Genomic DNA, 144,179 nt, shown 5'->3' on the forward strand with positions numbered 1-144,179 from the left:
ACGCTAGAGATGAGATGTATTTAATAAAAGTTTGTATTGTGTTTGCAGTTTAATCTAAATATTAAGTAATCGTATAAAAATATCAAATTTTAGCCAACATCGTTTCGTGTCATATAAAGCGTATCTAATACGACACGATGGATTTTTCTCAACCGTATTTGCACGAGGAATTTGAATTGGAAAAACGTATTTTATTCTTCTATTCAGTTAATTTAATACATTGATTACCTTTAAGATAATCTTCTTATTGTGAATAGGGTGTAAATAATAGTTAAATATTCAAGTAGATCGCGATACTTTATCAGATGTAATTATATGTTTACTAGTATAGTTAATATGAAAATGTACATGCCTTAATGACATTTAACCATTATTGTAGCGACAGCTAAAATATGTGGCTAATAGTGCAATGACGTGATTTATGTACAGCATGTTAGGTACGTTTTAACTAAATTTATTTCATTATAAGTTGCAATTTTAGATAAAGGGTTTTTATACAATTACCAAAAAACCTTTTGGTATACAATTAATCTTCTTTACGTACGTTTTTGAATCACATTATATTACCCCATATTCTTCACATGTAGTCGAGAAAACTATTAGGCTAAGCAAGCGGGGAATGGGAGCTCCCAGAATCGCGAGTCATGTCTGGAATCGGATTAACAATGTGTTACAGTATCTCGACATGGGCTACTGAAGCCGGTGAGCTGACGAGTCAGAATTTAGACTGGTCATATCAAATCATCCTTGGTCCACAACATTTATCGCCACCACTCGCCGAGAATGACAAGTGTGAAACAGATACGTAAACATGGGGAGAAATTGGCTGTGCCAAAGATCAATCTGGAACTGTTTCGCAAAACACCTTTTGTATGGCAATTAAAATTTACAATACCAAAAGAATTAATAGATCTTCCGAGTAGAGTCTTTAAAAAGCGACTTAGTGTATTACTTTTGGAAAAAAAATACTTTTCAATAAATGATTATTTGCGTGAGACACTGTAATTGATATAAATTTAATAAAGTATCATATGTACGATACAGATAATATAAGAATTGACTTTGACTTATAATGTAAAATGTAAAATTCCTTAAGACAAATTTGCGCGCCATTGTGTGTGGCAGAATATGCGAATGATTTACGATTGTACCACCTTAACATTCTTGTACCATATTCTTGCAATAAATAAATTATTATTATTATAAAACTAGAATATAGGTATAGAGTAATATATGTACTACAAAGAAATTCACAACACCTGAATATTAAGTACATCGTTAAAAGAAAATTGTTTTATAGAAACCAGATTCAAGTCAAGCTAGTTTAAAATCCAAATTCTTTATTAAGGTATTAAAGAAAACAAAAAAAAATAACAAAACCAATTTAATATGTACACTTAAAAACTAAATAACAATATAAAATAGTCAACAATTAAAATCAACGAATCTTGTGGGAGCCCTTTTTAGTATGAATAATAGTTTCATACACTGGTACCTTAAATGGTATTGGTTTTTCAACAGGTACAATAATGTGTTTGATAACTTCAAAGGGTACTTTCTTAATCTTGGGCACGTGCACTGTCCTTTCCACGGGATACGGTACGGATTTTTCCACCGGAATCGAAACTTCCTTAATAATTGGTATCACAACCGCTTTTGGTACCGGCACCTGGATTGGAATCGGATGTGGCACCGGTATAAGTATTGGTTGGTTGATTTTGAACTCAACGTTCTTTGGTATGGGGACAATAACTTCTTTGTAATGCTTAATTGGTTCTGGATTCTCCTCCTCGACGTGTTGGTGGACTGGATAGGATTGTGGCTCGAAATTGTGACCACCGAAATGAGAATAGTCTGATGCATCACTGCTGAAATCGTGTCCCGGGTACTCGCTGGGTTGCAACTGTAATTTAAGATACATATATAGTTATAAAGTCTTAACTGACGGAATTCAAAAACTAAATTTTTTATCTGCTTCCAGATTCCTAGCGATTTTTAGTTTCATATATCTTATTATATGAGTATACAATACATCCCTAACATCATTTAAAACTCTTCTACATAAAAATTTCTTAACCATATCCTGCTTAATCGTGACTTTTGTAATTCTTGTATTTCTTAATTTTGACTATTTAATTAATTTTTTTTTTATTATTTTAGATTAAGGTTCTATAATTTTTTTTATAAAATTTGATTATGCACTTCCTGCACTTTACCCATCATATTTCTTTTTTTGTTTTTTCCTTACTATGCTTGCCTGGAAAAGATCGCTTGTTAGCGATAAGACCGCCCGTTGCATCCCAATGTACTAGATGGGTACCTAATAGTCCTATCATATTCTTATAATAAGTTTAATTTAAATCGACCTGCGATCTCACAAATTTTTAAATTAAAAACCTTCAAGTTCCATATTGTGTAAAGTTCGAAAAAAATTATAAAATTAATTCATTCTCACGAAACCTTTCGCGCCTTTATACCGATTAAATAAATGTCCACCGCCACAGACAAAATATTTTTTCTTTTTCGCATTCGATAACCATTGTCCGATTACACAAGCGTTATGAAAAGAATTGTGTAATAAAACTGAATAAAACACGGCGGTGGAAGTAATTTTATATCGTTTAAAATCGAGGTTGAATCGTTTTAGTTCTTTTGTATTTTACGTACGTCTATTGTAATGTTATTTGATATTATTAAAAGTGTTAGTTCATTTCCTAGCTTAAGAAACCGTGACGAGCATGAATTCGAACTGAAATAAAGATCGCCGTTGTTAAAGCTGTATTGAAGATTCGATTGATAAAAATTTATCTGGTATAAAATAATAATCTGGTTTAGTCAATGGAAGATTACTTTTTTTAATATTTAACTATCATGACGTTAGAAAACTGAACAGAGTTTTATAAACCTCTTGAATATCGTAAGTATCACAACGAAACACTGATTATAAATTGAATTATTTTTAAATATAATGTAGATATTTGAATTAGTAATAAACATACATAGCTCAATGTTTATTTTGTCACACTTTCCCTGGCTCTATATGCGAAGAACGAATAGTATTTGCTCCGTACGTTTCTAGCCTCAGAGTCATAGACTCTATGTCTTGTGAATATTATTTCTTAAATTCTTGTGGGAAATAAATATTCAACGAAGTTACCTGCTGGTCCTGTTGCTGTTTCAAAAACGTCTCCAAGTTGTTGTAAGGCACCCATTGCTGTGACGCTGCGAAGCAAAGTGACAAACCGCCACACAATATCTGCAACACATGTGTTATGTTGAAACTTTAATCATGAAGAATAATATTTTACTTGTCATTTAATCATCCCAAAATATATCGCGTATAATAAGTCTCTATCTAACCAAGTCCAGGCCAACCAGTATATCGCTTATTTCTTTAAAAGCATTCCTTTACATTGTGGTACGAATAAAATAGTTTCATACAGTCGTATTTCACAAAACGGGTAAATATTACCGTAATACATACACTTCAAGCGCTTTGTATCTCTTTTATCATGTCATATACTTTGTAAAACAATATTTAAATTAATTCTTTGTGCCTCTTTATAAACACCATCAGTGATAATTCGTGATTTTCAAATCAAATTTTCATAAGTACTATATACTGTCATTTATCTATAGAATATTCCTACGAGATGTTAGGTAATTATTAGATAAATTATCTACGACTTACACTCGTACGATCTACGATTTTGATTATGCAATTAAGGTGCTCAGCGGTTATGCGATGACCAAAACCGAACATTTGTGAATTATCTATATATATGTATATCTAAATATCTCCATAAAATAGTTATTCCAAAATCGGTATTACTGAGTCATAATAATTCAGGACGACAAAGTTATCGTTGAGAAAATGGCTGTAAGTGGGAATCACTTCGTATTTTATATATTTTACGAAAAACCAAGTTTAGTTTAGCCTAGTTGGCATCTCATAGATGACTATAAAACATTCACTATGAGTCCGAAAACTATTAATCTCTCTCGTTTACGTTAAATCTTAATATATATAAATTACGTGTCACGTTGTTTGTCCGCTATGGACGCCTAAACTACTGAACCGATTTCAATCAAATTTGCACACCGTGTGCGGTTTGATCTAACTTAAAAGAAAGGATAGCTTACATCTCAATATATACCCGCAATATTATTTTATTGCAAATTATTTGTTAATTATTTGATAGTCACAATTCTAACAGATTGCGCTGTGTTGAAAGTACTTGGTACTTGGTTTCACATAAGCTACAATTTAATGGCATAACCATTAACCACCAATAAAGCATGGTGGTCACCATGACTGGTGTTCTCCTACCGTTTCCCTTAAATAGTTTACTACTATGTAATATGTATAACAAAAACCTTAGCCACAGCAACGCTTGGCCGAGTCTGCTAGTAAATGTATAAAGATTATGGCATTATAGTTTAGGCACAAAACTGAAAATTTCATACAAATATTTTTCGCATTATCTTTTTCTTATTCCCATAAATTAAGGAAAGGATCACAGCATTAGACACTATAATCGTTAAGTAACAGCAATGTAAGCATAAAACCTACACCCTATTTTTACGTTAGAAAATAAAATGTTTAAACTTTATCTTGAAGTCAATTCAGTACAAGCTAATATTCTCCTTGAGGATTTATTTTGCCGCAAATGGTGTTCAAGAGTCAGCCACCACATTGCCAATAAATCATGTTGTGTAGTTCGATATACTGTGCGATTGGAACGCTGCGTCTATTTCAACTTTTTATTTAGTGTTTCGGATAAATGTAGAATATTCTTTTCTCTTAGAGGTTTCTAAATTCTAACCACCAAGGAAAAACATTTTGGTCAAAAATTACGCGGACCGTAAAGCACTCGAAAGTAATACTGTATATTTTAGGTTTGATCTCCATCCATTAAGGTCCTTTAGACGTGAATCGAAATTTTTCTATTAAAATAAAACGTTAACATTTTTAAAATTTGGTTTTGTTACAAAGATTGTTATGAACCAAAAATAAGTTTATAATAAACGCGATGTAAAGTAGAAGGCGCACAACTGTTGTTTAGTCATGTTCTTATTTCATTTAGCAACAGTTTTACACCCTAGCACAATTAAACAACTTTTAGTGCTTCTACAACAATGCTGTCATTCTACAGCTCAGCGCAATAAATCGCCACAAATCTAGTCGAAAACCACAAAAATCCGCCTCTCCGTTCGTGATATCGGTCCGTATGTTTACAGTTTACACGCTAAGCTTTTTACAGTTGGGCACGAGTGTCGGATGTTGTTGATGCATTGTCTGCTATAAAACGTGCCCGTTAAACGTATGGCTAAAGCCTCCATCAAACATGAGAAGGCTGCACTTTGCAAATCGAATACGTCATTTTATATGACGTGTTATGAATTTCTATGATACATAAGAAATGTTATTACTGATACTAGATTTAGGTTTTAGTTACCGCATGAAAGATATTTAAAAATGTTTGAATTCAACATTGTAAAAAATATCAGATATATTAAAAATCTAAAATTATTTTTAACAGTTTGAACCTTTTTATAGTACCTCAGAACAAACATTCAGTCAAAAATCCAGTAAACGGTGTGATGAATAGTCAAAGTTAAGTAGTTAACTAAAAATTGCGCTCTGTTTGAAGAAGGCTTATTGCAGTCTTTTTGTGCGGTTCACTCGAAAGTGTAAACAGTCTTTTATTTGGCGCTGGAGAGTAATTTGTTGCTTTAAGTATCTTTTATTGTTACAGTTATAAATAAGTTACGTCAGGAAATGCGCTTGGCTAGTAAAATGCAAACTGAATGAAAATCCTTGAAATGTTCTATCAAGTAGCGTGGAAGTTTTTAGGATAAATCAACCCCTTTTGTGTTAAACTTATTCAACAAAGAATACGCACGGTCTAAGTATTGTATTGTTAAATGCTTGGTGTAAAGGCAAAAATATTATCCTTCTAATAAAAATGACTAAATCGAACTCTACAAAAATGTGCTATATTTTTAGATGCAAATTGTCTTACTTCATTTAAATAAGAAAGAATAGGTCAATTGATTAACATCGGTTAGAAATAATCTCGTTAAGTGATGATGATGTAAATGATTATTTTAATATTGGAATAGAAAGCTGTTATAATAAATATTTAAATTTATATGTGTAATGTTTTCATGTTAAAAGTAATATATTTTAACTTACATATGCCTTCAACACGTACATTTTCGATGAATTCTGTAGAAACTGGAGTAGCTCAGTGATGTCATAATATTTTCGCGCGCCATTTTATACTAAAGTGACAGGCGCTTTTTAATTTCTCTTTTTATAAAATTATCTATGTCCGATGTAACTAGAACCAAACTTACCTTCACTTGATTTTATAGTACTGTGACATTCTAAGTTGTTCTTAGTAGTTATTAGATAATATATGAACCAATTAATAAAAACTATAAACATTTGAATGTTTAAATAGGAACAGCCAAATATTTAGTTTGTTTTGGCGTTGAAAAATATCCGTATAAGTGCGAAAATAATAATTAAATAAAAATATATGTAGACAATGGAAAGGACACATGAATCACGCAAATTATGTTAGGGATACGATGTGGACAGGTAATGCTTGTAGGTACAGTAGAAAATTAAAGGAAGATAGAGAAGAGGGAGCTAAGTGGATAGGATTTTTCAAGAGGGAAAGAGTAGCTATTAGCTCCCATGAATTTATAATTGTTCTTGAGATAAGGAGTTTTAGAATTGAAGAGGATTGAATATAAGAGATGAAGAACATGAGCATCACGCCGCCGATTAATGGGTCCTGCCTAGCCGCTTACGTAACGCAGAGATGTGGTCGTTCTTTCTTACACATTAACCTACATATATATACCTATACTCTTTAGATACCTACAGTATTTACCAAATTAAGCTAAGTACTACTGTCTTTGGTTTTATATTAAGTAAATTATATTATTTAGTACATACATAACTTGTACTGGAAACCTACTGTTACTACTAGTACTGGATTATATAAATAAAATAAATTGTTGCTTATACCTGTTAGAGCACAAAAATCTTAGGAATTATTATATGTTACAGGAGTTTTAGACTTATTCCCGTAATTCCATGACAACAAGAAGTCGCAGGTGTGTTACAGTATGATGTATGATGTTACGACAATCCTCAATCAATATCGGAGGTAACAATAACTTAGCGCTAACAAAACACACAGCTTTTAGTATTATATATTACTAAAATCTAGAATTAAAATGTCGTAATGCATTGGGCACTTTAATGTCCAATTAATACAGTATGTGTAATCTGTTATTTCTGATTACTTTTTCCCAAGGAAAGAGCAGTGTTGGCCTAGTGGCATAAGCGTGCGATTCTCATCCTTGAGGTCGTACATTCGAAGCCTGGCTGTGATCCAATGGCCTTTCTGTATATGTGCGAATAGCTTTCTAACACTTACTCATACGATGAAGGAAAAAATCATTTGTAAAACAATAAAAATTCTACGGCGTGTGTAATGTACCTACTCTGGTATATAAGAAAAACAAATTATCACAAAACAGATTCCGATATCTGAGGCCACTGGTTTTTACATCATCGATATGTATGAATATTTTCTACACAAAAATTATAAAAAAAGTGTTTATGTATGTTCCTTTGTATTATATAATATTCATATAAAAGGAGTTTACGACACGATAAGATATAAAAAAAAGATTACATAGTAATACAATGTGTGCATTGTTCAGTCGGATCTAGGAAGTAGGAGTTCCGGACAGATATGATCTTAGATCACGATATTGAACACCTTTCTGACCTATTGTAGAGACATTATGTAATGTTACTATGTGGAGTATTGGACTAGTTGTTCAACGTGCTTTGAAGCCATCACCAATGGTTTCTTTTAATGTTTCCCTCTAGGATCAACTTCAAATAAATATCAATTAAGAACTCTTAAGGAGTTTTTGTTGTAATTAAAATTCATTCAAGTACTATAAAGTATAATTATATTATTTCTATCCTAGAGTTATAGCTTTTTGATATTTCAGTTTTGTTTAAGTTTATTGTTTGGGTTCGAGGCTTATACTCCAGTCAAATTACGAAATAAATAAACATGAGCGAACACAGTTTGGAGATTTTGAGGATCGATAGGGGGGTGTATTCTGAGCATAAATTCCAATTTGAGGGGTTGTACTGAGGTCAGCTCAAGGTCATTTCGATGGAAACGCGTTTAATTCGATATCTCGAGAATGGTTAGTGTTAGGCGAAAAATTGTAGAGATCTTTTCTTTCCCAAACAAAATTTACTAACTTTTTTATTTGAAACTTTTTTTTATAACATTAATATTTTTCAACTTATTACTCCCGCAAGGCAAAAATTTTACTTTTCTTTCCATTTTTCGTCGTTTTCTCCCCAACAATTCAATTTTATTAAATTTTACCGATCATCAAAGTGTAGATCTTTTAATTATGAACAATTTTGTGCTGAAAAATTTTTCCGTAATGCCAATACCTTCGGAGTTATAGATTACTTTACCGAGCGAAATCCGCGCCACTGTCGCAATATAAAAAGGTCAATCTATTAAACTATTTAAAAATTAGCTATTTAATTTGGGTAAATTTTTGGGTTAATTTGGATAAGAAGTAAATTAACAATTAAAACTGTTTCACACATTTATTGATAGAAAAATAGTTTTTTTTTCACCGTAATCACTTCTCCTTCACTTAACGTTTTGCTGCATATAAAACAATCGTCGTCCATTTTTACTTCAGGCAGCTGTAAAACATTTAAAAACAAACAATATACGATTTTTGATCCTCACTGCGTAGAAGCCAAGAGTACACTGATCGACTGAACGGTTATGCTCACTTTCACTTCCCTTTACCCCCTTAGGCTAAAAATAGATTCCATAGGACGAGGGTTACCCCAGATATAAAAGTCGAGGACAGATGTTTCTTACTCGCAAAACCAACGATCAAGACATCAGGGCCAAGTTGAGATTACTCCTTGGCCCCAAACCACCGGATTTGACACCCCGGACAAGACTCCATCGGCTGCGCGCAGCGAGTTGAGGTCACGTCTCCTCGCGCGCTGCAGCCCCTACCAAGAACAATGAGGTCCGACCCCGTACCGCCCTGTATTAGCAGGGCGCGAACCACCACACCACAACGGCCAAAACACACCCCTCTAGAGGGAGTGTGTAACAAAAACCACGACGAGTTCCTTACTCGCACTAATACACGCAACAGTGTGTCTGTGGATACACGTTGCGACAATGGCGCGGATTTCGCTCGGTAAAGTAATATATAACTACGAAGGTATTGGCATTACAGAAAAAAGTTTGAGAACAAAATTGTTCATAATTAAAAGATCTACACTTCGATGATCGGTAAAATTTAATAAAATTGAATGGTTGGGGAGAAAACGACGAAAATTAGAAAAAAAAGTAAAATTTTTGCCTTGCAGGAGTAATAACTTGAAAAATATTAATGTTATAAAAAAAAGTTTTAAATAAAAAAGTTAGTAAATTTTGTTTGGAAAAGAAAAGGTCTCTACAATTTTTCGCCTAACACTAACCATTCTCGAGATATCAAATTAAACGCGTTTCCATCGAAATGACCTTGAGCTGACCTCAGTACAACCCCTCAAATTGGAATTTATGCTCAGAATACACCCCCCTATCGATCCTCAAAATCCCCAAACTGTGTTCGCTCATGTTTATTTAACCCGTTTTTAGCCATAATTTGACTGGACTATTAATATAAATTGCATAGAGCCGTTCGTTTTTTTAAGAAAACGAATATTCTTGAACCAAATTCTGCCTAAAAACTCACTCCACATATTAATCCTTCTAAATTTGCGAGGGAAACGCCCAAGTTGGCATCATTGGTGTAACTTGCTTGCAAGTTACGATATCTGTAATTAGCATCCGGAATCGAAACATTTCTTAAGTAGGTTTATGAAATCTATTACATATTTCTTCAAATACATAACAACCACATACAATGACACAAATGTAAAGTTTCATGCCTTATTATATAATATATATAAAAAATACTTTAAAAAGAGATTTAGATTCTTATCTCTGTAGAAATTGAGTCAGTGGTAACTACAAAATTGGTGATTCTAAAGTATATATAGAATAAAAGTATTTCGGTTATGCAATCATAATTTTTAACGATATGCGTAAATAATTGTTAGAGGTAGGAAAATAATTTATTGAAAAGCAACAAAATATGGTTGGTTTAATGCAAACCAATTGTTAACTTAAAAAGGGTTCATCGGATCGTTACAAATTACTGATTTGTAACGATATTTTTTTTTTGTATTTTCTAAATCAAATTTTATTTATATTGGTAGCTACTTATGAACGTCAAAATGAAAGAAAATTTACTTTTATTACCCAAATGAAGGGAATCTTTGGTAAGTATTCAAAACAATACATTATAAAAATACATATATTATAGAGAGCAAATGCCAAAAGATGTGTCATTTTTAATTAATACTAAAGATAATGATGATGAGGATTTAGGAAGTAAATGTAAAATATATATGTATTTATTGGTTTGAGTATAAATAAAACTTCACTCAGCGAGCCTTAACATTGTATTTACAAATAACATAATACTAAAAGTGCGCAGTCAGTCTGTCTATTTCATACAGATCTCCGAATATTTCTTCAACTTTAGTACCAATCTTTTTTGCAATCTGAAACAAACAAAATGCTCAAAACCATTTATTTATGAAATTGTTTGAAGAAACTCTTTAAATATACTAATAGTACGTACATCCTGTTGTTCTACGACGGGCATCGAAGTGTATAACGTGACCAAATCACCGTCCAACATTCCACGAGCCGCGCCACCCGACACTGGACGGCGGGAGAATTTGTATGTCCTACAAATAGTATATACTTTTTTAATGTCACAGTAATTAAATACAATATATTATCAATTCAAAAAATAATCAAAGAAGCGCAACGTCAGGACAATTTCTTTTATGAAGTGAAACTTCTTTAGGCGCATGAGGGTAAAATTTTAAAAAACGTCACAAAGACGTACAGCGTTTTTGTCGAAGAAAAAGGAGAGAGAGCGATCGAGAGAGAGTAAGAATATTATTCTATTTTTAAAATTAAAATTTCGTAAAGAGAATTTATGAAATATTAGTATTTTATATTTTATGCAAAATAATTTATTGAAATCTCAAATGACGTTTTGTAAATTAAAATGCCACGTGTTTTTACTATTGTAGAAAAAAAAGTATTAATTTTCGACACTTTTAATATTTTAATGACAATTCAATTAATCAAATTCCTAATATATCTTCCTTTTTCTCTCCCTCAATAGTATCCAATATGAACCAGAGTGAAAAATTAGTTTGCCAAAGAACTTCTTAAACTACTGAATCGATTTTACTTTCTTTTATCAATATATGATGGCTGGAGAATGGAAAATGTTTCGAAAAACATAAAAATTATTTCCTTTTGAGAGCTACCCTCAGTTTGTTTGGTTGAAGGCGTCATCGAGATTGATCTCGGGAATTACGAGTTAAAAATATTAATTGAATACCTAAAAGCCCTCGGATTGAGTCCAGCAATATGACAGCAATAGTTGTTCATGACGTTCTGCAGCATCAGCAACCTTCGGTAGACCTTCTCCGACACTGGCACCACGTAGCCCACGCCGCCGTCGAGGGTCGCTTTAAGCACATTTGTTTTCATTATAAGCATGTATTTTTTTTATTTTAATTCTTTAATTTGTAATGAATTTAAAAGAATTTGTGGTGCAGGCCCTTCAGTCACCAAGAATAATGGTTTTGTACTCTTAGTTCATTAATTGTAATGTTTAAGCAATAATAAAACATTATAATAATCAATCTTTCAAAACATTAACCCCCTTAATAGGGCTGCAGTTAAAGTACTCATCTGTTCCTTTTCATCACAGCATAAACACAATTCGACAGAAAGAGACAAAACGTCACATTAGTTTAAAGAGTAAATAGATTAATTATTTATTATAAGAATTTTTAGTTAAAAAGCTAAGTGTTAATTGAACGGCTTATTGAGCTTATCCAGGGCTGGATATATTTGGTAGTGGGCTTTAGCAAAAGCATTGTTAGGTGCCTATCTCGAACCAAATTCGCTATTTTGCTGATGATGTTTTTTTCTGCTTTACCAAAAATTTCTGGTAACTTTATTGTGTGCTTATTTTGTCTTGTATATATTTTAATTGTATTTTGTAATATTTTTTTTTGTAACACTTATGTTTACTTAAATTGTCATACATTTTAGATTTTGATGTGGTAAACTTTAATAAATAATTAAATAAAACCCACTAAACATGGTGACGTGTCGCTTCTGCGGGACGTTGGGCACGGGCCGAGCCGCGATCCGGAACATGGCGTGCACTTGCTGGCCCAAGTGGTAGTCGCCTTTGCGGATCAGACGTTGGCCTGGAAAGTATAACAAAAAACATTTAGAGATCTTGTGTGATAAAAAATTAAGTTTTTAGCCAGTTTTTCCTCATTTTTTATGTACAAAACAGGATATACCATAAGGAAGGCGTCATGTGAATAAATAAAACTATTTATTTTTCGGAAATAAATATTTTCAACGATACATTGTCTCTTTATTTCAAATTGTGTTTTCTGTTTAGAGACTATATAGATATTAAAAACTGGGCAGTTAACTGATTATTTTTTTAAAAACAAACTTTATTATCTAAATTAAAGATAAATATAACTTTCCACGTAAAAAAGAAATATTTAAACTTAAAAGTAATTGTTATTACATTGTGAAGGTACTACGATGTTAAACAAGTTAGGCCTGCTACTCTTATCGCAACTGATTTGTCATCAAGAATAATGTATGTCTTTCTAAATATAATGAAATGACCTCCGTAGCTCTCCCTGGCATGCGGCTGGTACATGAACAGCGCCAGATTCCCCTCCACCTCACTCACGAGGAATCCCAGATTCGTGTTGTCCACCACGAACTCCATGTCGTATATCTGAATACATTATAATTTCAATATACATTATAGTCGTATTTTTAATAAGACGAAGCCAACTGACAGTAGCTAATGTCACTTTGTAAAATAATGTTGCCATATTTAAAGTAATAGTGATGCGTTCAGTTCTTGTTCAATCAGATGAATGAACAATGAGTGTGAATAGTCAATCATTTCAAACAATAAAAGAATATTATTTCTATTTCAAAATTGTATAAAAGTGCTCTGGTATAATTTAGGTACTAGTACTATGTTTTGACGTCTTATTACAAAGCGCGGCGCGGCGACTAGTGCCATCACCGATCATTAATTCAGGGGCTTTTACTTTGTCACAACACTATTTTTATTTCATTAAAAACTGACAACACCGTAAACGTCAGTTGACTTCGTTTAATTAAAAATTCGACTATAGAACTTAGTTCTTATGTCACCACAGACTATAGTCGTATTTTTAATTAGACGAAGCCAACTGACAGTAGCTAATGTCACTTTGTAAAAATATGTTGCCACATTTAAAGTAATAGTGATGCATTCAGTTCTTGTTCAATCAGATGAACGAACAATGAGTGTGAATAGTCAATCATTTCAAACAATAAAAGAATATTATTTCTATTTCAAAATTGTATAAAAGTGCTCTGATATAAGTTAGGTACTAGTACTATGTAACTACAATCAGTTTTTTGACGTCTTATTGCAAAGCGCGGCGCGGCGACTAGTGCCATCACCGATCATTAATTCAGGGGTTTTTACTTTGTCACAACACTATTTTTATTTCATTAAAAACTGACAACACCGTAAACGTCAGTTGACATCGTCTAATTAAAAATTCTACTATTATCAATAATGTTCCCAAGTTTTGAATTGAATAGCTACTGCAAAATGGTTTCATTACTTCAAATCTCAAATTTAAAATGGATTTTAAATATAGCGGATAGCTGAATAGGGTCCATAGATTACCTGTGCACTCCTGAAATCCCTGGAAACGAGCGACAACGTCCTGTGCTGCTCTTGGTACCTCAAGAGAGAGATGGACTTGTAGACGTCGGCCACCAAGATGAGGTTCTTCACGGCCAGCATCCTGTGCACGTAGATCTGCGTGTCTATGAAGGCCACGCCCACTAAGTCGTTATCTTTCAATTGCCAGATGTAGATCTGAAAATATTCATTCAATCGTTTCAAGCTACAGAAGAGAATACTGGTTTTATCTATTTAATCCTCTTCCCAGAATGTATAGATCACTGCCGTATAATATTAGCAAGGGGAAGGTGATTACATTTTGAAAGCAAGGTGCCTTTATAGCATTTAGACCAGATTTTTTTGACAAAAATTATAAGTTTTTTATGACATCATAATAATTAATAAGACATTTGAATGCCCTGCTTGCCTTTCTTTGCAAATACATAATTTATTATTATTGTGTATTTAATTTAGTATTAGTAGAAACTTCTTTTTCGTAACACTTAGCAACAATTTATATGAATAATATCTTCTGTTTCAAATAGCTAGTAAATTTAAAAAATAACTTTATAATAACCCAATCAAATTTTTAAATCGACAAGAACCTCTTTCCTTACAATAATTGCGCCTTTTTATTATATTTATTAAAATATAAAATACCTTTTGCCCGACGGCTGAAATGAGGAATCCGAGGACTTGCGTGAGAGCAGTGACGGGTCCCTTCTGCTCTTTGGCGTAGATCTCCTTGAAGCGGTTCTTCGTCAAGGGCTGACCGGGCTCCGGCACCACGTCGATGATGTCGTATATTATTATCTGAAATTATGACCATATTAGGCTAAAATGGGTGTTTTAAGTAAGTAATTTGGGTGTGGTTTTTGACAATCATTTTGGAAAACCCTAATAGCTTAGTACTTTAGTATTTAGACATACAAAGACAAATTCTAAATAGTGTCCATTTATTTACCTTATTAAAGCCTATTTTGCCATCCCTGGAGTTAAACATATATATATTATATGAACGATTTTAAAACAAATGGTGACTTTCACCAGAATAATACGCAAAATAGAACTAACTTGAGTACACGACCAACCAGGCTACGGAAGATAAACCACTCCTTATATGGAAATTGTATTCGTTTTCAAAACAAACTTCCAAGCGAAATTTGAGAATTATCACTAAATAAATTCATAACTCTCGTTAAACGCAAATTAATAAATAAAGCATTTAATAAATTTTACGAATATTTAAATGATCCTAATCCTTGGGAGTGATTTGCTCCAGTTCAAACAATTTGTGTGACTCAAAACTTGGCGATTAAAAAGAGTGGCGGAGAGTTTCTTGCCAGGTCTTCTTGCCCGTTCTACACCCTTGACTTGTACTTACTCTCCCTCGTGATGTGATATCTTCACTGTAGTTATAATTAGTCCCAATCGCGATGTAACCACGAAGACCTGACCTGAAAGTTCGTATTAAATGATGAGAAAATGTTAAAAAAAAATTATACTACAAGTTCGTTTTCAAAAACATATTAAAAATTAACCAAGAAATTGAAACGATCAAAAAGACAAAACTACTTGACTTACGTGGTTCCCTCATAGGACAGCGACACATTCTTGAGGCACGTCACATGTTCCCATTCCTCCAACTCCACCCTCGTGTTGGGTATCACTTCCCAAGATACAGGGGAAAAGAGCATCACTGAAAACCTTTCTTGCATCGGGTAGGGAAACCTGAATAAGAATATTTATTATTTCATTTCAAATAAATATAAAATCACTCTCTCGGGTATAGGTATAATGCATATATTCTACTTTAAAACATTATTTGACAGACTACATATAGTTACAATAATAATAATAAGCCTTTTTATTTCCTGTTTTACAATAGTTGGTAGTTTCTATATTATAGTAGCCAAAAATATTGATTTATGACATATAGTTATAATCGGATCTAAATCACACGTTAGAGTAGTCACAAAATATAAAAGAAAAAGATAAATGACTCGCCTATCTCCCTTATTTTCCGTACTCTTCTCTTTATCTTCTCCGTTAAACTTGTAATAGGAGGTCGTGGCCTGGGCCACGGACGAGACCAGGCAGTAGGTCTTCGACTCCAAGTGGAAGGTCACCGCGTGTGGGGTCTCTCGTAATGGGACTTTCCGAACAGCCCAAGAAGCGTCGTACGACAGATGGGTTGGAAGAACACTGATTCGGAGAGATCCCTGGAAAGGGAATTTATAGATATAATATACCAGGTGAAAATATCAAATTTTATCATTTTGACGTGACAACGTCTTATAATTCGATGGAGCCGGCACGAAAAAACATGACGCATGCGGCGTTACCTCGCTCTGAGGCGTTCCATTTAAGGCTTGAAGTGCAAGCGAGAGCGCGGAACGAACGACAAAGAGGCACAATCGGCATAATTTTATTTATGCATACAAATAAATGTAACTTGATCAATTCCATTGTGATTTCCATTTACCTCCTTCTCTATATCCATACAAAAAACTTATGTATAAATTTAAGGTTCTTCTGAAAAATTAAACCATTCCATCAGTATTTTCTTATGACGTCACGTTCAACTATCGTCAGTAAACCGACTTTACAGACAACCGATTTTTTTATTCTAATTTTAACAAAATGTTTGTCAATTAAGATTTAATGTTCGGATATTAAGATTTGGGTAGGGTTTTTTAAATTTCACAGATTTCTTAGGTTAATAGGTCTAGGATTCTTAAGAAATAACTAATAAACTTTAACAACATCATGTTGTATAAAATAAATTAATTAAAATCCTTTTTTTTATCCTACTCTTACTTACACACATTGACAAAATTTATGAACATTAACATACAACATGCATTATTTTATTATATGTATACATTTAATAATACCTTGGCATTGAAATAAAGGAACCCTTGCGGACAATTGGTGTTGTTAAAGGAGGCGAAGGAGGCGACGGGCGCTTCCTCGGAGCTGATGGGGTGGAGGCGGAGTTCCCCTCGTGACGTCAGCAGGAGGAAATATGGCGTCTCCCCGCAGAGGAACACGCCGTTGTAACCACCCACGTTGCCTGATCATTCGAAAAGTACATTTTACATTCAAAATAGTTTACTATATCTAGATGAAACATCGCAAATGGAATACAAGGTATATGATATAGGGTTGATTAGCCGACGTCAGACGAAATACAAAAGTATAGTTTAATAGTAAGTTTGTTCCTCGCACCACCACTATGTGGAACCAGCTGCCAACCGATGCATTGTCGAACGAATTCGACTTAGGGTCCTTCAGGAAAAAGCGTACCAATTCTTAAAAGGCCGGCAACGCACTTGCGAACCCTCTAGCAATGTGACTGTATATCGGTGGCGGTATTACTTAACATCTGGTGGTCCTCCTGCCCGTTTGCCCACTGGTACATAAAATAATTTAAAATATAAAAATAATTCTTTCACTAATTTGTTTATGAAATTTTTTTATTTAATTACCCAGACATGACACTGAAATTAAAATAAAAATCAACATGTCTACCCCTAATATTAGATGACAGACTTGAGGAAGTAATTTAACTTAAAAAATATAAAAAGATATGACCACGAATAAATGTATAGAATCTCACCAAAGTATCTCATATATCGCACGTTCTCCCTCAAGGCGGCCGCCTCGTACCCATCTTCGGGGCATCCGATGTACCCGCCCTTGTACCCGAATGGAAATGTGGTCTGCATCCGGGAGAAACGCAGCTTCAGATTACCACGAGGGTATTTGTAGGCCTGGAATGGAGCGATATTATTCAAATTGCAGTACATATAACTAATATAATAAAAAGCACAAACGAAATATTATCATCTTACACTTTTAGTCAAAAAACATTTATTTTGGTGTAATTAATAAGCCCTTGAGTTGTTCATACATTCGTAATTTGTATTTTTATTATTGTGCTCATAATTTTAACAATTAAAGCCAATTGACACAGCTTCAAACAAAGAGCCACACCCTCCTCCTACAACCGCCACCAAACATAACTCAAGTTTAAATGTTTTTATAATACTGGCCTAATCATTCAGCTAAAGTAAGATGTACACGAATGGGTATCTGTACCTGAATCGAAAATAATAAATATAACGTTTTTTTTTTAATTTACTGTCGCCTATGATAATCTTGCTTAACTACTTACTTGATATATCATGAGCTGGTCGTCCATCCTTAAGAGTAGCAGCACCCTGGATCCCTTATTCCCGAGCCCCACCACCAACATCTCCTGCAGTTTATCCACGCTGGAACTGTGACCCGAAGTTAGTTCCTCTTCTTCGAGTGGGTTTAGAGGTATAGCCACGGATTCTAAGCTGTCGGCTAGGATCTGAAATTATTCAATATATTTGGATCAATTTTGGATTCCAATTATTAAATTTAAAATTTCGAGACACTTATATATTTGATGCAATATATATGAAGTTTTATAAATTTAACAATTGTAATTTTTTATAAGAAAATCGACATTCTTTTGAACACTTGTCAAGTGAGATGCTTATCAGAGGGCACAAGTGCCCAGGATATGCCTGTTAATCCGCCGTTTAAATGAATCCTTTTTAGGAAATAAAGATGGGGCAAGTTAAAGTTCGTGTAGTGTGGCACTTGGAGGTGTAAACAACAAAGAAGTGGCACTGCCTAATTGCCAATATTTTAAAATGTTATTTGAACAAATATGAAATTGTGATATTTAAACACGTAATTAAAACAAAGCATGATTTCTTTTAAAAATATACCTAAGACTTTACAACAATCTAAATATATGAAACAAAAATATCGAATAACAATAAATAAGTAAATTAATTTTACGAATGCAAACAGTGTGGTCATCTGTTGACAAAACTACGCATCAGTTTACGACGAATTCGTGTCAGTTCAAGAAATTCCGATCTTGAGGTGAATGAGGAGATGCATAACCAGGATTCGATCTTAATCAAATACATGTGTTACCTCACCAAAAAATGTTTTATATCAGAAAGTGCTTTAACATGCAATATCGCTTCTTTCGCAATGGCAAGCAATAAAACATTTCTGTATTTGCAGAAAAAGTTGTTTTAATGTAAACCTTAATGAAATAAGTTTAACTAAAGTCAACACGATATTATTAGACTGTTAGGCGAAACGAAGTCAGCCGGATCAGCTAATAGTATATCAAATATATCCAGATGATTTATAATTGATAATATTATAGTTAATTTTCGTGGTCCTTCGAGCCGAAATATCATGTTAATGATATTTGGAGCAAAACCCCAAGTAATTTTAACTTCTCGATGGTAATACCATTGAACGATGTAAATCCCAATCTTCATATAGATCCTATATGAAAATAATAGATTTAATAGTTCCAATAACTCACCCTGTGTCCTGCACAAACATCCCTGACCAAGAAACTCAGCTTCATCTCGGGCAGTGAATATATTTCAAGATTTCCATTGTCTCTGACGACGTAGAGCCAATACGTCGGTTTGACTTCCACGAGCTGCTTCTTCCACCAGCGCGACACTCTTCGAGGGACGTCGGGGTTTTTCGATTGTTCGGCTAACATTATCTGTGGAAAACAAGATATTTCAAAAAATACCAAGATTCATATCTTTTGAATTGTGGATGAGATATTTTTAAACACTACCGACATCTTTATATATTCGTAGAGACAGTTCACAGCATGTAGCGATGTATCTAATATGTTTTATTATCTTTTTTTTCAACATTATCGTATTAGTTTAGTACTGTAAGGATAGTGTAAGTATTTTTGTGAATAAATAATATAAATGTAAAGAAACTTGTATGTTTCTTTATTATATACTAGATGACGCTATCAGCCATCGCGGTTGGAAAAAGCAGTTGGTTTGAAGTTTGACAGAAGTACAAGTCATCGGCATTGAATTCAATATTGTTTATTATAATAATAATAATCTTTATTTCTTCTCTCACATATATATACAAGATTATTATGATTAAACTAAGATGATAACATTAGGAAGTGTATGTGAGAGACTGGTCTCTGGAACAGGAGACCTGTTCCACAGATAGCCAGCCTCTCCACCACCGGTCCGGTGGTAGAGAGGCAGGAAAATAAATTTGGTGTGTGTTTGTGTGTGTTTGTGTGTGTGTGTGTGTGCGTGCGTGGGTGTGTGTATATGTGAGGGGAGTGGGTGTGTTACAGAATAACAGTTATTAAATCTTCTGTTTCATCATAACTCAACATCTTCAGTTTAATTGTGAGGTTATTGTAAAAAGCTTAAAAAGGGATTGATAATTTTAATAATACACTTTTAATGTAGTTTCTTTATTTTTATAGCAAAACAATTGTTTATTTGAATTTCATCAATTCCAAATAAAATAAGATATATAATCTTATATAAATAAAGTTATTTTTCAATAGCGTATCCAGCCGAGTATTTTAATCGAAACGAATATTGTTTTTCTGAATCCTAAGTCGAATTTCATTTAAGCGAGCAGTTTTTTTAACTTTTGAAATGAAACCTAACGCAGAAATAAAAGCTATTTGTAACTTGGCTAATTCACTGATAAGAAAAATAATTAACTGAAATATCTAAAATCCACTCACGCTGGCCATAGAAGCTGGTGTCTGATCCCCTCCGTAGAGTAATTCATCATCATTCAATTCGTAGACCACGCCCGGCTTTAGCCCTTCTGCTTTTACGTTCTTCGTTGCTTTGCCTGTGAACTCGCCTTTTACCTGTTCGTAATACGCATGAATAACTAAGTGGTAGATGTCGAAACTATTACCGGTCTAATATATAAAATTATAATTTTTAAATAAGCAAGCTTTATGAAACATTCTAAATATATATAAATTATTCTAATTTTAATTGCATAAGAATGAAATCGTAATAAATAATGGATTTTGAATTATATTTTACAATCATTTTATGAATTAGGAAAGTTTTAAATAGGTTTCGTGACACATTCAAAGCAAAATCAATTATTGAAATATGTTCGTCAAATTTGTCTCCCAAAGTAATCAAGACGGTAATGTACAAAGGGGGGAAAACTTTTATTTGTATTTGTCTGAGATTACGTAGAAGATATTACCTGTACATTAGCGATATTCTGGGCAAACAAACCGCTGAGATCCCGATAAGGAGCCGCCCTCACGACAGCTGGTTTGTGAGGCACCGCTTGACGAGTGGGGGCTAAACGTCCGGACTGCAAACATTCATTTTTCCTAGACTTAATTTCGGTAAACAATTTCCAAGTTCAAGTATTACGTAAAACGTTTTAAAACGTTACGATGCGGGGCGGGGATTGAATTACGCATTATTGTTAATATTATTTTCGACTTTCCAGTACTTACCACCACATAATGGTAATTTTTAAGTATAAAGAGTCCCTGGGTAGTCACGTTTTACTATTGGGTACAGAAAAACGTTACGGCGCGTTACATGGGGGGGGGTCAATAATCTCCAAAGATTGCGTGACGTAATACTTGAACACTCCCTTATCTTAATAGAAGTTCCTTAAAATATCCTTGCAAACCATAAAACTTCTTGCCATTTGCCTTGCCTTCCATATTTTTAATATTCACGTTCAAACTCAAAATACTTTATTCATATAGGTAAACAAGTACACTTATGAATGTTAAAGAAAGAAGTTAAATTAATTGTAAATTTACATTTACTACCAGCTCGCAAGTCATATGTGTACAATCTCAAAAGGAATAAATGTAATTCGATTTGACAACCTCATCTTAAACAGTGTCAAACGTCCATCCAAGTTTGAGTGTCGTTCGAGATAAGCATAGAAATTCTGATTCTGTAAACAATTTTGAAAATTCTTTAGCGAAAACGGCAATCATCTGGCTTTATAGTTGATATTTTAGTGTCTTGAAATCAACAAGTAAACAAAAATGTGATAAGTTGAAACACAGTAAACTCACCACATTGTCCTTTCCTCTCAGTTCTCTTAGAGCCAAAACAAGAGCTCTTCCGCAAGTTGACATTACGCAAAGGTAGGGATCGGCAGTGATGGCCGCACGCGCAGTCCAATCCAGTGATATCGATTGTATCAGCACGCCATCTATTGATCCAAAGCATATACATTAAATTACTCGATCTATTATGTGGGGTGAAAAGTTCGTAGGATTTTTAGTTAGCCCTAAGGTTTGAGAGAAAGAACTTTTGTTTATTTAAAAAAAATGATTAAAAGAATTACGTGTGTTAGTAAAGCATGACATTTTGGAGAAAATAAAATACTATAGAAGCCAAAGCTCCAAAGAAAGCCAAAGTTGAAGATGGCGAAATGACGATACACGCAGTCAAACCCCCCACCAAACTTTTCAGCCCACTGTTTATCAGTTATTACATCCTGTAGTTGATAAATTTATCACATCATCAGCATAGCATCGATTTATTCGACTATTTAATAAAGAAAGTTTTCAATAAATTCGTCTTCTTCTACATCTTATTTCTGGCAATATTATACAATTAATATGTATTAACCACTCACTTTTAATAAGCCGTATAGCGACCGTAGTAACTTGAACCATGAATTTATTATTTCCTAAATTTCCAGCGAAGATCGTCGGTGCACTCGTCATGAAACCGGAGCTGTCCACTTCGTTGATCTCTTGTCCCGTTTGGAGGATCTGTGTAATATTTCATTAGAGGCTTTTAAACTGATGTAGATGATCAACTATTTATGACGTTAAGGTCTAATAAGACTCAGAGTCGAGACTTAAAACCTGGTAATGTAGCACCCATACTAGCTGTGACCTACGGTTTCCTTGTGATATATAAACTAACGAAAAAGCTGTTTACAAATCCAAATTAATATAATGGTTAATTCCTTTTAAAATACAAATTGTATCACTATGAGAATAAATATCAAAAGCAGTGTTAGCCTAGTGGCCTCTTCACCCTGAATACTCGCTCGCTCGTATATGTTAACTGCACTTAGAAAACACAGAAAAAAGTCGTGATATAGGACCACTAATTTATTTTGTATCAAACATGCATATGTGTCCAACTAGCTTAATAAGCCGTTCAATTAACTGCCTAGCCTTTTAACAAAACAGCGCCGTTTAACTAGCGGCCTGATATTCAGCCAGTTTTGATCAAACAGCTAGGCAGATGACTTGGATCGATGACTTTTCATTACTTGCCTAACCTGTTGACTGTTAATTTAAATTTAGTTCTACTTTCTGTCACTCTCAAACTCGAAACGAAACTCTTCAAACTTTCAATATGGCGTCGGCAAACCATATCTTTGACGGTGTTTTCTAAATTTTCATGAAACACGACAAGTACAATGGAAGAGTGTAGTGACAATAATAATGTGAATTTAGTTGTGACTGACTCAAGCAATTTAATTTTTAAACAAATATTTTTTATGTCAGATGGTCACTTTATTCCTAAGTATTAGCAGCCAGTTTATTGAATATTGTAACAAACGCTACGGCTGAACATATTTCAGGCCGCTAGTTAAACGGCGATATTTTTGAGGCCAAGATGTTAATTGAACGGCTTATTAATCAAGTTGGCTGAGACAGATACACTGAATAAGTATTATTTAAAGTCATTATTAAATATCGTAAATAAGCTCACCATACTGGAGTCCTCCTGGGCGAGTATCATGTAGGCGTGCGTCCCCTCCATGTCTCTGTGCGCGTCTCGGAGCACTTCTGTCTGTTCCCCGATCACGGTCCACATATCAATACAACCTAAAATCACAACACATTTGAAGTCCCAAATCTATTATAGACACATTTTTGTGTCTGTTTCGTTGGAACTGCTTATTAAAACAATATCACGGGCCAACACAAAATTTAAATTTGACTTTAAAACATAAAATTTAAATTTAAATGTAATAACATAGATATAAAAAATATATGAATAAGTTTGCTTTTCTATTTAGAAGAATAATTTAAAGATATTTTTCATAATCTGCGGTTTTAATTTTTAATTCAAAAATGAAACTATTCAAATTATTATACTTATTTATACGTTATTATTTTTCATTACTCGTTAGCTATCTAGCAGCACAATGTGGACATAAAAACAAACCAAACGCTAAAATCGCAGATCGATAAATAATTAAAGGTCAAAAGATTCGATTAATATTAATACCAAAAAATCATATTATTCATTTTATTTTACTAGTTAACGTATTTTCAAACATCCTCAATCTTGTTTCATTTAAAATCAAGTTTCCATTGAGAAAAGTTTAGGGTAACCTTTTGAATATTCAGGGTGAGTTTCAGAGTCGAAACTTAACCATAAGTTTGACAAATCCATTAAGTTTTTGACATACAGAAGTCATACTTTCCGCCAAGGCTCGATTCTGAATCTAAAATTAATATCCAAAAGCAAAAATTGAACAAAATACAAAGCAACTCACCCGGTAACTCAAAAGCGGTGACCAGTTGAGGTCTAACGGACCGTTGGAGGACGGCTAACGCCCCGTTTTTCCCTCTTCCACAACAGGCCACCAGTTCTATAGTGTTATGTTCATTTCTCCTTTCCTCGCTCACCAATTGCACTTCGCCCATCGAAATATCTCCGATCGGACAGATGTTCAGGAGAGAGTCACATACCTGAATCATTTTTATCCTTAGTATTTTAACCGACATAAAAAGGTAATTATTATATCTATTTATATATATTTTAAATTTTGCAACTCAGAGAACAGTCTCAGTTTCATAAAAATCGGTTCAGTAGTATTTCAGGGTGAAATATATATATACATTGACAGGTTGTTGGCAAGCCCAACACAAGATAACATCTCTCTATCTCTTCTTTTTTGCGTTCTAGCCGCTGCTTTAGATGAATTTATTGTAAAAGTTGCAATCCACCACAGTTCACTCGTTTTCGCACATGGTCCGGCTCGAAGGACCATTATATAAAAATAAAACAAATTATGTTAGTGTTGCCCTAGTGTTGGACTAGTGGCTTCAGCGTGCGACTCTCATACCTGAGGTCGTAGCTTCGATCCCCGGCTGTGCACCAATGGACTTTCTATGTGCGCATTTAACATTTGCTCATCGTGAAGAAACCGACATGACTTAGACCCGAAAAGTTGACGGCGTGTGTCAGGCACTGAAGGCGGATCACCTACTTGCCTATTAGATTTAAAAATGATCATGAAATAGATTCAGAAATCTGAGGCTAAGACCTAGAGAGGTTGTAGCGCCGCTGATTTATGTTAGTGTTGCCAACGCACGAGTTACCTAATATACCTACATACCTCAAACACATAACTCGTAAGTTGAGTGGACGTCCGTATATCGGAGCCGTACACTTCCAATTCGTCTTTATCACTAATTTCAATAACATTGGAAGCCACGCAATCGCTGATCGTGTCCATCCGACGTCGTTTTGAGACCGGATCGGCTGCGTCTTTATTTTGGATTTCTCTAACTGTATCTGAAAGATAAAAAGTATTTTACACATGAATATTGTACCTATGTTTATAAGAGTTATGTAAATAAAGTAATCATTTATTTAAATATACATACATAATAGCTGACCCGGCAAACATTGTTTTGCCATGTATATTATTTCTAGGAAACATTTTTTTAGTTCAATAAAAATAACTATCAATAATAAAAAATAGGGGTTAATCGTAGAGGGGTGTAAATTAAGGGTTGTATGTATTTTTTTATGATGTATTGTATCATAAAAAAATAAATCAAAAAAATTTGTCGAAAAAAATTAAAATTAAAAATTTTGGGTGGATACCCTTTATCACATAGGGGTTTGAAAGATTCTCAGACTTACTGAATATGAATAAAAATGTCAAAGGAATCGGTCGAGCCGTTTCAGAGGAGTATGGGAACGAACATTTTGACACGTGAATTTTATATATTAGATTATAAACCGTATAGCTTTTTTGACGTGACAACGACTTATAATTCGATGGAGCCGGCTGCACGCACGAAAAAACATGACTCATGCGGCGTGACCTCGCTCTGAGCCGTTCCATTTAAGGCTTGAAGTGCAAGCGAGAGCGCGAAGCGACAGAGAGACAAAATCGGACTCCACGCTCTTCAGCGTTCGACATCTGTCTCTCTCCTACTCGAGTGAGCGATTCGTGACGTTGTCACGTTCAACTATCGTCAGTAAACCGACTTTACAGACAACCGATTTTTTAGTGCTGTCAAGTACAGTACAATAATCAAACCATTAAGCTCCTATAATGTCAAACATAGTGAAAAACCATGACAGTTCTTTAAAATAAGATTTAAAGAACACACCGATACAGAACTGGACTGACGTTTGGCTACAACCCCACGTGTTAAGTGAGATATGGCCTGCCCAGAAGATGTCTGTTTAACCGCCGCTTCAGTGAACTGTCATAGCTATATAACTGTCTAGGGAAGATGAAAGGGGGCAAGGAGATGTTTAATTTACGTTAAAAGTGTCATAATTACCTTCTGTAAGATCGACAGTAGCCGCCAACGGTCGATCTATGGAGAAAATCATTCTATTCTCCCTCTCTGTCACTCGCAGTAGAAGAGAGTTACCCAAACGGGACCCCAAGAAGAGAAAGTCCTCTTCGATGACACACATCTAAAATCATTGTATTAAAAATCACAAGATTGTAATATTGGCATTAATTACTTAGACTGGGAATATTGTTTATTTTTGGAAATGTCTGAAATCAGAGAAATAGTCTCAAAGAAATAGATACAGAAATGTGCCTACGATGACAAAACAAAACTTGTTCATCGATTGGCAACGCACTGTGCGTAATTTCACAATTCATTTCGAGCTACTTTTGGTTCCTTCAGAAGTTGTAAATTATTACATCCATGAAATTTGGCACATTTATCAAAGCCTGTAAAGAACTTGAAACCTTATGTTTTACATGTAAACCGTAAATGTAAAAAAACCGATGTAAAACCGTATGTTTTACATCTCAAGTGAACACAGAACTTAGTTAAGTCGAGAAGGCATCATTCAATAATAAACCGCTTTCTGGAATTATCCTTTACATACTGAATACGAAAAAATCACTTGAAGACCTAGTAACACTGTCATCAGTGCTACTATAAAGTTCCTGTTATATCCTTTTATGTTCTTTGTATTCAACTGCTGATTTTTTATAACTGTATTTTAAAAATGAAATTATATCTTATATTAAAACATAAATATATTGAAATCCAACTCACACAGCTCGTCAATACAGAAGCTGCAGCTCTATCCAAATGGAAACTGTTGACACTTCGAACAGAGTCGGACAACATCGTCAACACGTAGAGTTGGCCTCCGCGAAGTGCCAAGGCTACTCTACTCTCGCCCAACGTGGCCACTTTGGCACCATCTAGGGTTATACACACTCCTTCTTGGATACCTAGAATATTATTTCATGTAAATAACACATATTAAATCGATTAATACATTTATTACAAAAAAAAACGACGGGTTGCACTCCGGGAGTGCCGGCAGAAGTGAAAACTTGAATATAAACGTTGTGCATTTTTGATATTTTGGAATGGTTAGGGAATAATTTTTCACGAATTGCTTTAATTATCAGTATAAAAGTCTAAGGATCCATTTATGTGGTAGAATACAATATTTATTTATTGCGCTATCGTACACAAACATGACAATTTATATTACACTAGCAAACTCCGCGAACTCCGTTTCGCCACCAGATGGCTTCGTTTTATGTAACGTTTCGTTTGGTGATCCCGCTTTTCTGTTGAAATTTTTCCTGAATTTTCTTTGCTATAAACCTCACGGAGCCCGAGACCTTTCCAACGAATGCAAAACCGTGGAAATCGGTTCGTGCGTCCTGGAGTTATACGCTTAATCCTGACGCTATACGTCAGGAAGGAAAACCCGACTTATTTTTATATAGTAGATTAAATACGCCGCGCCAGCTGTCTACTCTCCATCCGTCTTACGAATTTTCGATCAGGTCACGTGTCCTGACGCGAGTTTAATTTTTTTACCCATTCCAAAAAAGTGTACAACGCCGCTAAAGAAGTTTTCACTTCAAAAATCATATGATCATACTATTAATGAGGAAAAAAATGGCATAGAAAGGATATCTGATGTGACGTAAATAATTAAATAATACTCACGTAGTGGGAAGTTAGTAGTATGTGTGGCTATACTATTTAATGATACTCCATAGGGTGGAACTGACTGGTTTAGGTAGATGAGGGAGTTTGCTGCTAATATCAGGCAACCACCTGTAAAGTTATCATTTGCTAAAACCATTTCTATAACCACTTCAAAACTAAGAAAAATAAAATATTATGTAAATGAATCTTAAAACTACTAATATACTACTATATATCTTCACATGGGGATTCGCTCACAATCCAATGTGTCCTTATTGAACACTTTCCCTCTATAACATTCAAGGACATTAAAGAAATTCTATTGATTGATAGATCAGATAAAATACAAATTTGTATCAAAAGATTTTTTTTTCCAAACTTCTGTATTCAGTCTTAATCTTTTTTATTTTGACTCTATGACATTCAGCTCTTAAATTTGGAGGCTTTAAATCTTACCAAGTGGTTTCTGAACAGGCACAGCTTGCAAGCAGTCAAAAGGAAGGCCACCCGTTGACCAAATAACAGGATGGACCCGTGCGCTCATGTTTAAAGAAACACCTGCCATTGAACAGGTATCACTTCGTACTGCTACACGACTAAGAAATAAATAATTTATATAATTATCTTGTTACTCATTCACGTGCGGACACATTTATCTTAACTAATATTATAAACAGATTTGTTTTTGTATATTGCATAATATACAAAAACAAATCAACATGTATTTTTATTGTAATGCCCATTGGCCAACTTTTTAAGATAAATTAATAATATTAGTATGGATTCTTATTTCTTACCCTGGGAATGTTCTTACAGGTTCATACAGAAGTAACAATGTAGGCTCATAGTATCCATATAAGAACTGCAAGTCTAGTATATTGTCTATCTTCTCGTCTAAGTCTTTTAATACTATTACATAAGAGGCTAGAGTTGGAGCTCGCATCATTGGCTGAGTTTGCTGTAATAAGGGTATATCTTTATTATTATAATAAGTTTGGTGTTATGGTTTCCATGTAAAAAATTAATTATTATATGTACATTGTACACTAATAAAAAAATAAGCTTTCTGTATAAAAACACATACATTTTTCTTGTCATCCTCTAGAGGTTTGGCCTCTAATGGATCTCCTTCTTCAGATGTAAGATCTTTTCTAAATGGCAACACAGCCAACTTTTTTCCATATAATAACATGACTGCACATCGAAATTCTGGATCCACTCTTATCCAAGGAATATGAGGGTGTGTAGTCCAGCCATTCTATAAGTGAATAATAAGGCATTACATTTGTAATTTTATTAAAAAATTGGAACATTGTTTTATCATCTTAATAAATTGTTTGATAAAAAAGAAGCATAGCTAATGTGTGGATCTTAATAAATCATGTTTAATTACATTGTAAATCCTCTAATATTTACCTTCATATCATCCTCTTCAAAGTAATGCATACTCAAAGTTACTAGATTGTTTGTCTGTGGGTCATACTGTAGGACAGAAAGCTTTGCTTCTCTGAATGACACAAGTAATAGATCACGGCCTGCACTAGGGCATTTTACAGATGAAATAGACATAACATTTCCCCATAATGTGTATGAAGCTAAGCACTCCAACTTCATTTTGGGTGGTATTGGTTGACCAGCTAGAAGTATCAATTAAGATTACTATGTATTTAAGCATACTAAGACAAAAACAACTTTTTAGACAGTTGCTATGAAATCAAACACTTTTTTAACCCTTACATATTGTACTTGTAGCAAGAAAATCATATAATTACATTTAAATAATGCAACATTCCGTATATTTATTATAGCTATGGAAAGTATTAAATGAGTAAGATGCTTAGGATTTGATGTGGAGGTGTACAAAAGTACCTAGGCTTAGAGATTGTTTAGAAAGGACAAAGAGAATTTATGTTACAATGCAGTGATTACCATTACATTTAACTAAAATCAGAGTTATAAAACGGTAAGTTTCAGTCCTAACCTACTAACCTGCATTGACTTCTTTCGTGGTCCCTTCAGGCACAAGTCTGAACACTTTTAAAATATTGGCACCAGCAGTCACCAAGCACATCTCATCATTCTCAAAAAAACAACAGCTTACAGCATATTCCACCCCTGTAGCCGGGTGTGTTTGCCGGCAAATCGAATACATATTTTACAAGACAGTTATTAAAATAGGTTAGATCAAAAGTATCAAATTAAGGGAACACTTTTTATCTTATTATTCACCTTTGATTACCACTTATGTCTACGCATTGTATTAGTTTTTATTTCAATTAAAATTTGTTTGATAAATAATCAACAAACAGAAACTTCTCTCAATGTTTTGAGCTGTTTGTTTTTGACATTTAACCAGTCTTACTACCCGTAGAGTGTAGACGGACTATGGTATCGGTATGGTGGTTCTATATCTATACTTTATATGCCCTTTTATACATTTATATTTTGGCTTAAAGGTCTCGTTACCAGGCCAGGCCATAAAATTATTATTAAAAAAAAATACATTTATATTTTAATCTTTAGATCCTAAAACCATTTTTTTTATTTCCTCCATTGTGACGATAAATAAACTAACAAAATGGGATCTTAATAGGGCAAATTGCTTGTCTAATAAAAAAAAAACCATTACTAGTAATCATATAAAGGGTATTTCAACAAGAAGTTTGTTTTTCAATTGTGGCAACACCGAGAACGTGATAGTTTTGACATTTAGTTTTTGGCGGTATTCGTAGCAGGTGCTTTGGAAATTATTACAATGAATTCAATTTCGCTCGAAAATCGCATTAAAATAATTCAAATCCACTATAAAAATGGTGGTTCTGTTAAAGTTACATTTCGTAAAATTCGTGATATTTTCGGCCAGCATAATCGTCCTTCTGAGACCGCTGTTAAGAATTTGGTTGCGAAATTTGAGTCGACAGGCTCGGTACAAAATGTGCCAACACCAACACGTGTTCGACCGGGTCGTTCAACAGAAAACATCGCCGCCGTGAGCCACAGTGTTGAAGAAGATCAAAATTTGTCAATTTCACGACGTTCTCAACAATTGGGGTTATCCAAAAGCACAACATGGCGAATTTTGCGAAAGGATTTGGCTTTGAAGCCTTACAAGATTTAACTGGTGCAGGAATTAAAGCTGATCGACCATTCAAATCGCCGCAGATTCGCTCAGTTCATTCAGGAACAACCTGCTGGTTTTTCTGAAAAAATCATTTTTTCAGACGAAGCCCATTTTCATTTGTCAGGGTACGTCAACAAGCAAAATTGTCGCATTTGGGCTTCTGAAAATCCTAAAGCAATTATTGAGAAGGCTTTGCATACTCAACGTGTTACTGTGTGGTGCACTATGTGGTCTGGAGGCGTGATTGGGCCGTTTTTTTTCGAAGATGAGGCTGGAAATGCGGTAACAGTCAATGGATCACGGTATCGCGAGATGTTAACCACTAAATTTTGGCCTATTATTGATGACATGGATATCACTGAAATGTGGTTTCAACAGGACGGTGCCACATGTCACACAGCCAATGAAACGATCAATTTATTGCCAACCAAATTTCCCGAGCGCATAATTTCGCGAAATTCAGCTGTTAAGTGGCCAGCCAGATCGTGTGATTTAACACCACTGGATTATTTTTTGTGGGGCTATGTTAAAGACACAACAGAATTAAAAAGTACAAGCTACCAACGACTAAGTTCCGATTCGTGATCGTAAAGAATGGATCATAATCTTATAGCACTTTTTGATGACATGAAGAGAGAAATGCAAAAATAATCGAATTTAATTATGCAAAAAATGGACGAGAAACTAAACCCTTTAGTAAAAGCAATAACAGACTTGAAATCCGAAAACAAGAACCTACGCGAGAAAATTGATAATTTAGAGCGCGAAAACCGTAAAAATAATATTATAGCCTTTGGATTTAAAGAGGAAGAGATTTCAAAACAAAATCTAATAGAAATAGTCACTGAAATGATTCGATCAAAAATAAATATAGATATCGGCCATAACGACATCAATAATATATACCGCCTAGGAAAAAAGGGGGTAGATAACGAAAAACCAAGACCTGTTATCATCTCTCTTTTACATGCTTGGAAAAAAGAACAAATCATGAGAAATAGGAAAAAGCTGCCCGGAATCTATTTAAATGAAGACTATCCTAAAAATGTACTAACTAAAAGAAGGGAACTCCAACAACAGTTGATAGAAGAAAGACAGAAGGGAAAGTATGCAGTATTGAAATATGACAAACTCATCATACGGGATAGCATACAAACAAAAGAGAAACGCAAACGCGAGCGTTCTATGTCAATTTCACCACCAAAATACGCCCAAAAGAGCAATTTGCAACCCACAGCAACAACAAAAGCAAGCAGGTCAAACGCCTTTGACATGATGCGAGGAAGAAGTAACTCTCTCACCACCCCTACCCTCACATCAAAACAAACATAGGAACTCGACAGCCGGATAAACAAAGAACATAAAAATATAAGTAAAACATTTAGAAAAACATTCCCCAATCCGGCTGGTCCCCGTGGGGAATCAGACCAAAACCCTCTAGCAACAAACAAAAAACATACAAGAGTGTTGAAAATTGGAACTTACAACGTGAGAACTTTAGCATCAACAGAAAAATTGATAGAACTTGTGCACTCATTGAAAAGTATTCAAATAGATGTATTAGGATTAGCAGAAGTCAGAAAAATGGGATCTAATATAGAAGAACATCATGAACACATCCTCTGTTACATGGGAAACACACCTGGATTATATGGAGTTGGGTTTCTTATCAGTCGAAAACACAAAGCCAATATTATCGAGTTCACTGGTATATCTGAACGGGTAGCCCTGTTGCGCATGAAATTTGGAGAACACTGCATATCACTCATCCAAGTCTACGCACCAACCGAAGAAGCAGATGAAATTGAAATCAATAAATTCTATGAAGAACTTGAAAAAGCCCATGAAACACCTGACAAAAATGTATTGATTTTAGGAGATTTCAATGCTAAGATTGGTCAACCCAAACATAAAGAAAAACTTATACTAGGCAATTATGGTTATGGCAAGCGTAACCAGAGAGGTGACAGACTAATCCAATATGCCTTTGAACACAAGCTCTGTATAATGAACACTTACTTTAAGAAAAAACTTAGTCGTAGATGGACCTGGATTTCGCCTAATGGACAAACAAAAAATGAAATAGATTTTATAATGAGTAATCACCCCAAGTGCATAATAAACATGGAAATTATAAATAAAATAGATTTTCCATCTGACCATCGATTAGTCAGAGCCTCTGTAATAGTGACAACACCAACTTTATCAAGAAAGAAATTTGTAATGTTACCAAAATCTCCTGAAACCGACAATGAAAAATCAGAGTATTTGAAGAACCTAAGTGATAATATTAATTCCCGCCTTAAAGAGATATATAATAATAATGATGTTCAAACTTACTATGACACCCTAGAATTAATAATTAAACAAAGCCTAAAAATAGATAAAGACCACAAAACAAATAAAATAATTAGCAAATCTACTCAAAAACTAATAAATGAACGCTCAATTTTAATCAAACAAAAAATTAAAAACAAGGAAGATAAGATCAAACTTAAGAATTTATTCAAAGCAACAAATAAAGCCATAAGAAAAGATTATAAAAACCACAGAAAACATATTTTGGAAAAAAACCTAAAGCAATATCGAAGTACGAAGAGGGGGCTTAAGGAGCTAAACACACACAAAAATTGGATAACAAAACTAGAAAATGGACACAGAGAAATGAAAACTAGAAAAGGAATCATGGAGTGTGCTACTGAATTCTATAGAAACCTCTACGAACATCAGGATGACAGAGCAGTTGGCCCAACCACCAAGAATTCGGAGGAAATACTACAAGCCATTGATGAACAAGACGTACATAAATATATTTGCAAACTAAAACCTGACAAAAGTCCAGGACCTGACTATATAACTAATGAGGCCATAAAAATCGGAGCACCAATACTAACTAGTATCATAACAAAATTATTTAACATAGTGCTGGAACAAGGCTATGTCCCTACACAGTGGTGCCACTCAGACATTGTGTTACTATACAAAAAAGGAAACCCGTTGGATATTGCTAACTATAGACCAATTAGTTTGATACCCACCATCTATAAGCTATTCTCATCAGTCCTACTTAGTCGAATAACAACAACAATTGATAACAACCAACCAATGGAGCAGGCAGGATTTCGTTCAGGTTTCTCAACTGTGGACCACATCCATGCTTTAGAACAACTTATAGAGAAATATAAGGAATTCAATAGACCACTCTATATAGCTTTTGTGGACTATTCCAAAGCGTTCGACAGCATAACACACACATCTATATGGCAGACATTGGAAAAAAATAAAGTGGAAGATAGATATATACAAATCATTAAAGACCTATATTCTAAAAGCACAAGTAGAATAAAACTAGAAACGAAAGGTGCAGAGTTTCCCATTAGACGGGGCGTAAGACAGGGTGATCCTCTGTCCCCAAAACTATTTATAGCAGTCCTAGAAAGTGTCTTTCAAAATATTGATTGGGGAAGCAGGGGCATACCGTTAATAAATCAGCACCTAACACATCTCAGATTCGCAGATGACATAGCTGTTTTTAGTGACACTGCATCAGCGCTGGAAAAAATGCTGCAAATCCTGGATGTGGAAAGTAAAAAAGTAGGTCTGAATATGAACCCCAACAAAACTAAAATCATGTCAAATAGCCTGCACAAACCTATAAAAGTAAATGACAAAATAATAGAGTATGTAGAGTCATATATCTATCTAGGGAAGCAGGTATCGTTTGACACCACCAACAATGACAAGGAAATTTGCAGGAGAATAAACATTACCTGGAACAGGTACTGGTCACATAAGGAGATTCTGAAAGGAAATTACAGTTCAGAATACAAAAAGATTGTAATGGACACTTGCCTACTACCATGCCTAACATATGCATGCCAAACATGGGTATTTGATAATAAAACCAAAAGTAAAGTAAGGACATGTCAGAGAGCAATGGAGCGCAGTATGCTAAAATTAAAAAGGATACACAAAACCAGACACGAAACAATAAGAGAAAGAACTAGAGTTACAGATGCCTTAAAGCATGCACTGAAGCTAAAATGGAAATGGGCAGGACATATATCTCGCTTGAAAGATGATAGATGGACACTTACAGCTACTAAATGGCTAGGTCCAAGGGGAAAAAGGAGAGTTGGCAGACCTCAGAAACGCTGGGTCGATGACATTGTCCATGTTGCCGGAAAAGAATGGATGATCAGAGGTCAGGACAGAGAGGACTGGAAGCGGCTAGAGGAGGCCTATACCCAAGATAGGGATCCATACCTAGGAAAATAAAATATGGTACTAATAATACTAACATTTATTTCAATATTAAATTACTAAATAATATTACATATACTGTATTACTAACCACATTAACACAAAATTTTTAGTTTTTTTTTTTAGTTTAGTTGTATTAGCATGTAATGTAAATGGTATGGAACGAAATAAAGGCTTTATTATTATTATGTTAAAGACAGAGTCTATACGGAGCCAATCGAATCGATTGCAGCCTTAAAACTCAAAATCCGTGATGTCATTAACGAAATAGACCCTCCATTTTGCCAAAAAGTGATTAAAAATTTTGATGAAAGAATCAACATCTGTCAGTGTGGTCGTGGTGGACGTTTGCCAGATATCATTTTTCATTCATAATTGCCAAACTTTTCTCTTTGTAATACAATAAAAATTTTATTCATTTTCCTCTAAATTCTTTGTTTTATTTTGTTTTAGAAAACAAAGTTCTTGTTGAAAAACCCTTTATATGAAGAGAAGTTTCATTTATATTTAAACGAATCCTTAACTTACCTTCGCGCCATAGAGCATACATACTACATAGTACATACAAATTGACTTTTCGACTTTCTACATATAGTCCTTTTCATGAAAGAAGTCCCCTAGACGCGGCGCTGCAATCGCATGACGTAATGTTGCCATTTATGAGTAAAAAATTTACCTATTTTATTTACATTTAGCAGATGTAATTTATCAAATAATATTATTTTCTGCATACTTCGATGAAACAATATTTCTGTTATGTAAAAAGTATATTTTTATTTACTTATATTAGCGGTGTTCTACCTACATACAGGGAAAAGATGAGAAAATAGGGTAAAGAAAAGCAATACAATTTTTTATTTAGAGTTTTATTGCATAATTGTTGGGTTACAATTTTTTTCGAAGTACACGCCGCTGTTATACCTTCGTTTGTAATTCTTGTTACAGTTTTCTCTGTCACACCTGCAATTAAATTATGAACAATTTAAAATAATAATAACTTTAAGATGCTTATGTAATATGTAATATATGTTTTGATTTCAGTTACCTAGTACCATCACGTTATGTATTTGTTCAATTTTGTCGCAAAAACGAATTTATATCATAAAAGTCCCATCAATACAGCAAAAAATTATTAAATGGCAACGCTAAAAAGTACCTGTTATGGCGGCAACTCTCTTCCGAACATTGTTTAGTTGTATTAAAACACCTTGGTTCTAATGTTTCGCTTCACAGAACTCTTTCACCTTTAACATCATTTCTCGAGCCGAACTTTTTACAACTTTTGGCATTGTAATCAATCTTTAAAATGCACTAAGCTAGTTAAAAATTCTCAAAAATCTACCACAACAAACGAACTTGATAACATCGACGAATGACAACATTGCCGACCTGTCAAATTTAGTTCCAAAAATATCCGCGGGACTTCTTTCATGAAAAGCACTATACACTACTTTTATTTATTTGAGAACCTATTATTCTTCCTTATAATACATGATGATTATTCAATAAAATATTGGCTAGTGAATATTGTTCTTTATTATTAAAAACATTTTTTGAAAATTAAATGAATTGATACTTAACTTAAAACATGCTATAATATGTTACCTTTATTTGAATTCTTAACATAGGTATTAGGTAGGTATATTTTAACTAATATCTAAAAGTCCATAAATCACTGATACAAAATAATTATCGTAGAAAAATGTTGAATTAGGTAGTTTTAGGTTGGTTACGTAGTGGCTATTCTTCATAGTGCATTGGTAATATATACTAACATACATACAAAGATTTCATGTATTTGGATATTCTAGTATGTATGGAGATAAAATTCACCAAGTGTATGATTATTTACTATAGACAATTACAAACCAGAATAATAAAAAAGTTTCTACTTCATTGTATAAATAATAAGAGCAAAACTTTACACTTTCCAACGATTTGGCATTGAAGGAACCAAAATAATTTTGCTACAACCACATACTAAAATTGTCCAACATTAAAATATTAGATAATATTTTTCATACTATATTCTTACACAACTGCATATACATCAAACATTCTATAACACATATATGTATATAAAGTTAACTTCAATTCTTAAAACATCTAACATACATATTATGTAACTGTTAAAAAGTAAGGAATAATTATAACTACATATTAATAATCTTTATTGTGTTACAGTAAACTCAAGATGTATGTTACTATAAAAATGGGCAAGAGATCTTGTTTATCAATATTTAAGACCAGTCTTAATATAAAGTTTCATTCAGTCTCAAAACATTTGTTTATACACACACAATCATATTTTAATCTTTATAATGTTTGAGCTATTATATTATTAACAATAAGAAAAATGTTTTATACATCATATTAAATATTGGAATAAGCAGGTATAAATATTTTTATTAAATAGAATCAGGTTAAATCAGACAACATAGAGAACATTTCAAATAAACAATAAAACTTTATTTAAAATCCCACAATAATTCAGTCTTTCACCATTAATTCCCGCTCCACTCTGCCGACCGGCACATATCATCTACCAATTGATCAAATTCTATTAATGAACTCTCATGTTTTAGTAGATCTTCAGAAAAATCTTCTGTTGTCATTTCAAGCTTTTTTTCTTTGAATGCTGTATCATAATTGGATAACTTTAAATGTGGCGCATTAAAAAAATCTTTGTAAAATTCAGCCAACTCACGTATTGGATGGTTGTCTGCAAAGGGAAAGCATAACAATTTCAATGGCGGTTCATTTTCACTTCTAAATCCTGGAAACTTTTTAGGTGGCATTTCAAGCGACGTCGGGCTTTTTGAGATGACACTCATATCCAACTCCTGGGTGCTTTTACAAATTGTTGTTTCATCCTCTATTATTTCAAATTTCGGTGTCCGGCATTTCGGTACAGGAAACTTTTTGAAAAACTCCTTTATTACTTCTTCCACGAGATATTCATCAACGAATGCCGCTAGACGAAGAGGTTTGTTCAGGTCAATTGGTTGTGGAGATGAAGGTTCCTTTTTTTTCTTTGTTTCAAATATAACATGCTTTGGACTCAATTCAAAATGGTCACTCTTGAGTAAAAGTGTTTTGTTCTTTTCAGACCTATTAGGTGATATAGAGAAATTTGTTCTATATGAAACACTGAAACCTAATCCTCCTAGAGGTGTTTTTAGCATTCCAGCTTGAACTTTTTTAACTGACTCACCTAATGTCTTTACCTTGGGCTCACCGCTATAAACTCTGTAGAAAATTGTAAATGACTCTGTTCGCTGCTTCCGTGATAAGTGATATGCTGGAGTGATTCTAGTAATTGTGATAAGTGATTTCAATAGGATTCCCATTCTGAAGTAAACTGTGTTCATTGCTTTTAAAGATGAATCAAATTGTGTTTCGTCTAGTCCCAAGGTCCATAATTCAAGCACCATTTCATCTCCATCCTCAGTTTGTACTGATATTTCTACATTTAAGTGAGATCTAATAGTTTCTAGTATTCTATCTGATGGTAAAGCATTTTTAGTAGCTTGATTAACTTCGGGTGAGTCTGGTATATGTAGATTGAACCAGTCTGTGTCAGCTGACTGTTGTTTTGTATTTGCATCAATTTTAACCCCTTTCCTTGATTCAACAATGACCTGCACGCCTTTGTAGGCAAGAAATTTAGTAAACTTAGTAAATTCATTCTTATCTCCTATATTTGAAAATGCCGCGTCGGGTGCCATATTGTTAAATTGAACTATGCTAATGAATAACTATTCTTCATCGGCAATGCAACTCTCTACAAGGTTCCGCAGATTAGGATTCTCCATTGCAGCAGCAATTCTCTCCTTGTCATTGATCTGCTTGTTGACTGTAAAAAGTAAGTTTTATCTTAGATAAGCAATATTATATTTGATAAGATTATTAGTGTATAAGTAGAATCTTTGAAGAGTATTTTTATCATTATTAAGGTATAAAAAATATGTATGCAGCATTTTTCGAAAGAATACATGAGTAAATTTTTTAAATATCAAGACATATCAGAAGACAGATAAAAAAGCTAATTTACCTATAAGATGTAATTTAAGAAAAACTAATACATATGATACTTGCAAGTAAACATACAGTTTATTCATTCAGGCCTGACACCTAAATGGTGTAGACAAGTGTCTTACATTACATACCCTACTAGCCTACATACATCATAGACATTATGCTTAAGTGTGTTTTCTACAGTTTTTTTATCTGTCCTTTCGTCATATACATAAATAACAAACTGTCATATAAAGGTGATATATGTGACTAATGAGTCCCAGGAAATGTTAAGGTCTAGTATAAAAATTGTGTAACTATCAAAGATTTTGTAAATCTCTTAATTATTAACAATGTAATAAAGCAGGAAATACTGTTATGACCATAATAAACCTATTAAAATTGTAATATAGCATTAATGTGAACTTACAACTCAACCTTTTAATAACTATTATTTATATATATACCTTACATAAGTACTTAGAGATAGATAATGAATATAATGATTATCATTTTATTATTACTAAGCATACAGTATATCACATTGAACCTCAAGTTGATTAGTTGGACTTACACTAATATTATAATGAAGAAATAGTTTATTTTTTGTTTGTAATGGATTAACTGTAAAACTGCTAAACTCATTTTAAAATTCCGTCACCAATATATAGATAGCTATATTACTGTAGTAGTAGTAGTTGGATGGTCCATTAAGCTATATAACATCATGCTATGGCCAAAATGAAACTAAGAAAACCATATAGGATAGCTAGTACTTGAGTAGTTGTTTACAAACATAAGTATAGTTGTTCTTTGCCTGGTAAAGCCAAAAGGGTTTACAATCCGATCTTCATATACTTTAGATATAGGTAATAAGTAATTCAGGTCTAATATAGTTAATAGCAGTGGAAATTGATATAGCAGTTTAGCTAAAAGATAGACTTGTAAACGAATATAATAAATAAAAAATAGTTTCTAGAATACTGATCAAGAAGTATATGCTATCTAAGGCTTTATATAGTATTGATTGATAAACACTAAATATTATCAGCTGATAACCTTTAATGATGATCATAATGTACCATATTGTGACTGAAGGTCACATAGTTATCTATACATCAGTGAGCAGCTTATTAAAAATATGACTACATATAAATTTGCAGTTAATATCCATTTAGGTAGATAAAAAAAAATCTATACATATATATTTATATAGGTTTTTTTTAACATATAATTGATTTACATTTATATTCCCTAGGTATATATATATACCAAGACAATATAAATCAATTATATTTTTATAAAGTATGAGTATTATATACTGTATGGATCCAACACTATATAATACTCATACTTTATAAAAATACTTGATTATTACAACAAATAATTGATTATTGTCAGCTCCATATTCCTAATGATTTATAAAAACCAACTTACTTTCATCTTCTGTAGTATGTGCACCTTTTTTAATATAAATGTCTAGCTTTACAGGATGATGAACAGATCTCTGTATCTTTATTCTAATGCACAGTCCAATTAAGGTCGCTAGAGAACAATGAGGCACAGTAGGATTGAACTCAACCCTTAAAACGGGAACATTGTCTTCCGTAGGTTCCTTAATAAATATCCCTTCCTCATAGACAACTTTAAGGTCCTCCAAAGTACTGGGCTTTTCGGGATCCCGGATCGTCCGCAAAAAGTCTAAAACACCACAACACTTATTAAAAATCACAGAAAACTACACAAAAACAGTTAAGGGCGAAAAAACAAACCATAAATAGTTTCTCTCAAATCATTATTGTCCTTGTAGCCAAGTTCTTGCAACGATGCACTTTTGTCCATATAAGCGGGTTTAGCGACTTCCACGGGCAGCTTCTGCGAGTTCTTTAATGAAAGCTTAGAGAAAAACGATAACATTATCGTTAATCGTCATTAATTAGACTTTGATACTCTTACGTAGTTAAGAGTTAAGAGTTAAGACTTAGGAGTAAGCGATTAGCGACGACATCACGACAATAACGACATGTTTGACAGCTGACACACAGTGACAGTGTTGCCAAATAGTCTCGACTCTCGGCGACGTATCTCTAGACTAATTTGATTTCCCCCAGAAATCCCTTCAAAAAAACAAGGCTGTATAAAACGAATAATTATTTCCAAGGGAATTGTATACGTTTATTCAAAAAATCCCTAGTGAGATACAAGCCGTGTTGTCAATAAATAAATTAAAGTTGTACATTAAAGTAAAACTGCTTTCTAAGGCCTATTATAATATAAATGAATATTTAAATTTTAAACGATCCTAGTGCTGGAATTGCTCCAGTATAAAGAGGTAATGCTACTGAATCTCTCGGCTGCATTTCCAGACTCTGGGGCGATCGTCAACATCCACGACTGTTTTAATATTATTTTTTTCAGTATAATTAGTATTATTATTATTTTCTTATGGGGCATCCACACGCTGGCTGTTTGTCACAAACACCGCAAACAGCAAACGAAGTCCCAAACACCAACCACAATCACCCAACACAAACAGCCATCCACATGCTTGGCGAACGTTCATAACATTCCGAATCGGCAAACATGGCGGACGACGAGCTTGTAGCAGCTATTACTTTCGGGTTGACATATTTTTATTATAAATTAAAGCAAGAAAAAGAAAAAAGGAAAAAAAGAAGAAAGCAAAGACGATGGTGGATGATTAAAATACATTGAAAGCGTACAAGGCTTTAGACCTATTATTTGGGCTTTAATTTGCCGTGTTTTTTTAATTTTACTTAAAAGTTACTTAAAAATGTCAGAATCGTAGGTGCTCCAATCAGACATTTTTTACGCTTTGCGCGCCAACGAAAAAGTGTAGCAAGTAAATACGTCCGCCTCCCGCAAGCTCGCGCGCATACTGATCGCTGCCAAACGTGTGGATACGTAGCAAACTGTTTGCCAAACATCCTTTGATCTGGCAAGATAAACCGACACCGATGCCGAACACTGCCCAACACAAACTCAAACAGGCAAACAACGACAAACACCCATCCACACGTCCGTGTTTGCTGTTTGCTGTTGGCTGTTTGCCATTGTTTGTCAAGCGTGTGGATGGGGCTTTATGTCCAAGTTCACATTTCAAGGATCGTTATGCTCGCTGAAATGTAATTGCTTATGGCGGCGTTCATGCGTCGGGTGGTCGCTCTCCCTAAAATATGGCGCTGTTAGTTATTTCGAATACGTATTTGCGTGTTGTCCCCACGGAAATGTAAGTGCGTGCTCCTATTGCACCATGCCTCTTGCTGATAGAGGACAAATCTTTGTTTTTAATTTATTTTATTATTATTTATTACTTAAGATGTCATGTGGAACACGGTGTAGCTCCTTACAAACGTGAACCAAAAAACTTGGCGATTAAAAAGAGTGGCGGAGAGTTTATTGCCAGTTCTTCTCTTCCGATCTACACCCTTGATTTGAGAACTGGCAGTAAATGTAAAATTAGAAGCATTTAATGTACATATTTCGTTCATAAGTGTCCATTGATATGAATAAATGGTTTTTGATTTATATTACAACTGTTCCTATTATTCAAAGAATAGAAACAGTCTTAATGTTTTACTATATATATTTTTCTTTACAATAATGTCTGTTCTTAATTAACGTCATAAACACAATATCTTAGCAGTTTTCATAATTCATCGTGTTTTCGTAGACACAGGATCTCGAAAATATCGAGATCGTATTTCTTTATTGTTAGGCAGTTTGTGATTCAAATTCAAATTCAAAAATCATTTATTCACGTAGGTAACACAATGTACACTTGTGATTCGTCATTAAAGAAATAAATATTAATGCTTCTAATTTTACATTTACTGCCAGTTCTCAAATCAAGGGCGTAGAACGGAAGAGAAGAACTGGCAATAAACTCTCCGCCACTCTTTTTAATCGCCATGTTTTTTTTTTTTACACAACGTTTGTAAGGAGCTGCAACCATTACACCATGTTCCACATGACATTTTAAGTAATTAATAATAATAACATAAATAAAAACAAAGACTTGTCCCCTATCAGCAGGAGGCATGGTGAAATAGGAGCACGCACTTACATTCTCGTGGGAACAACACGCAAACACATAGTCGAAATAATTAACATCACCGCATACACGAATTCAAGTACGACCAGTCACCACAAGTAGCACCCGTTCACGAGTATGACGCATGGCCAGCCATCGGCCCCCTCGCCATATTTTAGGGAGAGAGACAACCCGACGCATGGACGCCGCCACAAGCAATGACATTTAAGCGAGCATGACGATCCTTGAAATGTGGACTTGGCTACATAAGAAAATAATAATAATACTGAAATAATTGGATACCACATGGATCACGGTTTGTTCCCACTTTACATTAAAACAGTCGTGGATGTTGACGATCGCCCCGGAGTCTGGAAATACAGCCGAGAGATTCAGTCGGGTTACCTATAATACATACTGGAGCAACTCATATCCAAGCACTAGGATCGTTTAAATATTCATTTATATTATAATAAGCCTTAGCAAGCAGTTTTACTTTAATGTACGATTTAAATTTATTTATTGACAACGCTTGTATCTCACTAGGGATTTTGTTGAAAAAACGTATACAATTGCCTTGGAAAGAATTACTCGTTTTATGCAGCCTTCTGGTTGGTGCGCTAATTTTGTCTTTATTACGAGTACTATAATTATGGAAGCTACTATTCTTTTTAAAGATATCTATATTTTTCCGCACATACAAAATATTCTCATAAATGTATTGCCCAGAGTTAAAATATGTAATTCCTTAAATTTGCTTCGGACCGACTCCCGTGAGGACAACCCACAGATCGCTCTTATAGCCCGCTTTTGCACCACAAATATCGATTTAATGTCAGCTGCATTACCCCACAAAATAACACCATATGACATAATACTATGAAAATAGCTGAAATAAACAAGCTTTGCTGTGTTCTCATCTGTAAGATCGCGTATCTTTTTTACTGCGAACGCTGCGGAACTTAGCCTATTCGAAAGACCTTCTATGTGTCGGCCCCACTGGAGTTTACTATCTAAAGTAATTCCCAAGAACACCGCATTATCAACAAAGTCTATTTCCTCGTCTTTAATTATTATTTGAGAATGACTACTTTTTACATTTGTAGTTTAAATTTAACACATTTTGTCTTCTTTTCGTTTAACTTAAGATTATTTGTATTAAATCAGTGAACTACACTGGAGATGGCACTATTTACGTTATCAAGTGATGGATTTTGTCGTTTCACTTTAAATAAAAGCGAAGTGTCATCAGCAAACAGTACTATCTCGTGAAGCTCCTTTACAAGAAATGGCAGGTCATTTATATAGACAAGGAATAAGAAGGGACCAAGTATGGAGCCTTGCGGTACTCCCATAGTGACAGAGGATCCCTGTGATATAGCTCCATTTACATTTACCTTTTGAATTCTATCGCTCAGGTATGATTCCACAAGATTTAGCGCTTTTTCGCCAATGCCATAGTGTTGAAGTTTCTTGATTAGGATTTCGTGATGGACACAGTCAAAAGCCTTTGATAAGTCGCAAAAAACTCCAATGGCATCATGAGAATTTTCCCAAGCATTTAAAATCTCGGAAATTAATTGAATGCCAGCATCTGCTGTGGAGCGACCTCTTGTAAAACCATACTACTGGCTATGCATAATTTTATTATTATTAAAATGTATCAATAATTGTTCAAGAATGATTTTTTCAAAGATTTTACTCAAAGCCGGCAGCACAGATATGGGTCTAAAATTTGTGGGGTCCGAAGTGCTGCCCGTTTTGAATAACGGTGTGATTTTACTTATCTTCATCTGGTCTGGAAAGACTCCACAATCTATACATTCATTAAATATTATAGCCAACTCTGAACTGATAGTATTGATTACTGATTGTAAAATGAAAACAGATACACCCCAAAGATCTTTAGTTTACGCTTGTCAACCCTGGGAGACAAGTGTACGCGTAGGCTGCTGGCTGATTATTTATTTATTTCATTTTTATTTGTTGATGTTGGTATTAAAATTAGTCTAAGTTGTAATTACCTACTAACTAAAATAGATCTATGTCATCTAATTGGAATGGTACATTTTTATTATTAATCCCACGAGATCTCGGTTACATTCCCTACTTACAATAGAACTCATTTAAGTACCCACTAAAATTAATCTGCTGATAGATTAACGTAACAATGCGTCTTTCCTGCGTTACATAGTTTACAATCAAACCACAACTGGCAACTAGTTTGATTCGAATTTTTAGTTTTTTATAGCATATAATAATATAAGCATATCTCGCATTTCTGAACTTTTATAAATTATTCACATCCACGCAAAAAAAATATTTTACCTAGTATTGTCTTTGATTTACATAACCTTAACACATTTTACCTACTAATCTCCAAAAACTCTTATTACAGGATACAGTAATAATTCCAGAGTTTCAATTTTCATTTAAGCAATGGCATATCACTTGATTGCCTGTTTTATTATTCCTATCTATAACATCATGAATACAATGAAGCAGCTGCATAGAAATTAGCAAGGTTATAATTACAAATGAAAAGTAGTTGTACTTATATAGTAATTTTATTTAGAACTTTCTGAATGACTTCTTGGATCCCTTTCCTTTGGAAACCTTCAATACATTGAATCGCACCGTCTTGGAGAGTGGCCGGCATTCGCCGATAGTGACGATATCCCCTAGTTCAACGTCTCTGAAAATATAAAATAAATTATTTATTATTGATGTTACATAAAATGATATCTTTGCTTAGTTACAGCTAAATTCAGATGTTGGGTTAAAACACGTTTATCGTCATATAGTCTTCAGAAGACCGTCGTGTGAGTATCATCATTATTCCTTGGCGCGTTTTGAATTCACTAACACAATACTAATAATGTATAAAAAGATGATGTTTTTCTGACTCTTATTTGAACTAGAAAAATGTGTTTAAAAAGCAATTTTTAAATAATTCATATTTTTTATAAATAACTGTAAAAATTGCATATAGACAGACAAAAAGAACATACCTGAAGCAAGGTGACAAATGTACAGACATATTTCTGTGTCTCTTCTCAAATCTGTTATATTTAGGCAGGTAGTGTAGGTAGTCACGTCTGATGACAATAGTGCGTTGCATCTTCATTTTTTGGACTACTCCAGTCAGGATACGACCACGGATTGAGACATTGCCAGTGAAGGGGCACTTCTTGTCAATGTAGGTACCTTCAATTGCCTGAAGAATTAATGAAAATTAAATATTTAAATAAATTTTTAGTTTGCCATTGTGATAACATAACAGCACAATCTTTATAATACCATTAACTTTAAAAAAAATTAAATAAAAATGTGTATTATTTTATTAACTTAGTCCTGAGGCTAATGGCATTATAAAAAAAAAGAAAAGTCCAATCAGAGTTTGGGTTAAAACACGTTCATCTTCATTTTGTAATCAGAAGACCGTCGTGTGAATATCATCATCTTGGTTTATAACATAATTTAATTTAGAATTATCAAAACTTTTAGGTATATCAAATATTATGATATTAATATCATAAAAATATTTTGATTATAATAGAATATATTATACAGCATTACTTTGTATTTACATTTAAAGCATGATATTTTCAAATTGTCTTCACTTATAATTATATTTTTTTATAAAGACATTTAATGATATTAAAAAAATCAGGCTTTATATGATACCTTATTAGCACAATAAGCCTAAATAGAGTTAGTCACCTGTGTAATTATGATAAAATATTTTTAGCAAACATGAGTTTCATAAATACATAATTGTATATTTGAATATGATGTAAAATAGTGAAATTAGCATAATTAGTTTTAAATTGTCTTGAGAGTATAGCAAATCCATGTAGACCCATATAACTTAAGCATAAGTATAGCCACTATTATAATTGTAATATTAACATGCATCTTACCAGCCCACATGGATGATGATTTAGCAGTGTATTACATAGACCAGCATGTGTATAAGTAAACAAATTAAAAATGTCTTAAAATATTTCTTATTGTGATAAACATAAGTTAATCAGATTAACTTATAAATTGATTAATTAAATAAGACATTTTTAAATTACAGCCAAAAATCCCTTAGCAACGATGAAGCCACCACCTGAATAGCAACTGTAAACAAAATCAGACCTCTCTTGGAGTTTTGAATCCTAGACCAACATTCTTATGATGTCTCATGTCCTTCCTCTTCAGACCCCCTTTACGGTTGAGGAACACCGTCAACTGTTTCTGAAACGCTTTCTCTGTCTACAGAAAAAAATTACACATTAGTATTAAGTTTACCTCTCGAGGAGTTTTAAAACCGAGACCCACGTCTTTGTGGTACCTCAGTGGTTTTCTGCTACGTTTCACACCAATTCCCTTTTTACGGTTTAAAAACACTGTTGGTTGCTTTTGGAATGAACGTTCCGTCTGCAAGTTTAATTATAATTAGTTTGACGGAGTTATTATACAAAATTTAAAAATAATACGAGACAACCACGTGAAATAATAAAAAGTAGTTCTAACATAAAAAATACATAAATTAAGATAACAAAATTAAACCTGTTATTTTGGGATACGGGAGTTGATAAATCACACAAATAGTACTTTAATAGTGTATATTGTATGTGCAACCCTCGTTTTTACCTTATAGTAGCTGCTACATAGTTATTATTCTCATCCACACACACACACACAACCTAACCTATATTTCATAACTATATAGGTCCATATGTTGAAGTTCACTTTAATTATTTATTAAACCATACAAGCATTTGCTGGAATTAACTGAATCCATAATGTGCAATATCTGGTTTAAAATAATTATCAAAACAGTTAATCGATACTTTTCCCACGTGGATGATATCAAAACCATTCTTATATTAAAAGTATAGTTTCTAAAATTAATTATCCGCATTATTGAAAAGATGTTTAAAATTGAATTGGCACAAAAACTAAGAAAATAACACTAAAAAATTAATAAAATAACAGGAGATTCGGCACTAACCTGGTCCGCCATTTTGCTTGACAACGAAAAGAAATGGCATAGATCATAGAACCCTATAGTGGGCCAAGTTAGTGCATTGACATTTAACGAGTATGCTCTACTGTCTATGTGACAGATAAATTTATTATATTTCCATAAAATAAAAAAAAAAAAAAAAAATTATTATATTTTAACAACAATTTATAAGGAAAAATTAGGAATTAAATCTTGCAAACTTATGCATAGCTAAATAGCAAATCATAATAATTTCTACCTGTATTTTGTAATACTTTCTCAAGACTAACTAAATCTTATAGAATACCAAGAACCAAATTTATTATGTTGGTAACTTTAAACAATCTAAAAAATAAGTGCATCCCAAAGTGCAGGAGCACTGAGCACCTGTCAAGATTCTTAAATCTGTCAAAACGAAAACGCAGAAAATTGTTATGAAAATATTGAACGGTTTTTATTAAATCTTATAACTCGACAGAAATTTATTTTTTTGCATATTCATTCAAATGTAATTTTATATATAACTTTCTTTTTACTTTATATTTTGTTTTCTTAGAATAGAAATAGTCTTTTTATTGTCTAATGTGCTTACTAAGTATGTGATGCCTGTGAATCTTTTGTTTTGCAATGAAATCTCAAGTACTTTAATTTGATATGGAAGAAGTGAGGCAATTGGTGCAGGAGGAAGGTAGGGAGGCAAGAAACTTAGTGGCGTATCATGTTACCGTGGAAACCCCAGGTAATTGTCACAAAGTAGCGACGCTTGTATAATTCACAAATGAAACGTTGTGTAGGTGTGTTGACTGTATTATTGAAGCATGTTATGTTGGTACTCGAGCTAAAAATATTTTACTTAATCAATATTTGATCAAGTACAAAGTAACAATTTCTGAATATGCATGAATAATTGTTAATATAAATTTATTCCATGTCATATTATTTAGACTGAACATCATCATCATTATTAAAGCTTGTATCTGAATGTTAATAAGAATTTTCTTTATTAAACCATTTAAGTGTTGCTTTTAAATAATATATGTATATATATAATTAAAGTAGTCACAAATCTTAAAAATGGGGTAATACTCCTTTATAAAAGTAATAAGCAATTAATTTGCCTGGCCAAAACATACCTATTATGATGATAATAATTTTTCCTTTCAATTAGTTATTTAAAATATAATTTGCCTAATTTTATTAACTATGCCATAAACATTTACAAGTACCTGGGTATAATGCCAACTACTTGTATTATTATAATATTAATATATAATTATATGTACCCTATTATATAATAGACTGTAATAGAAATAATTTATATTAAACTGTATCTTTTTCAAATTAATTTAAGTATTTATGTAGATTTTTCTTTTCTTTAAAGCTTCCAAGTTATCTCGTAAACCTCCTCGTGCATATCCACCTCCACCAAGACCACCAGTTCGAACGACGAGGCTCCGGTCAGCATCTGCAGGCCGAGATAAACGATCTGAGCTCCGTGCACGATACTGGGCATTGTTATTTGGTGATTTGCAAAGAGCTGTGAGTACTATATATATATTCCTTAGTTAGGTAATTTTAATTTATTAGATAACAAAAGTCAAATGTAATTTCTATCAGTATCATCAGTATATTAGTTAGTAGTATTTATCAATTTCTATCAGTATTATCAAGTTAATCTGTTCTAACCTTTTGATCAATAAATTTTATACATATATTTGAACCAAATATCATTTGGTAAGTAAAATTTATTTTTAATAATAGCTTCGATTCTGATTTGGTAAGTGCCAACTGTGCCAAGGTTAATGGGAAGTTGCATCAAATAAACATTTTCTTGAAGCATCAGAACCACCCCATTGGGCAAGCAGCTAGTCATCTGTCTTAAAGAAAAATTTTTAGTCAAGTAGGCAGTTCAGTGAGTCATACTTTGTAACAATGACACAAGGCAGTGAAATTATTGATTTGATGGATTTAGGTCGAACTGTATTGATGGCTTAGTTACACTTGAAATTTTAATGTGCAAGTTATTTTAAGCTTGTCTAGGTCAGTTGCAATAGATTAGTTGTCAAAGTAAGCTGGATATGTTAACTAGCAAAATGTTGTTTGGTTTCAAGCAACAATAGTATACAATATACATACATATAACAATAGTGTATATTTATATGCAAAATTAATACTGGCTTATATTGTATATGCAATACCAGTACACAAGCCAGCAGTGTTGGCCAAGTGGCTTCCGCCTGTGACTCTTATCCTTGTGCACATAGGTTTGATCCCTGGCTGTGCATCAATGGATTTTCTGTCTATTGTCTTATGTATGTTTTTAACATTTGCTCAAACCCTGAAGGAAAACATCGTGAGGAAACCGGCTTGCCATAGACCCAAAAAGTCGACGGCGTGTTATGCATAGGAGGCTGATCACCTACTTGCCTACTAGTTTGAGAAAGTATTATGAGACAGAAATCTGAGGCCCAGGTTACACTGTTTTTTTTAAATATATTATTTGTATATGATCTGCACTGTTAAGTTAGGTAAATAGCATGCCAGTGTAGAATGCTGCTTGAATGACAGTAATTTGTTTTACAGATTGGTGAAATATACAACACTGTTCAAGCAAATGAAAATCTCAATGAGTGCCAAGAAGTGATACTTGTTTTAGAGAACTACACACGCGATTTCAAGGCTTTAGCCGAGTGGTTTAGAGTTAAGTGGGATTATGATAACACCCCTCCACCGCAAAGACCACAGAGCCTAGCATGGGAGATTAGAAAGACTGATTTTGTTAAGCCAGAACCAAAACGCGCATATTCTGTTAAAAGTTCCCCTACAGTGTCAGGTAAAAACAGCCCATCATTCTCTGGATATAATACACCTAGTGGAAAAAACAGCCCTAACCCAACTGGGAAAGTGAGTCCAGGAAGTGGAAAAATAAGCCCTAGGGTTGGTTCAGGCCATTCCAGTACCAGTCCTAAGGCAAATATTGAGTTCTTTAGCAACAAAATCAATACTTCTAAAATTACTGCAAAACCAGAGCCAAAAATTGCAAAAGAACTGTCTAGACTTTCAGATATCAAGGAAAAAGATGTTAAAGAAATATGCGAGGATGCTAAAGTATATGAAAAAAAGGATGATATGGATATATTAAAACCGAAAGTGGTGGAAATAGGACATGCCAAACTTAGTCCTTGTGCATCTCCAAAGTTGGTGGTCATTAAGTCACCAAAATCCTTGACAAAAAAGGAGAATGTTAATAACAAAGTTCAGGATATATCAGACCATGCTCAGTCAACTGTTGACAGACTTAATGTCATGGAAAATGAGTTCTTAAAAAAACAAATGATGGAAAATAAAGCAAAAAATGATAATATGATCAACAATGGCATAGAGGCTGACAAGCCTTTTAATAATTGTGATTCTATTGAAAAGGGTTGCTCGGATTTAAAAGTAAAGAACAATAGCCAGTTAGTGATTGTCGATGCTGATAGACCAGCCATTGGTGATATTAAAATTGCTATTGAGAATGAAAAAACAGCTGATAACACTGCTGAAGAACGGCGCACAGAGACTTCTATAATTGAAAAACAAATTGAAGGAGAGAAAACGAATGAGCAAGACTTACTGCTCGAACAAGTGTTTATTGAAAATGACTTAATTTCGAATGCACCAAAGGACAGTCAAATTCTTGAAAATAAAGATGAAGGCACAGATTCTACTTGTCAAAAAGATTTTGAACTCAACAAAAATAATTCAGAGGTGGTAGTTGAGGAAGTGGATGAAAAAACAACTTGTACGTATGAGACTGACAAAAACTCCAAAAAGGACACAGACATGAAAAAGCCCGAGGCTAAGTTTTCCAAGCCAGCATACTCTCAAGCAGCTGCTAAGCCTAAAGCTACAAGCCAGACAGAGAAACCAATCAAAGCAGAAACTAAACTGCCTATAAAATTAGCTAGAAGCTCAACAGTTGTAGAACTACGTCCACCGACAGTCAAAACTCAGAGGCCTTTTCAAAAAAGAGCCCAAACGAGCAAATGCAGTTATCCATTTAATTTAACCACCGGAAGACCAAGCCTTTTCGATACAGTTCCATCTACTTCAATCAACAGAGGACAAATTGTAACAAAGAAAACGTCAATTAGAACTATCCACATGGGATCGGGTGACGCCAAATCGGGAAATAGATTAAACCTTAGAACTCGCCCACGGCCTTCCTCTTTAAGACTCAATGAAAAGGGTGATAAACGTGAAAACGTAAGCGTCTTCATTGAAAAATCTGTCGAAAATCCTATTGCAATCGATATGGTTAGAAATGAATCGAATGAAAGTATTAAAACACTCGTTCCGGAAGATTTGCAGGCAACACAAGATATAAGCTCTTCAGGAGTTAATATGTACAGTAAAAATGATAACGATGGGTGGTTAACTGTGAAATCAAGGCGAGAATCTAAAAAGCAATCCAAAAGCCACTGGGCTAATCGCTTCCGTCAACCGACAGCTACGGCAAGTCTTCCAACATTAAACATGTTAGAGTCGCCCAAAGAAGAAAACCCTATATCGATTGATATTAAAGACAGCGGTGACCGTGCTAAATCCGAACAACCACGAAAGGTTGAAAAAGAAAAAAAGTCTGAAAAGACTATAAAATCTAGCAAGAAATCTGAAAAAAGAGATCCTACCATGAGGCGACAAAAATCCGATATTACCGGACTGAAAACGCGCTCATCAAAAAACAAAGTGCTGACGAAAAAAGCTGAAAAAGCCAAAAGCGTCTCAAAAGAAAAAAATCGCTTACACTCCTCGCTGGAAAGTCTTACCATGGGCTTAACACGATCCGAAGAAAGTGTACACCAAGAGTTTGATTTTGATAAATGGAAAGCTGAATTTAAATCGACATTTAATTTTTTGGAAGAAGACGATCACATCTCTGATCACAATGAAATATTAAAGACCGCCGATCCATCCGAAATGTCGGAAATCGCGGAAATGACGTCGCAAATTGAGGAGAACGAACGGAAGATTAGTTTGGCTTTAGATTTTCAGTCGGAAGTCGACCAGCGTAAGCTTTGCGAAGAAGAAGATCTTTTGAACAGGCAAATCATGGAGCTACAACAGGTGTCTGACATCGATCTTGACACGGAAACTGATGATACTGAGGTAAAGATTGTTATTCTTAAATATACTGTTCACTAGCATAAGAAAACTTTATTTGAATACTATTTGTTTTCAACGAGTCTTAACTCTTTGCTTGTATATTTTAATTCAGCTTAAAATGTATTCGATTTAAGCCACTTATCTCTACCAGAATTATTGAAATTAGTCATATGCTGTAAACTTCATACAAACTATATTTCATTTGTAGAAATGCATTTTTTGTAATAGTTTGAATAACATTAAGAATTTTACAATAAAAGTGGGCTGAAAAGTTCGTAGGATAACTTAGAAAAAATAATATTTCCGATGGAATTTGATTTGATTATACAATATAAGAAATATCACAAACCACTTCTTAACGGTTGATTTTCCTGGTGCAGAGTCCAGAGTCTTGACTTCAATAATATTTTATTAACGGCAAAATGGCTTTAGACGAAATTCCTTTTTACCATTTTTTTCCTTCACTCTAAATACTATATCCCACAGACTAATAGTACGACAGTTGTCAGATATATACACGTGTCTTGGTACACTTGAAGGTTAGGGCTAACTTAAACTCATATTAAATTAATACTAGAAGCGCCATCTATGTGTTAGCCTACGAACTTTTTAACCTACCTAATAGGTGTAGAAATTATAAGATATTTAACTGTGAAAAATACGGTAACACAGTTCAGTACACTTAATAACACTTATAATATTTTTAGACTGACGCAGAAATCCCCTTAGAAGAACCGGCTTCCACCCCAGTGCCGATGCCAGAAGGCCTGGGGTCTCTTACGGCCAGCCTAGAAGACCAGTACGAAACGGCCTTAGCTGGGATGTCCTGGGCCGAAAGAGTTGATACGCTCGTGGTGTTGGAGGCCCTCGTGGCAAGGGATCCTGGTGAGTGGACGAGAGAACTTTTTGTAGTAATGATATGAAACGAGACATAATTATTATTTTATACATACTTTTACGTTGAGAATCTTTGGATAGGCATTTTGTTAGTGGATATTTATTTATTTCTGAAAATTTTCGAAGTATATTCGAACGCAATTTTTCATAGAAATATCTGCTTTCTGAACAAATCCGTACTAATTTGTTTACTAGGCAACACAAGGTGTGGTGATGTTAGATTTTAAGGTTGTGTGACTAAAATAACAAATGAACTGTGAATATTTTAATTGTAACTATTTCTCATTATTTTTTTATTTTATGAAATATATTATTCCTGTCCATCTTTGAGATGGAGAATGGCACCTTTTTATAATACAGTAGAATGAAAACTGTGCTTTCGGTTTGTAGGCAGGGCTCAGCAATTGCACGCTAAGCTTTCTCAAGGCATAAAACGACGAGGGAGTCTACAAGATGCTTTAAGAAGGTATATAAAAACTTCTGAAATTGTACATTGTGTTTAATAAAAAAATAATTTTAAGAAAAATTAGTATAATTTATAGTAAGGACAACTTTAGTTTTAAGTAATTAAATTTCTACTATGTTTCTACAGGTACCATGGGGCCGTTCTAGTATTATGTAAGCAGGTTTGGTGATTACGTCAACAGTAATTATTTACTTTTTTACACATATCATCCACACATTGTCTATATTTGAAAACGAAATGCATTACAAAAAATTAATACGTTTATGAACTATAATTTTTGAGAGCTTTGCTTACTTTTGCTGACAAGAGAAAGGGGGGGGGGGGGGTCAATTGCAGTAAATCTGCTTACGTAATACTTAAACGGCCCCCAAGGTCAAACCACTGCTGAGTGGGTTTTTAGTTCCCCTTAAACCTGAAAATTAAACTGGTTTCTGAACAGATTACAGGCAAAACAAGCTCGAGCGGAAAGACAGCGCATGTCGTATCAGACAGAGAGGGCTAAACGCATTCATCAGCTGTTGGCCAGGGTAGAGGAAGTGAAGGTATGGAAAATAAATATATTATTTCCTGTTACGGTTTCCATTTGTTATCGAATCTATTAACTTTCAGCCACGCATATCTCTAGAATTTATTGAAAGTAGTAATATGCAGTGAACAAGGAACATGGTCACTTGTCAACTGGATTCTTTAAATAGGCCACTCACGTAAAACAAAGAATAGATTGATAAATAAAAGTCTATTCTCTCGGGGCTTAACTCTGACGTTTTTGGCAATTGGAACGCTTATGAAACAAAAAAGTGTGGAAAACGTACAGCCTTGGTTCGTACAATTGACTTACTTGAGTAAAAGACAAATGTCCCCCAAGTGGGACAGGGGGCGTCCAGCGTAGAAAACCAGCCTGATCGTTCCTGGACAGCTCTCTTAATTTCACTCCACGTCATTCCAGCTTCCTTCGCCTCTACAATGATGCTTCGTTGCCAGGTCTGTTTTGTGCCACCTTTCCTTTTGCCTTGAGGGTTCCAGACGAGAGCTTGCTTGGTAATGTGACTTTCATCCGAAGCGTATGGCCTACCCATTTACAATTTCGACGTTTTATAGACCTGTCAATTGCCACCTCATTGCATAGCTCCCATAGCTGATGGTTGGAGATTCTCGATTCTCAAGTGTTATCGGTGACATATGTTTTATTCAAATATTTATACTTAATTTGCTTGTGTTTTAGCTCGCTAAGAACCAGTTGATAGAAGAAAAGAAGTTGAGAATGGAGCGCCGTCTGCAAAAGGCTGCTGAAAACCGCGATCAGCACTTGAAGGTAACATTTTGCGTAGTTTACAGAAATTATTAATGAATTAAAAAAATAATTAAATATTTGATATAAGTTAAATATTTTAGGTAACAATAAGTAAAGTATTGTGTATATTTCATTCTAGGACATAGTTCGCAAAGCCCACGACGAAGAGGAGAAACTGCGTGAGATTGCGTTCATTAAACAATTAGAAGCGGAGAATCGAAGGCACGAATTCCTGGATCAGTGCAAGTCGTTAACCACTCGACTTCGGCAAATGAGACGAGACCGACTCACTAAACTTGTAAGTATTATGAAATACCTGTTTCGTGATTTTTCCTTATTAATCAAGTAAGTCAACCATTTGTGCCTGACTCGTGTCGGGGTTTGGTTCTTAGACATGCCGGTTTCCTTACTACCGAGATTCGAATGCACGACACTGCTTAATGTTTTGTATGAACTATGTTTTAAAGATTGATCAATTTACGGAGAATAAAGCTGAACATACCTTAATATTTCAAAAAACAAACATAATTCCTTTTAAAAAGCTATATTCTTTCTTGCCAGTTCTTATACTTTCTTCTCATTTACGCTCTTGATTGGATAATTGGCAGTAAAAGTACATTAGCTTCTTATGGGAGGGTAAACAGTTTGTTACGTAACGCGTTACGTAACGCCAGTCGGTTTAGCTTCTATTTCTCTTACGCATACGGAAACGGGCCTCTCTCACTCTAACCCGCAGCGCTAGCCGTATTTCGGACAGACGCTTTCCCCTCTCTCTACTCAGTGTTTAGTGTGCGTTAGATATTTAATGTTCGCATATAACCTCAAACTATCATCGTTTTTGAAAGTGATTATAAAAAATATGATGAAAGAAGCAGAAGATGACCCTCGGAACATTACAGAATTAAATAGTTCAACTTAGATTAGTTTAAGTTATCTATCACTTTCCCGAGACACACATTTTTTTATTGATTTCGTAAGTGTACGTACGTTCAATAAATTATATTTTGATTGAACATAGTTTTAAAAATCACTAAACTACTACTAGGCCATTATATTAATTAAAACTCAGGCAAAAAATTCAAAACTTCCTAAAAATGTGTTTTTGAAATAAATTCAGGAACAAAAAGCAGCTCGCGAAGCAGCCGTCGGAGCTCGGAGACAAGCCTTAGAAGCGGCTAGAAAACTTCAAATGGAGACCTTATTAGAGAAGAGAAAAGAGAGGGATGCAAGATTGGAAGAGATGAAGGAGCAAAAGAAACAGGAGAGGGACGATGCGGCGAGGGAGAAGGTTAGTAGTCTAGTCGACAAGTTGAAAATGGAACAAAATAGAGATACTACTCTTAAAATTATGTGCGATAGCTCATTGGATCCGGAATGACGTCTAGAAAAATGTGCTAAAAGCGTGTATTAGCACATAAAAAATTGCAAAAGTTATAGACCATTAAAGATGAAAAAATAATGGCATTTAGTTTTTTGCCAATATTTAATAAACTATTAATATTTAAGAAATTTCAAATAAAGATTCTGAAAGAGGAGGAAATTTCTAATAAAAAACTCTCGACTCCCAGAACTCTATCTCCATTATTTATAATGTTAATTTAACGCTGAAAATAGGTCTGCGGTTGACATTTTTAGGATTCGCGCGTGGCGTCAAAAGCGACTACGGCACATTAATTAATTTATTTAAGGTATTGAATATTTTTTTTTAAATTTGAAAAAATTATGGTGTGTTCTGAAAACTATAATTAATTTATTCCCGTTGAAAATTTTACTTAAAGTTTATTTTTCAACAAGTTAAATAATTGTTAACTAACGAAATTTTCTCGAACGACCGTCTTAATTGTAAGTGAAAAAAAATGTTTAAATAATGGTCGTAAAAATATTTCGCTTCGTAGAGCCTTTTTTACATACATACTTAACAAGATCGTGCCATAAAAGTTAAAAAAATATTTATACTTTGTTTATAACAATTTTTTTACTTAAACAAAAACTTAAAAATCCATGTAATGATGTTAAAAAAAATTTTTTTTTTCTAAATCATCATATAATCGTTTTTTTATTAATACAAGATATTTATTGATTTGCAAAAAAAAAATTCCCGCCATTTGTTGATAATTTTTTTTTAAACAAATTGATTAAATCAATATTTAAAAAAAAAAATTTAATACAACTTTATTACATTAAAAATTTTATGATTTTTAAAAAAAAATTTTTTCCTTAATAACAATTTTTAATTGTTTATAATCGTTTTTTTTTAATTTTCTATTGTTTAAATAATTAGTTAAGAAATTTTTTTTTCCTAAAAATCATAATTGACAGTCTTCTATAAAGTAACAGAAAAAAATTTTTTTTAATCAACAATTCTATTGTTTATTAACTTACCAATATGTTATAAACAAATATTCAACTTTTGTTTATTTTTTTTCTAAAACTTCTAAAATTAACAAAAACAACCATATATAACAAAGTATAGAAAAAATTTTTTTTAATTTTAAATAAAAGTAATATTCATGATAATCAAAAAATTTACAAAAAAAATTTTTCTATACTTTGTTATATATGGTTGTTTTTGTTAATTTTAGAAGTTTTAGAAAAAAAATAAACAAAAGTTGAATATTTGTTTAAATAACATATTGGTAAGTTAATAAACAATAGAATTGTTGATTAAAAAAAATTTTTTTAAAAATTGTTATTAAGGAAAAATTTTTTTTTTAAAAATCATAAAATTTTTAATGTAATAAAGTTGTGTTAAATTTTTTAAAAAAAATATTGATTTAATCAATTTGTTTAAAAAAAAATTATCAACAAATGGCGGGAATTTTTTTTTTGCAAATCAATAAATATCTTGTATTAATAAAAAAACGATTATATGATGATTTAGAAAAAAAAAAATTTTTTTAACATCATTACATGGATTTTTAAGTTTTTGTTTAAGTAAAAAAATTGTTATAAACAAAGTATAAATATTTTTTTAACTTTTATGGCACGATCTTGTTAAGTATGTATGTAAGAAAGGCTCTACGAAGCGAAATATTTTTACGACCATTATTTAAACATTTTTTTTCACTTACAATTAAGACGGTCGTTCGAGAAAATTTCGTTAGTTAACATTTATTTAACTTGTTGAAAAATTAACTTTAAGTAAAATTTTCAACGGGAATAAATTAATTATAGTGTTCAAAACACACCATAATTTTTTCAAATTTAAAAAAAAATATTCAATACCTTAAATAAATTAATTAATGTGCCGTAGTCGCTTTTGACGCCACGCGCGAATCCTAAAAATGTCAACCGCAGACCTATTTTCAGCGTTAAATTAACATTATAAATAATGGAGATAGAGTTCTGGGAGTCGAGAGTTTTTTATTAGAAATTTCCTCCTCTTTCAGAATCTTTATTTGAAATTTCTTAAATATTAATAGTTTATTAAATATTGGCAAAAAACTAAATGCCATTATTTTTTCATCTTTAATGGTCTATAACTTTTGCAATTTTTTATGTGCTAATACACGCTTTTAGCACATTTTTCTAGACGTCATTCCGGATCCAATGAGCTATCGCACATAATTTTAAGAGTAGTATCTCTATTTTGTTCCATTTTCAACTTGTCGACTAGACTATAGTCATTTTGAAATCACACACAGTCTACCTTCATTTGCATGAATTGTGGGAATTATTCCAGTAACAATGAATTTTACCTAAATTGATGATCTATCCATTGAAGTATGTTATACGACTGAGCTAATATTCTAAAGCACTAAGGAACTTTAAAGAAACCAGTGAACAAATTTGATAATCCATCAGTACTATTAAGTACAGTATTAATAATAAAATAAAAATAAAAAAAGTGTGTCGCCCAACGTGGGGCTCGAACCCACGACCCTGAGATTAAGAGTCTCATGCTCTACCGACTGAGCTAGCCGGGCTGTGGCAGTATGTATGAAATTAGCCATTGTAAACAGAATAATAATGGCTTAATGGTTCGATGTAGTAATTATAAATTTGTATAATAATTATGTGACAGCTCCCCTAGTAATTTAAATATACATATTTTAAATGGTTCTTGAAGTTTATAATAATTATTGGACGTTTTAACTTTAGTACTTTAATCTGTTTCTTTTATCAGAACAATCATAATTTAACACGAGGCAATCGAAAGAGTAAAAAGATTGATTTGATTTCTTAAATATATCTATACATCATAGTTAAAGTTTGCGAAAATTTTGGCTCGTCTACAATAATATAATTATAAACAGCGATAATGAATGTTGTTTTAATAATGTAAAGTGTATTTTTAAATCATTGTTATATTTTTGATTATATATAGATTATTATAACGTTGTAAGCAGCATAGCATTTAAAGGTAATTGGACGATGCACTTTATATATATGTTTATACAAACACTTTACAGGCGGAAGCAGTAAAATCTCGATTATCAGCCCTTGCGGAAGCAGCAGAATTGGAAGCCGACGCTCTCAGGTCTCGGATCCGGGACAAGCAGGACGCTAGCCAATTGCGACACACGTCTCACCTGCAGGCTATAAGGGAGAAGGCCACCGGACCAAGGCAACCGGTGAGATTTCCCCTTCATATAAATATATTATTAGTTTGAGGTGTTCTTATGACTTTTATATGTATGGTCAATTTAAGAATAAAATGTCAATACAACTCTTAAAAATCGAAAGAAAGTGGAAACTTTTGTCGTGTCTAAAATTTTTTGTTTCTTTGTTTTCCTACTTTCAATTAAATCTTTTAAATTAAATGTAAAATGATTCTTAATTTTTAGACGACTTCCGAAAGTCACGACAAAGATTCCCCAGATGAAGCTGAAAAAGAAGAGTTGGAGAAGAAAGAGAAAGATAGGCTCAAGTTTGCTAAGAAGAAAGCTAGGAAGATGAAACAAAAACTTCTTGCCAAGTAAGTGCAATTATTAAGAAGTAAAATTGAAAAGATTTCTGTATTAATAAAAACATCAGAAAGTACCTAATGCCATATTACTAGTAATAAAACCAATAAAATTCGCATTTTTTTCAGCGGGGCAACTCAAACGATATTCGACAGTTATTCAATAAACCCAATAGAAAAATTATTAACTCCGCCGTCTATTGTAAAGACCAACAAACTAGTCTGTCAATTAAATAGTATCCTTCAAAATATAACGAATAATATTCATAATGATAACAGTGGGGAACCTAAAAAGAAAGCTAAAAATAAAAATGGAAAGAATATAGACAATAGTGAAAATAATAATAAAAATCCAACAGCAGATGTTAAAGCTATAGAGATGAATAATGAACTGAATGGTATTATATCAACAAATAATAATAACGACGATAAATTCGATATTCCTAACGGTCCTGGTAAAAACAAAAAGAAAAAGAAAAAATCAGAGAACGAAGAAAAACTACCAAACGGTGTCGAAACAAATAAAAAGAAAAATCTTAATAAAAAAGATGTCGATTCGGAATCGTCTTGCAGCAGACGAAAGAAAAAGAAGAACAAAGATGTAATAACGGAGTTTGATTTCGACTTAGAAGAAGATAATAAGAAGAGAAGGAAACGCAATAGAAATAGTGAAATGGCGAATCTCTTGAATGATATAAATAAATGTAGAGCCCGCAAAGACAATATCTTTGTGGATGGACCCGGAATCGAGAAATTATTAAACGAATTAAATAGAAACGTGGAGAGATTGGAGCCGGTGAGTTTGATTTTAATTATTCTGTTTATTCATCCGACAAGACAATCATTCGTCTGAAGAAGTTACTTTGATACTGTAGATAGCAATTTTAATCAAACACTTTAAAGAAAATATTGAACATTCAATAATTCTTGAAAATACATTCTTTTCTGCTGTCCATTAATAGGTTCAATATGGAATTATAACTAAATCACGAAGTTAATAAACGATTCAATCTAGAAAACAAATATGCAAAGAATTTAGGAGCACTTAATGTTTAAGTTGAGAGAAAAGTTGAGTACTTTTTAGTAATAAGAATAATAAAAGCACTATTAATTTAAAATCGTTACAAAAGTAGAATACAACTTAGATTACATACTTATGTACACGTTTTTTTTCTTTTTTTCATGTTATCCTAATATTAAAGTAGTAAAGATTTCTTCAGTACCGTTGATCGGAACCCCTTCACGGGTAAAGGCCATCTCTATCCATTCATCATCTCATTTCCATTGCTTTCAGTCTCCTTTCGCTTCTATTTCTTCTATCCACCTTTTTTTGAGCGCCCTCTTCTCCTCATTCCCTTGATCCTCGCCATATATATATATTATATGTATGTGTCTAAAACAAACACAACAGACATTATTATTTATCATATAATTTAAAAGTGTATCTCAAATATATCCTATCTCGCAGGATACGACAGAAAATGCAGCTCTGCACAGATACTTGGCCGTCAAAGCCACGTGCCAACTGCTAGGACTTGTGGCTGAAAGAGAAGATATCGCTGCCTCTATCTCTACCAAGTAAGTAACTGTTTAATTAACAAAAATTAAGTACTGTTTATTCTTATTCGGTTACTAGCTGACCCGACAGACATTGAATATTTAATTGGAATTGGCTCTATGATATTTGTAGCGCATCCTGTCAATCTCTGACAGTTATGTAAAATTAATATTATTGTTAAGTTGTTTCCGCTCAAACTCCTTAATTTTTTTCCTTTATTTTCTTTTTGACTATATTAACATATTGTCTGATAACAACAACAGAAGAAAAGTAGAATTAGCAATTGTTCCATCACCAAGGAAATTAAAAATTCATTTGTATATCTTACAAATAGGTTGATCGTAAAGGGATAAAAATTATTGGTTGTATGTTGTATCATAAAAAATAAAAAATTTCATTGAATTTTTATTTAAATTTTCATTTTTGGGGTGGACCCCCCATATCACTTAGGGTTTAGAAAGATAGAAGCCGATTCTCACACTTACTAAAACTAAAAATTTCATAAGAATCGGTCGAGCCGTTTCGGAAGAGTATGGGAACGAACATTATGAAACGAAAATTTATTTATTAGATTATCTCAGAACTCATTTTTTTCTATAAAATTGTTGTTCTTAATATTATGTCGTTTTTCTATAATTTATTTACAATTCTTTTCATGACTGTTTTGTTTTATTAGGATTGCCTAGAAGAGATGGTTTAATATCGATAAGGCTTAATCTTTTTAAATCTTGTTAGTGGCACATAGTTAAACATGAAAATAATGAAAATCTCTTTCATCAGGTGCGTCACAGTGGGTGTGACCTTAATATCTCGTACGCTGAGCTCTTGTCCGATCATGGGTTCGCAACTCGCCGCCACAAATATGACTGTACATCTAATCACACTGTTGGAACAAGTTGTAAGTTATTTGTATACTATTGTTTGATGTAATTCCGATGTATGATATTGCGTCTGTTCCATGGATATTATTAATCTTTATTAATCTAAGACATGGTTTTCCCGCATTAAAAACCGTTTGCTCGCACGTAAAATCAAAACCTATTCGTGCATAACAGGGGTTTGAACCTATGACCCTACGGATGAATATCTGATACTTATGACTAAGGGACGTAGGGTTTTTAATACTAAATAGTATACATACTTAACATTATAGCTACCCGTGTATGATTGACAGACTTTTTGCAGGTAATTATGTCAGAGGTTTTACAAATGTTAATAACATTTTTTACTATAGCAATTTAAGTTTTCAACCTATTAAATTGGATATATATTAGATATAAAATACATAGTAATCAGTGATAACAATTAACCTATGGTTCAAATAATATCATCTCTCTCTACTCCAAAAGGAACAAAATCGAAGTTGGAGGAAAGACTCTTGTATTTGTGCCGTTTAATATTATTTCGCGTAATAGATTTTTATCTTTGCAATAAATATTTTTTTTCGTAAACAACTACATAGTTACCTTACGAAGTTTTTATATTAGATAGAAAGGGTTCGCGTTTTCCGAACGGTTAGCTTTGATGTTCCTCAATCAGGAGACGTCAACCGTTTGCCGAGTTTTGTTATAAATTAGATTTATGGTTTGCTTACGTTTTGAAGGGATGACTTTTGTAGAATTTTATTCGTTTTGCATTTCGTATGTCCGCATACAAACGAAGTAAATGATATTTTAATGGGTTAATTTTGGCATTATGGTAACTCGAATTTAAAAGCGTAGTTTGTGTTAATTTATTTGCTTATCAGTATTCCTACAGCTACAATACTTATACATTACAATATACATAAAAGCCAAAAACGGAATACACATATAAACATAAAAAACGATTACCTACTTATATAAAAAATAAATAAAAATAATATATATATATATCTATTTCCTGCACACTTTCACTTAGATTTGTTTCGTCTTTCACACACGCATCATCACACAGTCATCATATATTCATATCTTTATTTATTTCTTTTTTTACACTACCCTCGCTTTAAAACCAATTGTTAGGGCTAGTTGATCTGGTTCTTAGGGTAGGAAATTAAACACTCCAATGATGACTTGATTTACTATATTTCACACACTGACCCTACGTAAAATGTATAAACACCAACTTGAACAAAGGAATTGCCTGTGCGCATGTGCTACAAGCTGTTTTATCCTTTAGTCCCCACTCTGACTCGACCTTCCCACTTCGGGCAGTTATTCGAGTCAATTCGTAACAATTCGTAAATAACCGAACGAGTCAAATGAGTAATTATTGCACATGCGCACTTGTAGCAAAAGAATATGTTTCATAAATTATTTAGAATATTATTAAATAAATAATAAAAGCTAACAGTCGGCCTTTCCTGACAATGTTTGCGTCTCGCAAAAAAAAGAAAAACAAAAACAATGCTTTGTAAATTACAACTCAAAACAGAAACAAAATTAATTCTATGTATCTTTTAACTTTCATTCTTGAATTACATCTCTTTAGTTAAATTGAACCTAAATTTAATTTATGTTTATTTATAATGGAATAAAAGATACAGGTATCACCTATTTCACGTCATTAAATATGTATCGGTAGAAATCCCTATTCATCGGCAAAGAAGACATGGGGTGTAGGCCGAGAGAAAAAGCCGGCGTAAAAAACTCTCGGTACTCTTTTAAAATATCAAGTCATCAATAATTAACAATAGTCTTATCATATCATATCTACTGTGACCTCTTCATATTCACAATAGTCTACTGTGACCTCTTTACATTCACAATAGTCTTACATAATATCTAAAATCTACTGTGACCTCTTCACATTCACAATAGTCTTATTACTTATATATCCAATCTACTGTGACCTCTTTACATTCACAATAGTCGGACACATCCAAATCTACTGTGACCTCTTTACATTCACAATAGTCTTACATACATACATAACTAAATCTTTTGAGATCTTTTTATGTTCACAATATAGTTTACATGACTAAATCTTTTGAGATCTCTTTATATTTACAATATATTTTACATTAAAGTTCACATCACTAAATGCATTGTGGTCTCTTTAAATTCACCATAAAGTTTACATAACTGAATCTGTTTTGTGATCTCTTTTTATTCACAATAAAGTTTACATAAATATATCTGTTTTATCTCTTTACATTTAAAATAAAGTTAACATAACTAAATGCATTGTGATCTTTTTAAATTCACAATAAAGTTTACATAAGTAAATCTGTTTTATCTCTTTGCATTTAAAATAAAGTTTATATTACTAAATGTATTATGATCTCTTTATATTCACAATAAAGTTTACATAACTAAATGCATTGTGATCTCATTAAATTCACAATAAAGTTTACATAAGTAAATCTGTTTTATCTATTTACATTTAAAATAAAGTTTACGTAACTAAATGTATTGTGATCTCATTAAATTCACAATAAAGTTTACATAAGTAAATCAGTTTTATCTCTTTACATTTAAAATAAAGTATACATAACTAAATGCATTGTGATCTCATTAAATTCACAATAAAGTTTACATAAGTAAATCTGTTTTATCTCTTTACATTTAAAATAAAGTTTACGTAACTAAATGTATTGTGATCTCATTAAATTCACAATAAAGTTTACATAAGTAAATCTGTTTTATCTCTTTACATTTAAAATAAAGTTTACGTAACTAAATGTATTGTGATCTTTTTATGCATTGTGATCTTTAAAATTCACAATAAAGTTAACATAACTAAATGCATTGTGATCTCATTAAATTCACAATAAAGTTTACATAAGTAAATCTGTTTTATCTATTTACATTTAAAATAAAGTTTACGTAACTAAATGTATTGTGATCTCATTAAATTCACAATAAAGTTTACATAAGTAAATCAGTTTTATCTCTTTACATTTAAAATAAAGTATACATAACTAAATGCATTGTGATCTCATTAAATTCACAATAAAGTTTACATAAGTAAATCTGTTTTATCTCTTTACATTTAAAATAAAGTTTACATTACTATATATATTGTGATCTCTTAATATTCACAATAAAGTTTATATAACTATATCTATTGTGATCTCTTAATCTTAATATTCACAATAAAGTTTATATAACTATATCTATTGTGATATCTTTATATTCACAATAAAGTCCTACATAACTGAAACTACTGTGATCTTTTAAGATCACAATAAAGTTTTACCAAACTAAGTCCATTATGATCTCTTTATATTCACAATAGTGAATTTATCATGTGAAATTGATATTCGTATATGTTTTAATTGTACTTTATAATTTATATATTTTTTTGTAAAACTTATGTTTACATTAATTGTCACACATTTAAGATGTAAGATTTTGTAAAATAATTAGTAGATTTAGTACTGTGTGTGATGTCGTAAGCTTATTAACTAAATAAATAAATAAATATTCTAGTCTATGTCAATTATACGAATAAATAGTGCGTAAGTACAAGGTACACATGTCAAAAGTGAAACTTCTTTGTAGATTAATTATTGAGTAATTAAGCTGACCAAATCCCATAATTTAATTTTCCCAGTCTTTCTATATTATTAAATGATACCAAGGCTAATTAAAAACCAGAGCTAAAATTAGTTAAATTAGTTCAATAATATAAGAAATTACTATCATAATTGCTAACTAATGTCCACATTTTGTAATATACCCAAAGTGAATTACCGCAAAAGAAATGTCATGAAAGACTAGGCTCTGCAGTATGTTAACATTCAGCAGAGTCTAACTCATTTGAAGTAAATCAAACTTCTTTATCAGCAATGCCAACTTTGAATGCTCCCATTTAACATGGTGCATGTAAAATTGACTACGGGAGGATTACTAATTCCTCCTTAAAACCTAAACTTGCGAATGCTTGCTTCTTATATATTTTAAATCTCTAAGCAGCAAAAAAAATATAATAATATTAATACCTCATAATATACAGTCTTACTGTGTCGTTGTCCTATAGAGTCATCTTACCAGGTCATCTTTTTCATCTTTACTACCCTTGCTCTCACTTAAAACCAGAAATACCATCAGCTTTCTAATAGTACCCTGATGCGAGGCCCTGTGTAATACAACACCCATGACTGAAATATTATCCAATTGATTATTATCGATTCGCGGTAGAGGGCTCGTTTGTTGTTCTCATGTTAAGATCTAGAAAAATCAAAGCAAAATCAATTCTATTTTAACGGGCAAAATGCACAGCCTAGGACAGTGCACAAATTACCAGTCCTTCAGTTCTGGTTTTTTTATTTTTCCGTTCCCAGTTTGATACTCTGTAAGGCCGTATTACGGGTAATATAATTGTCGCTTAGCTTTATCTTAATTCCTGTACAAGTTTTAAAACCAATCCCTAAAAATTATTTGAAGAATCCCTCAACAAATAAGTATCTATAGTTTCATTCCATTTCCTTATTAACGTTAATCATTAATATATTAACAAATTAACGACTATTCAACAGTAATAGCGCTTTTACTGTTATCATTCTTATTAAATTCATTTCACCATGTCAAAGCGCCAAATGGCGCCAATGTCGGCTGCTATTATCACAATATCGCATTAAGCAATCAACATCAAATTCATAACTATTAATACCTGCGGTATAAACGAAAGGTAGAGGTAAGAAAAAATAGACCGAAGCATTTTATTACTACTTCAATACCTATGAAACTGAAAAACAATCAATGTTAAACTCATCATTTGACACTCAAAACATTTTCGTTTCCTCTTGAGATTCTAGACATCAAATTTGTTCTGAATCTTTCTTTGAAGTAACGCTACATTTGTCCAATCGATTTTAAGAAATATCTTCTATGTTTGGACTAACGATCTACTAATTGTCTCGCCACGGACTTAAATTTGTAGCCTTTTCGTGAGATATACGTAAACTATCATTTAGACCGTACACCGATATTATTTTGCGTCACCTTACTTTGTAGTGGCAACGCCTGCGTAGCCACTCGATCTGCTGCAGCTTCGTGGTAAGTTTAACTTACGACTGCCCTATAGCCTGCACCTACTGCATTGGAAAGCAAGCTGCTTTAGTCTCACCAATGAAACAACCATAAGGTTCGACTTCTATATGCCTCGTCCCTAAAACGACTTCGTAACTCAGGACTAAAACCCTGGATTCTTATTGGGTCTAGTCATACTGGAAACAATCGTTACACAAAAGAAAAACATTGTACATTATTACTCCAGCCATCTTAATCTATAAGGATTGGCGTCGATTCTAAGTAACAAAGACACTCTATAAAATCAAATAATTTTTTTATTAATACATATATTTAAGATAGTTTAGAATATTATTCAACGTAGTAATAAAAAAAAAAATATTGTTTGTATTGATTATATATATAAAACATTTAAGCTTTAATTACCAATAAAATATACTTCAAACAATACGTTTCAATTGAATTTTCGTATAACAAAGTCATAATATGATATTAAACTAACCTTCTACGATAAATGGCGAAAATTATTGTAAAATTTATTACTTTTGTAAATACCTTAATATTAAACTAACTGAACTTCTAAAAATGAATAATTATTTTAAAGTATAAATTATATATGTAAAAACCTTATTATAATAACAGTCACTAAATAATTTCTAAAAATGGTATAAAATATATATATAAAAAAAAAAATTGAAATAATTAGTTCTGTAAAAATATTATAATATTAAACAGACTTGAAACTTCTAAAAATAATAAATTAATTAAATGTAACTTATTATAATATTCAACTTGCCAAATAATTTCAAAAATGGTAAAACATTTATAATAAAGTAGTCTGTAAAAATAAAACTTTATTAAAATATTCAACTCACCAAAGAACCTCTAAAAAAAATGGTAAAATTATTATTATAAAAAATAAATTAGTTCTGTAAGAAACTTATTATAGTATTAAATCGGCTTGGAACTTCTAAAAATAATAAATTAATTAAATGTATCTTATTATAATATTCAAGTTGCCTAATAATTTCAAAAATGGTAAAACATTTATAATAAAGTAGTCTGTAAAAATAAAACTTTATCAAAATATTCAACTCACCAAAGAACCTCTAAAAAAAATGGTAAAATTAAAATAAATTAGTTCTGTAAGAAACTTATTATAATATTAAATCAGCTTGGAACATCTAAAAATAATAAATTAATTAAATGTATCTTATTTTAATATTCAAGTTGCCTAATAATTAAAAAAAAAAAAAATGGTAAAACATTTATAATAAAGTAGTCTGTAAAAATAAAACTTTATTAAAATATTCAACTCACCAAATAACCTCTAAAAAAAAAAAAAAATTTAAAATATGAGACAAAATTAAACTAATTACTTGTGTAATCTGTCGTAAATCTTAATATATAAATTACGTGTCACGTTGTTTGTCCACTATCGACTCCTGACTACCGAACCGATATCAAATATTTTGCACACCGTGTGCAGTTTGATCTAACTTAAAAGATAGGATAGCTTACATTTCAATTTATATTATTTTATTGCAAAATATTTGTTTATTATTGAACAGTCACAATTCTAACAGATGGCGCTGTGTTGAAAGTACCAACGTTTCACATAAGCTACAATTCAACGGCATAACAACCAATAAAGCATGGTGGTCCCCATGACTAGTGTTCTCCTACCGTCTCCCTTGAATAGTTTACTACTATGTAATATAAGAAAAACCTTAGCCACAGCAACGCGCTTGGCCGGTCTGCTAGTATCTTATAATAATGATTCAATTTATTTCAACTAAACCGACGGTAAGTATTATAAAAATATGTAATGTAACAGCTTTAAAATAAATAACGTTATATGTTTTACAGGACAGGTTCGGTGGCCGTCGATGCATAACTCATAGCAAAATCCCGAGTACATACCTCGCCATAATGTCTCCCTACCAGAACGTTTCTTAAGCACGCACTAAACACTCACTATAAAATTCTAATTAGTGGACGTAACTACATATTATCAATTATAATTATCAAAAACTATATATACATCTAACGTAACTCGAGTAAATCTCAACAAAGACTAATAAAAACATATGAGGATCGGCCGAGTAAAAATATTTGGGATCACCCTCATCAAATATTATAAAATTATGTATTTCGAACACTCGTATAGGATTCATTTTCTTCCATTTATGTTAGGTAGGTATGAAGGACTTCAGCTGGGAAGTTTTGATTTTCATCGATATACGATATACGACAAGACAGGGCCGACGGGTTATAGTTGGTAAAAAATTTAGATAACCTAAAACAGCACAGTCCCACACTTCCTACGCAATAGCACAGTCTTCCGTTAGTAAAAATACAAAACTTCATAATCGTAAGCTAGGTTTCATAACAAATGTAACTAATTTACCTTCAAAGGTGTAATAAAAAAAATAAAAAAAAAGAGTACCTACATCTTTAGGTTACAAAATGTAGAAAGGAAAAAAAAAATCGCATACCTCGTGGGCGTTAATCCTTTACACCAAGGATATGATATACCATATCAGTTTACCTCGATGGCATCCCGCTCTTCTGATTTGTTAGGGCTAGTTGATCTGGTTCTTAGGGTAGGAAATTAAACACTCCAATGATGACTTGATTTACTATATTTCACACACTGACCCTACGTAAAATGTATAAACACCAACTTGAACAAAGGAATTGCCTGTGCGCATGTGCTACAAGCTGTTTTATCCTTTAGTCCCCACTCTGACTCGACCTTCCCACTTCGGGCAGTTATTCGAGTCAATTCGTAACAATTCGTAAATAACCGAACGAGTCAAATGAGTAATTATTGCACATGCGCACTTGTAGCAAAAGAATATGTTTCATAAATTATTTAGAATATTATTAAATAAATAATAAAAGCTAACACAATTGTGTTGGTTATTTTTATTAAAAGAAGAGCGAGGCTTCCCTGTCACAGGTCTCTTCTGAGACTTCAATCTGAATTATATTGTAAAATATGTAAACAAATAAAGATTTCTTTTATTAGACCGAGGAATTTGAAATAGTTAGGTTTGCCTTGTATTGCATGAAGAAGGGGTGTGATATAGTAAAAGCGACAATTAGTCATATTATATATAGTATGTTGATAGCCTTTCTTCTTCTACTTAAATGTTTTAACTGTCCCTGAAAGTCAACAAGCCATTTCGTTATACCTCCTGAATTATTCTGAAAATACAAATTTCGACAATATTTAACACACCAATCTGTGTTACTAGAGTACATTAGTCAGGCACTTGTATTATGTTGTATTTGCTAAATTGTTATAATTCAACGCGTTTAATTTCGGTTTAAAGAATGGATTTATAATTATTATAAGGGCAGACTAAAATTAAAATTGTAAATTAATTTAAATTACTGTTGTTTGTTATATTTTTAGTCAATTTACATAAAACCATAATGAAAATCCTACAAAAATCTGTAGTTTTTGGGTTTCTCGCCTTCATACAGACATGATTTATATTTCTTTATTTCGTAATGCTACAGCTAACATATATAAAACAAAAAACAACCAAACTAAACATATAGCCAAAGATGGAATACATAATATATACAAAAAGGTATGTAAGGTAACATTATTTATTTATAGGTATTTGTAAGACATTTGGCGAACCGCCTAATTTGCTAAAAGTACTATACGTTATTTGTAGCTATGGTAAGCTGTACCTAGAACACGCTGGTTTAACTGTTGTACATGTTTCGTAGTTTGCTGCCGCTCTATTGTCAGTAACTGATGCTTTGTGTACCGACGTTCAGTAGGGTTGAGCCTGCGAGCTTTTAAACCACAAATTTCAAAGAAGCAAACTCATCTTTACTATTCTACTACGTGTGGATTTTTACAAGTCAGTAAAACAAAGTTTTGATACAAGTTTAATGAACGAAAACATACATTTTAATATCTTTTTTATAGCACATTGGTTACTTAGCAGGTCAGATTGTCTTCCGACATAGGCCTCCGCTTGTTGTTTCCACTCGTTGTCTCAGGAGCTCTTCTCAAACCTTCGTCGTTATCAAATTTCTTTTAAATTTTTAGCCTACAATCAATTATGCAATAATTTAGCAGATTTTAATTGAGAAATGTCATTACATATAATGGATTCAACATATATATTACACGGATAAAGGGCTTTATTTTCTTTAGGCCACCCAGGGTCCGTATAAGTGAGGAATAAAATTTTACTCAATACTTAAGTATCCATAAAAATAATAACCGCTGACAGCCCTACGTTTCCCAGTGGCGCGAGTGGCCGCATTGAAAGCGCCACTAATGCATCCTTAGCCCTGTTTACACTCGCGTACTACTGGCGCTAGTTGGAGTTATTTCAGCTGTCAGAAAAAAATTGTTTTTTTTTTAATATTAAAAAAAAATTCTAAGTAAAGTTTTATATGTACCATGTTTGTTTGTTTATTTATTTAGAAAATAAAATAAAATATGAATTATAAAATATATAATATTAAATACATGACATACACAATACCATGTAATAATAATAATACTATTGTAAACTCACTCTGCGAACATTTAAAGATGTCGCTAGTGTCGGAGACAGCATTCAGTAAGCGCAACGTTGACATTGATATGCGCAACCTAGGTACAAGGAACCCGAGTTCTTGGCTAACCACCCCCCATTGGTTACCAAACTCTTTACATATAAAAATAATTGTTACCATGGTATACTACATACATTAGTCTATGTTTATAGTTAGGCCGTTACTATTTATTTAAATATATCGGTCCTCTTCTCTCTCGGTCTCTTTGTTTGAGTAACACTTTTTTATATTAGAGTTCTTATTGCCTCAACACATGCTTATTACACATTTTATTGCAGATATTATTATACTATTCTATGTAAAATAATCATTCACACAATATACTTTATTCATGGATTTATTTTATAAGGAAGTCATTAGTAAAGTTTGGGCAAGTTTCTTTTATATTCTTTTTAATACATATTTACTGTTATAAAACGAAATGCGTCTAAACGTTTTGACCAAAAATAAATCGGGTAATGATCGTAATTACGAAATTTTAATTAAGAGTATTCGTGTCCTTAAACCGTAATGAGTCCAATATATAAAACTTTAAATTATTTTGCCAAAATCGTAAAATGGATTTCGATCGTAAAATAAAATTTAAAACGGTATGTCACATGAATATTGCTAATAAATTACTTTGTCTTTACTCTAAAATCCATTTTATAACTACGGGGCTTTATGTATTATATAAAAAAATATAGTTAATTTGTACTTACGCAGTTTTTACAAAGAATGTTATGTTCATTAAAAAGAACTGACCAGTTTACCATTCGGTTCAGACAGGATCTTAAATAGGAAACTTATCAATATTACAAAAATAAAGGAAAATTTAACAACATTTGTATACTTTTTTTGGGAAGAAAGCGTTGGGGCAGCATAAAATTTAAATTTAGGAATGATTTGTTAATTAAATTAAACTAACAACATTAAAAAGTAAGATCTATTTTGGGAGACTTGTTGAACAGTATTATTCTGGATTTTCTGACAGGTCTTAGTATTGAGTTACAATATAACGATGCCGTGACCTTGTCATCACAAATACTTCGCAGGTTACATCGCCAATAAAAAGTGTATCTTTAATCTTATCTTGAACACAAATACGTATGTGAATAGAGTAATAAAATACATATTTTATTGATTTTCGATATAAATTTGGTACCTTGACACATTAATAAAAGCTATATATTCAATTTGGCATGTGTGAATTTGCTACCTGAGATATTTTGGTTTATATTTCGGAAAATAAATGTCTAAGGTGATGAATCGGTATTCAATTTAATTGAACAAATTTGGTATATCTATTTTCATATTAAATATGTTCATTATATTTAGCTAGTTATAGCTAATTTATTGACTCTTATAACTACTGATTGTATGCATATGTAGGTATATATGTGTAGTGCAATTGAATTAAATATACTATAGAATACAGAAATATCAATCGGTTAAGTTAATCAACACGAATTTTACTTCAACCTAAATTGCTTACTTTATATTTTTTTAATTTAGATCACAAAATAATACCCCGTTTGTGCTTCACCGCATGACGTTACTTATTTAATTGTGGTCAATTAAAGAGGTTTATCAAAATGTATCAAGTCGCCATGTTCTTTATGTATATGATGTTATCGCCAACGCCATCTAGGTTTCTCTCGATATCAGTAAATCTATTACTTTATGAGCATGGACGAAACATACAGATAAAATCTGGTACGTGCCGAATTTTTATTTTTACGAAAATAATTCGAGCTCTTTATGTGCTTTTTATATTAGCGCTCGGTAGTGATTTTTAATAAATCGGTCAATATGAAACGAGAGTTTTTTTCCTGTTATACGGGTTGAATTCGTTAAGTTCTCTCTGAACAAACAACCTTACTGCAATTTACTTTCTTATTAATTTTCCGAAAGTCATTGCTACCATTGTATTTATCATGAAAATATTTGTTACTTACAAAATATATTTATTATTTAATGGCAAGTTAGATTGTTGTTTGAGTATTTACAGATAAGACTACATACAAAAAACTGTATATAAAGCTTTGGAATAGTTTTGCAATTGTTTATAATAAAATAACCATTAAAGGCCCTGAGCGCGCCCTTTATTGGTATTCTGTAACTCTCAATAGAGAACTAAATCAATATGTTTATGATATATGATTGTTTTTCAAACGCCGTAAGCAGAGTATCATGTATACGATTGAAAATAAGTGTTTTCTTTATTATAAAAGTACAATATAATCAATATATAAAGATGTATTAATCATATTTCCGAAGAAGATGTGTTTTATGTGCCTTAGCGTTTGTAAATATAGCGGCAGCTTCCAGCTACGCAAGGCCCTTTTTTAATATCTGTAATCAAATAAAGCAGGGTCATCAGGGATTTTTTATTGTTAATATAATCAAAATCATGGTTCGATTCAATTCAATCAATCAATTTAAAAACCACTGGTTTGTATTATTGTGACAATAGCAGTATTGTTAGAATCGTGAAAAATGCATATCAAATAGTTCTTTAATTTGCTTTTATGTTCCCTAATGTTAGGTTGCGTTACAACTTACAGCTCGGTTCTGTATGTCATGCTTAACATGACCAGACGTCCCGTTTTGAACGGGAAAATTTGAGCAGCAGAATATATAAAAAAAACATGCCAAGAGTTTCAACCTTATTTGAAATCGTCTCCAGCTATATTAAAACAAATTAGTCTTCTGATAAATATAACTAAACATTTTGGGTACCTATATTATGTGATTCGTAACTTTCAAGCCAACTAACTTTTTCTAAATAAATAACTTTAAAAAAGTGTTATATTTTCATTGACTCATTATTTGACCTAAATTAACTAATGTCCCGTATTGAGTCAAAAAATAAATGGTCACTTTACAGTCACTCGACTGGTTTTTATGTCTACTCGAAAAAAGTTCTCGTCCAGAAATTTATTATTATATAGAAACACTACATTATCTATAATATATTTTTCAATACAAATATTTCCTCTTTATTAGTATAGATTATTTGACCATGACAGTTTATATTTTTGAACTTGAACCAGTTGAGTATGAGCTTTAAACGATCCTCTGACGCAGCGCCTCCCTCGACCCGTCTAAGTAAAGCGTCTAATGGCTCACGTCCCTTGCATTTTTCCTCGCGACGCCTAAATATACATTTTAACCTCATTCTCGTATATTATGTACAATACTAAGAAAACTCGATTGTAAGCAAGTTTAAAAAAATTATGCTACCAGATTATCAGTCGTATGTATTTGTTATTTTATATATAGTAGTCTATGTTATTTTATATATATAGTAACTATGACACTACCATTGAGGGTGGTAAAATGGCCCCGTTTGAAAATCAAAATAACTATATTGTCATTATATGATTGATGCAATTTGATTGATTATTTTGTTTCTATACATATACCAATGGCGCTACAACATTTTAGGGCTGGCTAGTAGGTGATCAACCTTCTGTGCCTGACACACCCCCGACTATTTGGGTCTAAGGCATGCCTGGAATGAAACTTCCTGAGGATCCAGATGATTCACCTACGAGCGATTGTTAAATGCGCACAATGACATTGTGCGCATTTAAATACGACCCCAAGCTTGGAAAAGCTATGAAAACCGGCTTGCCATTCTCGAGTTATAAGTGAAATAAATAAATATTAATTTCAGGACAGTGAAGGCATGTCACAGTCGAAGCGATCGGAACTAACTCGGCTGTTAGCTGATAGCCTGTCCGTCGCCTTTGACTCCGTGCTCTGCATGTCCAGGATTTACGAGGAGTCCCCGAAAAACAACGATGCTGAAAGTCTTTGCCTCTTCAGGAGTCGGACGCACCAGTATATCACGTGAGTTGGATTATATATTATTTATCTTTGGTGCCACAAGGGCCGCACCTCAGTACAATTAATACAAAAACGAACTAAATATTAAACAATTAGTAAACCGGGCCACGCGTTGCTGAGGCTAAGGTTTTTGTTATATTACATAGTAGTAAACTGTCATTGGGACCACCATGCTTCTTTGGTGGTTATGCCATTAAATTGTAGCTTATTTGAAACGTTGGTACTATCAACACAGCGCCATCTGTTAGAATTGTGACTGTTAAATAATTAACAAATAATTTGCAATAAAACAATATTGCGGGTATAAATTGAGATGTAAGCTATCCTATCTTTTAAGTTAGATCAAACTGTACACGGTGTGCAAATTTGATTGAAATCGGTTAAGTAGTTTAGGAGTCCATAGCGGACAAACAACGTGACGCGTAATTTATATACATTAAGATGAGAAAAGAAATGTTTTCATTTAATAACATCTTTTTTTTATGGTGCCCAGCAATCTCCAGGTTGTCCAAAATATAGCTTTTAATTATATATACCCAGGAAATGTGCAAATGTATATTGGGATTTGTAAGTAAACAATTAGATGCTTCTCCACGATTCGGCCTTTTTAAGATTTTCCTCTCTTTGTTCCATCAATCTCATAGCTTATTTATGTCCTCATCCCGGCTTAGGGGCATATAATGTCCCTTTGTATCGGAAGAAAAATTAAATAGTTTTTAAATGCCTGAAAAAACTTCCAGAAATCAGTGGATAGAGTGAGGTTTCCTATGCTACAATATCATTAAAAAAATATAGGCCAATAATAATGGATAAACATACTTACGAAATTTAGACATAGACATAACAATTATTACTAACGAAACACACGCAGTACACAACAATAATCAAAGAAAAATACCAAAAAAACATGGAAAGAAGAACGGAATAAGGTACATTTTAAGTGTGTAATGCTTGTGTGTTGTGGTTGTAACTGGCCCTGGCTCAGCATTATGCTGTGGAGAAGAAGTGTACCACAGCGCTGGTCATTTTGTCAGAGACCTGAACAGTACAAATTTAGCATGCGTTCACTCACATATCAAACTGATAACGTTTGGAAGTAGAATATTATTACATTTTGCTTATTTAAATTAAAATTGAATAAATATAAAGCTTACTTTAAGATACTATGTAATATGCATATAAAATGCTACCGTATATAAAATATTTTATCCTGAAGACAATTCATATCGTATTACCAAGGGTTAAAGTAGGAAATGCCTTGTACACGCGCGTTACTCATAATCCAATTTCTCTAATGCACTTTTAGTTGTATGGTGGGGTTCGAGGCTTCTTTGAAATGTTTTATTCGCTACGACGCCCTGGCTCTATACCTAAAATACCAGGGAATTCTACGAGTCATAGATATTTCGTTTTCTTTCGTCTATTAATTTTCTTGTAATGGTAGCTTAATATTAATATTATATATCTAAAGAAGAGTGTAATTAACTCATTTTGGATACAGCCTAAGTATCTGTAACAATACTAATAATCAGTGACGCTACACCATTTTTAGATCTGGGCCTCGGATTTCTGAATTTGTTTCATGATCATTTGCCAATCTAATAGGCATGTGGGTAATCAGCCTGACACACGCTGTCGACTTGGGTCTAAGGCAAACCGATTTCCTTACGATGCGAATGTTAAATGCGCACATAGAATGAAAGTCCATTGGTGCACAGCCGGGGATGGAACCTACAACCTCAGGGATGAGAGTCGCACGCACCCTGATACCCTAAGCATCTTTAGCTATTAATAAATACAAATGTGTACCCAAGCTGTAATGGGGTTACAAGACTTAACCAGTATCATACAAAAGTGGCAACCACTTTTGTAAATTACGCTCCTTCGAAATAGGAAAAACGTCCTTCCCCTTCGCAAAAATCTATTCACAATCAGTGCACCGTGGATCGCAATCAAAATACCAATCACTTAAAATAATGTCCCCAATTCGTACCCAGAACAATGGTGATGTCAATAAATATAAATATTGAAATCGACCATCGGTTTTAATTAAAAAAAATCCCTGACAATGAAAAAGTTCACTCCCTTGGCTCGAATGAAATGTGACGCGGCGAATAATACGCATTGTTCGAAGATTGTCGTGTTTAGACTATACTTAATGAGTACAAGAAGGATAGTACATTAATTGAACTTAAAACAGTTTTATAAAGGATTTTTTAAGGAGACTTTGTATTAAGTATGACTTGTATGTCTAAAACATATTGGATTTCGTCTTTGGGTTGACTGAGATTATACTCTGTGAGTTTAGATAAACTTTTTCAACACTCTCATGTGACTCTCATCGCTGAGGTCGTAGGTTCGATCATCAATGGAATTTCTTTCTAAGTGCGCATTTAACATTCGTTCAAACAGTGAAGAAAACATCGCGAGGAAACCGGCTTGCCTTAGACCGAAAACGTCGACGGCGCGTCAGGCACATGAGGCTGATCACCTACTTGCCTATTAGATTAACAAAAGATCATGAAACAGTAACAGAAATCTGAAGCCTAAAAAGGTTGTAGCGCCACTGATTTATTTTTATTTTTATATAGGTGAAGAATATTGTAAATAGTATATAATTCTGAATTAATTATATGCAAATTTTGTTTATAAATTCCTTTTTAGAGCCTTAAGATTTTTATTTAGGCTAATGTGGAGTAAAACCTGTTAAAAACATAAAATCACAATTGACTTGAACTTGTGAAATCTGTCGCAGCGCATTGTTGATTGCACCTTTGTGATCAAATGTGACGTAAAGTGGGGCATGTGTGAGTATTGTGCACAGATGGAAGCTGTATAATGTTGCAGGCATAGGGTAGTCGTATCAGCTATACACGGTGTATTTTTTTCTTCTTTATTTCTAAAAATTTGAAATAATAAACATGACATTTTTACGCAAGTTTCATTGATTTATTTCTTTGAAGAGCAGTGTTGGACTAGTGGCTACAGCGTGTGACTCTCATTCCTGAGGTCATAGGTTCGATCCACGGCTGTGGACCCATAGACTTTCTATGTTTTCATTTATTATTCGCTCGAACGGTGAAGGAAACATCGTGACCCGCTTGCCTTAGACCCAAAAAGTCGACGTCGTGTGTCAGGCACAGGTTGATCACCTACTTGCCTATAAGATTGACAAATTATCATAAAACGGATACAGAAAATGAGACCAAAAGGTTGTAGCGCCACTGATTTTTTTTTAGTTAACAAATTTCTTTCTACTTCTTCTTTTTTCTTTTTTTTATCTATTCACGTTTTCTGTTTCATATATTTTGTTTATCAATGTAATCTGTTTTAGCTTTGTCTACGTGTTTTCTTTTATAATATGGATATGTGTAAGGGTACTTATAAAATACAGAAATGTGTGGCCCTGACCAAAAAGTTATAGCGCCACTGGTTTTTTTTTTGGGCTATAAGCCGATCAGGCTTTTATGTGTGATTAGTAAAATACATTACATATAAACACACATAAATCTCCGCAGAGAATCAATTATCTTGTTTTTTTTTTATATTTCAAACACAACTAAATTAAAATTATCAACAAATTTCTCGATTTTGTTTATATTTAAATGAAGTGTGTTGAGTTAAATAATTAATATAAGAGAAAAAAAATATTTTTAATGAATACAATTTTTACTCTGTGTACCCAATGTCGCTCGGTAGATTACAAGCGATGATCAATCTAATCGGATTGAATCGACCCACTACGCGATAATGATATCACTTATTTGTACGTACGTTCATATAATCAACTATTACTTAAATTAAATTTTAAAGTCATTTTATTGAATTTATGATATATTATTTTTTATTTTATTATTTTGGTTTTTGAAGGGTATAGCGTAGACGTCTTGGGGTTGATGTCCGGTGAAACAGTACTTCTCTTAATCTCTATCTTCTACTAAGAAAGTATTATCAGTGACTTACTATGAGATATGAGCAGTGTTGGCCTTGTAGCTTCAGCGTGCGACTCTCATACCTGAGGTCGTAGGTTCGATCCCCGGCTGTGCACCAATGGACTTTCTAAGTGCGCATTTAACATTCGCTCGAACGGTGAAGGAAAATATCGTGAGGAAACCGACGTGTCTTAGACCCAAAAAGTCGACGGCGTGTGTCAGGCACTGGAGGCTGATCACCTACTTGCCTATTTGATTTAAAAATTATCATGAAACAGATTCAAAAATCTAAGGCCAAGACCTAAATGAAGTTGTAGCGCCATTGATTTTCTTTTTTTCCTTTTTTTTTTACTTGAGTTAATGTCCTATAACCCCTAGAATCTAGATGGAGCAGAGAGCGTCCACAGTTAGCCTTCATCGCGTTCATTCTTGAGCCTCGTATGTCACCTCTCTCCAAGTCTTTGTGTCTCTCTTTGCCTTATCTGCAACTGCAAGGCGTCAGGTTTGCCTGAGACGGCCTCGCTCCTGTTTTCCTTGCGGGTTCCAATCAAGCACCTGCTTGGGAATATGATTGGAATCCCTTCGAAGTGTATTATCAGTGAAATGGGCGAGAAAATGCTTCATGCCTTTTGTTACGGGTTTCTCTATACATAATTGACGTGGGTTTTTTTCTATTTGCACTTTGCACCTGTTCTGAAACACCACATGGTAAATCACAGCACTCGCGAACAATTATTCATTCGATGACACTCCATCGAGTGGTTGATTGAAGAATTATTCACTCGATACCACTCGTTATTAACCACTGGAAACCCTTGCGAAAATCTGAGTGATTCGGGAAACGGAAAGTGCTTTGATTGCGCACTTCCAGTTTTTATTAAGTGAATTAATTGCGTGCTATATAGAATTTTTTTTTAATTTTTGACCGAGTATTGCATGCTAAAAACAAAGAGTTAGCTCATTTTGAAATATTATTTGTATGTGTAATATTTGAATGATCATTACAAACGCAGACATTTCTTTGTAACATGCCCCATTGCGGGGTTACTTACCTAATATTTTTCGCATTATCCAAAGGACATAGTGAGAAACCCGTAAAATTAAAATCTAAATCTTCAAGGATACATTTGATCAATCAGCACAGCTTTACCAACACTTTGACATACACAATGACCATAGAGAATTAAATACTCCTAAATTTAAAATAGAGAATAATAAACGCCTAACAGAAGGGTAAGCGTACCGATTACCAGTCACCTGCTATTAAATCGAGCGCGCATCATTGACACAACACAAAATGAACGCATACGTGCCGCTATAACGGGGGATGTCCCCTATACATTATATTGAATAAATATTGTTTCTTCGCTAGATTGAATTAAGTTCGCATATCGTTAGGGTAGCTTTGAGGCGTGTCTCATGTTGCGTTCTAAATTACTTGATGTGTTCATAAAAATATGTTCAAGTTTCGAATATATATAATGTTCTTAGGTTGTTGTTCACTATTATCAACATAATATTTATAAGTGTTTTAGTTTTCTGTCGTGTCGTTGTCACGTTTGTTTTCATAGTCCCAAGCATATAAATTGTTTTAGAAATTTAAATAGGTTAATATAAAACCGATAAGAACTATGAAACCATTTTTTTTTCTTATAAACTTTGATATAAATAGTCAGTCAATAGTTAAAATATCTAATATTGATTATTGAACTTATTTGGGATTCGCAGTATATTAATTGAAATTGAGATTTACTAATGCACAACGTTACACTTTTTTAACAGACATAATCGACAAGGCATAGATAATTACATAGAACAGATAATTTAAAATTTAATTATTGTAAGTGCTGCCCTCTGGCAGATCATCCACTGAATCTTATTTTAATATGATAAATTAAATTATATATTTAACATCTAATTTGATCAAATAATAATTGTAACAATAATACGATTCATTAAAGATTATATCTAGAAAATCGCTAAAGTAACTATTGTTAAATGATCTGATTTGTAAGAAATTTTGACTACATGCATTGAAGCTCATGCAATATTATAAAACAGTGACCACCGACCAGTCTAATTACTTTATAATAAAAATGTATTATTAATCAAAATGCTGTTAGTATGTATATGTTCAATTTTACAAGTAGTAGTAAGTAAAGCCAGCGCTAATAAAAAATAAATATTGGTATATCAAATAATCATCGGACCGACTGCGTTTTAATAAATTAAAAATGTCCTCGTTAAAATTGCCGTGTGGGGTGAGTCTTCACTGTTAGCGGAATCGAAAACTATAGTTATATTTATTTTGATTGTTTGTGAGAGAGAGACAGATCCCATTAAATCATGTGTCATATGAAAAAGGCAATTAGTTCTCTATTAAACTTATTTCCGAACCAATTCTACATAGACTCATTTAAGAAAAAAACGTACCAATTCTCGAAAGACTGGCAACGCACTCGCGAGCCCTCTGAGAGTGTTCATGGGTGGCGGTATCGCTTAGAGACAGGAGAGCCTCCTGCACGTTTGCCTCCTGTTCTTTAAAAAAAACATTACTATCTTAGTTGTTGATCCTTTATATTATAAAAATTATCTCAATATTTTTATATGTAAATGCAAAATTACATTACATGCCAATACTAGACAGTCAGTGGAAGAAATTCTCAGTTGTTTAATTTCATAATCTGTCCCCAACACCCGCCAACACTTACGCCATAACATACTCTACGGGGCTACTTGACATCACGGCTTGTATGAAGAACACTTTAATTTGGCAATTGGTGGGCGGAGAGGAGTTCGGGCGACATGCTGTCTAATTACAAGTCGGCTCATTGGCTTTTTGATATTCATAATGAATAGACACGGGACACGGGGGCGAGATCGGACGTTTACCCTGATTTTAATGCCTATTTAAATTTAGATTCTATTCAATAAGCTGTGAGATGGATATGCCAACAAGCCCGGAATATAATAGAAACTTTCTGGCTTGCTATAGGCTGATGAGAACCTAGTACTTTATTGATAATAAATCTTTCGGAAAAACTTTGTACCAATGATATTGTAGTTTTTGTATTGCAGTGTTGGCCTAGTGGCTTCTGCGTATTGACAAATTACCATGAAACAGATACAAGAAATCTGAGGTCCAGACCTAAAAAGGTTGTAGCGCCACTGATTTATTATATTTTTAGTTTTCGTATAATAAAAACCATAAGCTAATAGTGATATTATAAATGAAAGAATTTTTGAATTTATACATAACAATGTATTTAACTCTCAAAAATGTTGTGTACCTACGTTCTTTATAGTACAATAAGATTTGGCAAGCGAAATATAGATTTTCTCATTATAATTGACAACATTCTAGATTGTAGGCTGAATTACAGCCGATATAGGTCCTAGGTCTGTATTCAAAGGTAATTAAAAAAAATGTATTCACGACAGCAATATGGTTGTGACAAAATTCATCTATAGCTAGTCCGCACTCTATCATATCCCCAGTCAGTACTTGTCACATGTGCATGTTTAAAACATTTTTTAAAGAAAAAGTAGTCTTAATGTTATATCTAATCAATCACAACTCACAAGTAGTATAAGACGAATGTGTGTGCGTGTAGTACACTCTGTATTTGAGAGTGTGTGTGTTAGTTTTGGAACCTCAGAGTCAAGCCAAAATACGCCTAAATAACGCCTGAGCTCTTCTTTATTGATATTATATAAAATGTCGGCATATTTTGTTAATTTAACACCGTATTAGCTAATACATTCACACGTCAACGCGCACCGCGCCATATGCGCTGTGAATTGAATAATCGCTAATAAAAAAATATGGCGATCTCTTACTGCTTCATTGTGCATGATTCGTTATTGCCAGTTTGATGTGATTACTAACCCAAGTCTAGGACAAGTTCGTAGGTAAAATATGATAGGTTTAAAAGCAATTTAAAAAGAAATGAAACCTACTGAAAATAGATGTAACATTATCTATATACAGTACTAATCTGGAGCTGGATATATTTGGTAGTTGACTGATCAATTTTAAAGTAAGCATTGTTAAGTGCCTATCTCATACCTAATCATCTGTTTTGGTGGTTTTTTTGTAACATAAACATGAATAAATAAAATAAAAACCAAATATTTAGCTCAAAAATTACCAAACCTTCTCTGATGAAACTTGGACTTGTAATATACCTTATTTAAAGGATCATCATACTCATATATATCATATTTTCCATTTCCAACAATATTACGTATATAAAGATATATCAAACATTCCTTTTTGAAATCTATGACTACAAAAATCAAAAATACTTATTCCCAGTGAAAATCCAACCCCCCAGTAAATATTGACCAATTACAACTGAAGTATTTCAATTTTGCATTAGTCGTGTGGCGCAAATGTGGTTTCGTTGTCGCCCCGCGGGACCGTGGTTCGATTACGGGCGCGTGACATGTCCCCGGACGCGATGCGCTCATAAATATTTGACATTGATGACTACAGGAAGGCCTTATAATTTTAACTAGCTTCGTGACCTCATTTTCGAATATTATTCCTACTATGTGTAACTAACCTAATAAGAATACAAAAAGCTTGTACAAACATGTACAATTGTACATTGTACGTACACTGAAATTGAGTTATGCTTATATTAAGAAATAGTTTGCGTATTCGTATTTAATATCATTTTTATTAGTTATTTATATGTTCTAAAATAAAGTGTATGCTTAAAACAAACAAGAAAATATGACGTTACAAATTTTACACACAAATACAAGCAAAGAAACAATTGACTAGGAGAATATATTTGCGTGTGTTTTATTATTATAGGCAAGTGGGTTTCCTTTAAGTTTCCCTTGCGATGTTTTACTCGATGTACGAGCAAGTGTTAACGTAGAAATATATAAAATTGAAGCACGGCCAGGGTTCGAACGATTTCAGACGACGTCAGGGTTAAAAATCATTCTCTTCACCACTCGGCTAACATAACATTGTTAAAATACACAAAACATACAAAATATCAAGGCCCTTTAATTCAGCGTTTCAAGGCAATATTCAAAGTTAAAATGTATAGGTAAGCAATCTCTTAATTGAGAGGCGTTTATGAGTAGCGGTCACCTATAAGTCGAGTAAGCATCACAATCCACACAGTAGGATATGATTTGCAAATACAATAATGGTCGAATAGTGGGTACTAACAACTCAATGCGCTCCCCGTGGCGTCGCCCGCTGTGCCCTTGTGTCCGCTAAGTGTAAATATTGTATAGCACTAACTAGGGGCTCGGATTGATGGATTTATTAAGAGTTCAGTAAATTAATGGAAAGTCTTTCGTTCGTTAGATTGTTCTTTAATTAGTTTAGACGAAGAAAAAGATTTTTGTTAGTCTTAAGTGCTAATCAGTGGTATGTGGAAAAATAGTATACAAGAACAGATTTTCTTCCCCTGTAAATAGTGTTATTAGACACTTTCTTATGTCAAAAATCCTTTTTAGTAAATTAGGTTAGACTTAAACTACTTATTAGTCTTAAGTTAGGCTAGATCGTAATGTTAAACTGTGTCTTTGTGCAAAGAATTTAATTTAAAAAAAATTCACGAGTTTCTAAAATTTGCAAATCCTAATTTAGGCTTTGCAGAAATTCTTCGCACTTCGACTATTCTTTCCCTGTTTTAATATAAATGCTATATGTGTTATTTTAAAGAGTAACGGTTTATTGCTTTCTTAGGAAAACTCGAGAACACTTCCGAGCTGGTAGTAACTAAAACTATTACGATATTGTAGCAAATCGTTTTTCCCTATTATTTTCTATATATTATCGTACCCTTTGTATTGAGGATTGGTAGTAAATGTAAATTTATTATTTTTTGTTTATATTCAATTATTATTATGTTATACGAATAAATTAAAAATATCTTTATCACCATCTTAACACTCAGAGGGTGGTAGGGGGTTAATCTGACGTTAAGTGTCGTGGGACGTTGCAGGTGGGCGAGGGTCGCGGGTTCAGATTCCGTTAAGCACACGTGTGCATTGGGGTATTATTATTTCGCGGTCGACGCTTCGCAAATTGGGTGTTTATAATAGGCATTTATGCGGAGTGGTAGCTTTTGATTTGAGTTACAAAATAAGGTTACATCATCGCAGGGCTTTTACAGAACTCGGTAGTGAGTTGGTCGCCATAGAAGAATCATGACCTACCGAATTAAATAAATATACGCAAAACTGTCCCCTCATGTTTTAAACAGTTAGCTTTGAGTTTGGTTTGTCTTTTAATGCATAAAGTTAAAAGTAATATTGTATAAAGCTTACTTTAATCAACACCTATAAATTGTTTTAATTCAGGAGGTCCCAGGTCTTTCTAGAAAGTTCGTTCTGATCTTTAATGTCATCCGTAAGTTATTGGGCCCTAATATTGTAGTATGAGCCTCAGAATAGTTAAATTTCAATGGTAATGTAGCCAACAGAAACGTGAGGCCTATATATAAACCCTGCCACTTTATAGGACGATCTCACTTCATACATTTTTAGTTTTTTATATATTTTATTATTAATGTATTCTTTATTTCCTATAATATATTTTTTCTCTGGTGAGCATTGAATTCCGTTTATTATTAATATATTGTGAAACCATGAAGCTTGAAATGCAAGCTTTGTAAAAAGCACTACTTGTTTTGACCGGAATCGAGTTGGACAATCGAAAACAATTCAATACATTTCGATTATCGTTCATTCGCTAAGTAGTAGACAAGGGGCTGGGGTGTGGGACAGGGATGGATAGGCATTAAAAGTATACGTGCGAGAGGGACGGGAAACGTGCTTGAGAGTTGAGTAGCAGCGACAGATTGGCGCGCACATGTCGAGATGCGATGCGCTTTTTGCTAACTTTACAAGTGATGTGCTTTGTCGATATAAATTAATTGGGTACCTATGTTAAGTTCTTTGCTGGACCTTGGGACCTTGGTTTTGAACTGTGCTGAATCCTAATTGATTCGTTAATCTTATTTGTTGTGATAAAGAATTAATCCTTTCTTTGTAATGAAGATTCTTTATTGATATTGGTGCCCAATAAAACCACTTTTGCGTCTTTGTATTAATTCTGCTTAAATAAAAAAAGAACATCTAACATATAAATGGGAAATATATTACCTATCGGTAAATCATTGTCATTGTTATAAATAACTATATATTAAGAATACATAGTAATATTTTTTTTAATAATGTATTATTTTTCTGCGTATTAAGCATCAGTCAGTCAACGTTTATTTCCGATAATTTCGACATGACACAGCCCTAGTCGCCACTACTTGCCTCGAAAGGGAGCCCCGGGCCGAATGGCACTTGTTTGTGCGATTTAATTTCATTTATCAACGCATTAGTTGCTCAAAAAGAATTACTTACCAGGATTACCTCCCTTCATATGTAAATATTGCTATACAAAGACTTAGCATTCCGTGATCTGACTCTAATGCAGGGCTTAGGATTTAAGGATTGCCGGGAAAGGTAGAGAACGTATAATATATATTTTGATAATATGATTGGTTACGTATCTATAATTTTTCATCTGTAGCATTTGTCTATGATTTGTCATTTAAAATACAGTACAAACTCTTTATAACAAATTTCAATTTCATTTCAACCGAGCATTTTTATTCGTTATAGAGAGCTTTCGTTATAGGCAGGGAAGAGAAGAAACAACCAAATTTAACCAATTACAATAATTTCTAATTTTATTACTATCAATAGGTAAATTATTCTAAACACATATAATACATAACGCTTTTCTTTTACTGGCCATCTTGACAGTTACAAAGTTTGTCAGTCCAAATGGTTCTTTTAATATAATTAGAATGGTAGGGGAGCCCAAGAGGGGATTTCGGGATTTACTAAAGCGCGGCAGATTAATATATAGGGGGATACCTTGTACCCGGTTAAGTACCTCCACAAAATATGAGGCCCATATATAAGGCCGCCCGTGAAGGAGACAGGATCAGATTAGTAAAAAAAAATTCACCATCAGAAATTCCCGAGCGCGTCAGATTAAGGTAGGGTGAGTTAATTACATCCTAAAAAGTGTATATTCCACTAATCTGACAATTTGAGAGTGACGGAAAAAAAGGGGAAGGCAACAAAGTTGTAAAAAAAAAACGTCATCTCGACATTCTCGAGCGTAGCTAATTTTTTTTTTATTTTGAAGGAAATAATTCAAGAATAATGAAAAATATATAATCTGACGATTTCCGCAAGCCGAAATAACAAAAATTCGTCGATAAAGTTAAATGCGTGCAGCTGCGTGATGCCTACATTTCCTTAAACCGATCGGAATCAACTAAACGGCGTTGTAAATATTTCCCTCAAAATTACATTTCCTGTGAATTTGAACCGATTCGGACCGATAGATTTTGAGAAATTTTGAAAAATCTTAAAAAAATAAGAAATATTTTTTTTTAAAGTGGTTTCTTTATCGATCTACTTCAAAAAATAATCCGCCTTTGAGCTTGAAAAACCACGTCGATCGCCACCAAGCTGGTCAAAAGCGGTTGATTCGTTCGAGAGATATCGTGAACGAAAGAAACCCGAAAAAGTGTTTTACGGGATTACTCCGAAATTTGTGGTCCGATCAATTAAAATTGCAAAATTACTTATGAGGATGATAAAACTGCGTCGAATGCCGCCAACCGCGTGAAAATTGCTTGATCCATTCAAAAGTTATTGCGGTTTGAATATTCCAAAAATAGTGTTCTATGAAACTTCTATCAGACTTTCGAGCTGGGAGAGCTCAAATGCATAGAAATGTTATTTCTTTGAACTCAGCGAGCTCAAAATATCAATTTTAAGCGCCCAGAAATGGAATTAGCGGGAAGTTGCAGGGATGGCCCTTTAGGTGAACCGTTTTTCTAAAAAAAATTGTCAGATCAGGCGAATCCCTCTAGATAATCGTCAGATTATGAGACAGTACGTTTAGAACATAAAGATGAACCACATATATCTTAATCTGACGCGCTTGAGTATTTCAAAATTGCGATTTTTTTTTTGCAAAGTATGAACATGGCCGTGGGTTTGCGTCCCATCGAAATCGTCAGATTAGTGAATGAGAGCTTTTTTTTGGTGCACTTAACACTCCCTTTGAAAATCTGACGCGCTCGATAATTTTTATTTTTTTTTTATTTTCAACCCTTAAATACAACCACCCGCATCATGCAAACGATCAGATTAACATACGTACATTATTAAAAATACGTAGGGCATAGATGCTATCAATATCTGACGCGCTCGAGGATGTCCATGCAACAGTTTTTTTTTACATATTTAACAATCTATAGCCGCTTCCCCCACCGATAAAAAGGAATTTATCATATAACATTTTTTTCTTCTTATTATCTAAGCTTTGCATCCCAATAGGTCTCTACGACGCTCGAGTAAATCCCCATTTAGCATCGTGGGCTCCCCTACCAGAATCAGTGCAATGATAAACTCATTATAGGCCTTTGACAACGACAAGCTATATATACCATTTTAGCCATTTAATGAAATACATATTAAATTTAACTTTAGTTCCGGTAAAGCGGTAATAAGCGGATTTTTTCATGTTTATTTCCATTTGTTTTAATATCATGTCAATCAATCAGAATCCTTGTATAAAAATTTCCAGCCGACAATTTGTGGGGCTGCAGATTTTTATGTCACTTTAAAAGTTTGATATCATAAAAGAAATAGTTTTCCTCGGATTCTTTGAACCTATATACACCCGATACAATGATTTGCACAACATACCATAAGTCCATAATCACCGAGAACTATTTAAATATGCAATAATTTAATTTTCATTTTTACACATGTTGCTGAAGGGGTCACATGCAAAGGGTCGAAATAAAGTTGTTTGGATTACATTTGCATGTATTAAAACGAAATAAATTCATCTCTTAGTCACGCCTCGAATTACGTTGTCATTTTATAATCATTTATGGTTTACTTTTACGATTTGTGCATCTGTTAATGTTTTTTTTATTAAGACTCCTATTAGCCTATCCCCGCAATCGGGAAGATGTCTGTCTGAGAAGCCGAATTAAAGGGGAGTGTCTAATCTCTCGTTCCTAGAAAGGCACTTTACTAACTTAAGTTAGCTCTGGTGGTTTTGGCGTCTTCCGCCGCGACCGGATCAAAAGTAAAAAATCATTTATTCATATAGGTAACACAATGTACACTTATGAACGTCAAAAAAGAAATACCTACATGCTTCTAATTTTACATTTACTGCCAGTTCTCAAATCAAGGGCGTAGAACGCATGAGAAGAACTGGCCATAAACATATCTAATCACCTACACCCAAACTTATCCTCGTGATATTTTTGGTTGATTTGGGCGCGTTTCGTCTTGTGTAGAATTTTTCGAACTGCGATCTGTGCTCAAGCAACAAGTCAGAGAGGCCATCCCTGGTCACCCTCATGCCAGTTCGAGATCGCACCTGACTTCTGCAAAGGTCGGTCAGTCAACAAGTAACTGATCCACCGTTTGGTCAGTTCTTTAGCCGCACTAGCACGCGGGGCTGGTCTTCACTTTCAATCTGTGTAGATAGTGTCACAAAGCCCCGTGGCCAGTCAGAATCTGCGCCATTCTTGAAAGGCCGGCAAAGCACTTGCGAGCTTTCTGGCAATGTGAGTGTCCATGGGCGGCGGGCGGTATCACTAAAGACCATGTGGGCCTCCTGCCTGTTTGCCTCATATTACATTTAAAAAAAGAAAATATCTATAGGTATATAGTTTAACTTAAGCGGGCCATAGACGGACTGAATATTGCAGTCAAGACCGACTGCAATATGCGTTTTACACTTTTATATAAAACACGTTTAGTTATTGGCAAAGCTATGGACAATCAGTCTTGTGTCAGTTTTAAATTCAAAATTAATGCGCAACGCGTCAGACTTATAATATTGGAAAATCTTTTATTTTAGTTCACCTCGTTAGAACTTCAGTTAAAACATAACAAAACCACTTTTAAATTAAGGCTTCAATTTACCTTAATCTACATCTCAACAATGTTCCTCGGTATACGTACCAAGATAAATAAATAACTTAAAACACTTTCGTGCTATCATCTAATGTTCTATAATCATAATGTGTATGTAGTTACATTATTTAGATATCTTGAACTAATTGGTCGTAGACATATTTGAAATTCCTTTCCTTAGGAATTAAAATTCTATATGAATTAATTTCTTGGAAAATATTTCCTGTACAAGCGTAGTTTGGTAAGAATTTAGCAGACAGTAGGAAATGACTTTGTTTAATATTATGTAATTATTTTTATATAAATCCTGCTTTGAATTATTGTCCATTAATGAAAACCGCATACGAAAGTTGTTTCGTATGTACGTACCCCTAACTCTTCGAGCCATTATTGAGAAGAGTCTATAATATCAAAATTTAACATAACCAAATACACAAGCATTAAATTTATCTTCAATCCCACACGTAACCGGCAATACACAAAAATATTATTTAGCAGCGAGTCTTTACAACAGCTTGCCTCCTGAGACATGAGAAATAGTAGCAGTGGACGCTTGCGAAGTTTTTTGGTAGATGAATGCTAGATGATGTTTCATCTAGCAGTAATAGCGTACGATGGTGGCGTGATATATATGCATTTTACTTTTTGTTTATTTTCGTTTTTAATATATTTCTCATGTAAGTAACATGTATGTTTTTAAAGAGAATAAACTTCTTTTAACCTAACAGTATATGTATAACGCTATAACATTTTAGAGAAAACTTAGGTCACAATTATGATTTATTACCATCGCGACGTGATTCACAGAATTGCGTGACGAATATACTCACATATTAGTCAGGATTTGACCCCTGCTTCTGATTTACCTGTCCCAAGAGACACCTTATTGTTAAATCATAAAAGGTATATATACTTATATCGAATCTTGTATTATGAGCTAATATATCACATACCAAACCTGTCCGTTTCTCTCATCGAAATTAAGAACGAAAACATTTTAAATGAACTATAAGTTTGTAAGTGTTGCTGTATTGAACTTTTCAGTTTGCCTACAGTTGAATAATTTTCTACAATAGTGAAAATTTAAATAATTGATAGTCACACAATTTTGCTTACATGTTTATACAAATATCAATAAAGCAGTTTCAGTAGCTTTTAAGAATAACGCCTCTACTAATAATAGATTTTTTTTAATTTACACTTGCATGGACGGTGAACCATAATATCTAGATTTTACTTTAGATTACACAAAACACCATGTCTGAGACGCAAAAATTGACGAGCGTCCTAAAGAGCAAAAAAACATGTGTGTAATTTTATGTACACGCGTTAGAAGTTTTACTTCTTTGGCGTAACAAGATAAAAATCTTTTCAAAAATTTTATCTTTCGCCTTATTCTACGTTTGTAGAAAAAACTACACTATCTATAGAAAAAAATTACTCTCATCATTTTTCCCTAACGCGCCAATAGAAGTATAACTTCAAAAATAATCAATTGGTGGATGTTATACGAAGAATTGGCAACACCGGATCGGACCGGATCAATGCTTAGTCAAAATTATTATGTTTATTTTATCATTAAACAGTTTTCTTAATGCCTATACGTGTAACATTTTTCAACAGTTGCAACACTAACAGATCAATGCGCGTACGCTGTTTCGACTTCCATTAGCGCGGTTGAATTTAGAACGTCCTCCGATTGGGTGACGTGCTACATTAATCATTGGCGCCTGCACTTTTATTTGAATTTTATTAGTTGTATTGTATAAAAGGAAGAAATTATTATTTTCGTGATATTATTCCATAGGAGAAAAAAACATTTTGGCTTAGATATTTTTTCCTACCATTAGATAATATCATGTTTGAGAAACATAACTACAGGACGTTGAAATAAGAATAAGTTATATCCATACCGATCGAAGCCTTTAAATTTCCATTTCACACTAAACATAAAGCAACCTTCAAGTCTTTATCGAATGAAAAACGAGCTAAACAATCCTAAACATTCGACGTTTAAAAAAACAAAATGCCTCGTTGGCGCCATTCGAATACCGGAGATAAAATCCGGCGTCCCGATTGGTCAGTCGCGCATAATGTTGCCAGATATGGCGGAATTCCCTAAATCTTTATAAATTAGACCTTAATGCGTTGGGTTTAATAAGTTTTATATTGGACCTCCGCGTTGAGTGACGGGTTAAGATAGTGCTTATCTTAAATATTCTGGGTTCGAGATGTGTACGTCAGCGGTGTCGGTCGGAAGAATAATGATCGTTTTGCTGCGAACTGTTTTGAACACGAATGAGAAATCTACTTGCTACTCTAAACTGAATAAATTATTGTCTAAAGAAATATTTATTTTTAATTAGCGTTAGAATTTCTATAAATAACGTATCCTCAATCTAAATATGTTACAATTAGCTATATTATCGAATATTTTGTTATTTTATTTATTTACAAAAAGCTTGCCACCACTCGGCATGCTGATACATTTGTACTTAAGAAAAATTAAATACAAGATTGAATGTGACCAGCACTGTGAAAAAACTAGAGGAAAATTAAAAGTGTAAGAATAGCAAGTATGTATATCTAGACCTAGATTGTTTATCAGAATTCTTAATCTGGATATCGTGTTTGGCCAAAACACGTTCAGAAATGAGGGACAAATGGGATATCTAGAGGGTTCACGAAATTTAGATTTAGTTGGGGTGGGGCAATGAACCTGATTCTTAAATATCTTAAACGCAAATGATATTCTCATGACAACTAAGTGCTCCAGTCTGGTATTTTCTGATTATCAAAGCCAGAAAGTTGTAGGCTAATTAGCCAGATATACCGATGGTGAGAAAGGTGCTTTAGCTTGATATAGGCAAACATTACCTCCTGTATACACGCGGTATAATTTTATTTAACCCCTTTGATAAGTATCGTCAAGTTATCTTGTACAACAAGTACATCGAACGGAGTTCAAATATTTGTCCAAGTTATAATTGGATCGCGTCAAGGGAACATCAAGATGCAATTTTTAATTTTGTAAATTTATTTTACGAATGTACACTAGTGATCTCTTGGATTATTAAAAATAATTGAATTTGATTTTTCAGCTTAATTATAAATTTGTCTTGCTGGTATGTTTTTTGATTGATGATTTTTTTTGTACTCTGGTTATGCATTTGAAAAGCAGAAATTATTATTAAGTTAGTGTTTTAGGTTTTAAGATAGTTTAAGGCAAAATTTGTACCGGTCTATTAAATCACGTTACATGAAATTTTAATATTAAAAAAACTCTTAAATATCTGCTACTTGCGTATATATTAATTTTAGGTTATGTAATTTAATATAGCAATGCCTTTCGCAGCAAATTAATATTCATAAGATGTTATAATTAAAAGATTCAATTATAAACAAAGACAAAATCATCAAAGACAAACTATCCGGGCACCCCTTCCCGGGCAAATCCGAATGAAAAGCAAACACGCAGCTTGTTGGTACGATGCAAACACAACACTGGCTGTTGTTGTAAATCGTTGCTTGCTTTTCCGCCACTTTGCGTTTTTTTAATGAGATTATAAATCCCATTTTCATAGAGGCATATCATGTTTACCTATGTAGGTAATTAAAATTATACCTATATAGTAGGTATGTTTGGTAGAATTTTCGGTGTCAATGGATTTAAAATAAATTGGTTGACTGTAAGAGTCGGTGTACGGACGATAATTTACGTCATAAGAAAACATTGATGAATAATTGGATTATTTTATGAATTGCATTGAAATATTATCATTATTTTGTGTAATACAAAGAAGGAGTTAATTGATTTAATTTATTTCGATATATTAACAAATACATATTTGCATTCGCTGATTAAAATGTTTTTTTTACTTAGATTATAATTACAAGTAAAAATGTGCTATTAACAACTTAAGATAGGTACAAGCTAAACGCTTACGCAGATCGTGCCTCTCTATAGCTTGTTCCGCGCTCTCGCTTGCAAGCTCGGATCAGGCGGAACGTGACAATGAGTCATGTTACGCTCGACTCAGGCGGAATGGTCATGTTTTTTTTGCGGCGTTCATCGATTCATAAGTCATTATCACGTCAAAAAATTAATTACATTAATTGACAAGTTAACAAGTAAGTATTTTTTAGGATTTTACATATGGACTGGCGGTATTATAAGTAAGTATTTTTTAGGATTTTACATAGGTACATGTGGACTGGCGATTAAAAAGAGTGGCGGAGAGTTTATTGCCAGTTCTTCTCTTCCGTGCTACGCCCTTGATTTGAGAACTGGCAGTAAATGTAAAATGCTTCTAAATGCTTCCTTTTTGACGTTTATGAATAAATGCTTTTGACTTTTGTCAATTGCAATTTGTTTTATGTGCCTTATTGTTTCAGCTACCTATGTCTCAGTGGGTGCCTCGACCGAGCTGATATGTCAGCAGAGGCTCGCGAGAGTATTCAAACCTTGCTGACCGTTTGCGCTGACTTGTCACATCCATGCTCTGTCGATACTGTGAGTATATCCAAATTTAGCTGTTTTTTAACTTGATTTAGTTTGGTTAGATAAGTTTTTTAGTCCTGTTATTTTAATTTTTTTACTATTTACTCCATGATTTAGGCAGTTGGTCTATTTAGCCATATTTATGTAATTATAAATATTCCGATAAAGGGCAATATATTGCTATTTACTACATTTTACAAAGTATTTATTTATTTGCTAATCTTTTCCAAAATATAAGACAATTATGGTAAACATAAATGTTAAATTAAAAATAAAAACACAACAAAAACACTTCCAGTTTTAAGTTTTACTAGAAATTTTTGGAAAAAAAGATTAGCCAAACAGGAATGATATAGATAATAGGCACTTTTTTAAAACTTAAACATTTCAAATATCAACACTAATTAATAATAGTCGATCTCCGTCTCTGCGATCTTTGTGTTTGTAGGCTTTATTCTTATTTGTACTTTTAGGGCAACGACCGAGCTACAGCCAGACAAGCCATGAAAACTGCTCTCGGCACAGGGTTATGCGGCTCCAGAGCCGAATTCTGCGTTTTATTCGCGAAGGGTGCGTCCTTAGAGCAATGTGGAGGCTTCGTTCGAGCGGCTCGGACTGCTCATCTGCTACGGGCATTGGCCGAAATGGACCATTCAATAGTTCAAGTAAGTTTTATATTTTTTAGTATCATCAACATCCCAAGCGCAGACGGTAAAGATCTATTGGTGTAACCCCTTTCATGGCACTCCATGGTGTTGGTGACTGAACAGTCCAATGAGCAGAAGGAGAGAATGAAAACCCTAACGATTTGCAGGTGACGGAGAGTTGCCAGTTCTTCTACGTGCTTGATTTGAGAGCAGTAAATGTAAAATGGACCCATGGTTTTAAAAATGAATGTAAAAATGAAAAAAGAATCATAAAAACGCCAACCCAACTTCTCAAAAATACTTCGAAAATGAGAGAAATCAGCAAACAGACTGAGGTGGGAGAAACTGTTACTGTAGAGTGTAGTTTGCGATTTCTCGTATCTCAAATCTTGCTCATCACAAAGCAAAATATGGCTCGTGTCTCAAAACACTCGTATATCGAGGTACCACTGTATTCGTACATTATTACTGCTAATCATATTCGTAGCTAAACAAATCAGCGTCAAAAGTATTTTCCTACTAACAAAAAAAGCACGTAAATTGTATGCATTCAAGCATTTTTTGTTTGGTCATTACTCCCCACAGTAGCGACGTATTCCATGCGCAATGTATTTGCACAGGCTCCTAATTAACGGGAGTATCACTGTGTGTACTCTGCAAACAGCGCTCGGCAAATGTCGGCTATTGACAGTCTAAGGGGAAAGTACTTGAAGATACGTCATTGTAGCGTTTTTAAATTGATCCTAGTGCTTGGACATGCGTTGCCAGTTCTTGTTTGAAGAAATTAAAACGGACTGAGTTTCTTGGCTTGTTCTCCTAATACCAGAGTTTTCTTAAACATGTCTAAGGTCTATATGAATTCGTAATACATAATTTAGGTAGGAAAAGAACATTGTACAAGAACTAGCGACTTTGGCTATTACTATTTAATTTCACACATAAGCAAAATTAAGAATTATTTTACGTTATCCATACTTATCTATTCGTGATAAAGGTTCGTAGGATATACCTAGGAAAATCCTACGAACCTTAGGTTCGAACCCCGGCTGTGTACCAATGAACTTTCTTTCTATACGCTCATTTAACATTCGCTCGAACGGTAAAGGAAAACATCGTGAGGAAACCGACTAGACCTAAAATGTCGACGGCGTGTGTCGGGGACAGGTGGCTCATCACCTACTTGCCTATTAGATTGAAAAATGATTATGAAATAGGATCAGAAATCTGAAGGCCAGACCTGTAAGAGGTTGTAGCGCCACTGATTTATTTTATTTTATTTAGTATAACTTGCATCCAATATTACTAATTAACAAGGTTTAAAATGAGTTTGAATTAGTTTTCTTATCGGAAATTTATCAGACTTTGGGATATGTACATTACAGTATATTATCTGGTTTATCAAGATTACATCGGTACTATAAGAAAATCAAGTAAAATACTTTTACAAATCCTGAATACATTTGAGTCTCGGCAAATAGTGTTTCCGCTCGAGAGTCGGACTAATGTATGCTGAGACTTCGCAAACTATTGTCCCGTATGTAATGCACACCGCAGTATGGCGCCACACGCATTACTTCTGGCATGCTTGGAATGTCTAACTAACTTATAAGTGTGTTTCTTACGTCAAATCAGCTAAGTCAATGGGTTGATGAGGTTCCGTGGTCCGAGTAAAAGGTAGTGGCACGGTAGAATCAACGCAGGTAAGTTTCGAATTAAAATTTAAAAAGGCCACACAAAGACTTATGTTGGTAGATGTTCTTGGTTTGGGAATTACACATTAATTTGAATAGTGCGATTACTCGATTACCGGATCATCTCGACGCTCAGTTGTGGAAGGACGGACGTCGTTGAAGCGTGTTAACGAATTCGAATTCCTTCCTAAAAATTGGTACGAAAACGGTAAAGAAATTCGAACCGTAATAATGCTAAACTTCATGGAAAGTGAAGGTAGTACTTGGTGACAATTAAAAGAGTCACAAAAGCTACCCTGTGAAATAAGTAATGCTCAAATAGAGCATTACTTATTAACAGTATACCATTATGAGCTAGCGCTCAATGGTATACTGTTAAATGTTCGCATCGAATTTTATACGATTATAGAAGTCTGTGATAAGTCCTTTAGCAAAATGTACTGAAATCTCTATGAGTAGAGAAAATCAAGACATATCTTAAATTGAATATCAATTTATTAAAAGGAACTCAAGCAGTTGCAAAATGAAAGCTTCAGTAGCATTTTCTTATTAAAGGTGAAGTAATCGGAAAAGCAAAGAGCTGAAGCAAACTACGAGGTCAATTTAAAATCGCTGCCAGACAACGAGCCAATTTATTATCCGCCCTCGCGATAGTGATGGTTTATATTTATCGATATTTTCAAATAAATTTTATTGTATGCTTAAAGGATTGGTGGTGAGGATGAGAGACAAATGGAAAAAATTGGTTTTATTAAACATAATGACATGGACTTAATGTAATCCTCATTATGTAGTACTCAAATACAGGCACAATTTATTTTTATTTATTTAATTGTTGTTATTTTTTATATAAAATATAGTAAAAAAGATTGTAGGTGGGACAGGCACCCAATCTGAGAAAATTCTTTGTATTGGATAATCATCACCTGTTATTAGCATATTCAGGTAATCCTTTTAATTACAGGATAAAAAATAGGTAAAATATTTATTTCATTCAATCAAAGATCCGTTGTGTTTTTCTAGAATTAAAAAATGTCGTCTCTTTTTGTTCGTATAAAAAACAAAAATATCGATATATTGTCCAACCTTATGACTGAAAATTGTTTGCACATCGAGATACATTGATTCTGTAAGATTCTGTTTGCGGAGATCTCCTGCCTTCGTACGTCCTAATTGACTTAGCGTACATATTAGGTAACCCTTCTCTTATACAATATTTCAGATGTGCATTCTTTATATTTCCTATCTTCGTCAACCCGGGGTTAGAGGCTACGGGACCGACGATTACGCATTGTTTCATAAGATTTTTACACAATATTGAGTCTACTTTCTTTCGAGTATTCGTATTAATTGGTATTCTTTTTAAAATCAAAATTGCTTTTATTTTATAATTTTTAATTTGAATTCTTTTCTCCCCCATTTAGTATGAAGTACTACTCTCTTGGGCACACGCGACCATAAAAGAAAGTTTCAGTTTGCCAGCACGAGCCCATGTATCCTCCACGGTACGAACTTTTTTCGACCGCATACGCACATGTCGAAGTCGTTTCCCGCGTGATTGTGACAGATGTCAATGAGCTGTCACGGGATGTCACAGTGACATTACACCGCGCCGTTTTGGGGTCATAGATATAATGGCGACACGCGACTTTAATAATTTTCGGTTAATTTTCGTTCGATTTGATATCATATCGATAATTATGGGAAAGGGTATTTGGAGTGTGCTGTCATTCATCAATATTAGTTCCTTTGTGTACAATTTATTGACAGTATTGCACATTTATTATGATCATCAATAAGAGAAGTAATTCAGCATATTTTGATATCAAAATTCTTCTTCAGTCTGTAATTATAAAAAGAAGCATCAAACGGGACCTAACATTTATAATGTAATTAGTTCTTTTAAACACGGTATGTGTTCTTCTAAAGACAGCCAACTAAAAGATAAATATTCGATTATAACTCCACAAGCCGGCCATAAAGCATCCCGCCCATAACAAAACAGTCAAGATTGCACAAACAAAGAGTCCTAATGGAAATAATAAAACTCAAACAAGAGCGCACTTGGACGCCTCCCGGGGGACTGCGAGTCTAAACTTTGATGTCTGAATACACCATGAATAATTGTGGGCCCGCGGGACACCGCTCCGATGTGGGCTAAATCCACTTTTGCTTTATAAAGACTCTATGGAAATTATTTGTGGACGAAATATTCTGTTAATAAATAAGGCTTTTATCTAATATAAAAAATATTGATCATTGCGTAGATGTTTAATTAAGACTGCGCAGTCGCAGTTAAAATTTTGCGTTTTAAATAAGTTTCAGTCTTGGATGTCAAGACAGAATACAGAATACCAATCCGTATCACCTCGACGTTCGTCGTTCCACAACTGAGCGTTTCTTAAGGCAGTTTATGCCGCGCACCACCTGTATGTGGAACCAGCTGCCCACTGAAGTATTTCCGAATCAATACGACTTAGAGTCCTTCAAGAAGCGTACCAATTCTTATAAGCCCGGCAACGCACTTGCAAGCCTCCTGGCAATGTGAGTGTCCATGGGCGGCTGTATCACTTAACATCAGATGAGGCCCGTTTGCCTCCTGTTACACTAAAAAAATAAAAATTTCACCAGTGCAGCATGAATAATGCCAATTCCCCGTGGGGCGTTACGTGAGCCCTTAATAGATAATAAACACGATTATAAGTTTATTAACCACCGCAGATGTACTGTTTTTGGGGGAATTGGCGGGTGATTGATGCGTTTGCGCTGTGGTCACAGAGTACCCAGCTGCTCCCAAATAATCGAAATTTGATATACTTAGCGTCAATTATTTTATGATTCTAGCTAGCAATATTCTCATTACTTTTTGTTCGTGTGTTTTTAAAGTATGAGATATTAACTGTCAATTAATTAATAAAAATATAATCTATAAATCATAGCTCACAAACATTTACCCTGTATAGAGTTCCGTAACCACTCAATGCCGATTAGTCCAGTCAAATTATGGCTAAAAACGGGTTAAATAAACATGAGCGAACACAGTTTGGGGATTTTAAGGATCGATAGGGGGGTGTATTCTGAGCATAAATTCCAATTTGAGGGGTTGTACTGAGGTCAGCTCAAGGTCATTTCGATGGAAACGCGTTTAACTGGATATCTCGAGAATGGTTAGTGTTAGGCGAAAAATTGTAGAGACCTTTTCTTTTCCAAACAAAATTTACTAACTTTTTTATGTGAAACTTTTTTTTATAACATTAATATTTTTCAAGATATTACTCCCGCAAGGCAAAAATTTTACTTTTTTTTCCATTTTTCGTCGTTTTCTCCCCAACCATTCAATTTTATTAAATTTTACCGATCATCGAAGTGTAGAACTTTTAATTATGAACAATTTTGTACTCAAACTTTTTTCCGTAATGCCAATACCTTCGGAGTTATAGATTACTTTACCGAGCGAAATCCGCGCCATTGTCGCAACCTGTATCCACAGATAAGTTTTTAGGCAACGAGAGCAATAAGACCAGATTCATCTCACTACTGAAAACGGTTCTCATCAAATCAGACATAGAGGTGGAGCAAGCCGTAGAGGATGCGGATGGTCTAATTATCAGTACGGCTAAGAGAATTTCGCAGGAGTATAGTGCTGTGGTTGTTATTGGTGAGGATGTGGATTTGCTGGTTTTGCTGACTGCAACAGCCGGCGCGTGCAACAACATTTACTTGAGAAAACCTGGCCGAGGCAAATCGACGGACGCTACACATAGCTCATACTGCCTCAAACCGATATATGGGCCGAATGCCGCAAAAACCTTTTATTTTTGCACGCGATTAGTGGTTGCGACACAACGTCGGCACCATTTAACCTAGGCAAGATGAAAACAATGACCGCGTTGAAAAATCTCCGGATTTGCTTTTGTTAAATGAAGTTTTTCTGCAAGACAAAGCAGATAAAACAACTATCGCTTCATACGGCGAACAATTCATTTTGAATTTGTATCGCAAGGCAGATGACACGAATTGTACCAATCTCAACGAGCTCCGATATAAGGGATATAAAAAAATGGCAGGCAGTGGGAGGGTTAAATTAGAATCCCTTCCTCCTACCTCTGATGCGGCATTTTTCCACTCGTTGAGGTGTTTCTACCAAGTTCAATACTGGCTGGAAAATTATCTGAAACCCGAGGAATGGGGCTGGCGTCGCACCCCCCGTTGATTGCAGCCGATAGCAATGTCATTGAAACCAGCTCCGGATAATTTACTGAGATCGATTGCGCGCAAATGCAAAACCAAATGCGGCAAAGCGTGCGGATGCAGAAAGGCCGGCCTCTTTTGGCACAATGTGTGAAACAGTTTTAATTGTTAATTTACTTCTTACCCAAATTAACCCAAATTAAATACCTAATTTTAAATAGTTTAATCGATTTACCTTTTTATATAGCGACAGTGGCGCGGATTTCGCTCGGTAAAGTAATCTATAACTCCGAAGGTATTGGCATTACGGAAAAAAGTTTGAGTACAAAATTGTTCATAATTAAAAGTTCTACACTTCGATGATCGGTAAAATTTAATAAAATTGAATGGTTGGGGAGAAAACGACGAAAAATGGAAAAAAAAGTAAAATTTTTGCCTTGCGGGAGTAATATCTTGAAAAATATTAATGTTATAAAAAAAAGTTTCAGATAAAAAAGTTAGTAAATTTTGTTTGGAAAAGAAAAGGTCTCTACATTTTTTCGCCTAACACTAACCATTCTCGAGATATCGAGTTAAACGCGATTCCATCGAAATGACCTTGAGCTGACCTCAGTACAACCCCTCAAATTGGAATTTATGCTCAGAATACACCCCCCTATCGATCCTCAAAATCCCCAAACTGTGTTCGCTCATGTTTATTTATTTCGTAATTTGACTGGAGTAGATATGCTTACACATTGTTGCATGTCTGTTTCATTGTTCCTTAGAAATAAAGGTCAGATTTATGTGCCTGACTTATGATCTTTACGTCTGACGTCGGTCTTACAATGTTATACTACATTGTGATAATTATTCGAAAGCAGGTTCTCAAATGAGACTTGGTTCAACTCACTGTTAATTATCGCAGTTTATCTTGGGGGCGACAAAATTAAAACTGATCAGGTAAAATGATTAGATTTCACATTTAAAAATTGTGAAAATTTGAGCCTAGTGGCTCCAGCGTGTGACTCTCAAAACCGAAGTCGTAGGTTCGATCCCCGGCTGTGCACCAATGGACTTTCATTCAATGTGCCCATTAAATATTCACTCGAACGGTGAAGGAAAACATCGTGACTTGCTTTAAGGTGGGAACTGACCAAAGTTACGATGTGTAATGTAGCATTTGCATCGAGCGTGTAACGCATCGAGCATGTTACGCTGTGTTTTAAAATCGGCGTAACATGCTCGTCAAACGTCTGTGCTCCGCTTTCGCCGCCAGTGTTCACGAGATGGCCGACAGCGAGGACGCGTTGGTATCTTTGATTCTACTTAATTATTGTTTCATCCAAATTAAGAAGAAGAAAAAACGTTACTGGACATTAAACTTATTTAAAAACAGAGGCGTATGTGGTGGTTTATCATTGATAGCAACTTTGAAAAACCAAATTATTACTGGACAGTATAAAAACTTTGTACGCATGTCTCCGATCGATTTTGAAGAACTGTTGAATTTATTTGCTCTGGATGAGCTGGGTTCCACAACACTTCCTCTTCTCTCGAGATTTTTCTTTGTCCGACTCCATGTGTGATTGATTGATTGATTGACGTGTGATTACTCGCTACGCGCGTGCGCTCGGGACGACTTTTGACAAAGAGCGTACTGACCGAACCGCGTAACACTCAAAGGATTCGCCAAAAAACCGACAGCCGGGTGGAGCACTCAAAGCGAGCAACGAGCCGCTCGTTGCTCGCTGGTTTCCCCGTAACACGACGTACTGACTGCACGAATCCTCGCTGTGTAACATTACATTACATGTTACATTACACCTCGTAACTTTGGTCAGTTCCCACCTTTAGACACAAATGTCGACGGCGTGTGTCAAGACAGGAGGCTGATCACCTACTTGCCTATTAGTCTAGTCGACAAGTTGAAAATGGTACAAAATAGAGATACTGCTCTTAAAATTATGTGCAATAGCTCATTGGATCCGGAATGACGTCTAGAAAAATGTGCCAAAAGCGTGTATTAGCACATAAAAAATTGCAAAAGTTATAAACAATTAAAGATGAAAAAAAATGGCATTTCGTTTTTTGCCAATATTTAATAAACTATTAATATTTAAGAAATTTCAAGACGGTAGTTCGAGAAAATTTCGTTAGTTAACAATTGTTTAACTTGTTGAAAAATTAATTTTAAGTAAAATTTCCAACGGGAATAAATTAATTATAGAGTACAAAACACACCATATTTTTTTCAAATTTAAAAGAAAATATTCAATACCTTAAATAAATTAATTAATGTGCCAGTCGCTTTTGACGCCACGCGCGAATCCTAAAAATGTCACGCGCAGACCTATTTTCAGCGTTAAATTAAAATTATAAATAATGGAGATAGAGTTCCGAGAGCTAAGAGTTTTTTATTGGAAATTTCCTCTTCTTTCAGAACCGTTTTTTGAAATTTCTTAAATATTAATAGTTTATTAAATATTGGCAAAAAACGAAATGCCATTTTTTTTTCATCTTTAATTGTTTTTAACTTTTGCAATTTTTTATGTGCTAATACACGCTTTTGGCACATTTGTCTAGACGTCATTCCGGATCCAATGTACTATCGCACATAATTTTAAGAGCAGTATCTCTATTTTGTACCATTTTCAACTTGTCGACTAGACTATATTAGATGACAAATGATCATGAAACAAATACAGAAATCTCTGGGCCAGAGCTAAAACGGTTATAGCGCCACTGATTTATTTATTTTAAATTTAACAATAATTTTGAATCTTGTAACTTTTACTAAATCTATGTTTAATTTTCCAACATAACAAGGGACCACTTCATTTATAGTAGTATGAAACAGATTTCTATTTCTGATGCAGGGTGTATTCTTCCTCAACAAAATCTGTACAAATCTTGTTGATAACAGTATCGCGTGATCCCGAGTGATGAGAGGTCGGAAGTGGTGGTACGTGCGCAGAATCCGGACACAGATTTGTGGGGAGACTCGGTCTGGTTACTTTGTTACAAATGAGGCTTTAGTTATGTTGGGAATCCTGCTATAAAAGATTTTACAAGGATACAAACTGACAGAGTTCAATATAAACTTGATTTTCGATTTAATTTATCCAGGATCTATTGTTCAAAGATTGGGTGAAAAAGCTTATTAAGAAGTATATTCTCTAATTGGTAGAAATTGCTATATCCTGTTGTTTTTGGGTTTTTATTTTGTGAAGATGACCATTTTTTTTTACAAAGAATCTGTTATTATTATTATCTTAACTGTATCTTCCTGGCGTGGCTTTTAATACATATACACTATACAGTGTAACCTCTTTATACCGAATTTCAAGGGACCGATCATGTTCTTTCGTTATAGGGACTGAATAGAGATAAAAGAAAACAAATTTAACCAATTAATAAGAAATAATTTCTAATTTTATGACTATCAAGTTTGTTTACGACTGATATTACATGATAGGTGACGGTGGTGCATTTAGTAACTGAGACCAAAATTTCGTACAGGCAATGTAATCAAAAAATAATGGCCCACGTGTTAATGCAATTAACAATAACATAGAGACGGCTGTATATGACCTCAGGTGTCTTTCTTAGGAATTTCGGCACCTCAAAAGTTTAGTTTTGTAAGCTGATTATAAAAACACTTAAGTATGTTGTTTATGTCTAAATATTAAAATATTACTTCGTTATAGAGAATGGCTGTTGCGTTTTAAAAAGTGATTTAATGTATGGTTTTGTGATAAACCAAACAAATGTAACTATATTTTCGTTATAGAGAATTTCTCGTTATAACGAACAACGTTGTAAAGAATTTACATTGTACAATAAAAAACTTGATTGTTAGTATAATAATACCTAATGTTTAAAGTAAACAAATAAATTTACTTGTATATTACCTTCTACCTCAGTCATAGGTTTTATTGTGTATTAAGTTTTTGTTCTTGGCCGAGGTCAAATAAGTTATTCGTCCCGAGTGGTCTCCAAATGTACTTACTATAACTAGTTTGCGTGACTAAACTTAGTTTCACTTCCTTGAGGGGTTGTCTTTGATTCTCATCCTATAATAGGTTGGTGTGTTTCAGTTACGAAGTAAGTTTCAATGAAAAACCGAACTAACAATTATGAGCTCATATGACCAGATGTGGGAACTGCTTTTGGAATGATGTGCTAAACAAGATGATTTCTCTTTTAGGAAGCCTTCGGTCAAGGCGGTTGGCCGATAGAGTTCCGGGCAGCAGTGGCAAGACTTCTGTCACAACATGCACCTAACGACAAAGAGGCTCCAAGAAAGACAACATTACGTAAGTACCAAGTTCTGTCATCCAATACGAGTATAAAAAGATTTTTCATATAAACATCATTCTGCTGTTATTTCTCCAGGATCGAATGACCTCTAAGAACTCTATTTCGACATTCGCAACGAACGAACTTAAATATAGTTTGATTATTTATAATTGTTATTCAGGTTTAAGCAGCGAAAAACTGGAGCAGAGCCTCTCAGAGACCATGGTTCTTGACCTGATTGTTCTCGTCGGATTTGTGGTTGTCAACAATCCTCAACTTCAGGTTTGTATTTTATTATAAATGCATCTTAATAATTAAACTAAGTCCATGATTAAAGTAACTCCTGTTCTCACTCAACGCTCTAGATCGTTTTTATTTTAGTACGGAAATGGGATAGTTGATAACGCCTCGTAGTATAGGCTAGGCTCTGGGTATATTATATATGTCTTTTAACGCATTATAGCGCAGAGGATTTGGTATATTCCCAACGAAACGTTATTAGTTTGTAGGAATCAATTACGTATTTCAAGTACACAATGTGAATAATAATGAATGGTAAATGCACCTGTGCAAGGCGGTCAGTTAGACCCGCATCTTTGCGTTACACTTGAATTAACTGAGGGTGAACAATATATGTTTAGATACAAATTAGATGAATAATTGATATGTATTACAGTCCGATATGATTGTAATTATTTGAAAGATACAGTTGTTAGGCTAATTTCGAATTGAAAATGAAATGATTTACTTAGCTAGTTAGACAAATGAAAAGTTTTTAGACACGCATTTGTTTTGGTACATATTACTTAAATACTTTATGCAGCAAAATTATAATAAAACTTCGTTTACAGAAATATTATAATTTTTTCAAAGTAAAAAAAGGATGTCTGTAAATTAGTAATATGTGTTTATTTATAAAAATATTTCCCAAACTTTTACGGAATTACTGTTAAAATTCGTAAAGTAAGAAACGTCTTTTAATTAAGCACAGACCGGAAATTAAAATTTTGTTTTGTAATTTTTGAATTCTAAAAGCCTTTTTCACTGAAATAATTAGCAATAAATAACCTAAAGCAAATTGGCCCGCATTGCAGACTACTTTCCCACGGTCACAGGTGCCGGCGTCACTCAAGGAAGCGCATTAGGCCCTGTGCTGTTACTCCATTACGTTGACCATTACTATGAATAATTTATTAGTTTTCTTTCGCCTTAATAATCAACTTGTGTCCCCGACCAGATGGGCCTTGTTTATGATAACGTTTAAAATTTCATGTCGGGAGTGTAATGTACAATGTTTTTGATTAGATAATGTCTTGGGGTAGACTGTATTAGTTTTCCGACGCAGGTGTTAGCGTTTGCTCAACTTTCTTTAAATTTTCATGTTCTCATAATGCATTTCTTTACGATTAATAGGTACTCGTACTAAAATATATTTTAATTTAAAAAAATGTCATTTATAAGAGCATTTTTATAGCTATCATTAAGTTGATAATTAAAATGGTTCCTTTTAACATTTTACTCAATATAGTTATTTAATGTATATTTTTACTTAAATGCATTTTATTGACAATCAACGTTTTTAAGGTTTCACATTCACGAAACAAGAATTACGTGAAAATGGACCGGATATGTTTTATTTAAATATTCTATTTGCTTAAAATGTGTGCATAATATAAAAACACATTAATTATTATATATCGTAAGTACTTTAACGAAGAGATGACTACGAGTAGAGTTAGGTTAGATGTGACTTGATATCAAGAAACAAGAAATATCTCGTTCTAAAAACGTTCTCTTTATTATAAAAACAGGAGGCAATCTGCGAAGGTTGGAGCGTAGTAAAAACACTGTGTACCTTACCGGCTAATTGGCTGGTGTCGCAGACTCGCAGTCGCGCCTTGTTACCAACTCTTTGTGCGTTGGCTGAGTATCCTGCCTGCGCTGCTGCTATATCAGCTGAATTGAGTATGACGGTAAGTTCTCTATAAGCTTTCATATATTAAATTACCAACTTTCAATTTATAATTGGGAATGACTTGGCACTTGCCTCATTGTATGTTGTGCAACATATTTTTTATTTGCACCATTTTTTACTAGTCAAATTAACATTGAGCCTGAGAGCGCCATTGCGAAACTTAGATGCTTTAGCATCGAAATTCTAATATATAAAGGCTTTGAATAAATTTGACCGTCCGTCCGTCTATCTGTAGCCACAAGAGTGATTAGGAAATAGTTCCTTATTACTCTAGTTTTAATTGAACGTAATATTTACACAAAAATACTGAACTATTTTACAAAATATTTTTTTTGCGTAGATGCTAGAAGAATTCCTGAACAGTCCCGAGTCGCAAAATCTTAAACTCGTTCAAGTGATCAAACTAGGAAGGGCCAGGAAACACGGCAAGAAATAAGTCGTCAATTGCGTCAAAGGTTTTAGTTAAAAATCTTCAAATTATTAACTATGTTTAAGGAATGCATTATGACATATTTCAACTATGATACTACAACTTCACTTATAACATCCATACTATCAGATGCGAAAGTAAGCTTGTTTGCCCTTTACGTCGCAACCGTTGAAATCCACGTATTTTCGCATTGATAGTAAGAGTCGGAAAGTGTGTCTCAGTCTTTGAAAGCAAATAACATTATGTTTATGCGAATGACTAATAGACCCACAAATTGCTGATAAAAGCAAGATGAAGCAAAGTTGAAATGTCCTGGATTCTTTCGTTCGTTGAAAATCCATCGGAGTGAATCTGGAGTGAATATGATCTGTCTGAAATAAATAGAGAATATTGTGTTTATAATAGTTAAAGATCTTAAAAATTTACGACTTAATAAGGTCAAACACGAAAATAGTTATTCTATTATATTCTTGCAGTTATATTTGTTTATTTATAATATTTATTGTTTCTTCAATTGGATGTTTTGTAATTACCTAGTCTGCGTCCTTCGTGACTTAAAATGTATATTTATTTTATTGTTTAATTTATTTGTTTTATGTAAATAATTCGTTACTTATTTTATTTCATTTTTATATTTAAATTGTTTATTTAAGCCGATCCCAACTTGTTGTTCGGCTTTTTAGTTTCACTTAAATTTAGATGTAATGTAATTGTCTAAAAATATAACGAAAACCTCGTAACTACAGCATAAAAATCTATTTTTCCAAAAATTTACTTCAGACCGATGTTCCATAAATTGTCTATTTTATAACTGTGTACTGACCTTCCTCTTTTATTCGGAAATATATTCTATTGTAACGGGGTTTTAGTTATATATTATTGTCTTTAGACCCGAGTCTGCGATTTGCAATTCCCAGTATGCTGTTTTCACCTTTCGTGTTGATTTAATTGAAAATCCATCCAGTACTAAATTTATTCTTCTTTAGTCGCGTTCTTCATTACTGAAGGTCGTGTTGGTGTTGCATATCTTTCTATTCCCCAAGGATACTAGGGGAGGAATAAAATTTCTAGTATAATGCTTTGAAATTATGGAAAATACTAAAATAAAAAGAATGGCGGTGATTGCCTTTTACTTGAGTTGTAAGTCCACCGCGACTAGCGGCCCTTATAAAACAAAAGAGAAAGCCTGCGTTTACACACACAAGACGAAGACGTGATACTCATAAGACATCGTACCTCATATTCTGATACTGATTCGTAGTACCTCTACAAAATTAACAATGAATTGTGGCATCAAATGTAAATTAACGACTCTCTTTTTTTTCTCTTGAATCAATATTCGTATTGAAAACGCAGACTGGGGTTAATGTTAGGAGTATCTACCGTGTCGATGTTACTACTGTAGTGATTGTGAATCTGTACACTTTTTGATGTCGCTATACATATTTTTCTATGGATGTAGCGTTATATAACCTCTATATCGTAAACCTGTTGAATGTGAAATCCGTTTAGATTCTTCGTATACTTTCTGAATTGTACTGTCTTAAATCTTGGCAGGTTTGAGTCTTACCCCGTACACGTATCTTTTTGTTTTTCCGCTTTGATGAAAAGGCCTGCAACGCACTCGCGTACCCTCAAACATAGGGCTGACCATGGGCTTACATATCACACATATCACGGTATCTCTTAACATCAGATGAGCCTCCTGTCCATTAACCCTCGTTCTTTAAAGAGATTAGCTGAAGTAGTATGATTTAGGTTTTATGTACTTGGCGTCATGATTGATTACCATTTGCATGTGTGATTATAAATGAGATTTTAACATACCTATGTATTTATTATAACTGCATTTAAACCATTTGTCACTCCGACAGCAAGATTTAAGACGTTCGCACAATTATAAACTAATTAATGTCTAGCGATTGCTTATTCCACTTTTGTTTTTCCTTATGGCTGAAGTTTTGAGAGGGTAAAATGCATGTGTAGGATTTAATGATTAAAATTTAAAAAAATAATAATTTTAATGGATTTAATAGTTTAATATATTAAACCACAATCATATTGAGTTTGACTTTTAATATATGAAGTAGCCAAAAGTTGTTTAGTACGGGTTTAAATGTACTTTTGCACAGCTAAAACATGCGCTAAATTGAAAGGTAGAGACTATTAAGTCCATAAAAATCAACGGATTCATGGATTACGAAATTTGAAAGTAGGTGTGCTAAAAGTGTGCCTTGAAGGACACCAGTAACAAGATGCATGTTTAAAATTAACATTAAAGTTAATACAGGAATGCTGTGATAAGATTCGTCTTTATAATATTCGGCCAAGGTAAATTTTTTATAGTAAAATTAAAAAAGGGAAGTAGGTTTTTCGGATTTGATGTTGTACTCGGCTAAATGCTGTTATCTGATCTAATTGTTTGCTATTATTATAACTTTCTTTTGTGATGTATGCCAATTTAAACTACACTGTGATTTATATTTATTCGTTTATAACTGCCGAAATAATGGAACAATTTTATAAGGTCTGTAACTTTTGATTTTAAAATCCTAGCCTCTTCGACAAGATCTCGTTGGCAGCTTCTCATAAGTGACAGACCTCATATTATTGGACCGAACTATATTTTTTATGTTTAGTGATAGTTATGGCGGATTCGTCAAATGTATTCAATCTGTGATTATTTTTCGTTTAGCGTAATGTCTGTCGCGTGTAACAATTCCTTGTCTAATTTATGTAAGTAAATAAATATTTGTGTAACTACTTTTGATTTGTTTTATTCTTTCTTTAACCCAAAGAGATCTATACACATGGGAACATATTATGAAAAGGGCCTACATATCTCTGTAAAAAGTCAATTTTATTGTATCGTTAACCTATAGTTACATACAACCATAATTACATAACTGATTTAAAAAAACAAGTTTTTTTTAGCAGCACTATATTTACAACAAACGCACTGCGAAATTGATGAATGCTTTAATTATGAATTAATCAAATACTACCTATTTCGGGTATATACTTTCAAAAATGATCTAAATCGAATTAAAAAATGTTACAAATGCGTTGTTATTTATAGTTAATAGATAAAGTGTGCTTGCTCTACTTATAGGATCGAGCCCGGTTTGTGTACCAATAGATATTTGTATGTGCTCAACACTTGCTTGTACGGCGCAGAATAATATCGTTTGGGAAGCAGCATCACAAAAATCGTATGAAATATGTGACTTAACATACCTACCCATCATTCTTGATCTAGGATTCAAAGCGGTGTATCAACAGGTGATTTGAGTGTTAATAACTAAAATAGCTACTAATTATATTTACCGTGATGTATAAATAAAGCAAAAAAACACATATTTTCTAAGTTTTAACTCAGAAAATTAACACAACATTTAATAAGGCAACGCGGGAAGTATTTGCACATTAATATTATATTTAACAATACAAATGAATTATATCAACCGTGAATATCCATTATCGTTAAACACATTGTAAAAGACGCAATAAATAAACGGGATAGCGGAATGAAAATAAGATGAAAGTTTATACAAATCATTCTCATTCACAGATATATTTAGATTTTACAACTGTTTTAGTTTTATTGTTGCGAACGAAGAAGACGAACTGTTTCTTTAGTAACATACGTTCGTTTCAATTCAGGTAGACGCAGTTTTCAGCAGTTAGTGGATTAAGTTCCTGTGGTCTTCGTTCAAATACCGTGCACCTTAATGCGCACAGCGGTATTTTCTTAATAGGAATTAGGTTAAATGACATGCTAATGCCTCGTTTAAAATAATGCTGTGTGTAGAAACTAAATGTCTGTCCCGGTTTCGCACGGTTGGACTTTGGTCTTTTAAATTTTTTTGTATATAAAAATAGCCTAGGTATTATGATGAAATTCGGTCCAGTTTTTTAATTTATTCGTTACAAACATACAAAAATATCTTCCCGCTTTATAATATTAGTAGTAAGTAGATAGACTAAATCAAAATGTCCTCTAGTAATTCGTGTCATAACTAAATTATACCCACTTACAAAGCGTAAGGAAGACACAATTATATGAAGAGAGCACCGCCTTTGATCGTGACAAATTTACGTCTTGGCGCTAAGTGCCGTGTGATATATTACTCCACTGAATTGAGCATTTTTCACTTAAGTATTTAGAATTTAAAATATTATTTGGTTGAAAACCACAGTTGTCAAGTTTATTTAAAACCATGCAACGTTATAATACATATTACAAAATCTGATGGGTACCAACCACGACATTTATTTCTAGACTGCTTCAAGTTCATTGGTATGGCATGTTGATAACGGGTTTCTATACATAGAATTTTGAAGAAAACATTCTATGTTACATGGAGTATTGTTCTTACCTCTGGGCGGGAGCTCCCCAGTACCAGCTCTCAGCACTTGACTGAATTCAACGAAGAGCGATTTGAATCGTCGATGGCCAATCCAGGGATCAGTTGGTCCCCTGGCATTGTGTAGAGATGTGGGGTCTCTCTGCATCTTCTACCGCATTTACCATTAAAAGTGTTCAGAAGAGTTTCGGCTCAATACCTGCAGCTAAGTTTTATCATCAGACGTCGAGGCAGAATACGAAATTTCACCCGTATCATCTCGACGTCCGTCGTACCACAAATGAGCGTTGGCGTTGGTCTTTTTGCCGCGGACCACCACTATGTGGAACCAGCTGCCCACAGAAGTATTTCCGAAACAATTTGACTTAGGGTCCTTCAAGAAAAGAGCGTACCAATTCTTAAAAGCCGGCAACGCACTTGCAAGCCCTCTGGCATTGAGGGTGTCCATTGCCCCTTGTTCTATAAAAAACACTAATAGTGGAAATAATCGTCGATGGCTCTAGTAAAGGATTGCAACCATATTTTAGTTATAGTTAAAAAATACTTCAACTTAAGTACGAGTATACCTACCTTCGAACTGCGGCAGACCCCAGAAGTAAAATGTTATTAGAATATTAAGTCCCCTCTATAATAACCGCATAAATCGCCTCTGAAACCGGCCGCCGTTACCGGAAGTGATTTTCCATTCCATCGCGGCCATTATTCGGCACTTTCTCAGATTTTTCCTTTAAAATGTTGCCATTGTTGCCTATTGATGTGTGCTTAATGCTTTAATGCCTTTTTTAAAACGCTTTTGACACAATTCCAATGTGCTTACGAATACTTGAGTATTTTCTTGTGCATATACGTTCTTTAGAGATATGTAGTTTGTTATACCTCCACAATTTTAGCACTATGGGCCATCAAATTTTTTAAAGAAATAATACTACATAGGCATTTATTAATTTACAAGTCCTAAAACAACATATACATGTTGTTTTAGCTTTGCTTAAATTATACAAGAAAATATAACTTCACAAATTTTACACACATACATCAATTATATTAGAACCTAAACTAAAAATTTCAAAGTAGCAAAAAAAAACGAAGACTAACTTATATCTCATTAAGAGCGTGATACACAAAAGTAAGGTAAGATGGAAGATTGTTGTAAAATATATCAATATTTTAATTATTGTTAATAATTAAGTTGTAAGAGCGAGATAGCCTATTCAATGGACCATTAAAAGTAGCAGATAAGCGAGCCGTAGGTACGTATAGAAGACTTATAGTTCGAGTAACTCTAGGATTATAAGAAAAAGAAATATATCTACGAGTGTAGTATTAAGTAATTTGTGGTGCCAAGTTTTCTGGGTCCTATCAAACTGTGTCGTTGGTTAAAATTATAGAACAGCTGATATTAATTTTATTATCCATTAATTAACATTTTAGATTTTTTTTATATAAAAATATACTATTACTAGCTGCCCCACGTGCTTCGTTTCGCTTTTATAATATGATTTTTTTACTTAGCCTACCTTTTTAGTAGCTAACATATGGAACATTTTGCTTTCGCTTTTCCGGAATAATACTTACCGTAAGTACTGAGTAAAACGAAATTTTTCAATTTTTTTTTATACTTTCAAAATTTTCTACACATGAACATCCATATCAGAGTAAAAATTGATACTCGAATTGGTCCAGCCGTCTTCGAGTTCTCCCCTTGGCGACATATTTTTCGATTCATTTCTATTTATATACTTAGATTAGGTAGGTACATACGAATATTAGCGCAAATCAATTTTAATTTCCACCACTTTTTAGCTATAGCTATGAGCTCACACTAGAATCTTTCGAAATGTGCTAAAATTAGATCTATAAGGTCGTGATCAGTAGTGTAGTAATGTAGTGGTTTGATCTACTGATTTATACAAATTGTTAAGTCGAGTCTACATGCTACCAAAAATTGATTATTAAAATACATAGCCATGTCGGGAATTCAAAGAATGATTCACTCAAAATAATTTCGCTGCAATTATTTTAAAAAAAAACCTAGTTTTTATATTTATACATCGCTTGGCTATAACGGCTTTGGATATAGCACCATCCAATTACGTGGATAAACATTTACTATATATAAGATACACTGTCATTAACCATAAGGGCATTTATTATCGTAACGTAGTAATACGTAACATTAAATAGCTATTTAAATGTTGTGTTTTTAAATAAATGTAAAGTTAGCTTGAAACATCTTGAATCTAAAAGAAAATTTCTTCGTTCAGAATACAGCAACAAAGTTACACATTCTAATCACGTGTGTAGCCCGCCTTACGGTGAGGCGCCACGGACTAAAAAACCACGTCAATTCATCGCTAATGGAAGTTACGGAAGTCGTGGAGTCGTCTCTACGTTTACATCTAGATTTTTTAACTCATTATAAATCTAATAACCAATAAATCCACTTTCTTTGTAATAACTAAATATGAATCAAAATAATCATACCTAAGATTCCCAATAAATCAGTATATGAAACAAATGCAGTAATGTGTGTTACTTATAACCCACTCGATTGGACTTAACATAATTAAGGAATGTCTCAAAGTCGACAAGAACGATAAAATATCATAAATATATTTTAACCAGTGTGTATTAATATCAATACCATAAGTGTATTTTAACCAGTCCATAGCCTTAATTATAAATTTCTGAACATAAACAGCTTGTTTTTCAGAAAAACTATTCCTTCTTTCTCCTTAAATAAAAATCAACGTCACTTATCTGAAATTCTATTATAACGTATTTAGCTAAAACGCTTCTCTGCCTCAAATATCTACAGAACAAAAACATTCAGCCGTGATTTATTGAATTATTAACAGATGTAATAAAAATAGACATAATTTAATAACACGGCGGCTCCATGCATCGGGAATACACTGACGCGACCTTGTAATGTCTGGATGGTTGTATGCAATGCTTGACAAAAACTACATAATATAAAAATTTAGTTATAACAATTTTTTTTATATTTAGATATCTCTGAAATGTTGTGTCTACTGAAAATTACTAATAATACAACTTACTTGACTTATTGCCCTATAACCTCTAGATGGGGCAGAGGGCGGCATAGTCTCCATTGCGTTCGGTCTGAAGCGGAATCACATCGCTTCAAGTCTTTCCGGCTCTCTTTGCCTCATCTGCAACTGTACGACACCAGGTTTGCTTGGGACGGCCACGCTTCCGCTTTCCTTGCGGGTTCCAATCAAGCGCCTGCTTGGGGATATATTTGGAATATCTTCGGAGTGTATGGCCTATCTATTTCCATTTGCGTCGCTTGATCTGCTAGTTCGGCAGCGCACCCAAAGTTGCTCTTTAGAGAACAATACTTCCAAGGGACTAACTAGCTAATTTACCCGTAAAACATGTTTAATTTAGTAATTTGTTCATGTATAGCTAGTGTTTATGTCATGACAATATAATTTTAAACAAGTAAGACTAGAAAAATGCAAAAATAATAAAAATAATTTTTACATGTATCGCCAATTAAGTATTTATAATGACATTATTGTTATACTAATGAAAACTGACTTAATATATTGAAGGAACCTCTAGGTTTTTTTATGAAAATAGATTTTCTTTATGATTTAAATACTGCCTCCCTCTCGGCCGCCTCGTCCTCAGTCATACGCCGCTAAAAGCTTTCGGAAGGCACAGACACGCGCATAATATAACGTTGCGTTTATTTTTACCTACGATACCGACCTTTACCCATCCACATTCATCTTTCGTGACAATATTGAACTAACAAAGTGATAGATTTCACACGTTAATTAGAAACTTTAACTAGGCTATTTTGTATGTGGGAATCGAATTTATATACTAGATGCTACGATGAACTTCGCCTACATATACCTGTGACAAAACTTAATACATATTCTTAAAACAGACCAAAGAGATCTAACGTACTAAATATATGACAACTGAGTGATAATTATTCATTTTCCCGGCTATTAACAGTTTTTATTGGAAAGTTTTCTTATTTTTCGTCTTATGTTTTATCATGATTAGCTAAATCGGTCCAGCCATTCTCGAGATATAGCGAGTGAAACGAAAATTTTTATATGATTATATGAGTTATAACTCATATAAAAATAAATTTTCGTTAAAAAAAAGGAAGAGAGGACCTGAACGTGAAGTTGTATGTGACTAATACATTATGTCATACATATAAGACAAAAACCTCTATTATAAGACAAATTCGTTCCGCATAATACGTTGTCGATTTGAAAGCATAAAAAAAACTATACAACATTTTATCGAAATCAAAACACCATATTTTTCCCCGTACCACACCCAACTAATAACCTTGATCCCTGATACCAAACCGCGCCTAAACTACAATAGACCTCTCTCGCTGGTCGAGTAATCGCTACATCTACCCTTGCCTGATAGGAATCGAAGCGGTAATTAGATGATATAGTAATAAAATCATCCGCGTCATACCTTATCTTGTCTTTGATCACCCACCCACTACCAAGGGACTTTTGTACTGTAATTTATTCAATTTTGACTTGTTTTGATCTGCGAAATTGCCTTGATTGGCGCTTCGGTAAAAGCTTTTAAAAACAATTATAGACGTTTTGGAGACGTGGAGAATACATATCCGTGATTTACTAGGTAGGTACTAGCTGACCCGGCAAACTTTACCTAGAAATGTCAATGAATGTGTTACAGATTAGCTGAACTTAATGTATGATTGAAATGAATACAAAATAATTATTAAGTTCACTACCTTCTTAAGATAATAATGACAATCAACATATATGCCAATCATTTTTCATTACTGACATTATTTTACTTTTGTTTCAAATCTAAAATATGCCATTTTCCGAATATTGTGGCGATTCGAAAATTTTATTTATTGAGGGAAGAGTTTACCGTATCGACGGGATGAACATTCAATGTTTGAAAATTACGAAACCCATAAATATTTTGTATTGGAATTTAAAAATTTTTTTCGTCAAGACCTAAACCATGAAAATCGGTCCAGCAGTACTCGAGTTATAAGTGTTCGAACTGCCCCGTCTTTGTTGTATACATTAAGGTCATTCATAGTATGAAAATGGTTAGACAATCGTCCCACAAACGTAGAACGAATAAATATTTCAACATAACTTTCTCATTTTCGTACCTTTAGAATTGTTGACAAAAGGCGATATTATGAAAAACGGGCGACGTTCCTTTGAGCTTTAACAAAAACTTACAGCGAAAGGAAAGAATTGTTGGAAATGTAACGATGCTACGATACTCTAGTCTAAGCTAGGCTTTGTTCTTTAGTAAGAATCTCTTCTTTAGTAAGATTAATAACATTTCTACAGCTATATTAAGTTATTATGATTCTAGTGAAATCTCTTCCAAGACGCCTGTCTAACAACTATTTAAACAATCCTTTTTAGGTAATAAATATTTTATATCTTTCGTGTATGATCACTGTACAACCATCGGTCACGCATTTTACCCCCGTGTTTGTAATTAACGGGATGGGTGCGACTTATTGATTTATTAGGGTGATTACATTTACAGAAAAGTTAATCATTTCCCCATGTAAAATGCGATAGCCATCGTGAGGGTTTACTTTATGAGATAGCCTCCGAGGCGTAGTGGTTACAAAAGTTACTTTTGCGCATGAGGCAAAGAGAAAAGAAGCAAACATGGAACAGAATCGTAACGGAGTGGTTTGAAACGAGAAAGAGGCAGGTAGATAAGAAGATGGGAAGACGATTTAAAGAAGGTGGCGGGTCCAATGTGGGTTTGAACCGCTAGAGAAAGCCAAGATTGGAAAAATTTAGAGGAGAACTTTGTCGAAGGAAAATCAGTCAATAAATAAATATTTAGGAAGATCCTTTATATTTACCATGTAAGGTAAACAGCATTAAAGGCTTTTTATTTATTTATTTATGTAGACAGTGACGAGTGAACCCTTACTTGCTTAAAATATCAATAGTATTCAATCTTTTATTCTATCAATATCGTATCGAATAAAATATATATTTAGTATAAAAACTAACCAATTTCTTTTAAAAACAAACATAAATATGGCACCCCATAGCACTTGAGAAAAAAATAAATATTATTACAAAATAAGTGTCTGTAGCGGACATCTAAATATAGAGAACACAATAACACCCTCTATATAAAGTGAAGTATCATCTGTGCAAATATCTGTAACTTGATAATACGTCGCGAACAGGACACCATGTATACAACCCTTCGTGACATACGGAGGCTTAAAATGCTTTTAAAATTTTTAAAATTTATTATGTTTTAAATATTGAAAGATTCACTGATAAGTCAGTCAGCCTATTACACTATATGAAAGTGCTATTATCCGTTATGAGGCCAACCCCTTACTCGTTGGATCGATCAAGTAAAGGCCTTACCATCACCCAGGGGCAGAGGCTTGCCGAAGACACTAGACTGGAGGAAGTTGTGCGGCGTCCCTCAGAAATGAAGAGTGCGACTGAAGAAGGAAGATGAGAAATAGTAGAATGCCAGTGTACAAAGGTATTCCACTGTTTCTCAAAGTGATAAGAGATATCACAAATCTTCGAAATCACAACACACTCAATGAAATTCCATCCAAAAGGCTGTAATATTCATGTTGGAACTACGCCGGTACCTTCTCTGTAGCATCAGAATTCAGACATGCTGTAGCTGTTACATGACGATTAAGACCCCGACGAATCTATGCAATTTCTATAATATAGTTCATTAAATATCCAATTAATAGCCAAGATCGTAATCACTAACGCTATTAGAAATTACAGAATACCAATGCTGGCACTCAATTCCGGATTTACAACCAGCAATTTATTACATGTTTCAGTATAAAGAGCTTTACGAACTTGGAACTGGATTTTCTATATAATGTATGTACGATAATTGCCTTTATAATCTTTAAACTACGTTACATGTTCTATGTAAAATTGACTTTGTATGTACGCCAACATTGACTCCCCGAACACCAAAAACAGCTGTCATGTCGTGAGGTCTGACCATCGCAATTATATTCAGATTAACTTTTCGTTGACTAGGTGTGCCCTCTGCCCTTTGACCACGCATGATGATTCATTCCTCTTTCACCCTTCATATTTTAACTTTATGAAATTTCTAAAATGTTTTAAAGTCGGAGTTACGCCCCGAGAGTCTAGCCAGACGCAGGCACTCTCTTCAATAGTTACATTGCATTCATTCGTTTCATACCAATTAACATTAATTATTTCGCTTATATTTTATTGTTGTACGCGAGTGGTTAATAATACAGAGTTAAATAAAACTATGACCCAGGCACCGTACAGTACAAAAAAATTATGTATTTATATATATATATATATATATATATATAAGATATAATAGGTTGATGCCGAAGTTTAATTTTTTAAAATTATTATTATTACGATTTATATTATTACTGCTATTCAATAGATATATTAGTACTGGTCTTTAGACCCAACCAGCTGTACATATACAGTTATACGTATTGTTCATCCACAGAGAAGAAACTCATCTTTACACAGCGCACGTTTTGCTATAAACAGCGAATTAAAAAAATATCACATGTACTAAGTCGTAAGCACTGCTAATCTCTACAAATCCTGTCAGGCTAAAAATTTGATGCGGCCTCATGCGCCCCTTTGCCCCCCGACCCTTGTACCCTCCGCGGCGTCCCCTCGGAGGGCTGTGAAAGCATATTTATGTAAGTTCCTGATTGACGATGATGGCTTCCCCTTGGTTAGACACGGTGCTGATTTCCTACACCGAATTTCTTAGTATCTTAAATAGCTATGTACTAAATAAAAATCTATTAAAGTTATTATAGCAGCCAAATAAAATTATGCTTACATTTTTAGTATAGGTACCCAATCGATTTTACAATACTTTTATCAAAGATTGAAATTAACTGAAGTTAATTAATGACAGACAGACAGAACGTTTACGGTTTAGATATTGTTATAGTTAAAAAGCAATCTAATCCAGACGTTCAATTATATGTTACATACATCTAAATCTTATACAAATATAGTAACGAGCCGTTATTCGTAGCAGCAAGCCGGCATGTCACGCACTTACCGTAGTGTCGCTTTGTACAAAACTATATGAATATACATTATACCGTAATGGTGATTGTTTGGGGATGGGTTAAGGTGCTCAGATAATGTTCTGACTCATTAAAACATTTTATTTCTGTTCACAGTTATATTACGTTTTTCATTCCACTTTTCGAGAAGGGATTTTGTTTTAGCATTTTAGCTAGACACCAGGGTGCACGAAGTATATTTTGGTGGTAGCAAGAGTAAACATTTACTAAAGAAAACTAGGGTTATACATTTTAAGGTTGTTACTGCTAGTCGATTGTGAGGAAGTTGCATGGATGCCTTTTTAAGTTCTCTTGTTATTTTCACACTTGTATACTGTATATCCTTTCTATCATATATTAATAGGTATCTGATTGTGCTCCTTGTAGCGTGTGTGATGTTAGACATCAAAAATAAAATAAAATCTTAAACATTAATGTCCAGTACGTATGCTATGTACGTAATAATAATAATAATTAAAAACAAATTTAAAAAGTTTGGACCCTGTAGCAGTGTAACTTTAATATTGGCATTACCTCGCTGTATTGCGACACTTATTTTTTATTTATTTTAATTATTATTTTTACATAAATACGTACGGAGTCAACGCTACTTAAAATTAATTACAAAAATCCCTTTAAAGCCATTTTCATTACGTATACACAATAAAAATGTCCAATTACAATAATACAGCCCGAGGCTCGAAGGAGCAAAGGGTTGCAATCAACTAATTGCCGGTTAATCCACCGACAGACGTGCAACAGAATTAATTACTTGTCATATTGTTATAGATAACATCTATATGACTGTATTAATGGTTGAACCTTAATTGTAGTAAATACTTTTTGTTCTACGGTACATGCTTAATCTTCTACTGTTTTTCAAGGTATTTTGACTTTCTAAAATCTTAATTAAATGCAACTAAAGATGAATTAAGCCGATACCATATAAATGATGATATATTCTTCAACTTCTGGAATCTACATGTAAAACAGGTTGACACCACGGGCCTAAGGAGAAGATTGAAGAGGACATCATTCGAATTAGTGTTAGTGCACGTTAGTTAGTCTTAAGTGCTAAACTCACTATCGACATATTTAAATGTTCGCAAAGTGAATTCACAGTAGCGATAATGTGTATATTATGTCTTTAATATTATATATGTACTTTATTATATTTTATTTAATGTTTCTCGACATTATCGTATTGGCATAGTCTGTAAGGACAATGTATGTATATATTTCTGTAATAAATAAATGTGTACAGTGTGTCTATTTCTTCACTTACCACTGTAAGTGAAGAAATATAATATGAATAGAACACAAGAACAGTGTCTTCTCCTTAAAGATTATTAATTAAGAGTTGTATATTGGACACTTTCTTATGTTAAATATCCTTTTTTTAGTAAATTAGGTTAGTTTTAAATTACTTATTAGTGTTAAGTTACGCTAGATCGTAATTTTCCATTATGTCTCAGTGAAGACACATGTATTAACAATAAAATGTAAAACAAGTGTGATTGCTCTAAGTGACTTAACCTATACCTACTCGTAGAATTGGCATTTGACAGCCATCTTTAACTTTTAAAATAAGAATGGTAAAAAATGACAAAATGGCAAAAAAATATGGCAAAATGTTGGTACTATTTATAAGACATGTTTAATCTATTCCTTATCAACATCGTTTAAAGCTATATTTAATAGCCTCCTACCTCTAAACAGACATTTATTATAATATATAGGCGTTAAACCTTACGTTTAATTGTTAACCTAATTTGTTTCGATAATTAATGCAAAAGCTCTTTATTGTAAAAGCGTTGTAAATACATAGCTATAATACCAAAGTCTGGAAAATAAAACCAGAACAATCTTGTGTTTTTAAGTGAAACTTTTTTAGGCGCATGAGGGTAAATATTTAAGAAAACGTCACGAAGATGTGCAGCGTTTTTGTTGAAGAAAAGGGAGAGAGCGATTGACACCGATTGAGAGAGGGTGAGAAGGGCGAATCACCTTATAGAAATTATATTTTAAAATTAAAATTTCGAAAAGAGAATTTATGAAAAATTAGTATTTTATATTTTAAGCAAAATAAGTTATTGAAATCTCAAATGACGAATTGTAAATTTAAATGCCACGTGAGTTTATCATCGGAAAAATAAATAATAAAAAAATCATTAAGTTCCTAAAATATCTTCCCTTTTCCCTCCCTCTAAGTCTCGGAAATCTAAAGTTTTAGATTTGTATAAATATGAAAAAGACTTAAAAAACAGTTTGCCAAAGAAGTTTCACTTTTTTTCATTAAAATTGCGTCCAAAATCAATAAGTAATATCTCTAAATCACAATACATTAATCACACTAGCTGAGTACCAATGTGGGGAGTCAGTGGAGCGACGCAGGGCAACATTAGTCGCGCCACTACGCACACACTTTAGTATTGACATTTATTTTTATTAAAAACAAAATAATTCCGAACAAAGAAGCTTTAACTGAGGACTTTTTCGGGCTTACATCGAGTTCCTAAAATAGCAAAATTAGTGAGGTCACCAAATGTTAAAAAATAAACTACATATTAAAGATGTTTAAGTATTTAGATCAATTCGAGGGTTTGAACTCTGATATGACTACTTTTTAAATTTCATGCAAGGTACACAAGGAAACGTAAATTATGATAACGATAAAATGTTGTATCATTTAAGTAAACAAGCCAACTAATTAGTACAACCTAATCAGTGGCAGATGGTGATCTATGATCGCGTGCGCACGCGCCATTGCTTGCAACTGTTGTCATTGCCTCATCGTGATACTGATTAGTGACTATTACCCTGTTTTTTTCCCTGGTTCAAAATTTAGCTTTTAAGGTGTCATAATTTCCGACTCGAAGAATTTTACTAAAGTAATAAAAGTAATTATATCTATGTATTTTTCGTTCTTTTCTATATGACAGACAAGTTATTCTACCATTGTTAGGATCTACTGGGTTGTGGATTAACTACGCCTGGCTACACGTTTTAAAGTTCTCATAATTTTTATTACAAAAAGTAAGATATTCTGCGCCCAACAAGAGTTAATTAATTTTCGCTGAAAGTTACAAACGCTTGAGGAATTAGTAAAAGTCAATTAAAACCTTGTGAAAGAGTTTGTTTGCCGATTTTCACTCATAAAAAAAGGCGAAAAAATGGTTACGCCTTAAAATCATCCATGGTGTCGCTAGGTTTAGCACAGGTTTAGTTATTAAAAAAATACTAAGTCCGCTCATAAGTAAAAACTCAACTATGTTTCTGTGTCTAAAATAATTTTGATTAATATTCTCGCAAAAGGTGCTTTCATTTCACTCAAAAGTTTAGCTATATCGTGAAAATAAAACTAATAGCATCAAAAATGAAATTATCAGCTGTCAATCTGACGTTTCGTAGTTCGCCATTGTTCCTTTACAACCAATGGCGGCATCCGCTTTGAATTTCGAATGTTTTCTTTTTAAATTCAAAGGGCTATTGTTTCTAGCCGTTCTCTGTATCTTTAAATCAGAGATCATAGATACTGTAACAGTATATAATTCTTTTATCTAGAACAGAATTGAATATTTGGTCGGCTCAAACGTTTCTCAAGAAAATTACCTAGTCACTGCTGTAATACGCAAAATGTTAGACTAAAAATATCACAGAAATTAATTAAATTAAAATGAATCGAAATATTACTTGAATTGTAGATTTTAATCGTTTCGAAATAGACAAGAACAGGAAGGAAGTGGTTTAATATGCAGCGTCAATAGAGCCTGTTCTATTGAAGACTCTTAATTAAAGAGCTTACCAATTCTTAAAAGACCGCCAACGCACTCGCAAGGTCATTTGCCCAACACACATTGAGAGTGTCTATGGGTGGCGGTATCACTTAACATCAGATGAGCCTCCTGCCCGTTTGCTAAAAAATTCCTCTATTCTAAAAAAAAACTTATAGAACACTGGTCAAATCTTATTGGATCCTTTCTACTTCATTCGAATACTTCAATGCGATGTGTAGGACAAACCAATTAGATTATTTCTCACAAAGTTAGAGCATGAATGGACAAGAAAATCTAAACCCTAATCCCTCAATTTATCACTTCATTTAACAGTTAAAAAATGCAATTTCTAATACATTCGCTGCATGCCCAATCATAGGGAATTGGGGTAATTTGAGCATTAAGTGGTTCAACCCACCCCATATCTGGGGTAATTTGAAACTGCCCAGTCACCCATACTTGCTAATATTTTGACATTTTGATGCACCGACAATGTGAAAGGTTTTAAGGCTATTAATTTTTTTTCTTCAAATTGGCTAAAGTTAATGTCGATAAAGCTATTATTTTAACCATGGTTTTTAAAAAAATTTGGGATTGACTCCCAGGGTAAGAGAAAGAAATCTTAAGTTAGGATGGCAGTCTGGTTTAAATTATGAGATTACTATTAAGTGGAAAAATACTTATAAGGGATTGCACAGCAGCCAGTATACTGTGAAACGCGTATGTAAATGTTTGTGTTATAAATGTCAGGTGTATCTGTATAGTATATAGTAGACCGAGGCGAATCGGATCACTTTTTCTTTGAGGTTGAGTAAATCATACTAAAGTGCTATATAATGTTATTTTTATTGATAAAATCGTAAGAAATATCAATCACCTATGAAATAAATATTTGAAAACTTAAATCATACATATATTCTCTTAATAAGCTATTAAAAACTAAAAAAAGGAAAATATCCGAATCGCCCCAACTTTCGGGGTGAATCGGATCGTGCCCAAAATATAACAAAATTTTAAGGTATAGTCTTAAATAACTTTGGAATCAGTAAAAATATATAATAATAAGATCAATTTTAATTATTGGCACATAATTCATATATATATAATGGTCCTTTTTTCTGTTAGCTCGTGAACGGTACTGAAAAACTCTTAGCAGCTTTACGCAAGGTCAACTCTTTGTTCTGGACTTAATTTACAGCCTCTTTTATTTTTTCTTGACACCATTCTCCGGTGGTCATGAAATAAATATGAATCAATAACCTCAAACATGTAATAAATCAGTTTAAAAGTATCATCCAATTCGCCCCTAAGGATATGATCCGATTAGCCCCATAATTAAGACTTTCGAAATAAATATTTTAGACGTTAACCTCTAAGATTATACTTAAAAGCGAATTGGTTCTTCAATATTAACACCTTGCTTAACAATATAAACCAATGTAGTTAAATTTTAAGACAAATCCGTCATATGACACAAAGAAAACGTAAGTACGTAACCTTAGATGAGCGCCAAATTGCGACACACACAAAAAACCGAGTGGCTGACGAGCGGGATTGCCACTGATCCACAAGCGCGATCGAAATACTGCTTATGTCGGGAGGTGCTCAGTAAATGGAGAGACACAAAACGCCGGTTGAGTGCGTTCTATGTGAATGTGATATTTGAATTATCAACACATTTCTTATTTTGATCCGATTCGCCCTGTGATCCGATTCGTCTCGGTCTACCCTATGTAATGTATGTATTAGCAAGCTGCACTAGATAACTAATTAATATGAGAGGGTGAGACCTAAGAACCTAATAACCCTACGGATGTACCCTAACACAGATAGGTATAGTGAATTTGTATAGGTATAAATAAGAACGGGATGTCAACACCAAGAGACCTAAGCTAACGGACCCTTCGGCCGTCTGCCAGAGAAGTTGCCATCTCCGTCTGCCATCAGAGGTTAAAGGGCTAAATATAACAACATCTTAAATACTACTTACACATATATAACAATACTCTCGTGAGCTGTCGGTGTAATGCCTCAGACATTAAATTTGGAACTACCAATCGAGCCGTGCCAGAAATTGATCAATGTTCAAGTAAAATCTGAACAGAGATGATTCTCTTTTGTTTAAGGCGGTGAAATCGCGTCATCAGCTCTTCTCATATGCCCTCGCCCTGTGGCCCTAAATAGCGATGCTAATATTCTCAGAAATACAGCCATGGGTTTCACTTATTTGACTAGACGCTAGTCTTAAATATTTGTTATGAATAAATGGACAACAGCTTTAAACACAAAATTTAAAATGCATGTAATATTTAAAAGTAAGTATCCTGTTACAAAATGCCAATAACAAATATAATATTTGAAACATAACAGATAAAATATAAAAGCTTGCGCCATAAGGCTTCTAAATTATTCAAAACAGGCCCCGCCCTAACCCTGCGCAAGATACGTTGCGCTCTGATTGGCCGGCTGCGTCTGCGCATATCATATTTAATGCATTTTATTAGTTTATGAATATTCCAGTTCTTTTAGTAGGTTCTAAAAATGTGAAACCTTTTTGCGAAACGTTTCTGCAATTATAATACAAAATGTAGTTTATAGTACTTATGGAATATGTAAATTTAAGTCCCGGATATATTTTAAAGCTATAAATGGAAGGTGTATACAAATATATACAAATATAATATATCTTTGAAATGCGATTATCGAAAAATGTACAGCTAATAGAATATTAATGGTTTTTCACCTGAAATCTCTGTATTATTCGTTCAGTTTGAATGGTCTAAAATAATCGAGAAATTTTGATGATCGTTCAACATTATCGGCACTTGATCTAGTTCATTTCGTTTACTTACTTATTCCTTAATAATAATTGAGGTTGTTTATTTCGTATAACGGATCTCGAACTAGATAGTTAAATGGCGAAAGCTTTGTAACTATAAAGAGGATGAAATTTATTACGGTTAAGGCTGTAATATAAAGAATAATTTGAAAAATGTGTTATAATTAGTTACGTTAAGATCTAAGGCAAGCCGGTTTCCTCACGAATCAAATCAAATAATGTTTATCGATGCTCGGCCGGGCATTGAACCTACGATCTCAGGAATGAGTCTCGCACGCTGATGCCACTAGACCAACACTGCTCAATTATGACAATAATTGTACAATTAAACTAAAATTTTAAGAATGTTATTGAAATTTTCTGAAGTGATTCGATTTAGATGTTTGTTTACAAAAATGTGTAATAGTTAAGTAGTTTTTAAAAGCACATTTTAACACGGGAAGTTTCATAAGAATTATTTATTTTATTTCGTTTAGTATAAAACGTAATAACTTGGCTTTAAGACCACCTCCACGGCTCAGTGTTTAAATACTTGGTTTATTTGTTGGCTAGTCTGGGCTCAATGGTTGGTATTTGTTTTTTTGTACCTGCAAAGATGCAGAAATATATCTATCACATGCCTCAAAACTTTACGTTTCATTGGGAGTCTCCAACCAAACCCTCTTGATTTTGTTATTACCAGTATGTGGAACCAGTTGCTCACTGAAGTATTTCCGAAACACTTTGACTTAGGGATAGTCCTTCAAAAAACGTCGTACCAATTCTTGAAAGGCCGGCAACTCACTCGCGAGCCCTCTGACATTGAGAAAGTTGCTGGACGCACACCAAACACTTAAAACCAGATGAGCCTCCTGCCCGTTTGCTCCAAATATAATTAGTGTGTACAAACTATTTACTTTTATTTATCACACACCAATTAATTTTCGATTAAATCATTTCTAAACCAACCGCTTGCTAAAGTTACGTAGTTTTTAATGTTCTTTCTAAATTATTTCTTCAAATTGTTATGTGATGTGTCTGAAAAAATGTTTTTTCTTTCTTGTTTCTATCTTTAATTATATCTACGCAGGTCTATAGGTACCTATTAATAATATGTTCTTAGCCCAACTTATTTGTGAAATGTATACTAAAACTATTATAAATCTTTATTTATCCACTAACCATTTTCAAACGCCATAATTATCGGATGCGATCTGATCCGGTTTTATCTTTGATAAAACATCCTCTAGGCCTAAAATATCTACGATTATTTAAAGATTAATCGATTATGTAATCCAATTGGTTATATTCAATAGTTGTTTACAAACGTCTTGAACGTGTAATCAATTATTTACTACATACATTTTATGAAAAAGCGCAGAACATTTGAAGATTGCTCCATGCCACATATTATTTTAATATACTACCTATAGTCAATAAAAGCACCCTCCTAAGTTTGTTTACTGTTATCAGATTTTGGTTTATTAACAAATAAAATGACGTTAATATTATTATATATTATATTTTGAATGTTATTGACATTCCAATTTCGACTACAAAGTCTCTTCAATCATCTCCCGCCCTCGCTGAATCGCTGCTCAAAGATAATGTAAACGAGTGCAAGGTCAGTTTTACATTCCGACCCATTGGTGCCGACGATATAGTGAGGATATTTAGAACCATAGATATTAAGAACACTACCGATCTTTGGGGTATTTCTGTAAAAATAATTAGTAGCATAATTGATGTAATTGCTCCCCATCTAGCTATAATTTTCAACAATTGTATTAAAAGTGGCGAGTTTCCCGATCTAATGAAACATAGTAAAGTCATTCCATTATTTAAAGCAGGTAGTATGTCCGACCCCAGTAACTTTAGACCGATTTCCGTACTACCTACTTGTAGTAAAATATTTGAAAAAATTATATTAAATCAACTGGTAAGTCATTTTAACGTAAACAAATTATTACATAATAATCAGTTCGGTTTTACCAAGGGTCGCTCGACAGCCGATGCCGGTGTTGAGTTATATAGATATATAATTAAGGCTTGGGAGGAGTCGCATGACGCTTTAGGTGTTTTCTGCGACTTATCCAAAGCATTTGATTGTGTCCAACACGAGACCTTAATCGGGAAACTCCGCCATTATGGCATCAAGAATACCGCACTGAATCTTCTGACTTCCTATTTACACGGAAGAACTCAGAAGGTTGAAGTGAATGGTAAGAGGTCCTCTGGGTCGGCAGTAGATATGGGGGTACCACAGGGCTCAATTCTTGGCCCTTTCCTCTTTCTTGTTTATATAAATGATCTACCTTTCATGGTAGAGAGAAAACATCAGATAGTTTTGTTTGCTGATGACACGTCCTTGATTTTTAAAATCAAACGACAAATAACAAATTTTGACGATGTGAACAATGCTCTGTCTTCGATTGTCCATTGGTTTAGTATGAATAACCTTCTACTTAATGCAAAAAAGACAAAATGCATTAAATTTTGTGCAAAAAATTCAAGGATTATGGATACTAGACCAATTATAAACGGTGAGGAATTGAATCTGGATGATACAACTGTATTTCTCGGAATCACCATGGATTCAAAACTTCAGTGGTCCCCTCATATTAACGGATTGGCGAAGAGACTTAGTTCTGCAGCCTACGCGGTTAAAAAAATTCGCTCTCTAACTGATGTCGATACAGCTAGACTTGTTTATTTTAGTTACTTTCATAGCTTAATGACTTATGGCTTATTATTATGGGGTCATGCTGCTGATGTCGAAACTATTTTCATCCTGCAGAAGAGGGCTATTCGTGCAATCTATAATTTAAAATGTAGGGAATCTCTTAGAGATAAATTCAAGGAAATTAATATACTTACCTTTCCCTCGCAATATATTTATGAAAATATTATGTATGTATACAAAAATAGTGATAAGTTTACTAGAATAGAACATACGCACAATGTTAATACACGGAACAAACGCAGGCTGCAATTTCCCCGTACTAGACTATCTAAAGTTAGTAATTCTTTTTTGGGGAAAGGGATACTCTTCTTTAATAAAATCCCAGAAGCTCTTTTATCACTGCCTTTCAATAAATTTAAGAAATCTATTAAAGAAAAGCTGTGTAAAAAGGCTTACTATAAAGTCAACGATTATCTAATTGATAAAAGGGCCTGGGACTAGTGCTAGACAGGCTACTTCTAATTAATTTGCGATATTTGTTATAAATAAGTGTTGTTTGATGATTTGCTGTTTTAAAAGAGTACCGAGAGTTTTTTACGCCGGCTTTTTCTCTCGGCCTACACCCTCTGTCTTCTTTGCCGATGAGTAGGGATGCCTTCAAATTTAATGACGTGGAATAAGTGATACATGTATCTTACGTTCCATAATAAACATATTTTATTTTTATTTTATTTTATTTTAATAAACTGCTATGTAGGTATATTGTTGATTTTAAATTTAAGCCGTACTCAAATTATCTGTCTAAAGAACGAAAAAGAATGCCCAATTAGTTAACGACTGTCCACTGACACACCTTTTTAACACCGATTGTATCTATGGTGACTCAATGACTTAAGTAACAGTTAACTCTTAATTAACATTATGCTATATCCTTTATTGGACGTACAAACACATCGCAGTTACAATTTAATGTTTAAAACTTATTTTTGCACTCAATAATGGTTCGTGTTGACAGATGTACTTAACGTAACGTGCTCATATTTTATTCGTAATGGAAAATAGAAATATGGTGTTAACTGCTAATACTTTATTATGTTTTAATTTGATTGCTTGAGTGGTTTGTGTTATTGTTAGGGAAACGATAATTACCGTAAAAACAAGACCAACATTTGTTTTATAGTAGTGTTTCTACACTACTATAAAACAAATGCATGTAACCTGGTTACATGCATTATAAATATTAGATTTTTAGATTGCGGAATCTATATACAGTTCTGTTACAACTGGTTTAGTTCAGTTACATTTTTGCGTCTGTTTTGTTTGGGAACTATATAATGTTAAGTACAAATCTGGAGCTTGCTGGAAGCTGGAGCTGGAATCTGGATATAGTTACTTATTCGGTAATGGGCTGATCATTTTTAAAGAAATCATTGTTAAATGCCTATCTTATATATTATTATTAAACCTAATCCGCTGTTTTGCTGGTATTTTTTTTTACATATTTTCTTTAATTTTTTGTAACATTTATGTTTCCCAAAATTGTCATATATTATAGAAAAGATAGTTTGTAGTATACTGTTAATATTGTATTATGTATGATGTGGTAAACTTCAATAAATAAATAAAGAACTCGTTGATCAACCATCTGTGACGCACTTCGAATGACAGAGTTTGACAAGAATTTCTCCTGATTATCACAAATGAAATCAAGGTAACTGTACCTAGGTACCTACCTATACTTATAAACGGAATTATTGAAAATAAATGCAATTGCTTGCAACAGTACACAATTGAAACATAGTAGTCTAGTCGACAAGTTGAAAATGGAACAAAATAGAGATACTGCTCTTAAAATTATGTGCGATAGCTCATTGGATCCGGAATGACGTCTAGAAAAATGTGCTAAAAGCGTGTATTAGCACATAAAAAATTGCAAAAGTTATAGACCATTAAAGATGAAAAAAAAATGGCATTTAGTTTTTTGCCAATATTTAATAAACTATTAATATTTAAGAAATTTCAAGAGACTGTCAATTATGATTTTTAGAAAAAAAAAATTTCTTAACTAATTACTTAAACCATAGAAATTAAAAAAAACGATTATAAACAATTAAAAATTGTTATTAAGGAAAAAATTTTTTTTTAAAAATCATAAAATTTTTAATGTAATAAAGTTGTGTTAATTTTTAAAAAAAAAATATTGATTTAATCAATTTGTTTAAAAAAAATTTATCAACAAATGGCGGGAATTTTTTTTTTTGCAAATCAATAAATATCTTGTATTAATAAAAAAACGATTATATGATGATTTAGAAAAAAAAAATTTAATTAATGTGCCGTAGTCGCTTTTGACGCCACGCGCGAATCCTAAAAATGTCACCCGCAGACCTATTTTCAGCGTTAAATTAACATTATAAATAATGGAGATAGAGTTCTGGAAGTCAGGAGTTTTTTATTGGAAATTTCCTCCTCTTTCAGAATCTTTATTTGAAATTTCTTAAATATTAATAGTTTATTAAATATTGGCAAAAAACTAAATGCCATTTTTTTTTCATCTTTAATGGTCTATAACTTTTGCAATTTTTTATGTGCTAATACACGCTTTTAGCACATTTTTCTAGACGTCATTCCGGATCCAATGAGCTATCGCACATAATTTTAAGAGCAGTATCTCTATTTTGTTCCATTTTCAACTTGTCGACTAGACTATAGTCCTGGATTTTATGTAATACTTTTAAAGTTAGTAAAAAAATATGTATGCCCGTGATTTCTTCATTCATCCCGGATTTATGAAATCAAATAGTTATATCTACAACGTACTTCAATATGTAATATAGTTTGTTGGAGCTCTGGGAGCAATCCAAACACTCGCGGAGGCAATAATATTCAAATCGGTTTAATATCCGGCGCAGTCGCCTCTTCAACTGTTTTGCATCAGCAGCGATAGCACTTGACTGCTGGATTGTTTAGGGATATTTTAAAACAATCTAATGTATGGAGAACTCCTCCATTATTTATTGAGTATTTTATTTGGAATTAAAATACCTACTGATATTTTTGGAGTTTTCAATAGGAATCTCCTGGACACGCGTGCCCTCTCATAGGCCACATCTCACTTAACATCAGGAGGGATTGTGGCTAATTGTACGAATCAAATTTAACCTTCAAATCTCAAATTTAGCACATTTTTTCCCGATTCAAAAGTCAAAAATCATTTATTCATATAGATACTCTTATTGAAAGAAATATACATTAAATGCTTCTAATTTTACATTTACTGCCAGTTCTCAAATCAAGAGCGTGGAACGGAAGAGAAGAACTGGCAATAAACTCTCCGCCACTCTTTTTCGAGGAGTGGTATACCGCTATCTTTCCCCAATCACTTTTTATATACAAAATTATAAATCGATCTACAAGAAGCTTATATGAAATTTATACGGAAACAATGTTCAAGAAAATATTTATTTAAATTCTTAATTACAATCAAGGGATTAAGAAGAACGTGAAGAGGACAAATAAATTAAGTGTAATTTGAAAATATGTCCTTCAATGTATTAAGTTAAACATTGATTTAAAATCTTTTCTTACTTTTACTTCATATACCTATTTAAGACACAGACTTAACAAAATGTGCTACTTAAAAATTTAGTTCTTAAAGTCGGTAAAAACTCTCAGACATAGAAAATATTTTTACAAGTAAAATTATAGAGGCGTTAAGATCAAAGGTAGATGCGCGGGCGCCGGCGATAACGCCACTTAACTCTGAGTGCTCCTCAAATAGCTCAGCTATTTTTAAACCGACTCTCAATGACGGACATATTTAGGATATACAATATTTATGTTATTTATAACTTGTTAAAGTAACACAACAAGTTTATGATTTTTAATTAACGAAATAATGACATTAGATTAAACTAGATACGCCATTGTTCAAATTTTACTACTATAAACAATTTTCTTCTTATAGTGTTAATGTGATGACTATTGTGTTGTTTACTATTTCAGACTTAAGTGTTCCATATGGTCTAAGTTTTTGTCAATTAAAATGATGTTTTCTGATGCAGGTTATAAAATAATTTTTCAAAGTAGGTAGTCATACTTAGCGCTGAGTATCGACTGTGAATACCTAAACTACCCTTAGATTAAAGAAATTGCTATAACCTCTCTCTTCAGTCAGTACCTCATGTCTATGCTTCGTGGTCAGAAAGTAAACATCCGAGCGGAATCTGTTTCCACCGGTTTCTGTCGGTGCCTCTCTTATTACAGGGTACAGTTTTGAGGACGATGAGTCTTTCACTTGGTCGGTCGATCTGGTTGGTGAACGACCACGTGATCTTTTGCCTTCTGTGACCCACGATCAGTTTCTCCAAGTTCTCATTGTGTGGCCGAGATATGAAATAAATCGTTGTTGGCATACGGTAGACAGTTCGTATGCGGAATTGCATCAAGATCGATGTTTTGTGCACTTCAAATAACGCATTTATTCAAAATTTATTTATTTATGTTGGTAACTATCAAAAAAAAGATATTGGCAAGCCAACTGGCACGAAATTCTCTGTTACGCTTTTCAATCAAGTTGCAAGGACATTGTAAGGAACTGCCACCATTCACACCATGCTTATCGTGGAGTACCATGCTTCAACTATACAGATGTTAGAGCCGTTTATCGAACACCATACTTTTCTTTACTATGCACGTAATAGACATAGACATAACATTTACTAACGAAACACAAAATAATAATAATAAAAAAAGAAAAATAACAAATTTTTATCTTTTAAAGAACAAGGTACGTTTTAATTGTGTAATGCGTGTGTGCTGTGGCTGTAATTGGCCTTGGCTCAGCATTATGCTGAGGAGCAGACTGTTCCACAGCGCTGTTCATTCTGCCAGAAACAACAGCTAGCTTGCGCCTTAGTCGCAAAAAAAAGAAAAATAATATAATAATAATAATACTTAGTAGAAAAAATACTTAGTAAAAATTTGCAGTGTAAGTAAAGAAGTCTTGTGTAAAAGTATATAGTAAATAAAAAAAAAGAATAATTGTTAAGAACTAGATAGATAGATTTCTGCATTTGGTGATGAAGCCCCATCCAAACCCACAATTCATCGCTGGTTTTCTGAATTTCAACGTGGACGTGTCAAGCTCAGTGATGATCCCCGTCAAGGTCGTCCAAAAACTGCAGTCACCCAAGAAAACGTTGATGCTGTGCGTAAGCTGATTGAGGAAGATCGACATGTGACATACCGCGAAATTTAGGCAACTATAGACATTGGCATGAGTCAAATACAAGATGCATGAACAATTAGGTGTAAAAAAGTTGTTTTCCCGATGGATACCGCATTCGCTCTGTAAAGAGCAAAAAGCGGCTCGCGTTACTTGGTGCGTCAGAACTCTCGAAAGATTCAACGCAGTATCCTCAAATGCTGTATACAACATCGTATCAGGTGACGAATCCTGTATATACGCATACGAACCCGAAACAAAAAACCAGTCACGAGTTTGGGTGTTCGAAAATGAATTAAAGCCAACGAAAATTGTTCGTTCACGGAGTGTTGCAAAAAAAATGGTGGAATGGAAATTTTCAGTGCCGCCCTAGTAATAGATATTGCGTAATTGTTTGACACTTCACAATTTTTTGACCGTAAATCAGAAATGCAATGGGTGCTGAGACCACCGTGAGACGTTCATTCAAATCCTGCAAAGTAAAGGTAAGATAAATAATAAAATAAATCAGTGGCGCTACAACCATTTTAGGTCTGGGCCTCGGATTGCTGTATCTGTTTCATGATCATTTGCCAATCTAATAGGCGAGTAGATGATCAGCCTCCTGACACACGCCGTCGACTATGTGGGTCTAACTCAAGCCGGTTTCCTCAAGATGTTTTCCTTTACCGTTCGAGCGAATTCTAAATGTGTACATAAATTAAAGTCCATTGGTGCACTGCCGGACATCGAATCTACGACCTCAGGGAAGAGAGTCGCACGCTGAAGCCACTACGTCAATGCTCCGTGTGCGAGGTGTTAAACATCATCAGGCAATCTGATATCGAGGCCCATAAAGTGGTGGTGATAATGTACTCTGTAAATGCTTTGAACAATGCACGTACGCAGTAAAAGTACGTAAATTAAACTATTAGCTAATTTACCAAATCACATAACGCGGCATAAAGTATCGATAACTTCACGGTGGTTAGGTATTTTATACACGAACTTTATACTCTAAATCATTTATAATTCAGCTAAATATATAACGTTTTGCTCTACAATTGTTTATGATTTTGATGTTTATTCAGTGTCTCTATATTAAATACATAAACAAAGTCAGTGTAATAGCTCCTTGAACCAGCGCATTTCTGCATTAGCTCCGGTACTCCGTAACTTCCCACAGCGATATCGGCCGCGACAATCCTGTATGCACTTCTGATGTCACCACAAGTAGCACCTGGTCGTCGAACCGACGCATAGCCTGCTCATACTCTGATGAAACTTCTTCATAGTCAACCGTCGGTGTCTTTTAACCTGTGTCTGTGACTATGTCCTGGACATATAAAGTATAGGATCGTTAATGATTTTGTATTACGAAACCCTATTTAAGATATTTTCAGAATACTGTAAGAGTCGGTCTAAGTATATTTTTTTATACATAAAGCGTATCATTCTAGTTTGGACTGCCTATTTCAAGAATGTCAATAAATGCACTTGATTATAACTGCCTTACAAATTCGTTACATCGTGTTTATGTTTATTCGAACAAAGTATAAAAACAATAATATGTCAAATTTCTACGGGCATCAATAATTGGGGATATAAAAGCGATATTCTGCTTTAATTTTTCATTCTGCCGCAGTTTTTACTGTGGAGGTGAACGGTAAGCCTACCTTTATAATATTAAATAGATTTTTATTATATTGCTTTATTACCGCCATTGCTATCTAAGTCTTCTTCTCTTAAGTAAGACCCAGGTGAAGAGCGGCGGTCATTAGGACGATTGAATAAATACTTATTACTAATGATTACCACAACGTTGAGTAATTGAGGTTTCTTTATTTCAGTGGTGTCTCAATATGTCTTCCATTTGTTTGGTCCTTTTGCTCTGTGCTCTCGCTAAAGGGTACCCTTCCGAAAGCCCTCATAGTGCAAGTGACGGACATCATCATCATTGGGATCAGGACTTCGCTCCGAGCGGCGCCCCTCAAGCTGCAGGTCGCTCAGGCGATGTCGCTAGAGCTCACGGAGTAGGTGCGAGTGGCGCACCTCATGCTGCACGTCGCGCAGGGGATGAGGTTGAAAATCACAGATTCGGTGCGAGTGGCACCCATCCAGCTGCAGATCGCTCAGGCGATGCCCCTAGAGTATATGGGTATGTTGTGAGTGGTGCACCTCAAGCTGCAGGTCGCGCAGGGGATGAGGTTGAAAGTCACAGATTCGGTGCGAGTGGCACCCATCCAGCTGCAGATCGCTCAGGCGATGCCCCTAGAGTACATGGGTATGTTGCGAGTGGTGCACCTCAAGCTGCAGGTCGCGCAGGGGATGAGGTTGAAAGTCACAGATACGGTGCGAGTGGCACCCATCCAGCTGCAGATCGCTCAGGCGATGCCCCTAGAATACATAGGTATGTTGCGAGTGGTGCACCTCAAGCTGCAAGTCGCGCAGGGGATGAGGATGAAAGTCACAGATCCGGTGTGAGTGGCACCCATCAAGCTGCAGATCGCTCAGGCGATGCTGCTAGAGTACGTGAGTTCGTTGCGAGTGGTGCATCTCAAGTTGCAGGTCGCGCAGGGGATGAGGATGAAAGCCACGGAGAAGGTGCGAGTGGCGCCCCTCAAGCTGCAGCGCGAGAAGGCGATGCCGCTGGGGTACCAGACTCCAAAGCAGAACGCTCCGATGCACAAGATACTCAAAGTGAAGGGAGTGACAACGCATCGAGAGCTAGCCCTTTCTTACTTCAGGAAAGAGGAAGATCTAGGTATAGATACAATAACCGTGGTTACGGAAGAGGTAATTACTACCCATCTTACCCAAAATACCAAGGATATGTACCCCACGGCGGGCGCCACTACTACTTTCCAAGAAATGGGGAAGACGCTGAAGGGAACGAAGCTGTAGCTGGAGACTCTGCTGGATCCAGTCCAAATGCGGCCGCCAGTCGTACCAGCCCAGGAGTAGATGAGGACCCTGGCTGCTGTGGTAATGGAGAAGCTGAACGTGACGGAGGTAGCGGCTATTACAATGGACCAGGAGGTTTCGTTTATGGTGCAGCGTCCAGACATGGCGCCGGGTCAAGCAAGCACGCAGATGCGGAAAACGAGAATCCTAGTGCTTAGGCGCTTAGTATTTTTAAATGTTCCTTTATTATATTATTTATGTATATGTATTTGTTTTTATAGATAACTATCTGATTTTATAAACATTACTGGGTAAATACTTGCTATGTACCACTGCAAACATGCAAAGCGGCAGAATGATATGAGACATGAGACAATTTTAACAATTGGAAAGTGTAATTATTGTGAGTAAAAATGTTTATTAATAATGTCACTAATTGACAATCTTTTAAAGCAATTTCTTATTTCACATTTATTAAATTTCCATTTTCTATTTCAGACATCAAATGTCTCAATGAACCACTACATTCAGGAAATGTCCAAGCAACGAGTAGCCCATATGCACCAAACAGCACCAACGCAACAACAGCTTCAATTTTTTATAATGTATCAGAATTATTGTATTGTATTTATTATGTATAATTTCGTATAATTATTGAATATATGTACTTTATATTTATAACAAATGATTTTTATTACGGATTCATTAGCGTGTATTTCAGTTTTTACCCGACTCCATAGAAACCGAAGGTTATCTATTCATTTGACGGGTTTCCTTTTTCTACATATACATATAGCTAAAAAGTTAGTTAGTTTTTTCGAAAACCAGTGTTCATTCAGATCACCTATAAGTGGCCACGTGACTGTGATGAACGACCAAGGACGTTTAAAAATGATTTCTTAAAGAAAATGGACAGGATATTTCTTTAAGCTCTTGCGCACTTTGTTCATATAACTATACGCTTAAATTAGAACGCGGGGCAAACACATTGGGAAATTTCAGTGATCTGCGAGTATTGCGAGTATTGCGTCATCGGGAATCGAACGCTGGACCATAAATGATACAGATCTGCAGCGAATAGGTCACATCGCACAGGATTATGATAAGTCGCTTATAAGTCAACGGTTTCTTAACCTATATCGTTAAATCAAACGCTTTAAGATTCAAGATAAATAGAGGCCTGCATTATTAGATATTTATATATATGGGTAACACTGAAAATGTTTAGAACTAGCCAGATTGCTAGAGATCACTTTTTTTTTAATTTAAATTTTAGAACTCTTTGGTAACCTAATGGAGTAGGTACATATATTGAATTAATGCAATGTTGAGTAAGCCCACAGCGAAAGTCTAGAAAATTTTCTCGCGTTATATTCATTTTCACGTGTAACAAGAGTTTTAGATTTGCCGCCAATTCACAAAAACAAATGACAAATGAATGCAATTTACTACATAAGTTTACCTAAGAGTTCTAAAATTGAAATTCAAAAAAGTTTTCACTAGCAATGTTTCTAACTGGCCAGTTCTAAACATGTCCAGTGTTACCCACGTAAATATAAGAGTTATAACTTTTAAATATTCAAGTACTAATTTTATTAATACAGCATACTTTTGACTATGTTTCAGAAAGATCATATCTACAATTTCTTTATTAGGAAGGAATTTTCCTTTTTATAATTATAATAATTCCTTTATTAAACCATGATTTATGTATGTATATACTTTATACGTTTTTAATTATTTAGCATATACATTAACATACATTTAATTTAAGTACATTTCATAGTTCTAGCGATATTTACGTATATCTCAGAAAATCTCTCTTTGTCGACTTAAATATACCATAATACAACACTTTTTATATGTTATATTACATTTATTTAATATCTTTAAATATAGCTAGCAGAGTTCCATGTAGATAAGTATATTGGTATCATAGAAAACATTTCAGCAGATAAGAAATCATTGATTCTAGCTCAAAAATTCACGTTGGCACGGCTTAGTCATATAAACAAAATTCTATGCCCCCTTCTAATAACAAAATTTAAGTAAATACTTAACATATAATAATATAGTAATAATTAAATAAACGTTTAAAAAATAAATTAGCTTTGTCTAAGTGAATATGATGCGCTATGTATGTAATTAAGACTAAGAGTTGTGAGTGCAAATTAAAAACAGCCTCTAAAAAATTTTTCCCAGGCTTTCCCGAGAATTTTCACACCTCAAAGTTTGAACCGTGTCGGATCATCGTGGGAGCCGCACCGTGACCAACACGACACGTGACTTGATGAGTATTGATGAACATAGCGAGGCCCCTTACCCCTGCATACAGTATATTCATATTTTTCATTATAATGAGATTCATTAGGCAGACGTGTAATATGGGCAAGTTTTGAATGACCTTATATTATTCGAATTATTAGAACTAATATTCAATCAAGTTTATGTGGACCAAATTCATAAAATAGGCTTCAATCGACTAATCATAAAAAATATGTTATTAAAATATGTGTCGTTCCAGCAATTTTGGAGCCAACAGGCATCGCAAGAGACGATGGCATGTGGCCGGATGGGATGTCGTAGATCCCATGGAAATTGGAACAGGCTTTGGTATGGGATGCTACTTGTGTGGACACGTTTGCCCCGACTCACCTCCCTCGGACAAGCAAAAAAACCGGGGCGGCCGCAGACGAGGCAGAAAATAATAACCGGCACAAATATAAGAGTCTTTCCCTCATCTTTGATTTTTGTTCCCTTTGGAGTAGAGACTTTTGGGCCGTGGGGTTCAAGTGCATAGGCGCTAATGAAAGACTTCAGTTAGACTGGTAAATAGTATCGGTGTCCCTAGAGCTTGAGCTTTCCTGGCTCAACGAATCGCCATCGCAATACAGCGAGGAAATGCTGCCAGCGTTAAAGGTACACTGGCACAGGGGCCGAACTTTTTAAATATGTTTTAACTTTACTTATAATTGTTTTTATTATTACGTAGTAGGTTAAGTAAATTGTAAATACTGTATACTTGATTGTAATAAATAATGATATTGATGAACTTTTATGCATGAAAAGCTTTTTAAATGTCAGGAATAAATGGAAGGTAGCATCATATTAATACACTTGTTAGTTAATACTCCAAATTGATTACAATAATTCGTAGAGTATAAGGAAAAGGGGTATAATATCATTACTACATAAAACAACAGTTTTATGACAATGATGAACCTGTTAAAGCAGAGTTGGGCCATCAAGGGAGTAGTCATTAAATGGCACGTGGTATGTACGTAACATAGTTCCATTTGGGCAGCTTTTAAGGAAATTGTCTGAGGTGCGCCCCTTTACCGGCATTTACAGTCGTGGACATTTACATTGACATGGTTTATTTATTTAAATCATAAGCTGTGTTAAGCTTATCTAAACACTTATTAGTACGTAAATGAAAGCTACTTGCCTATGAGGAAAACCTATTATTTATTCTAGTAATAGTTAAACATTAAATTTTATTTAATTTTCCGTAAGATTAATTTTTATATTTCAATTCAATATATCTTTATTATTATTAGCAATGCTTAGAATTTTATTTTCTAACAAGAGCAATCAGAAAACTAAAAAGGTTACTAAAAATGCTGCATAAGAATATGTCAGAGCAATGACGCTGGTAATTACTATAGATCTAGCAACATTGAAAAAGTCTTAGATCTTGTAATATTGGAAAATCGAATAGACCACATGTATTAACGGTTATAAACTGATTAAAGTTTACGACGAAGTTAGACGTTATTAATTTACGAGCTCCGTGGACATATAATGACCATGAAAGCTGATAACAACGCCTTTGCTCCTACGAGTACAATGTACATATATAATTGTGAAATTAGTTTTGTGCTAGATTCTAGGTCTTTAGTTCTTTAAATATTTTTTTTAACATGAAAATTCTAAATTAACGTTCTAAATTATTAACCGGTGAGTGTACAACAATCACAGCACTAATGCAGCTCCCTCGTGACTCGTAATTTTGTTAAAATATACATTTTGTAACGGAATATTGTTTTAATGTCGGTTCATCGAAGTTTTTGGGACGAGGTGTAATTTACTCAGTCACGACTTATGTATTATGTACATATATATTTTGACATAGATAATAAATAGCAAACCCGAATATTCCGCTATTATTTTTTAAGACATAAATCTAAAACTCACGTTTATATGACTTATATTTGAGAAAAAAAAAACGAATTCCACTTTTTTACGTTACCCAATTTTTTTTACAGTAAATGTTACGTCCTGAGTATATACCTCTATATATCTGTGATTCAAATCGATTTGATGAAAAAGGCACAAATGTTAGTCGTTATTATTATGGTAAGCATAAAATAAAATTTAATACAGAAATAATGGAAAATGTAACACTGATGTTGCTTGGCCTTTTAGTGCATCCACAAATAGTTAACACAAACTATATTTGTATTTGCACTGAAAAAAATGCAAAATTATGATTGGCAAAAATCTAACAATTGCGTCGAACCAAG

At 33.6% G+C, this 144,179-nt stretch overlaps 6 protein-coding genes and 1 non-coding gene across 11 annotated transcripts; 2 read left to right on the forward strand and 5 right to left on the reverse strand.

The window, feature by feature from the left end:
* Positions 1-1,371: 1,371 nt before the first annotated feature.
* Positions 1,372-6,246, reverse strand: LOC125059287. Its single transcript, XM_047663655.1, has 3 exons — positions 6,200-6,246; positions 3,158-3,256; positions 1,372-1,903 (listed from the first exon to the last, which is right to left on the reverse strand). Exons 1-3 carry the CDS (start codon positions 6,218-6,220, stop codon positions 1,439-1,441), a joined length of 585 nt encoding a protein of 194 aa, XP_047519611.1. The 5' UTR covers positions 6,221-6,246; the 3' UTR covers positions 1,372-1,438.
* A 4,345-nt stretch (positions 6,247-10,591) lies between these two features.
* LOC125059277 (cleavage and polyadenylation specificity factor subunit 1) lies at positions 10,592-30,398 on the reverse strand. Its single transcript, XM_047663645.1, has 29 exons — positions 30,020-30,398; positions 29,447-29,667; positions 29,115-29,288; positions 28,828-28,988; positions 28,487-28,626; positions 28,049-28,159; positions 27,131-27,312; positions 26,390-26,528; positions 25,204-25,382; positions 24,358-24,553; positions 23,565-23,680; positions 22,468-22,606; positions 21,899-22,038; positions 21,055-21,168; positions 20,567-20,698; positions 19,355-19,546; positions 18,146-18,328; positions 17,588-17,741; positions 16,863-17,041; positions 15,973-16,187; positions 15,550-15,696; positions 15,350-15,422; positions 14,626-14,778; positions 13,966-14,160; positions 12,894-13,008; positions 12,335-12,451; positions 11,569-11,698; positions 10,789-10,897; positions 10,592-10,708 (listed from the first exon to the last, which is right to left on the reverse strand). The coding sequence occupies exons 1-29, from the start codon at positions 30,180-30,182 to the stop codon at positions 10,628-10,630; spliced, it is 4,350 nt and encodes a 1,449-aa protein (XP_047519601.1). The 5' UTR covers positions 30,183-30,398; the 3' UTR covers positions 10,592-10,627.
* Positions 30,399-36,932: 6,534 nt separating this feature from the next.
* LOC125059145 (MIP18 family protein galla-1) lies at positions 36,933-41,422 on the reverse strand. Of its 2 annotated transcripts, XM_047663402.1 has the most exons (3): positions 41,204-41,422; positions 40,869-41,132; positions 39,039-39,270 (listed from the first exon to the last, which is right to left on the reverse strand). In XM_047663402.1, exons 1-3 carry the CDS (start codon positions 41,346-41,348, stop codon positions 39,173-39,175), a joined length of 507 nt encoding a protein of 168 aa, XP_047519358.1. In that variant the 5' UTR covers positions 41,349-41,422; the 3' UTR covers positions 39,039-39,172. The 2 variants fall into 2 exon arrangements, with proteins under 2 accessions (XP_047519357.1, XP_047519358.1); XM_047663401.1 differs by having other exon boundaries at positions 36,933-39,270; positions 40,869-41,347.
* A 4,614-nt stretch (positions 41,423-46,036) lies between these two features.
* Positions 46,037-48,609, reverse strand: LOC125059304 (40S ribosomal protein S11). 2 transcript variants are annotated; one of them, XM_047663679.1, is made up of 4 exons: positions 48,491-48,609; positions 47,632-47,748; positions 46,497-46,702; positions 46,037-46,180 (listed from the first exon to the last, which is right to left on the reverse strand). In XM_047663679.1, exons 1-4 carry the CDS (start codon positions 48,500-48,502, stop codon positions 46,057-46,059), a joined length of 459 nt encoding a protein of 152 aa, XP_047519635.1. In that variant the 5' UTR covers positions 48,503-48,609; the 3' UTR covers positions 46,037-46,056. The 2 variants fall into 2 exon arrangements, with proteins under 2 accessions (XP_047519635.1, XP_047519634.1); XM_047663678.1 differs by lacking the exon at positions 47,632-47,748 and adding an exon at positions 47,785-47,913 and having other exon boundaries at positions 48,491-48,588.
* A 249-nt stretch (positions 48,610-48,858) lies between these two features.
* LOC125059303 (golgin subfamily A member 4) lies at positions 48,859-112,548 on the forward strand. 3 transcript variants are annotated; one of them, XR_007118635.1, is made up of 22 exons: positions 48,859-49,223; positions 49,866-50,023; positions 51,068-53,635; positions 54,340-54,517; positions 54,920-54,995; positions 55,435-55,537; positions 56,218-56,307; positions 56,426-56,584; positions 57,404-57,574; positions 60,699-60,860; positions 61,074-61,204; positions 61,322-61,988; positions 62,661-62,770; positions 63,531-63,648; positions 76,965-77,140; positions 96,463-96,580; positions 97,042-97,233; positions 107,287-107,395; positions 107,560-107,660; positions 109,190-109,351; positions 109,694-111,362; positions 111,395-112,548. XR_007118635.1 is itself a non-coding variant. In XM_047663676.1 (21 exons), exons 1-21 carry the CDS (start codon positions 49,139-49,141, stop codon positions 109,787-109,789), a joined length of 5,730 nt encoding a protein of 1,909 aa, XP_047519632.1. In that variant the 5' UTR covers positions 48,859-49,138; the 3' UTR covers positions 109,790-112,548. The 3 variants fall into 3 exon arrangements, 2 of the variants coding, with proteins under 2 accessions (XP_047519632.1, XP_047519633.1); XM_047663676.1 differs by having other exon boundaries at positions 109,694-112,548; XM_047663677.1 differs by lacking the exon at positions 48,859-49,223 and adding an exon at positions 49,248-49,278 and having other exon boundaries at positions 109,694-112,548.
* On the reverse strand, positions 60,140-60,212 carry Trnak-cuu. Its single transcript has one exon. It is a non-coding gene; the product is annotated as a tRNA-Lys (tRNA).
* A 26,277-nt stretch (positions 112,549-138,825) lies between the features above and the next one.
* Positions 138,826-140,329, forward strand: LOC125059088. Its single transcript, XM_047663288.1, has 2 exons — positions 138,826-138,907; positions 139,264-140,329. The coding sequence occupies exons 1-2, from the start codon at positions 138,826-138,828 to the stop codon at positions 139,869-139,871; spliced, it is 690 nt and encodes a 229-aa protein (XP_047519244.1). The 3' UTR covers positions 139,872-140,329.
* The last annotated feature ends 3,850 nt before the right edge of the window (positions 140,330-144,179 follow it).

The sequence above is a fragment of the Pieris napi genome, chromosome 19, assembly GCF_905475465.1.
Source record: "Pieris napi chromosome 19, ilPieNapi1.2, whole genome shotgun sequence".
In the NCBI taxonomy this organism is placed as follows: Eukaryota; Metazoa; Arthropoda; class Insecta; order Lepidoptera; family Pieridae; genus Pieris; species Pieris napi.

Coding starts and splice junctions, on each gene's coding strand:
- LOC125059277 (XM_047663645.1), bottom strand. CDS start 30,182: ATGTATTCGATTTGCCGGCAAACACACCCGGCTACAGGGGTGGAATAT. Junction 28,989..29,114: donor TAGAGGATGACAAGAAAAAT/GTATGTGTTTTT, acceptor CCCTTATTACAG/CAAACTCAGCCAATGATGCG. Junction 14,161..14,625: donor TTTCAGCCGTCGGGCAAAAG/GTATTTTATATT, acceptor GAATATTTTCAG/ATCTACATCTGGCAATTGAA.
- LOC125059145 (XM_047663401.1), bottom strand. CDS start 39,142: ATGGCACCCGACGCGGCATTTTCAAATATAGGAGATAAGAATGAATTT.
- LOC125059088 (XM_047663288.1), top strand. CDS start 138,826: ATGAGGTTGAAAATCACAGATTCGGTGCGAGTGGCACCCATCCAGCTG. Junction 138,908..139,263: donor GATGCCCCTAGAGTATATGG/GTATGTTGTGAG, acceptor CAGATCGCTCAG/GCGATGCTGCTAGAGTACGT.
- LOC125059287 (XM_047663655.1), bottom strand. CDS start 6,220: ATGTACGTGTTGAAGGCATAT. Junction 3,257..6,199: donor TGTACGTGTTGAAGGCATAT/GTAAGTTAAAAT, acceptor CATGTGTTGCAG/ATATTGTGTGGCGGTTTGTC. Junction 1,904..3,157: donor AACAGCAACAGGACCAGCAG/GTAACTTCGTTG, acceptor CTTAAATTACAG/TTGCAACCCAGCGAGTACCC.
- LOC125059303 (XM_047663676.1), top strand. CDS start 49,139: ATGGAAGAAGTGAGGCAATTGGTGCAGGAGGAAGGTAGGGAGGCAAGA. Junction 54,518..54,919: donor CCTCGTGGCAAGGGATCCTG/GTGAGTGGACGA, acceptor TTCGGTTTGTAG/GCAGGGCTCAGCAATTGCAC. Junction 107,661..109,189: donor TCAACAATCCTCAACTTCAG/GTTTGTATTTTA, acceptor TTATAAAAACAG/GAGGCAATCTGCGAAGGTTG.
- LOC125059304 (XM_047663678.1), bottom strand. Junction 46,703..47,784: donor GTTTTAAAACTCCTCGAGAG/GTAAACTTAATA, acceptor TTAATTCTTCAG/GCAATTGAAGGTACCTACAT. Junction 46,181..46,496: donor CATTTGTCACCTTGCTTCAG/GTATGTTCTTTT, acceptor TTATATTTTCAG/AGACGTTGAACTAGGGGATA.